This window comes from Halictus rubicundus, chromosome 17 (genome assembly GCF_050948215.1).
Source record: "Halictus rubicundus isolate RS-2024b chromosome 17, iyHalRubi1_principal, whole genome shotgun sequence".
Lineage (NCBI taxonomy): Eukaryota > Metazoa > Arthropoda > Insecta > Hymenoptera > Halictidae > Halictus > Halictus rubicundus.
In genome coordinates this window covers 2,634,017-2,778,195 of record NC_135165.1, presented here as the reverse complement: position 1 = coordinate 2,778,195, position 144,179 = coordinate 2,634,017, and the positions used below count along the sequence as shown (strand labels likewise).

The following is a 144,179-nucleotide window of genomic DNA, read 5'->3' as shown; positions in this document are numbered from 1 at the left end:
CGAAAAAGCCGCAGAGCGACAAACAAGTCCATAAAGACTCCGTTTCCTCTGCCCCTCCCCTCCCCTCCCCCCGCCGCTTCTTTCTTCTCTTTCCACCGTTTTGCGGGACTCCCGCTTTCGATCGGCCGTTTAGCGGAAATTTTACGTCCCGCGTGCAGATTCGCGCTTCTTGACACGTTCTGCACAGATCCCGTGCTATTCGATGAAACTACAAACAGCGGGATCAAGTTCTCAAATTGTTTCGTGGAAATTTTCCTGGTATTTGTGAAATATTTTGCTACGCAAGATGCGGCAATCTTGCGGCCCGTGGGATTCGTGGAAGGGAGAAGATCCCCCGCGCGATAGAAATCAGCGAAGTCTGGTGAAAGATCTCGAGCCCCCTCGAACAGATTGGCAATTAGTCCTGATTAATTCCGCAAACATAAGGAGAGCAACACGCGCGCGGTCTGCGGTAGGTAGGGACCATCCCCTCAAATATTAGGAGGCCTGTAGCGGCGTTGAATTGATAGCCCGATCCCCGTTTCATCCTTTTTTTTTTTATCGATCCATGCACGTGGAGAAGAATTACCGATTGCCTAACCGGCTAATCGCTTAAATCCTGCTGTTGACCCTCATGCGCTCCTCGTATGAGAACATACGCTTTCAAATCTTTCATGGTCCACCCTTAGCATATTTGATTTGCTAACTTTTATAATAATCAGCTGTCCACGCATCATCAGAATTTCTTAAAATGCACAGTTCCGTCTGGAAAGTTGACCTTCGTGCGACTCGTCATCTTCGTAAGTTCTCAACTTACACTATAATCTGTTTTTGAAGAACAGTGTGGATAAATTGTTTAACGCGCTTCGAAAATGTTGGTGACCGCTTCGCAAAAAGATGCCGGAACAGCTAGGAAAAATGAAATATTAGATGGAGCTCTCTGTGGAGTGAGGAGTATGGTGCGAGGAAGGCAAGGTCACTCAACGTGATTGCCAATAATCGAATGAGCGATACGGTTCCAGGGACTTTCCCTGTTTTATCTCTCCGCACGTCCGATTATGCGAAGCATTTGTCACGGACGTGCAGTACGCGCGTCTGGCCGTGCAGTGCTTGTGCAGCGCTGTGCAGTGCTTGTGCAGTGCAGTGCTGTGCACTCACCGTCAACAGCGATATATGCGTGTACGTGGCAATGCACTTCAATGCTGCGGCGCGGCCTACTTAGCAGCCGGCTTGATTAACATCGAGTGATTAATAGACGCTCCCACTGTACGTAAGCAACCCCAACAGCGGCTGCTTCGAAGATCTAATCGCGCGATATTTATTGCCCTACGCATCGTCCACCTTCGGACCCTCTCCACGCCGATTTTGCGAATACTTCTTCTCCCTCTGCCTCCTCCATTCTTCCCTCATCCCCCTATCCTTCTCCTCTCTCCCCTCTCCCATTCTCGTTTTCTCGTTTTTCTTTTCCGCTCTTTTTATCGTTTCTTTTTGCTCGGTCGCTCGCAGCCACCGCACGAATTCTCCTCCTTTCTCTGCACTTTCTCGTCTCAACGGCACGCAGTTTTTCTTGCTTTCTGTCCGATTAGGAAGCGCCGGGATGCCACTCGATGCGTGCACTTGATCCTCCAGCGATCGCACCGAACTCCCTCAAAAAGATCACCCGAAGTGCTGTCTCCAATTTTCAGGGAAACCTCCGAACCCTCTTATCACGAATATCTAGCCCTTATATCGACACACAATTTTCTGCGATGTGCAATCACACTTGTACTTTCCATTAGGTTGCTCGGAAAATAGTTTTCGTTCTCCCCCCCAAAAAAAAAAACACGAAAGACTTCACTATTCAGAAGTCGTATTCGGTGATGGCAGTGGCCATTTTGTTCTATGATCTTTTGGCGACCACCCGAGGACATAGAAACCTACGATAATATAGAAGATTATCAGTATTGTAATTAATATCTACATATGAAGATAAATATTAAAGATATTAAAGATATCTTTCAGAATTGTATTGAAGATATCTTTAAGGAAAGATGTATAGTAAAGTATGATTATTTTTTTGTTGCGTTCCGAATGTGTTCTCTTTCAGTTTCAAAAGTTTTTCATATATTCGTTCGATATGAATACGGCAGATTGAAAATGTTTTACAGCGAGTTCAGAATGGATCGAAATGGCCGTCCTTTCCGCGGATCCAGGATAACGTGACGTTACCTTTTGTCGCGAGACGAGGCGACCCGCGTTTACTCTTCTCTTACGTGTTGCGTCAGCGTTACGTTGGCGCCGCCATTCGTCTATCCAGACTTTAAGCCGTGTTTACAATTCCGTCTGTGACGGTTCGCGATTACCTTCGTTCCGGATCGCGGCTCTCTTATCCGACTTCTCCATTTCAGGGGGAAAAACAGTGAACTCGACCCTGCGACGGACAGAGGCGCGCCGATATCGGGACTACGATTTACTATTGTTTCCCTTGACCTGGCGAATTATTAGCTCGACGGAAAAACAGCGGGAATTTTTACTGGAGTATGCACTCGAAGATACGCCGCGCGATCAACCGTCGCCGCGGTGATCGTGATGCAAGCTGTCGCGAAAAACGTTCCGTCTAATTAAACTTAGTCTACTTTTCATTCCGACCCGCTGTCTAATTACGGGCGCACAGATGTGCAATCGTTTGTTTCTTCATGCTTCGTTGTTTATCAAAGTCTGGACTATTTAAGGACACCGTCTGCTTGATTGCGAAGTATTCTGAACCCTTAGGACTCGAATGGCGACTGTAAGGCGCCACTAAAAATTGCAGTATCATTATTCGAAATATTAATTACATTATCAAATTTGTTTGTCTTTCATAAATTACTAAACACTTCGGTATTGTACGAGTAAATCGCACCATTTTCGTATGTACAACATGGAAACAAATATATAGAATATTTTTGTTAAATCAAAATAAAAATATATTAAATTTTGGAGTTAAAATAGCTTCGAGTGCAAAGGGTTAATATTCTGCGCGTTACTCGAAGGCGTGTGGAATTATTCGAGAAATTTCTTTCTTTTAAAAAGCTGTATCAGTAGAAACAAATTCAATTAAAACGATTATGTAAATTTATCTAGCCACGCTAACATGAGGCCACTGGTGGCGTAACCAAGTGGCCTAAGATCGCGAAAAGCATCCATTTAACGAAGAGTCAATATGCTATTTCATTTAGTGTGCGTTCGGGGCCCGAGCGGGCAATCACGGCGGTCGTTGGCGAATTAGGAAACCATGCGAATCGCAGCTGTCTCCAAGTAGGACAATCGAGTGACCAGGTCAAGGGAAAAACGAAAAAAAGCCTTTCGCCGGCCCAATAGCATCGGTTGTGTTCTCCGGGCGAGGTTATGGGGTGGAACAGCATGATTAACACATCAAAGGGAAACCGCGGGCAGCCTCGGAGGTTCAAGACTCGGCCGTGCGTAGATAGAGTCGTTACACGCCGCCGCACACTCTCTCGTAGTTTATTTATACACCCGGCCCGAACAATGAGACGATAATTAAGATGCTGTGTAATTAGTGATTAGCGTACGCGGCGTCGAGAGGGCAGTCAGCTGTTGGCGAGGCTGTGCAGCATATGGGACGCTCGCCGGCTCGCGGCAACACACCATACGAGAGTTCCGGCACCGATATCGTTAATAATAATAATTAAACGGCGGATTTTTACGCGTGGCTGCGGTATGCGCGAAATTCGGCGATACAGCCGCCGTCCCTCGACGGCACTTTGTTCACGCGGGTTCATTTATTTCTGCGCGCGCGGTTAATCGTCCCTCGATTTACGCGGATTTTTTGCACGCAGTTTCGTTTTATGGGGTCCCTTCTTTTTTCTCTTCCGTTCTTTTATGACTGATAACGTGTGCCTCGAAGTGTTTCTTTTTCTTTTTAATACCGGTGGATGGTTCTATCCTCGGCGTCAGAATTAACCTGTTTGTATTTTTTTATATTGTAAACATAATTTGTAGATTTTAATGGTGGGGGGAAGGATTTGTATAAATCGAGAGACGAGCGCGTCGAGAAACAGTTTCGGGTGCAGTTTTCATCAGTGATTGTGTTCTTGACTTGCATAGTCTTCGAGCTGCAGTTAGCCGGAGTTCATGGTGGTTTGTGACACGCAATGGGAAGCAATTGGAGGCCACGTCTAATGGAGGAATAGTCGGCGCACGGTGTTCCTAGCTGGTAAGCATTTTATGGTTCTTTGTATTTTCTTCGCTCGAGAATTAATAACTCGGATTTTAATCGAACGCGAGAGACGATCGCAATTTAATCTCGAATCTCTTGGTTCGAGGTATTATCGTGAAATATAATACGGGGAATGTTGTATGACAATCGTAGTAAACTTCTAAAGACAGTAAGCTCTTATAGAATTCCTGTTTTCACGAGTTGCTTCTGGAACTTGCGAACTTGCTCGGAATCATCGCAGTCAAGTAGACAGTTATTACTTCGCGAAGAATAACAGTATTTTGACTTCTTCCGAGGGGAAATATTTTTTCGAAGAAAGGTCGAGGGAACGTACTTTAAAAATAGTAAGAACTTCTACGAGAAAAGTTCACGCGAGCTTATCGATCGCCGACTGCATTATGCGGGTCGCAGTTGCATTAACGCCTGTAACTACCTAGTCTCGAAAGTCGTGCGAATTAGTTCGCAGTAAAATAAAGTTATAATTAATCGTAAAGGCTAACTAATTTGCATATCAATGGTTTGCGCGGTCTTCGAAAAGTAACACGGTCCGATTAATACTATTTACGATAAGTGTGGTCGATTAAATAATTTCGGAAAAATTCATAAATCGACGATTGTCGTATAGAAGATCGGAAAATGAGGAACCTTTGACCTTTTTATCAGTTCGGTGGTCGCGACGCTAATCGAGGCCAGGAAATGACGAATTTCGTGTAATGAAAAATTAGAAAGGAGGAACGAGCGTAATCGCTCGCAAGAAATCGGGACTGCATAGTGATTCTCCGCCTCGCCTCCTACGACATCGTTGAACGTTCGTATTATCCCGGAGCCCTTTGATCGATACAAACAGATATCGATAACAGCACGATCTTATCGCGCGGTTAGGCTCGGTTAAACGTGGACGGTGTTGCATTACACAAAGACGTGATGCATGGCCGGCGATGCTATCGGCGGCCACAAAAAGATGAAGAGAAACGGAGTGAGATGTTTATTATACGTAGTCGACTGTGATACCTCTTCGTGTAATTAATGTGAATAGCAGGTACTAATAAAATTGTTATCAATCGTGGCGGAGATTCTTCTGGATGCACATTCTATGAGATGCATGCTGGTGCCTCGCCTAACGTCTCCGTGATTTTCTAACAGTTACACGGTCACCAACGATTACTCAGCTTTACGAAACACGTTTACGAGCCACGTAGAACAAGATTTCCGTTTTTTTCTTTTTCTCCTCAACGGTGAATCGATTGTCGTAATGCCGTAATTCGTCGTGGCTGTAATTGCTGTTCTCCTGATTGGTGAACGGGGGCCCTCCGACATCCTATTCGGAAGGACTGTCGCGTTCGGTTCCGAATTGAATATTTCTCGTTAGCGTTTCATTCAATATACAGGGTGTGACGGTAGACATTTTTTCGCTTTTTTTTTTGTCAGTTGAAATTTTCACGTCGGAGCTACTGGGAACGCCAAATTACCGAAATTCTTTTATCCACAGGAACACTTCAAATTTTGTTTCAGAAACTTTTAATTTTATTTTACTTTTATTCGACAAAATTAGCTACTTCTGCTTTCGCACGGGGTATTCCGCGACGTTTACCGTCCAGGCCATGGCGACATACGTAGAGAGTGTTTAATTCCAAGCGAAGAGAAATCCCCGGTACAGGTTTCGACTGTTTCGCGTTTCACGGGCGCTCTAATGTGACTTTCGCGGGCATAATGGTGTCATGTTCGAGGTAAAAATCGGCGGGATGATTTTCGAGGAGAAAAATGAAGTGGCAGATGGAAAGAGGATAATAATATAGGTAGCCTGCGGCTGTGCCGATGATTAATAAATCAGGGACGGCGTTGAGAGAACAGTTTAACCTGTAACCCCTGAACGATCTATCGTGCTCTTTCTCCCTTTTAGCCGGTCGTCTCGGCCGTTTCTTTCCTTTCTTCGCCGGAGTATGCATCTTTTTCACGGAGCCTGCACCGCCGAAACTGACTTTGTACCAAGGCGGCCTCCTCCTCCTCCTCCTCCTCCTCCCCCCTCCTTCGTTCCGTCTGCCTGTCCCCCCACCGATACAGATACGTATGCAACATGGTCTGTGGGAACAGGCCGACTCTGAATGTTAATTGTTGCTTAAATTTATGACAGCCCGCCCTCCGCCGCGCCGACATCCTTCTCTCTTTTTCTCTCTCTCTCTCTCTCTCTTTCTCTCTTTCTCCGGGATCGCCGTCTCGCACCCTTTCCACTCGCATAACCACGGCTATTCATCCCGCTGTTTCACCAACGATCCCTCGAAACGAGCTCGACGATTAACCATCGTTTCGCGCCGCGACCACGAGAAATTAGCGGCCGAGATCAGCCGGGGGTCCCCGCCACCAGTTCCCCTATCTCGCTTTGCATTCATGCTCGTTCGGAACTTCGTGATCCCCCGCCGACTCTCCTCTTCCCGATAACCGCGACACACAATGCTCCCCGGGATCGACGCGGCGTTCACGCGTTCCTGGAAAAAACGATACGCTCCGATAACCGGCCGCCGCGAGCATTGCTCGGTTGTCGCACCACTCCGGCGATTCCCGAAACTCTTGCTTTTGACCTCGTCCCCTTTCCGGATAAAAAATTAGTCACCTTCCGAACAAACAGAAAGATGCACTCGCAAATTCCCGCTGCTTTATATGTTTATGCACCGACCCCCTCGAATCGGCTCGGGGGCGGTATCGCCCACGTCGTTGCTCCACTTGGCTGTGCAGGAACCTAGGATACATTCAGGCGAATTGCATCATTCTCTGTTTGATAGCGGATACTTGGATAGCTAATTTTTTCGTATCTCCCAATTCCGTGGAGCGCACTGTCTGCGGGATTTACCGGACATAATATTTTATTACGCTAGAGAGAAGGCTAAACCTACCAGTTCTGTACTACTTACTTCTGTCCGATAGTTATCCTGACTACCGAGCGAAGGATCCGTATTGTTAGCCCTTTTACCGGAGTGCTAAGGGTTAGAATTATCCAGAAAAGTTCTCGCAATCGCGTGGAAACAATTTTAAAGGGAGATCAAAATTAGTCACCGTGTATGGGCGTAAGGGTTGAATCGAGAAAAGACGAAGGAAAGGGTTAGGGAGTGAGAAGGGACCAGAGCGAGGAGGAACGAAGCGCGATAGTGTTGCGTTGTGGAACCGGTTGGAGGAACCCGTCAGCTTAGGCGCGTGTGCGTGCGAGGCCCGTTGACAGAAAAGTGAGCGATTGCTCGTCAAGCTAGCCGCTGCTGACAGTCGATGACAGGCACACGTACGCGTTCCAGACCACACACAATAGGCGTCACCAGGAGATACGCCAGGTTGCTAGCGCGCGAGCGCGCGATCTCTGGCCCACGGGTACGCCACGACCGTTCCTTTTCACCGGTGGTTGTGCGCACACCAATTCATATGGTAATCTCCCGGGCCCGGGCGTTATTCTGCCTTTATTAAGTGCACCGTGTCTGACCCATTTCGCCTGTCAGTCCCGCTCCAGGAATTTCTGAGTCACCCGGTGCGCGTCGCACCACGCGACCGATGGACCACGTTGCTAGCCCCACTGGCCCATTCCTACCCCCTTTGTTCTACCGACGGGCCCAAAAAGCCCTCTTTGGAGTGGTCTTCACTTGGAATCAATTATCAATCAATTAATTCAAAATATATAAACTGCGTCCAATGCACCGCGACCGATAGAAATATATGGTAAAAGAAGGACGGTTGATATTCTGATGAGAACGTTAGTTTACCTGTCGTGAAAAATACGCAAAAATTAAAGATCACCCACAGAAGCGACTACTTCGGCCATTTGTACAAATTTAAATATTTTAGAGCCAAACGTCAAACAGCGGAAGCGAAACTTTATTGGCATTTTGTGTATGCTTGTCAAAATTACTTTCGAGAAGGTTTCGCCTTGACAGATCGGTATTAATTGGCTGTAAATGTTTCTGCACGTCAGAGTGAAAGGACGGATAGTTACGATATCATTTTTACGGTCCGACCTAATCCCGGACCCTTCGTTTGTTGGGAACGCAAATGAAAGCGCAAAGATCGCTATCGGCAGAATCGATGTAGCTATAACGTTTGGGTAATTTTGTATTCATCACGGTGATTTCCGTGGGTCCAAAGGTCATCGTATGGTGAGCCCATGAACTTCGAAACGACTCGAAATCCCAAGACACAGAGGCTTCTTTTTTCTTGCACCGAGACACTGTGTGTTCGCAGTGAATTAGACATCGATCCACGGGAACGGACAAAATAAATCGTTAATGCTGTGCAAACGTCAATTAACACCCAACAAATTGCGATTGATTTACGAACAAATATGGGAAAAAATCGCATTAGTAAGCACATAAAAATCCTTCGCGTCTTAACACGTTGCAGCAAAAGGTCTGTACCGGAGGTTTAAAGTGTTTGTGTCAACATGCAAATCACACGCAGCGATTCTTTATGCGATCTGTATATTCCGCACGGTATAACGTTAATACGTTGTCGGCATAAAATCTGCGAAAATAACATTTCGCTATCTTTTACTGTGTTTCTTGTTCGATCAGAAAAATGTCATCAAAATTGCAACTCTCGAACGCGATCTATCCAACTTCTTACAATTTCAATGAATCTCCAATACGAGCGATTCGAATTTCGATTCTAGTTGCAATCGATTAACCCTTAGCACTCGAATGGCAACTGTAAAGCGCCACTAAAAATTCCTGTATCATTATTCAAAGTATCTTTTACATTGGTAAATTCGTTTGTATCTAATAAATTACTAAACATTTCAGTACCGTACGAGTAAATTGCACCATTTTCGTATGTATAGTATGAAAAATATATATATATATAGAAGGGAAATATCCTAGGTCGGAAGAAATATTTTTAGAGTTAAAATGGCTTCGAGTGCAAAGGGTTAATTGCGTGTCCACGTGTGTTAATTGATATCGCAACGTTTTGCACATTCTTCCCGTCCCGAAGTAGGTTGAGTCCCGATGGAAAAACCGCTGCGCCGAAAGATTAACCAACGGACGAGGATTCCGAGAATGATTCGGGGACCGCCTTAAAAGTCCTGGCGCGCGCGAGGCTAGCGAGACCATAATTCGGTGAACTGTTATGACGATTCGTTTTATACGCCGAGTGTCCGTCGTCGTTGTTAACGCCGCGCGCATCATCCTTTTAAATCCTGCTCGGGTGTCACAGAGGTGGTACGGCCTCGGATCGAAACGATGCAATAATGTCATTATTAACGTCACGGGTTTTACGGGCCCGTTAATTTCCACCACGTTTTTCTCCCCGGGGACCGGCGCATAAGTTTGTTTAATTGAGGAAGGAATTGCACGTTAAACAAAGAACATGTCTTACATGGCAAGTCCGAGGAACCGGTCTTTACGGATTCTAACATTCCGTTTCAACTGCACGGCCGATTTTAATGTCGGCTCGTGTCCTTTTATAGGCAATAAGCTATCGAATTTTCGGGTGAAAGGACGCTTCCTCGATGGCGCCCCAAAGCGGCCAATCCTCTCGTTTTATACTTATTTCGCGTCATTCTTCCCTTTTTTGGCGAGACGGAGAAAAACCGGGACGCGCCGTATCTCCAAGCCCCGGCCAACGTACTTCTCAATTAACTTATTGTTAACTTATTGTGCTACCGTAGATTTTTCTGTTTAAGACAAATTGTGTTCAGAGGCCTGCTCGTTCGCTAATTGACAGAAGCGACATGCCCGATTGCATCCAACACCAATAAACAATAATCTCGAGATTTTCTAACATAGCAGTGCTTCATATTTCGCATGGTTCGTATGCATTTGCGCGGAGGATAACGCGTCCTGGTTCTCCCAGCTCGTCACTATGCAACTAAAAATACGACCGGGCCGGGGAACCGTGAATCCTAATCCAGTCGAAAGCCGGCCGCATCAGTAAATTACTCTGCCGCGTGCTCAAAGCGAGGCACGCTTGTTTTTCTTCGCGCGGGGGATCGTCGGACGGACTAAATTGAATAATTACTAAACGAGCACACGCGAGCGAATATAAATTCGAACGACTCTCTCGAATTTTCTGCGAACCGCGGCCATTTCTTCTTAACTCTTCGAACTGGTTTCATACGATTTTTACGATTTTATTTGCCTGTTTGTTTCGCGTGTTCGCGATTATTGACAAATCGTGTCCCAGCTGTGTTTTCGCCGATAATTGTCTGGAGTTTTCAATTTTTTGAAAAACGAGAACGCTCGCGAAATTTTGGCGATCGGTCGTGTTCCGAGATTCGAAAACACCGACGGACAGAGTTCGAAAAAGTTTCCTCGTCGGGTAAAAAGCCACGTATGCCCGAATCAATTCAACGGCGCGTGCAATTTGTTTCGCAAGCGCGGTCGTAAAAGCTCCGGACGTAAATGTGCAATCGTAGAAAGACCCGCCGTCAACTGCACATGCACCGCGCGGAGCGTGGTGTGCGTCAGCCGGTGGTAAACGTCGCCGGGCTCCGCCGAAAATAACATTCATTGATTTCGCGTTCTGAATGAACGACCGCCGAGACGAGGATGAGACAGTTTAGTATTAAGGCTGTCGCCCACTTAACGGCGCAGAGCGCGCATCGACGTTTGCCACGTTATCGTGCCGCACCGAGAAAAAATATTGGCACCGACCGATTGTTATGGCACCGGTGCTCATAGCTATCGAGAAGCTTGAATGGAAAAGCTTCTCTACGTGCGCGGGTCTGGTATGCTCTAGCTCGTTATACCGGAGTTAATGCGCTGGCATTAATCGAACTAGCTTCTCAAAAAATGCTCCAACGTCACAACAGAGTATCTATCCGAGAATTTAAATAGTTGCGTGACTCGTACACGCTGAACGAATTTTTTAACACGTGGGTGACGAAATTATTTGTCCAGGATTTAATATGAATTTTCACGTTAATTGTACAACATTGTACCGATTGGGATCTGTAAAATGCAAGAAAGTTGAAGAACTATTCAATATCATAGATTCATATTTTTTCAATTTTTATTTCATTAACCCTTTGCTATTTCATTAACCCTGAAACTAAATTCTCCTTTCGTCTTAGAATATTTTCATTTTATTCGTACGAAACTGATCCGATTTCCACATATAATATTTAAATGTTTAGTAATCTACTGAATACAAATTTTGTAATGTAACAAATATTTTGTAATATTTTTTCCAATTTCTTTGAAATAATGCCACAGCAATTTCTAGTGGTGCTTCAGGGTTAACACTAGAACTACCGGACCAGTCAGAATGACTGGTTCATAATTTTTTCTTTTACAGTTACTGAGATTGTTTTAATGAACCTCTTCATTGAAGCACATATTGCAATAAAAGTCGTATGAAGTCTGCATAGGCACAGTTACAAAGCAATATACGTCGGTCGCATTTATTGCTCGGTAGTTCTAGTCTTGAATAACTTATTTTGATTTCATGGAATTTTTGAGCTTTCTAGTTTGGTAGTCATAGTGTTAGCCCTTTGCACTCGAAGCTCTTTTAACTCCAAAACGAAACATTTCTTTCGACCTAGAATATTTCTCTTCTATATATTTTGTTTTCATGTTATACATACGAAAATGGAGCAATTTACTCGTACAATACTGAAGCGTTTAGAATACTTGTTAAATACAAACAAATTTAATAATGTAAAAAATATTTTGAATAATGATACAGCAATTTTTAGTTGCGCCTTACAGTCGCCATTCGAGTGCTAAGGGTTAACTGATTTCATATGAAAACACTGTCCAGCCCGCAGTGCCGTAGCAACCGCTCGTATTTTTGGGGTGTCTAACAGATCGCCTGGAGAAAGGGTTGTCTAGCCACCGAAAAGAGGATACGATAAGAATGTGGGAGCCCTGGTTTCGTGGATTGTGTTTCGCCGGATATATGCCCAGGGTTCTTGCGTAGATCCTCCTCGTGGCAGCCGAGACCCGCCTACGTCCCCTTGTAATATCGTCTTCGATTTTGGAGCACGTTACCGGCATAAATATCAGGAATATTCTAGCGTAGGAATGACAGATCGGACGCTATTCGGGTTTATCGTCCGCGTTATGCGTGGATATCAACGATAGCAACGGATCGACGATACACACGGCGCTTACGGTGTTTCGACGGTCATTTTGCGCGAGTTTAGTAGTCCCCTAAATCATCGGCAACGATTTTGTTTATCGGCGTTATACTCCCCGTTCCGGGAGCGTTCGGTAACATCGCGAAAATTCTGAGCAACGTGCACCGTGTTCCCATTTCTTCCAACATAATTTTCAACGTACAGTCGAGCTAAGGATTGCGGGCAGAGACGCTCGACGATGCTGACATTTGGTAAAAGTAGACGCGAGCTCGATCAAATCTGTCCACGGGCGGACCAAAAACGGAGACGTTGACTGAAGGTCAAAGGTTAGAATCGTTTCTGGACCCAGGAAGTTTCGCTGGATGATATCCCAATACCGTCGACCGCGTGATGCCGAAATGTCGTGCCGTGACCTTTTCGCTTTTATTTATTATTCCGAGCGCAGCCCGGGAATCTTTGGAAAAAATCGACAATAACGGGAAATTTATGGGGCACGCAAGTTACCGGGAGCGACGGTTGCTTGAATAGAAATACTGTTTAACGTCGCCGCCGAATATATCGCTGTTGCTATTGGGAAATAGGGGATAATGTGTTCGCTCGTCCCACCTACACTCGCGCACACTAAAACGTATATACTATCGCTGCGATAACGTGTGCAGTGGCTAAACGAGATACTGGCTGCAAAATCTTGCTGCAAAATAAAAAGTTGATGCGTGGGTAGGAGTCCGAGAAAAATGTAAAAATGTCGAGTCAGAGAAGCGGCATCTGGAATTTTTCAGAGCCACGAAGAAATTAAGTTGAAAAACTCGATAAAAATCGTTTATGTTATTCTGAAATGAAGTGTCACGTTTCGCACAAACGATTTTGCCGTGTCTCGAGATGCGGATCTCGCGTGAAATTGCATCGCATTGTATCATTTTCGGATATGTTCTGGCGATCAAGCGTGTCCGCAAAATCGAAGGAGGATTGTGCGACCGCTGGATGCTTTCTCGCGTTGTATAATCGCTATTATTCTCGCAGCTGCACGCGTTTTGCATCGGTACGTGCGTGAGGCATACGTAGAACCCCATGCGTCTGCGAGTTTATTTTATGCTTACTATGCTCGAACCTGCCTCAACACGTTCTTCGAATATTCCTCTGTTTCTCTTTACAGCTCGTATAATGAAACGGCAATTCGCCGTGCGTCGCTCGTGGTCAATTCATTTATGAAGAGGACGTAAACGGCGCGGCACCGCGAGAGAGAACCTCCACGCAGTCCTCGCGAAAACGTTGCCAGTCCATTCATTCGCATTCCGTTAAATCTGTCCACTTCGTCATTTATTTACTCCAAATCCGCAATACCTGGACCACCCCGCGTATGCAAAATCGAACCTCCGAGAAACCTGCTTGGCCAGGAAAGATAATTCTCCTTCGTTCTAGTTTTTTTTATAAAATAAGTACAGTTTTTCTAACAAATGAGAAAGAACGGTTTAGGGTGCTGATCCAGAGAGGATTTAAAGATCGAGGAAAGTAACGTATCACAGGGATTATGCACACTGTGCGCGCGTCTCTTTTCGTGCAGATCCCGATAAGTTCGGATACATATTGCGCCGGACAAAACATTCCCAGCGAGAATGTTGGCCGGTCGGTGTCTGAACGGATCCGTTATGCTATGTGTAACCCCTTGCAAACAAGAATGTTTTTCCGAACTCGCTAGCCGCCGTTTCGCGTCCGAGACGGTTGCGCGAACTGGGAGAGACTGGGATCATTACTATCGTGAAAACAATCACGTCGAAGTTGTACTACATTTTGTGCAAGCTCAGAAATTCTCGAACGCCATAAACAAATTGACAAAAGATTCGCATTTCAGCGACGAGTGACAAGATATTCCTGGACGTTAGCGTAGCTCGAACGAACTGACGCAAGCCGGGCGGAACAAACAAAAGCTAATTAAACCACGAGGTCCGAGTAAAAAGCGGGCGGATCGGGGGAATTTTCGAGGATGGCGAGATCCCGAAAGAACCGTGACTCAATCAGACCATAATCTCGGTACGCACGTCATCGTAGTTGCGTCAGACGAAAAACAGATCGATAGGATCGTGTCGTAGAAGAGGTCCGGAGAGAGTTGGAACGGGAAAGCAGGAGGAGCGGTTCGGGCTTGCGGTTATTTCAGCGAGGCGATTCCCAGTCAAATGATCGCGTTCTCGAGCGGTACCCTAATGATATATCGCCGGCATAACTGGATCCGCGTCGTCGGTGTAATTCCGAAGACGGATGTGTACACGCCGGCGATTTTCCGAAGCGATTTCCAGCGACCTAGACAGCATCGACCGGGGGTGCCCGGTTCCATAGGGGATGAACGATGCGATGGCCCACGCAGCCGATGGGACACAATCTGAACATTGATCCGTTCCGAAAGATTTTCGCGTTTCGCAGGAATGCCGGAAGAACCAGGAAGAAGAAGCCCGCGTCGCGGCGGGTCTGTTCGTCGCCCCGTTCGACCCTTGTCTGTTTCCCTTACGCCCACTTTTATGAATGAGTGGATGAATGAGCCGACTTTGCCCCACTTTTCCGCGCGTGGGTGTAACACGTATCAGCCGGCCAGTCTGACATTTTCGCGTCGCAACCACCCCTGGCCAGGTCAGCATCGCGGCGACGTCGTGGGCGTTGCTGACTCTATATCTACCCACGTAGTAGACAGAAGTCTGAGTGTACGACCACGCAAAAATCCATTTCCACCGGGAGTCCCCTGGAAAAACAGTATCCTCCACGATGCCAGACCAACGGGGACCAACCCTGCACAGGGTTCTCGACTGCAACCCTTGCGCCTTACACCCGCTTCCACCTGATTTAGCCCTTTCCACTCGAAGCCATTTTAACTCTAAAAGGAAATATTTCTTCCGACCTAGAATATTTCCTTTCTATACAGGGTCATCCGTTTTTAAACGGCCAAACGTCAACCAGCTATAGAGGACCCGAAATGAAACAACTTTCACCCCTAACACTTTTTTTGATTCGAAGTTATTTCATTCAGTCTCCACGGCGTGCCCCATGTCAAAAAACCCAAGATCCAAAGGTCATACAAAAAAGTTGACTTAATAAAAAAGATGCCCCTATTTATTTTAAACCAAACAAAGGAAAAATCATCAAGATACATAATTGCAGTCCTAATATATTTAATCTTAAGTGAACGCAAAAAATGACGGGTTTTTGCAATTATCTAAAAATCAAGACCGAATCAAAAAAAGTGTTAGGGGTGAAAGTTGTTTCATTTGGGGTCCTGTATAGCTGGTTGACGTTTGGCCGTTTAAAAACGGATGACCCTGTATATACACACTAACGAGCAAAACTGAGTCTACACTATTTGAAGCAACATAACTTTTTAAAAATTAGATCAAATGACTTGAATTTTATTGAGGAGATATTGGTTAATTCGTTTACGAGTTATAAACGATTAAAAGTGCGATTTTAAGTCGAAAATCGTGAAAAACGGCAATTTTGCCACTTTTAAGCGTTTATAACTCGTAAACGAATTAACCAATATCGGTGAAATTTTCAGCATGGATATAATTTATTCGAGCGAATCAAACACATTTTTTAAATTTTCAATACAGGCTCAGATAAAAAAGCTTAAAAAACCAACTTTTACTATTTCTCTTGCGATTCCGACCAATTCAAACTTTTTGCAAAAATTTTGTACACCTCGTCTAATAAACTAATCCTTCTAACTTCTCAATAAAATTCAAGTCATTTGATCTAATTTTTAAAAAGTTATGTTGCTTCAAATAGTGTAGACTCAGTTTTGCACGTTAGCGTATTTTCCATAGTATACATACGAAAATGGTGCAATTTACTCGTACAGTACTGAAATGTTTAGTAATTTATTAGATACAAACAAATTTAATAATGTAAAAGATACTTCGAATAATGATACAGGAATTTTTAGTGACGCCTTACAGTCGCCATTCGTGTGCTAAGGGTTAGTTGAATACTGAACTGTTGATAACTGAATGTAATTCAGTTCCTCTTCATTTGGCTCTCCATTTCTTCTCCCGTTTCTTCTTATCCTGAGCCCTCTAGCACCTTGAGAAAAATTTGTCTGCCTTCCCGAATTGTAATTCTTGATACAATTTCGGTTGAAAGGTTAAGTAAAGTTGTGCCCGAAGTTTCATCGATTTTTGTAGAAACAATGGAGGATTTCAGTATCGCTACCTTTTTACTCGTCCGCTATAGGAACCGTGATTAATTACCTTGGCTGCGGGCTTAGCCCGGTATCAACGTACCCGAGAACCGTATTATGATACTCAATCAGGCCTATACGAGGCATTCGACGTTTCTCGGGCAGCATCCTCTCCGTGTTCGTGGATCAGTGGCTAGAGGCTCTGCATTTGCAGATCGTTTTGGGCATCGTCCAACGTCGATTCCCGATGTCGAGGGTCGAGATCCGCGGTCGCACGCCTATTCGACTCTCGAAATTCGACGTTTCCAGTAAAAGAACGGCCCGAATCGAATTTCCCCCGGTAAAATAGCGTGTCGGTGTTACGCGCTATCGTCCGGAGCGTGCATGCTATAACGATGCGACTCAAAATGCCCTGTCATGAACTTTGCGGAAGATATCCGAGCGAACTCGAACTTAGTTCCGGAAATTGAAATGCCACAAATTGGACTCAAAAATTTCTTATAAATATGTAGTAAAATATGGAAAAATTTCCTCGGATATTTTGTACTTTCTCAGCACCTCCTAAATAAGCACTATTTATTTCTTTTTAACGAAATAAACGGGGATAATTTCTCTAGATTCGAAAATTAAGCGTTCCCAGACTTTTTGGGCGCAGCGTGACGCTCGATTAGGCTGTAGAATAGTTTTGCAACGGAGCGGGAAGTGCTCGTTAAGCAAACGAAGCGGTTCACGCGTGGCGGAAGCGAGGATCGAGCCCGAGGGAATGGCTGGAGCCGCGAGCGAAAGAAACACAAAGAATATGTTTAGAATATCTTGAGTGCAGGAATTTCGCTGAATAAATATTGCGATGGCGCCGTATGGAATTTGGCCGAGCTCGGCGGCGCGACGCGGCGCCTAAACGCGCCGCGTGTCAACAAATCAGTATTCAACCGCGAAAAATTCAAAGAACCTGCCGGAGAGCGAGTTCGCGCGGATCCGCGTCGTGCACACGCGCCGCTCGTCACCGAATGGGGACAAGGGAAGATCGACGAGAGCAAAGAAAGATCTTCAGATCGCACGCGATCGTTCCTGTGTTCTGCAGTCTCTTTTCGGAAAAACCGTATGCCGTTTCCTTCGACTTTTAGGACCGAGAATTTCGAACTAGGAAGAGAATCGTTCGCGGTTTGGAAACGGCGTTTTCGATCGGCGTCTCCCGGTGGTTTTATTCGTTGACAGGGGCGGGACATGAAGCACTCATGGTGGTTTTACCTGAAACTTTTCGAAACCTACTTTCCCTCGGTAATAGACTCTCATAAAGTAGAAAGACCCTCATAACCGGGGCACTTGTGGTACTAACAAGCTCCAGGATCCTTGTCGGCGGCAGGTTTTATTTGAGACAGTCGGTACATCGGCTGGCGATACAAGCGACATCGTTTATTCGTTCACGATGCTTGTTTCTATTTCTGTGGATGTGCGCGCAAGCTTTTCCCCGTGTCGGCGTTATTTGTCGAGCGCGCACGATGTCGCAGCCCAATTTTAAAGAGCCCGCGCCGGATTTGAATCGACGCTACATCGATCCCGATCGTTCGCGGATCTGTAAATCGTGCGACGACCGCGGTGGCCCCGACGGATTTTACCTCGTCGAACGATTCAGCGCGGCGAACGTGCAATTTTCGAGGTGCGACCGCCGTGTGTGGTCCACGCTAAGCGATCCAGTTTATCATCTAAATCATTCGCGGCATCGATTTGCATAACTTATGCACCGACCCGACCACCATCGTTCATTACGCAATCAGAATACATTTCGTTCCGGTGATCACCGCGAACCAACAGTGACAATGGACGCAGCGTTTTTCGCGGTTGCGGTCCTCCAAAATCGCAACCCCGAACGCCTCTTCCGTGAATCGTTGCCATGATTTCTGCCGGTCATGCGTGGGTGATGTAATCCATCAACGAGAATTTATCTTTGGCCTGATGTATGTTTCTAAATTTTATTCGGTTCTAAAGGATCTGACAGGGTTAACGATCAATGTGGTCAAGAGACTGCGAATTTTTATGCAAAATAGGAATTTTGCATCCGAATTGCGACGAACTGGGGTGAACTGAAAATTTATTTTCCCTTATAATAGGTCTAACAGGTTGAAAATAGGTCTTAAATTACAGCTACTTATTTTCCTCGTAAATGCATAAAATCTTGACTAACCCTAGTAAAAATTTTTACATTTTTAAGTCTGCAGTTTGGGTGTCGTTTAATTAACTTCATCGATTCTGTTGGGACTTTTCAAGGTATTGGCTTGACAGTCAAGGTGTTAACAAGTAACCGTCAACGACAGGCACACGTGAAGATTTTTCGTTTCACGTAAACAAAATAAAATAAAGTCGATACGCGTGCCGTTCATTGAAATATTCTACCGGAAGGAAAAATAGATTTTCACGATGCTACACAGCTGGTTCTCCAAAATGTCAGATTCGTATCGCTGGCAACTGTCAAATTTACATGGTCCTCGACCGCGGGACACTTATGGTCGACCCATATGGTATGAAATCTATTTCGAGCGCGTTATCGGACGTCCATCACTTGCCAACAATTTTTCAGAACGTTGTAGCCAATCGCAAAAATCTAAATACGAGTTGCAAATATTTGGAACAACATCTAGACATGGAATACAGTAGAGCCTCGTTAGTTGCACGAAACGGGACGGAAAATGCATGGAAAAATCGAGGTTGCGCAACGTTAAGAAGTAACCGATCATAATGATCCGTAATCTTCCGGAACATTTTTTCGTATCAAAAAAGAAAAGAGATCCCGAAGAGGTCTCTTGTCGATCTCATCGAGATCTTCTATGATCTCGGGGGTAGAGACATAATTTATATCCTAAAATCGTTTCCAAAAAATCGCACGGCCGCGTCACGTTTATGCATCCGTATTCAGCGTCTTCTGAAGATGACCTTCGACCTTCCCCGCACGGTTTCGTCGCCTCGCGGGCGCGTTGCGAATTTCGACCGATTTCACGAACCGTCGACGACAGACGACAAACGCGGAGATTCTGGTAGCAGCCCGCAGACGGAATTCCTATCTTGGTACTCCCATCATCAGGTCGACAATGCAGAGGTTATCGACAATGGCGCACGGCCAGAAATAGCAGACGGTGCATTGTGTTTAGCAGTGTATAGGATATCCGGATGGAGGACGGCCACGAGAGTGCCCGGCTCCCCGGGAAGAGAGAAAAGGAGAGCAGGAGAGTTTCAGGATATCCACGGTCGCGGAACGCGGTCCACATTTGCATCGTGTCGCAGTTCTAGCCCAAATATTTCTGGCTTATGCAACCGCTAATTGCAATCAGAAAGTGGGGCTCCTGTTAGGTAAATCTCGGTCACCGAGTTTGTCGATCCTGCGAACGTGCCGGGGCCGAAACGATCCGATCCGGTTCACGGACAGAGTTCCCTCGGCGTTTCACTCGTACTCGGATCCTCTTTACGACGGAAAATTGGACCAAACGATTTCAGCTTTTTCGGGGTAGCCGGGACGATTAGGTGACTCGTGAAACATCTTTATTGTTGTGTTATTCTCGCCGAAACTGTTCTCAAAGGAGATAAATCGTGTATCTCGCAATTAACGATGACAATTTTTCTTTGCATAGAGGTCCGCAGCCTGGGTTTCAGATAACTCCATTATTGCACCGTTGCAAAAAGTGCACGGTCCTTCGAACCGTCCATCTTTGTAACCATGCTGGTAACCGAGTTGTAACGCGAAACAGTGGACCACCCTGTATGCGAGTCCCACGATGGCCAACGCGCTGAAAGAATAACGACCGGCGAATTTAGTAAACTGATAGCGGTTGGCAGTTAGAGGTCCGATAAAACACGTTATCGCGCGTCGGGGCTGGCTCTATCAGAATTCTGACCGAGACGGTTAAGAGCTTTACTAAAATCCGCCGGACACTGAAAGCTTTTTCGGGGGCAGCGTTAAGTGTCGTCGATAGCAGATTATCTACGTGGAATATAGGTGAATGTTGAGGGTGCACGCGGGGGTGGGAGGGAGGGGTAAGCTCGAAGCGTTATCGCGACTATACCAAAGTGGCAATGCTCCCATAGTGTTTACCGCGTTTCTTTGCATCGCTGGCCTTGTTTATCGAGCTTGCGGACGCGCTTCAATGGAGCTACCCTTTCCGCGGGGGTGGAACGGGAGCATCGAGGCTCGAACGTCACGACGAGAGCGACCGATCGATCGTGATCGACAGCTCTCAAAAAGCACGGACGGACAGAGTGCGCTCCGACGTGCCGGATGTTCCGACCACGTGTGCTCGATATTTCAACTCGAAATTACGGGAAACAATCGCTTCTCAAATAAAATTACTACCGCGCGCGACGTGGATTAATTTTTACAGCCAATTAGAGCGGGATTTTTTATGTAAATCTCACTGCTTTCTCTACTCTGATTTATTCAGCAATTCTTCGAACGACGTCGTGCTGTTGGCTTGTGGAAAATAAATGATTACCGTGATGCGCCGTAGAAATTAATTTCGCGCGCGAGGCCATAGTGTTTCCGGCGAGCCGGCCGGACTTTTGGCAATAGGATTTTGGCAGTGGGGTTTGTCCCATTGAAAACCTGTCCGTTTCACCTCTCCCCCGAAGAGCGAGGACGCGGCTCGCGGACATGCGACGCGCGAGATATATAGACGGGTAATGTAGCACAATAACATGAGTTTCGGTGTAATTGTTTACGCGTGCCAAGTGAGTTATTTGGCACGTGGCTGCACCGGGGGCCATGGGGGCGGCACCCACGTGGTCGACCAGCTGCCCGCGGATTTGCTCGCTTCCCCTCCCTGCTTTTTCTCCTTCTGTTTCCTCCTTTCTTCTCCTCTGTCTCGCTTCTTCTTGCACGCCGGTCTCCTTCTCTCTTCCGTCGATCTCTCTCTGGCTCGTTGCACGCCCGGGCATGGTCACGTGCCCTGTGTACCATTCATACGCACGTAATGACACGTAACAAAAGAGAAATGGCCCCTGGTATGGGGAAAAGTCTCTTCCGAGCTCGTTTCTCTCGCGAATATTTGTTCCTAACAGAAATCCAGGAACGGTGTCACCGTAGTTTCCGTTCGACCCCTTGTCCCGCGATCACTCTCACGGCCGACGAGATGATCGCAGGCACTTCGTCGTTAACGCCGCTGACCGCCACCGCGGCGACCATAAAAGTCACGGCAAAATCGGGACAGCTTATTTCACCGCACGATTTTCTTTGCCACGATGATTAGAACCTCTTCGGCCCGAATCATTTCAATTGAGAAACGAAAATTGATCTGGCTATCGATTTAACGCCAGAATTGCAACACGTTCGCATCATCAACGTCGACCTAAAAGAAGCAGGTTCGCGAGTACGTGAGAAAAATGGATGCTTAAAAATTCGAATGGACCCAATAACGGCTGGCATAAAATCGTCGGCAGCGTATTCCTTGCACAAGGGTTAAAGGTAACGATAAAATATCATGTCCGCCGAAAGACGCTGCGCGGAAGAACGGATCTTCGACGCGCTCTTATTGTCTATAAGCTTTTTAACTTCGCGAAATAAATGGGTCGAGGACTGTATCGCGCTGATTTATACACCGCCGCGATTCTTTCCTTGAAAATCTCGCGTCTCCCATCCGGTGCAACGAAATCTAAATCGTGAGTGACGTCATAAATCCAGAAATCGCAGGATATTGTTACAGGAAGTCGGTCGATCGCGTCACGCATCCTCCGTCCCGCGAGCTGAAATTTGAATCGAAATTACCCACCCGAATGTCACGGGTCAATTATTTCGGGGCGGCGGATGGGGGGTGGGGGATCGTCGAAGTAGGAGCGTCGACGTCGCGTGAAAAATAAAATCGTTCGCATAGTCGGTTGTCAATTCGGAAAATAGGATTAAAAATGGCCGGCCCCCGGAACGATCCTTGCGGAAGGAACGAATAAATCCCGCGAATTGTAAACAAGTAAAATAATGAAGTGGCGATTCGTCTGTGATGAGAGAGACAGAGAGAGAGAGAGAGAGAGAGAGAGAGAGAGAAGAAGTCACGTTGCAGCCGAGGATTCCGGTGCAAAACTTTCCCGAGACTTTCGTTTAGTGTTCCCCGGAGTCTTTATGTTGTCGCGGAGCGAAACGGGTCGAGGACTATAGCTCGGAGATTTATATATCGTAGAAACCCACTCAATGAAAATCTGGCGTCTCTTATCCGGCGCGACGCTCGCCTCACAATGAAATTTCAAATGTCACGCATCCTGTGGTCCAGAAACATCGCCAGATATTTCTCGCTGGACAAGATGGACTAGTTGCTTCCGCGCGTTAGAACAAAACTCGAGCTGCTTCCTTTCCTATCGATTCCGCCAGAATTTGCCGACATTTTTTGGCTCGCTGCCCCCTCCTTCGAGTTTCTTCCGATCAAAGCCTTCGTTAGCCGAAACGCCTTTGTTCGAAGCTGGAAAATCCTCCCGATGAATCATCCGAGTCTCGCATTATGCGCTCGGAACGTTTGTTTAGTCGAAACATGCTCCATCAGCTTCGGCGCATTTTTAACCAACAGGTTTTCAACGCGTAAACGACAAAACAGTTTCACGCTGCTTGAGTTTTTAAGTGTTTCGCAATTAATGGTTCTCGCGAGCATGATGAAATACTTTCGGGAAATGGTAATGTGCAAGAGTTTATGCAAGAAAACGTCATAGCTGTCTCTTTAATGACTCTGCTGCTTGTAAACGAAGCTCAATCATTCTCTTTTAAACAGTAGCCTCGAGAGAAGCTGCTGGATTAGGTTGCTCTGAACAATTTACTGATTTACTCATCAGATTTAACCCTAAACCCTTAATTTGAGTTGTCCTCGTTCTACACAGGGTGGACAACATAACCGTGTTCATGAGCGAGCAATTTTTCTCGGGCTCGGTCCAATTGTTAATCGGATAATTTCTCAGGGAGTTCTTGATCGTCGATTCTCAAAGAGCACTTACTTAGATCGGCGGCAGTCGGACCGGAGATGAAATGACTATAGAAATTTCAACGCTCCCGTCCCGACGCCCACCGCGAAGGGGGTGGTTAGGCAAGTTGCGGATTAAACGGATATGGATCGCAGAAATTCGCCAGCAGCGGAACGAAAATGATGCAACAGTTCGGATTCGCGTGAGCGGAATAAGTTGAGATTTCGTTCATTGAAAGGATCCGCTTCGACGGTCAGCTGAAACGCGGAACCGACCTATCCGAGCAATCTATAGTTGGATGCAATTCAAACAAACGTGATCCCCTCCCTCCGACGATGCTTGTTGCGTCAATAGAATTAACGATACATTTTGCGGTTAACATTTAGGATGCGCTGTGTCGCATCGAGGATAATCTCCAGGATGATGCAAGACCGGTGCTGAAACGGTCGAGACTGAAGATAGGATTTTCCATTTCGTTCATGAACCAAGAAATTGCCAAGAAATTTGAAAAGTAATTACTATCGGAAGTAACGAGTGGTCGTGATTGGATTTGATTCGATCACACGAATTGGAGGAATGCATTTATTTAGACTCGCGTTGACTTTTATACGAACTTTGCGGCGTATGATTCAATTTGCTAAATGAATTTCCACGGTAATATTTTGACGACTTTTATAAAAAGTAGTTCTCTAGATTCCCCCGGCGATGTGTTTCAGTTAATTGAATCCGACATGGTTGACTAATCTCGTTTTGCAGTTAACGTTTCGAAGATGCTCGTGCATAGTGAACGACAGGACGAGAGGAGTGCAACCGGTTCCCGGTAGCCGGTCAGAGGGTAGAGGGTGGTTCGATCTAGGTGGCAAAGTTCCGTGTAATAGAGTGGAATCATTGTTCGTCCTTCGCGCGAGGGTAGCATCTATGACGGTGTCAGAGAGCGCGCGCGGGGGCGTCAGCGGAGGCGTCAGCGGCGGCGTGTGAGTCGGTGGTGGTGGCGTCGGTGGGGGTGGCGGGGGTGGTGGTGTCTCCGTTGGTGGTGGTGGTGGTGGGGGGGCGGAATGGAATGGAATGGGGTGGTGGTGGTGGCGGTGGCGGGCGTCCCGGTGGTGGGGGTACGAAATAAGGGTAGTTTTCAGAGGTGGGGGCGGTGGTTCGTCAGTTTCCGGGTTGTTCCGGAGTGAGTTGAGGGCGTCGTGGGGCGTCGTGGGGGGTGGCGGAGGGAGGGCGTGTAGGAGCCGCGGGCCACGACACGACTAAGCGTCGCGACGTCAGTAGAGCGCCGCGCTATCGACCACCGCCACGAGTCATCGTCGTCGTCGTCGTCTTCTTCGTGGTCTTCGTCCCCGTCTTCGCCGAGTTTGTTGTCTTCCCCGAGCGATCCCCGGTCCTTCCTGGTGTTTTCTCATCTTGGGACTCGGATGCCGCGTGATCCGCGCGATACCGTCGCGACGACCGTGGAGCTGCACTGACCGACGCCGAAGACGGAGGACGCTCGTCGGCCCGATCTCGTCCGAAAGGGAAAACTCGGTTTTTCGGAAACAACTCGTGGACCAGCGGAGGATTTGATCAGTTTGTCGATCGCTGTCTGTCGATCTCTCGGCCTTCCTCTCTCTTTCCGACCGTCTCTCGATCGGCCGCGGATCGACGCCGGACGCGCCACGAGGATCGCACCGCGCGGCGCTTTGCGTGCACGCGTGTACTCCCGGCACGCGTGTCCACCCGCCAGCTACCCGCCGCTCTCTACCCGTCAAGGTCGTGCCGGCACAGTGCGTGCGTGTACGAACTACACCGTCATTATATAACCACCATCGTCTGAGCACCGCGAGCCACCCCGTGTGAGACCCAATGACTGTCCATCCAGGGATCACGGGAGACACATGTTCGTTATAAGGTCAGTGCACGATCTCTATGTGCTGTGCTCGTAGATCCTGCGAACCCGTGTGTGCTGCTTACCTTAGCTGTCGCCTCGGCAAGATCCGCGCGGACCTCACGTTGGGATCCACAGTGTTCCTACGTACGGACCGGTTACCGATCCCTCTCACGCTTCGAACGGCGATCATTCTCCGTGATCATCGCGACCCAAGTCTCTTCGCAACCGCGGTTTTCTCGAGTCCCCGAGTACAGTGGGTGACTCAATTGTTAAAGTCACGAATTTCTTGTCTATGTGATGGACAACGTTGCCCACAGTGCTGTAAGATGTAGGAATTGTGGATTAAACCCAGAAAACATAAAATTAAAATCCCTTGCTCTGCGATTTAATTTCGATTTTTCCGAAGGACCATGACCGGGTTGGTAATCGATATGTTCGTTCTGTTCAATCAATTTTGTATTGCTCGTTGTTTCACGTTTTCAAGCGTAAAAATGGGATCACAGACGGTTCTTTTGTGTAATTATTTTTGAGAAACGGGTGAAAGCTCACAGCGGAGTTTATCGAAGCAATCACTTGATTCGCGAGCAGGTTTTCTGTAATCAAATGTGAATGAACATAGTATTGCTATTATTATTACTGAGCAGCAAATTATGAGTGTCTCCAGGTTGGCGGCGCCAACGGAGTGCAGAGGGTTAAACAATAGTCTACATTGATGAAATGATGTATCTCGCTTTCTGAACTTCACAGCAGAGTAGAAAAGCAAATTTTATTAATATTGTGATTTGAAAGTGAATTCTAAATAATGTTATCTTAGTTGTCATACTATTGCATTAACTCGTTGTTGTCTTCAAAAGTCGGAGGCAAATTTTGAAAAACGTGGACTCAATGTACTCTTTGATTCCAATCCTCAATTTACAAATCATCGTCCATTCAAGTGACTGTAATAATTTGATCATCCACTGTTCGTAGGTATGACGAAAATTTTACCCTACACTACCCTCTCCCTTCTTCAAGGTAAACAATTTTGCGCAACAAGCAATTACGTAAAGCTCGCAGAGTTCCACTCTGCGAAACAGTTTTCATATCAGCCGAGTCCAAAAAATTAATTAAGCTTACTCGTTGCTTTCTTCGTCCGCCGGTTCTTCGGGGCGGATCACGTCAAAATATGGTGACTGCTTGCTTCAAGGCTAAATTAAAGAGATAGACCGGAATCGTTGTTGCTTTCGCATTTCTCTCGCACCTTTCCTCAACCACTCGGGATAATCTGCTTAGCTGCGCGCTTAGCTAGTCGCTCGACGCTGCGAGACCGTTTTAACTCGATACCGTGGATGATCAAATCGTTGCTGTCACAGTACGAAGAATCATCAACTTTGTTTAAAACGTACCACACTTTACAGAGTTGTCAGTGAACCGACAATATTTTCCATTGTTCTCAGCGGAAGAGAAAAATCTAGCGAAATATTTGAGAAATGGAAATTCGAAGGTAAATGTTTGACGTTCTATAATTCTCTAGAGAAATTATCATGTTCCTCGTAAATTTTTGGAAGCAACATCTTCCTCAAGTATTTGGAGAACAATCGTATTTTAAGTTTGCTGGCCACCTTTTATGTTTAAAACTCGGTCGCCACGTAAAAGTGGTAACAGCTAGCCTTGTTGCTAGCTAGATTGTTTATTCCAACAGAAAATCGTCGATTCACAAAATCGCCTCTGCTAGTAATACAGTTCTGTTTGCGCGCAGACTGCCCCGTGTATCGCACAGTTTTGTAATGCGGAGACTGTAGGACGTACATAGTACGTTGAGTGCAGAGGATTATGTCTAAAATGTGTTACGCGAGGTGTTGCGCGCTCGTTGCCCCGAGAAAACACGCACGCATTAACGAGATGAGCGTTTCGGATCGTTTGTTGAACTCGATTCCTAAAAGCGAGACGGGACAACCGGTCCACGTAACACCGACGGCGTTGTTTTCACGAGCGAAAGAGAGGAGCGCGTTTTAGGATTCCGCTTAGTCACCGGAGACATTACCGAAACGGGGAATTCCCGGTGCGGGTGGAAAACCATCTCTCTCTCTCTCTCTGTCTCTCTTTCCCTCGGACCCTCCTGACACATACTCGCGCAAGCAATCACGGCTCTCACGCTTGGTAAGGATTCGTCAAAAGCGAGACCCTCCGCGATATTTCCGAGTCAACGGTGCCCTCCGCTCGGCCCTTCGTTTTGTTGGTCGCCGCTGAAACCACGGGAACAGCCAGAGGGGGGACCTTTCCGAAAGATTCCCTGCTCGATGAGACGTTCCTCGCTAATCTGCTTCCGTCTTCCGGCGCCCAGGATCAATCCAGGAAAATAGGATGCTGCATATAAAAGTCCCCGATACGTTTCGAGCTGCGAAACAACACGACACTTGTGTTATAATCTTTCAGGGAAGAGAAATATCGCAGCCCTTCGACTATAAAGTTGCGATTATGTCCACGTACGAGCGACCGCGTTAACGCGGCGATAAATCGCGAGGTTTTCTCCGGGAGATTACGTATACACCGAAATCGGCTCGGATCGATTCCCCTTGTTTCCGGTCCGAAGCCAAGTTTGCGCGAGCGACACCGTCGCGACGGAAGGGCCAAGGGCCGGGCTCGCAATCGGCACCGGCACCGCCGGTTAATGAAATTAGAAGAAGTCTGCTTCTCCCGATTAAAAGTTCAATCTGAATTAAAAGGATTCCGAACCTGCCAAACTTGAAAGGTTGCCAGTGTTTCCGGTCTCTGGGTTAGCGAATTGGGATATATACTTTAGAGCCAGCGTATATTACAGGATCGAACTGTGTAGTTTAGCAAGTTGGACGCGGCCGAACGCCCGCGCTCCAAGACGTGGGCGAAGAAGAGGGCCGCAGGGCTGAAAAGGGTGGAGGAGAGAAAAGAGAGAGAGAGAGAGAGAGAGAGAGAGAGAGAGAGAGAGGAGGCAAACCTTTCATCGCATTGAATTTCAAATCGTCGTATCTCTCGGAAGAAATTGGCACCGATCCAATCGCGATTCCACGCTTACCTGCTTGCACTCCCTCTGTTTCCTAGATTTTCCTCCTAGGTTTTTTCTCTCTCCCTCTGTTCTCCTCTCTCTTTCTCTCTCTCTCCTCTCTTCTGGTTCCTCCGCGCCACTCTTTATTCTTCCTCTTTACATTCGTGCTCGTAATCATGTCGTATATCGGGGACGAGCAAAAGTGGGTCGTTAGAAGCCGCAAGGCAGTGAGAACGCGGGAGAAAAAGGCAACGCGCAGTGTCAGGTGCCTTGACTCTGTCACCCTGACGCTTCGAGTGTCACTGACAACACTCGCCTTCCTCGCTGCCGATCGCCTTATTATTTTCTTCACACTTTCGCTGCCCACGGCGGAACCATCAAGGAGAACAATTGTTTCCGATTTTCCGGAAAAATTCGGATGAATTACATAATTTTAAGGGATGCTGGATTATCTGTAAGATTTGCGAATCTTGACACAAAATTCTGTGCACCAGGCATAAGAAGCAGGAATTAATCGAAAATATATCTTCACGTTTCGCGACAATGTTTGCATTTCCACGATATTCGCAAAATTTTGCATACCAAGTGTTCCTTGTTGTCAGAAACGTGTAAAATCCATAGTTTACCGATAAGCGAATAAGACACTCGAATACCATAAAATCGGACGCCACGATAACAGTATAGTATAATAATAGGACAAGGTGGCAATGGGAAAAATCACGAATATACGCGCGTTCGAGTATCGGCAGAAGATTCGCGAGGATTTTACACCGTCGCCGCTTATGCTTCGGAGAATCCGCGCGGCGTGTCTCGCGGATAAAGAAAAATAGTAGGTGGGTTTTGTTTCAGCAGTGAAATTCCGGGTCGGTAAACCTTGCGGACCGATACGTGTCCCCGTGATGTACGAATTCCCTTCATTGATTTTTACAGCGTACAACCGCGTCGTAAAATTCCGCGGGGAATGTGAAGTAACGTGACGTTCGCCCTTTATGCCTGACCGTGTTCCGCGCATGCACCACCGCGCGGCAGTAAGTTCACAAAATTTAAAGTTCCCTATTCCGCTGCCTGTCTGCGTAAAACAACCGTAAGAATCGCGACTGTCCCGAAAATCCCGGCGAGATCGATCTTCCGCTGGAAGTTCGTTCCCTCGAAACAACGAATTATTTTATGCTTTCGTTCGACTAAAATAATCCTTCTTATGACCCTCGCATGACGAGTGTAATCATTTTTACTCTTATCCAGAGGACGAAACTATTTTATTAGAATTTTAACTTTCCAGATACCTAACAGCACTCTTGTACTATTTGAGAAAGGAAATTGTATTATCATTCTAATATTGCATGTCTGGTTTCCCTTTAATTTCATTTTATTTTTCGCTGTTCCAAATTCATTTGCACCACCGTGACAGCGCGTCGTAAAAATGTCGCGCCGCATAGCGTTGACTTTTTGTTAACGATGAAGAGGTTAAACCCGCAATATGATCCGCGTGATGGCAAATTTCGTGGGGAAGACACGGAAAATTCGCTCGTACATACGCGGTCCCGTTAATTATGCGTTTTTAATGGTTACGATGGCCGCATACATTTCCACGGTAACAATGTCACCGGCGAGCGATTAAATGCACTTTTTTTGTTGATCGCATCGTCGACGTTTCATAGCGATTAATTCAATGCCCCCGACGACGACGACGACGCGAATACCTTATTTTTCGGAATATCGAGCAGAAACGGCTGAAATAGAAAAGACAACCGCTTCCACGTCGATCTGAATAAAGAGAACGGCCGGGAAGAGAAGGATATTAATGGGGGTATTGGGAATATAATGGCCGGTTACTGTGAACAACCTTATCATCGAATCGGATGGTGCTCCGGGAGCGATCGTTGACCGACATCTGGAAAATAAGCTGCCTAAGTAGCGGAATTATGTATTCGAGCAGGCAAGGGTAAATGCTCCGTCGGAGTATTCGGTACTTGGTGCTATTAACCTCTTTCAGTTCCTCGTATTCATTCTATTAAATAGTCCGCTTTATATCGTGCATGGATAGAGCCGAGGATTCTCCACTTTTATTGGCCGATTCGGCCCATAAAGCGCATCGAGTGCTCGCGAGCGTGTAGTCACTGTAATAGTGCCGCTCCGAGCAATCTTCGCAGCGGCTCGAAAATCTATTAGCACGCTCGCCCTTTCGCGATCATTTCAACGAACCCCCCCGACCATTCTTGCGCGGCAATTTTATTTTACATATTATTTTAACCTACACCATTCTCTATATATGTCACCAAGGCCTGGGTGATAAACGTCGCGACATTATCCCCGAGAGACGCCCCGGACGCCGAGGAGTGCAAACAGAATACGTCTCCTGGACGATACAGGACCCGTGTTTCGGACATAAATCGAGAATTACACTTTAATACGATCGGTTTTTATACGAGGCGGCTGGAGCACCTGTTTACGCTCTTTGTCGCGGTGTAAATCAAATTGTCGCACGGACCAGGGGCATTGTTCGGCACCAGTGTTTCAGGTACGTCGGGCGCAGTTGCGAAAGGTGCGTTCACACTTGTTCGAGCAGGTCAGATTTTCCACAGTTTAGAACCTACAATAAAGTCAGTTTACTGCGGATCATTGAGGGCCCGGCGTCGCCTCCCAATTGTTGATCCGTGCTCATCTCCGATCGTAAAACGGTCCTCGAGGATCCCCACGGGCCGGACCGACCCGACCCGACCACAGTGCTCTCCGCGATCGCTCTTGCACACCTTTTTCCCCGAACTTTTCGGGATCTAACATTAACCGTTTGACTGCTAAGCAATTCTTGCAAGAACGCACGAAAGCTGCGGGACATATTTTGACTTGATGTTGTCAAATGAAACACTCTCATTTGGACAAATATCAATCAATATCAGACTACGTTCACTCCCACGGAGCAACGAAGACACACTGAAACTCGCAGCGCAAAAGCGCTGCGTCGCGGTTTTCGAGACAAATGAACGGTTAATCGACTGCGCGTCGAAAATGTAATTCCTCGAAAGTTTTAAGTTACTTTTTCCTTCAGAAAAATAGTCAGAGCAGGTGAAGCGAAAAATTTGATGGGAGCTGTACTGGCACGGAGGTTATGGTCGACGAGCGGACATCTGGGCAATTGTAAATTCCGGCGCGAGGGCGTCGGAACGCAAATAGGTCCGACAAATATCGAAAAATCGCCGGGGCAAGAATGCTTTCACGGACTGTCCTTTTCCCCCCCAAACAATGGGGCATTCTTTCTGGGCAACGGTCAGTTTCGCACTGGGGAATGGACACAGGTAGCTCGAGGTAGGGTAGGGTATCCTTGGTACCTCGAAGGGACCACGGGGAAGGGGGCCAATCACCGGGTCCCCGGGTTGTGTCGGTGTGTAGCGTTAGAAAGTTCATCGCGGCACCGCTGTTTGCTTTAACGCCTTGGCGACTCGTCCGCAGTTATCTAAACGAACGGAAAGCCACTCACGAGGGCACCTGTGGAGCTCTCCGGCCGTTGCTTTTGTTCTTCCGTTAGCCTCTCCTCTCTGCGACTACTCTCCGTCTCTTTCTCTTTCCCTTTCGCGGCATCCGTTCCTACGGAGGATCCACCACGATGACGCTCTGCTTCTTCTCTGCCTACCTGTTGTGTTACTTACACCTCGGCGGCCGATCATTCGGGACACGGGTCACTTTAAAGAGATTAGCACATTTTTCGATCCCGGACGCCTAGAAGCACCGGGGTCGTCCGTCTCTCTCAATCTCGCTCGTTCCCTCGACCGGTGGCCCCATGAAAATTACGACGCGTCACCGTTCCGACGTGAGAAAATTATAGGGCCGCCGGCACGTTTTCAGGAAATCTCGAGAACGCTCCGCGCCGATGACGTACTAATTCCCAGTCCTTGAACCCCTTCGTGGCTCCACCTTCTTCCCGCTTTCCTCTGGTTCCTCGCGCGACCACTGGGAAAAGAAACCGCAAATTTTCCTCTCCTACTACGATTTATTTTACGATCACAACGATTGGAACTGGATAGAAAAATTCAGCACAAGCAAACAGGTAATTTTTTAATTTCGCTGCTTCCGGAGTGGAGTCTCATAAATATGAAACCACCTGAGCCGGTACGGTGTTCCACGTGTTAATGCCAGGTATCGGTACCGCGAGGATCGCGGGCTCATTGAGATTGATACACGAAGCAAATTGTTCCCATTCCGCGGTCCGATTTGCATAACATCGTCAGCGTAGAAAGCGGGCGACAGTTGTTGAATATTTATTATCGGAAAACGTTATGAATTACATGCCTCCGGTCTGCGCACGTATTATGCAATCTAGACGAGTTTCTTCCACCGCGACCTCGACTAATTTATAGTCTCCTCGGCTAGGTTTAATCGATTATTCGGAATTGACCCTCGGACGGCGGGTCCCGGGTCCATTTTTGACTCGAGAGCTGTTAAAAGGTGCTATCTTTTAGCCGTAGAATTTAGGTCGCATCAGCATTATTAACACGGTGAATGCCACGTCACCCATATGATGCGGGTGACGGAATTATTTGTGCAGGTTTTCAAATGAATTTTTACGTTGATATATTCGTTGTACTAAACTTGATTAGGATCTGTAATATGCGAGAAGGTTGGAGGATTACTCGGTATCATACATTTAATTTTTTGCAATTTTTATTTCATTCGATAACTTACTTCGATTTCATGGAATTTTTGGGGTTCCCAGTTTGGCGAATTCAAAGTGTTCATAGACTCTCGGGATTTTACGCACCTGTGATAAAAGTACAGCTGATATTTAACACTATTTTACGATTATTGAGATTGCGAAGATCCATCTACGTGGAATTACTCAAAAAACTTGTTTCCTTAGGTATATATTATTTAAAAAATGCCTGAAAACTTGGATAAACATATTCTTCTTATTTTTATAAAGTGATGTAAAATACTCGCTTTTAATGCTCCGTAAACCTAGTGTTAAAACGATCATCGAGGAATATCAGTTTCAATCTTTCCAAGCGATTAAAGACAGAAATTCTAGTTCGACACCGTGACACCATTGGTTCACACATGTTTCATATACAATGGAACAATGTCGCTTTAGTTTAAGTTTCGAAAATTATTTGAATCTGTTCTAGCCAAAGGATCGATGCAGATATTTTGGTTAATTCAGTTAAAAGACAAACTCGGAGGTTCCCGGATTCTCCGGTGTTTTCGTTTCGACAAAAGACACGGTTTTCCATTACGGGATGCAGCATTTTCGTTCACGGATGCCATTACGGCTATTGCGAACGTTGCAAATTCGCGGAAACACGAAAACTGGCCCGCGATTTCGGAAAACACGCAATCCCAAGTATGGGTTTCCCGGACGCGCAGTTCGCGTATAACAAAAAGACAGGCGCGCTACGTAAAGTCGTTAATTTTCGAGGATGTAGTGCACGGTTCGCCGAGCGAAATCGCAGTTTCTGGTTGGTCGTCGGCTCTCTCTATTTTCTAATTTCGCGAAATGATAAATTTTTGGTGGGGACGCAGGACTGGAGAGCGTGTTGTCTCGGAAATTTCCTTAGAGCGGTGGCCTAACTTCCCGGCAAAGTATACGACAAGAACTGTGGGTGCGAGAAGTGGGTCGAGAGGAACGGCGTCCGCGTTCGGCTCCCGCTAATTGAGCGAACGCAGCCGGCTGGGGCGACTGCGACCACTAATTCGATCTACTAATCGTGCCGCGTTTAACGTTGATCCATTTACCAGAAAAGTGCGGGGAAAGAGAGAGAGGGGGATAGAAGGAGACAAAGAGAGAAAACTGATACCGGATCTCGCGACGCGGCGATTTTTCGTTCCCCGCGAAGTTCTCGACCGAGACGAAGTTATAAATTCGCCCCTCGGGAAAACAACTGGCAACAACTCTGGTGCGCGAGCAAGCAAGCAACCAACCAACCAACCCTGCCGCGTCATCCTCATCCTCCGAAACTCGGCCCGGTTACCACGAACCTGGGAGAGTTCGTAAATGCATCCATGCACACGTATTTTATGGCCAGCTTTCTCGGTTTTCCCATCTCTCTCTCTCTCTGTCCCGTTTATTTCTCTTCGATCCCCTCTCCCCTCTCTTTCTCTCTCTCTCGCGTTCCATTGAAACTCTCCGATACCACCACTGTTATCAGGAATAATAGGAGAGAGAGAGCGCCGGCCCCGAGCGTCGTACACACCGTGATATTTTCGCAGGATGGATTCTTTTTGAAAATACTTAAAACTTCGGCGATTTGTCGTCCGTGCTCGAAGTCGAACTCGATAAAGCGCTAGGATCCATCGCGTCGCGTTACCCGACGACGAGACGTTCGAAAAAGAGCAACGCGAGGAAGGAAACGAAATGGCCAATCGATGCAGAGCCCCGTGTCGTAGCCGTGGAGATAAAGAAAAAGATGCTGCCAGACGGCGGAGGATCGGCGAATTCGGCGAGAGATACGGGAGAGAGTGAAACGGCCGATACGAGGGGGGTGGGGGAGGGGAAAGGAAGAACAAGGCTGAATCATTCGCGAAATGAGATAGACGGAAGAGGTATATCCAGAGGGGGGAAAGGGGGCGAAGAAGAGAGAGAGAGAGAGAGTCCGTGGAAGAACTTAATCACATAAAATCCTTAAAGTTCGCCCCGGTGCGACGCGATGCACTTTGATCGCAGAATTTATGTCCGGGGTGCAATGTACCACCATTATATTCTGTGCTCGTCGGTGCGTGCCGTGGAAAAATTCATCGTGGAGACGCGGAGGCGGATTCGGTTTCCCCATTGATCGGCACACGGTACGGTTGGGACACGAAAAGAGAGTTGTTTCCTCTCTCCGTTCGTCATAAGAAAATATTATTCTTCCGAGAAAAAGCCGGTGCCACCGCGAGCCGAGGATTCCGGGCGAGCAGCGTGTCCACCGTGCACGACGATTTCGAGTAGGTTTTCTGCAAACCTAAACGACACGGGGTCACTAAACTCCGCGGTTTTAAGCACAGCCTCGCGGTAGAACCTCCGTACTTGTGATTCCGGTCGGTTGACGTTCGGTAGCCTAGTTACGGAGAACACGCGACAGTAAGAGAATAGTAGTAGCGACATAGTACTTGCAGGCTCTTTCGGTCCCCGTTGCGTGCAACTATCGAGGTTCTACTCTGGTTTCCGAGGCTGTCTTTCGCGCCGATTTTCCGGAATTTTTCTCGGAGTATATGTTGAACTTTTTGCATCAAGATTTTGCACACATGTCTACGGGTATTTGAAGACCGTAAGTTATTTTTTTGAAGTGAAAACAATTAAAATTACACGAGGTATATATTTTTTTGTAGAGTGTGGTCTGAGAACCACCGAAACTTTTGATCGAAAGCATAAAATGAGGCTATGGTATCAACCAAAATGAATTGAAAGCCTCAATTAACACTAGAACGACCGGAGCAGTCAAAATGACTGGTTCCCAAGTTTTTCTTTTACAATTACTGAAATTGTAAAAATGTTTTCATCGGGAATTTTTTAATGAACCTCTTCACTGAAGCACATATTACAATAAAAGTTATATGAAGTCTGAAAGAGCACAGTCTTGTCACTGTTACGAAGCAATATACGTCAGTCGCATTTATTGCTCTGTCGTTCTAGTGTTAAAAACCTAAAATGGCAGCATTTTGAATAATTGAGTGACTGTCTGGTGTACGTTGCTAAGTTCCTACTAAACCTGAGTTGGTCCGTGTACGTCGGACAGGAAAAGGTTGAAGTATTCAGGGGGGGGGGTGGATTGAAATAGTGAACGATCGAAGCGTGCCCGAGAATCGGTTAGGCGTCTCCGGGGTTCGATAGCACGCAGACACAGTGTAACGTTCGTCGAAAGGAGTGATTGCAGCGAGTTTTTCTGGTCCGCAGCTACAGTCAGCGAAGACAATGAAAACATCTCGGTAAATCAGGGGAAAAGACCGGTAAGGAGATTAGTAGAGCTTACAAGGCATTACGATGGGACGAGGCGGAAAGAGGCAGACTACAGTCATCTCAACTTGGAAGCTGGCTGACCTCGCTTTGTCTTTTTTCTTCTTGCCTCCTCTTCGTCGTTGTATTTGCCACTTCCTCTTTCGCATTCTTTTTCCTCCACCTACAGCGTCTCGCTCTTTACTCTAGCGACTTCTTCCTTCTCTTCTTCTTCTTCTTCTTCTTCTCCTGTCTCTCCCTCTTCCTCTCTTCCTCTCTTCATCTCTCTCTTTCTCTGTTACTCTAAGAAGCTGCTCGCGCGGAGTTAACCACCCATGAAGCGGCACAATATATCTCGGAGATAATTCGCTTGTTAGAGTCGTACGCCTTTACATTAATCCATCTGCTCGCAGTCTTTCTTGTAACCGCCTCTTTTGCACATGAGCACACGGCCGGGTAACCAGGATCCTTTGCGGCGTCGCGCACACTCGCCCCGGCGAAAAATTACCGTCTCAATTTAGCCGGCACCGGGGGCTAACATCTATTCCGCTCTCTCTCTCTCTCTCTCTCTCTCTCTCTCTCTGCCTTTCCGCGACTTCTTTCCCGTAATTTTATGGAACGCTCCAGTGATGTAATAATACGATTTCGGCGCACGCTCCACTTAAACAAGCCCCCCTCCGCCTCCGGCGCGCACTCCGCGCGTAAATTATACACTTGTTTTGGAGGACTCGCGAACTGTTATGCCCCCTACTAAAGTCGATGCACTGCGCCGCGGAGGGCATTTAAAACGAAATTAACCGACTTGCGAACTTCTTGCGGCGACCACCGGCGAATTGGCTCGCGATCCTCCACCGAGTATCTCCAATTCCGGCCGAAATCGTTACCCGTTTTCTTCAAAACATGTGTAACCTTAAAAATCCTCTAGCAAGATTCGATACTGAAATTGCAAATTATTTAAATAAATAGAATTGTCTGACAGTTCTCTCGAGCGCGCAGCAGAAGTCGGTAGGGTATTCCGAGAATTGGCCGAATTTTTCGAGCCCGTAAATGGCTCGTTAGCTGGTTTTCCCGGTATCGTCGAATTCGGAGAGCGAGGAGATTTCGTGGCTGTTACGGTGAATACCTCCGTGGTCGAAACGAAGATACGTTTCAAGGCCCTAAGGTAACTCGGAACGGTGTGCAACGCACTTGTCGCGATGTCACGATGCAGGCGATACCACGGTCCGCCTGTCACTCGGCCTCGATTGATCGGTCCTCGGTTTGCGTTTCGATCTCTCTTCCTTCTCCCTTTTGTCTCTCCGTCGGTCCGTCCCCGTTCTTCCGACGTTCTATCTTTCGTAACAGTCCGTTCTCCCGGCCGTCTTCGTCGTGCTCGCCGGTGTACGTACGTACACCCCGTTTATCGTCTCGTTTCGCTCGCGCGCGCCTCCTCTCGCTCTCGTCGATTCACTAATTTGATATACGAAAAGCGGCCTAACTTCGGAACGATCAATTTCAGTTGAACAATATAATTATATACCTCTCAACGCGCCGATGTAACATCCGATGGAAACCGTAACGGTTCCACCTCCCCACTCCACCTCCTTTCCACGCGACACTCTGAAAATGTTGCAATGTTTTAATTATGTCGCTCAGTTGTCGCCATGGGAATATCTCCGTGTATCCAGGCTCCCATCAGATATTGTGGCAAGATGTATGGACTGTCGTCGAGTGCGACCATGGAAATTAATCGAATTCCGAAGGTAGTACAGTAATGTCTCGATACATGTGAATATTTCTTAAATGTCGTTTGCATCGTGTACAGACACTATTCTCCGATCCGCTTAGCGTGGAAAGGGATACTCAATGATAAAACTTTTTTCTTGGCCATGAATTTTTTTACAGAACTTTTACCAGCATATTACTGACGCTTTCCTGATTAAAACGACACCAAACACGACGCCGTTGGGATCCCTGTCGCTCGTTGAATGCACGATACAGCGAAACCTCTCGTATCCGAACTAATCGGAGCGTTCCCTAACGTTCCTGAATGTTCCCGAATAATCGAACAATGAATGTCCCAGGATGAACTAAACAAGCAAATAAGCTACACACTGTCAGTAAATAAACTGTCAGTAAATGAGACAAGTACGTCTCTGTTTTCGGCAAGCTTTTAAAGTAACGTGTCTCCTGTTAGTCTGTTATTCAGCGAAAGCCTGTTTTCTTGGCGAACAATGCGAGCTGAGCAGTTAATAAACAATCGTTACAGCGCAACATTACCGCGGCGTCGACCGGCGCAACAATACAATTGATTCGAGAATGACTTGAAGCCAGGGTTATGCTATCAATAAACCGGGCAGCCATGCACCTGCACGCACTGTAGCTGGCAACGGTAGCTGGTGTGCGCTAGCAAACGCGTAGGAGGTTAGGTGCGACAACGCGTCCAGATTATCGGGGTATTATAGTATGTTAACACCGTGAGAGAACCGTAAAGTCACAACGAAGAGAGTAGAAGCAGTTTATGGCTGAGCCGGGGGGAGTAAGCGCCAGGATAATGCCCACGATCACGCTCCGCATTATGGCGCCGATACATCGACACCGTGCTTTTATCTAACGATTTGTGGTGCCGCAATAAAATTCTCCGGACAATACATAATTAGGTTAGATTACTCCAGGGGCTATCAACCTTTCAATCTATCAACCGTACTGACGATATCTCTGGAAATGTATCGGTACATTTTTCAAGAAATTCAAAAGGCTGGTCAATCGGGTGGCAATATTAAAAATGTTCATAATTGTGAGAAAAATTTGTCTGTGACATCGAATCGTGTCTAAATATATACTCAAAAGTTTTGTACAGTAAAGTCTCGATCTAAGCCTAATCCTCGGGTCCGTGCCGCGACATAGATCGTGTAGGATTTTCTTGTGACTTGGACTTGTGACTTTTGAGTGAAAAGGGCTTTTTGGGGCAATCCTCCCCCAGCGGGGAGGGGATAGACGAACTGACTAAGATCGTGTAGCTCTGTTCGGCTCGGATGAAGACTTTAAAATTGTAAATGAAGACTTGTGAAGAATAGTGAATGAGGTCTTGTAAATTGCCAAGGATGATCTACGCTTCTTGTAGTTTGACGTGGGGCTGAAATGGCCAACGAGGTGGCGATATTAAAGGCGCCAGACAATAAAATGACGAGAAAGCGACTCGGTGAACACGGTCTCCGGTGAAACACTTAGGAGAGGTCCTCGGTTCGTGAGGTGTATCGACACCGGCCAATCAGACCGGCCAGAACGGAACAAGCTGCCACCAGCCTTGCCAAGGCAACTTCCATAATCTGATTGAAGTTGCTCGATGGCTAATGAGCAACGTCCTCGCATTCCATTCTCACCTTTTTCTCGCCCCTTACGCGTGCCATTACACGTACACGCGTTTCGAACGTTTTCGAAGCAGATTCAACCCTTCCTCGCTGCCTCCTCCTCTCCTCCTTTCCTTGTTCTTCTTCTTCTTCTTCTTCTTCTTCCATCTTGTTTTTTATTATGCTACGACGAGCACAGGCCGATCCGTGTCGTCAACGTTCCGATACGAGTACACGCGTGTACCAACAAAACGGACTGCGAATATCAGAGAGCCACGGCTTGTACGCACTCTTTCGAAAGATGAAAGATTGCCAAGTTATTCGTGTTACGAGAAAAACGAAGACGCTGTTCACACGTTTCGACTTGTACTGGCCCTGGCCCTTGAATTAGGACCGCTCCGTCGACCCTTTCGGTACTTCTCCTCGCTTTCACAATTGTTAAACAGCTGCAATCTTCCATGAAACCTCATCTCATATTTTCTTTCTACGGTAGAACCTTCCTTACAGAAATCTAATAGTTTTTGAAGAGTGTCGCGAACGACTCCGCACGCAAATTTTTCCACCCAGAATTCCCCAGTCCCCGCAAGACGTTCCAAGTATAGCTCGGCAATCTACGTTGGAGCGCGAGAAGCACGCGACCGTTTCCTAGTGGTCCACCGGTTCACCTAGGACTAAAGGCGACATAATTTGCATCCGGTCGTCGTTGCCGGGCTTAAACGAATCTCGAGCGAAATGGCCTAACGATATTAAACCTGTCTGTCAACAGGGCTGTCGAGATACGATCGCGGCCGAGGGTCGTAAACGACTGTGGCGCACCTTTGTAACTTGACCAACATCGAACACGGTCTCTCGTCGATTTGTTTTACGAGCCATTTTGCCATATTTCGCGCCCTCATCGTTCTCTCGTCATCTCGTAATCGCCGTCATCATCATTATCGTCGTGATCTTACGTCCTCCGCTCGGGACTCCCTTTCCTCGACGCGACCTCTTTGCAGGTTGGCCGGCGATCACAGAGGCTGCATCCTCTTCCGAATCTCGGTTCCCACTGGGTCGAACTATTTGCACCGTGATCGCAAAAGTCTGCGCAAGTATTGAAATTATTTACCTTCGTCTGGACATTTGTATCTCAGTGCATTTTTGGAGAATTTTTGGGATTTTTCTTGAGAGTTACTATAGAGATTACAGGAGCAATCTTTTGCTTCAATCTTTTGAGCCCTTTTTTTATTTTGCGCGAAATGTGAACATTTGGATTTGAGAGTTGACATATTTTACAGCAATTTTTGGAAGACCAAAATTCTTGTTGTTGAGGACCAGCGCTTCGACGCGCAGCGTTAAACATATTTTCTCTCGCGGAGAAATTGCGAGCGCTTGCGCTCGTGGTACCGGTTTCCATCTTCTAGATGTTATCGGGCGCCAGCGCGACGCACGCCACGGCCACCTTAGTATAGTAAATAGTATAGTGAGGCAGATGCTCCTGGTCGAGCTCCTCCTCTTAGGGTACCGGAACTATTGGACGATTTTTTCGCTTGTCTCTCATGGGAAACCGAAGATCTTGATTCGGTCGTGGTTCGAGCAAAGGCTTGGCCGAGATGCCACGTTATCGTATTAATTACCGGATAACGTTCGTGTGCCATCGATTATGGAAGGTGTCTTCGGTACATCCTATCCAATTACCGGGGAACCCCTAACGGCACCGATAATGCCCGTATCTTTACCCGAAGTGAGACTTTGTCGACGATAACTCTATTAACTCTTCGTGGACGAACATTTTCTGTCGTGGAAGACAAGAATGGCTAACCGGAAAATAATGTTAAACAAATTTCCATTAAACGTGGCACGTCTTCTGTAGTAGTACACTCAAGATCGTAAAAGTTTTTTCAAATAGTATTACATATTTTTGTCACCGAGAGAGAATCGGATGATAGGAATTATTTTATGAAAATAAATGTTGAAAATGGTGTACAGTCTCGAAACGAGACAACGATAATAACAGTGATGTCCGTTTACTGCCGCTCGCGAGTAATGTTTATTGTAACGAGAACGACGGATCTCCATAACCGCGTAGCGTAATGGAATTAGGTGCAGGTTCGCTCGATCATTTCGGCACTTTTCCGTAGTTCTGCGTCCCGTCTACTTTGCGCATTAACAAGCAGATAATAACTGCGACGCTCTTCGGTATCATAACGTCACGAGGTAATAGCTTCCTGCGTCATCTAATAAGTCCAACCTAATCAAACACGACGACAGTCGCGCGAGAAATCGTTACGCTGCCTTCTACAGCCTCTTTCCAACAACGAATACAAATATAATGTACTTTACTAAATGAAGTTATTAACCCTTAGCACTCGAGTGGTGACTCTGAAGCACCACTAGAAATTGTTGTGACACTGTTTCAAAGAAATTACAAAAAATATTACAAAATATTTGTTACATTACAAAATTTGTATTTCATAGATTGCCAAACATTTAAATATTACATGTGGAAATCGGATCAGTTTCGTATGAATAAAATGAAAATATTCTAAGAGTGAAGAGAAATTGAGTTTTAGAATGAAAATAGCGCCGAGTGCAAAGGGTTAACTCCGCGATTTTAATTTATATTTCGCTGTAAAATCAAAGTAAAACGTTGAAAAGTTGAACTGTTAAACCATCAGGTTTGAAGCATGAATAAATAAATTTCTGTGCTTTCCAGTCAGTCGACAGAGACAAACATGCTTTAAAATTGTACAGCAATTAAATAAGGTCGGACAGGTTAACCAATTGAACGAATACCGGGAGCAGTATGAAAACGTGTCGCATAAAGATAGACCGGCGAAAAGAGTGGAAAAGTTAGGGCCGGAAGTTGACGGTGCCCGTAACGGCGGCAAATTTGATTGTTCCGCGCCGGTCCGTTTAACTGGCATAGCGGACCCGGTCGCTAACTATCGCCGAGGGAGAGGCGCGTAGGATCAATATTTGCGTGGATGCCGAACGATTTGTAACAATTACGAGCTGATCCGTGAGAGCAGATAGTAGCGTGTGGTATGGCAATAACCCTATGTCATTCCGAGCCTCAGACACGAGCTTGTCGAGTAACATGTTGTAGGAGAGCAAAGCCTCGGAAACGTTTGGTGTGTCCGGTAATCGTGTTAGCGTGTAACGGTGCCACCACCCCATTCTCATCCCTTCCGTCGTTATATCCTCCGTTAAAGCCACGTACACCGTTCGCCGGCCTAACCATGACGATCATCGAAACACTTTCCGTTCGCCGATATTTTCTAATCAACCCGACGACACGATTACAATCGCGACACCCTCGCGAGAGCAAATCTTCGGAAATGTTCTCGTTGGGTTCCTTTTCTTCGAATTATACCACCGCTGGATGTAATATTTTATTTGGTTCCTTAAAATTCCTCTAGAAAAATTGCGTAAACTTCCCGCAGTCCGCTACGGTAAAAATCTACCTCACGACCGGCACGAAATTATCGAAAGCGTCGGCTCTGTCCCGAGGGTCATGCTCGACGAATGATTCGCCTCGCGGGGAATAAAATTGTCCCTCCCGTGTTTAATTGCCAGTGGAAGCTGCGGCCCCGTTGATAAGAGAAGGAACGAACGAGGAAGCAAGAGAGCGTCGCCCGACGAAAAATAATGCGAGAGGTGTGTAGCAACGCAACACGCCGGCGAATAAGGGAAAGAAATGTTAACGAAATTGATTCGTGTATTTCACCGTCGGGCTTTCTGTCGATCGGAATGCACGATACGCGGCGAAACTGGTCGCACGCCTCCTCGGCACCTCTCGCAATCCTGTCGATCGTTTGCCTTTAATTCGATTCGGGGAAGAGCCGGCTATGGGCTTGCACGCGTTTCACATCCACGCTCGCCGGTTTTTCATCGCGGCGACAATTTTATTAGTAATCCACCGATAGACATCTGCGAAACTTCGGGGCCTCCTTTTACGCCGCCGGTCTCCTCTTTTCTCTCTTCGAGTCCTTTTAAGCGGAGACTCGCGCTCGAGGCGCCGCACCGTGGGCAATTTGGACAAAATCGGGTTCAAAATCAAGGCACTTTCGATAGGAATCAGGTAGAGCGATGAAATTTTTTTTAAATTAAAGCTGCAACTTTGTAGAATATGGGAAAAATAGAGAGACTCTGGTACGAACGTTTTTCAACCTCGAGAAAATTCGTTAAACGCGCACAAATTCAAGAAAATTTTAATTTTTCCAATACCACGCGCGAAAAAAAATTTTTTTTTAACATGCTATACATCGTTTCCCATAGATTTTTTCACGCTGATTTCAAATCTGGTCCAAAAATTTGTCTACGCCCTCAGGATTTTGCAAAAAATAGATTTTTGTGACAAAAAGTAATGAAATCATTTTTTCGTTGAAATGATTGGATGGTAATAATCTCCCATATTCTAGAAAGTTCCCTGATTTTGAATCCGATTTTGTCCAAATTGCTCACTGTGCGCCGTGGCGCATAGTGGGTCAAGTGAAAAATGAATTTCTTCCTACGTTTTTCATTATTCAAGTAAACTATTCAGTTGTAGTTCAATTATCGAGAAACTTTCTCCGAATTTTCCACGCACGTGGAATAGATAAGGTGTACAAGTGACAGCAGTATATGGTCCACGTTTGTACCGTTTCGCATAACTGGGCGGCGCCGATTGTCGGCGGGACTCTCGCGAACACGGTGAAACACGAAACGTACGCAATCCTAAAATAATACTGCGCCCATCTCATAGCCCCTCCGCCCCTTCCCCGCGTTTCGTATTCCCTGCCGTTTGCTGTTTTTTCGCCTGCTGATATGTTGGCTTCCTTTTGGCATGATGCGTACCTTCACCCTCGTCACATTCAACCGCGCGAGTTCTCCTCCTCTCTTGTCCGAGAGACTCTCCTCGTCGAGCTTGAAACATAAGACAATGTAATGAGCTGGTCATTTGCCGGGAGGATCCTTTGATCTCCCGGGATCTCAGCTGAGGTTACCTTTCTCCCCTTCTCGCGGAACACCTTTTCCCCGAATCTCTTTCGAAGTACGCTGTCGTCCGAGGGATTTAAACACTTCGGCCCTTCCCCCGTGATCCTCGAGATCTCCTCCATTAGGGCGCTGGGAAAATTCGGGTTTATTCACTCGGAACGGTCGCGACGCTAAATGGTCCGCCATCATGGCGAATATTATCGTGAGATGTGATCTTCGGGCCATTGAAATTGAACAATAATCGTAGTTGGAACAAATGATCGAAGTCTGATATTTTACAGATACCATTTTTGGAAATTACTCTTTTCCTTCGAGGTGTCCTGGCGGAATTATAAGTTTCTCTTCTCTCAGAGAACAATTTTTCGTCAAAATTTTGATCCCTCTGCTTCGTTGTTTCGGTTCACAATTTGTTACGGGAACTGTCAAAGTTTATTTATTTATTTTTAGTACCCAGTACTCGTTTGCAAATGGAACAATCTCTTAGGTGGGAATAGAATTCCGTGAACGATTTCGGTGCATCGCAGCGCACGATTCCCGCGCGGTCGCGTTTGATCGGTACGATGGTCTCGCCGGAGATGTCTGCGGAAGATTATGTTTTTGATACCTTCCCTCGTAATTAATATACTTGGCCGTCAGTCGGGGAAGAATGCCCGCGGATATGCCGCGCTCGCATATAACAAGCACGGAGAAGGAAGACGTTGGCGGCGTCTAGTTCGGTCGGACAAAGCTGACGTTCGTTCACGAGCTGTGAAATTGAATTCGGATCCCTTGGAAGAAGACTCCCATGGCTGCCAGCCGACGGAACATGGGTTGGCTTGGGGGATACACGCGTGCATGCACACGTGGCGCATAGTTTTATCGTATGAGTCGCGTGTTCCATGGGGGTTGCGCGTCCGGAGGGGTGACAGGCCCCAGACCCCCATAGCCGCCAGCGTCCCGACAGCACCAGCTCCTCTTCCAGCACTTTCGAAATTGTAAATTAAATTCCGTCGTCGCACTTTCCACGGATCGCGAAGACGCCTCGGCCCTTCGCTGTTAATAATTCCCTTCGACCCTCGCGCGCTCCACGGAAATAGTCCAACGTAACCCATTGTTCCTTTAACCCTTAAACGCGCGAGTGGGGTCCGCAAAGGACCCCAGTGTTGGATTTTGCGTTAACATTTTTAGCCGCGTCATTTTTAGTTTACGGAAATTCTACAGTTTTACAGAAAGTTTACCGAAATAAATTGTTGCTGTAATCAAAGTTAGCAAGGAATTAGGAATGCATGTATGCGTTCATGTTCCTAATATTTAGTTTACCTATGCACTGAAGGGTTAAACCTACAAATTTTGTTCCATTCGCAAAGTCACAATTTAAAGAACGAAAATGATTTTTCACCCTGAGGGTTAAACTAACGGGGGTGTGTTCAAACAGCTGGCAAAAATTTGTACTTATCAAAACTGTAAAATTCAATAGTAGGGGACTAAGAAGTTGTTTCGAAGGATAACGATTACATGTTTAACGGTACAATAATTGTCAAAAGTAGCAGATTTAGCAATTGACGACGTATAATCGGCGGTAGCGCCATGGAAGTCAAAGGAGGAGTGAAGTCTGGAGGTAGCTCCGGCGTTCGATAAGAGATAGGGGAAACGGTTCGGCTCGGTAACGAAACATAACCTCCCGACGAATCGAATGCGTGAGAAACCGAGCGGATACCCGTCATCGGCCGATGATTAATAGAGGGCGGCCCGATAGCGCCGACTGTCCTTAAAAAACAAGATTCCTTCATTCTTGCTTCTCTACTGTCTCCCGAGAGCATACACGGTGTCCCATAAGCACCTGACATGTCGAACCTCCCCGGGAATCGTTGGATCGCCGAGCATCGATCATCGAAAATATGTCAGGCATGCTCGATCAAAGTCCATTCCCTGCTCGGTGGTATCTCTGCGAGGTTTGGCCCAGTTCGGGAATTACCCGATACGTCGACAAGAACAATCATTAAACGCTTAATTGTTACACACGAGCTGTCTCGTTCCGCGTGTTAAACAAACGTGTAACTCTTTAAACAAAATTTGTCGGTTCACATTTCTGTCAGAGTTTATTTCTCCGCTCAATTTCTCCTCTCCTCTACTCGCATAAAAATCAAATTTTTCTTATTCTAGATGTATTTTAGCAATATTCTGTACGTCTATTTATGAAAACTAGAAGCAGAGGTTCAGAGTGCACAAAGGTCCACAGGGATTTCTGCGACGTCGTGAAGATCTCAGGATCGCAGCGGCACTCTCGTTTCGATGATTGAGCCAAGCGAGCGTTTTTCGTTTCCGTCCGACGACCTCTTTTCTTCGGCCCGTGTCTTCTGCGATGGAGAATCGAGCGTCATTTCGAGCCATCTATTCAAAGACCGTCTCTCGGTCTCCCTCGCTCTCGCGAATTTCACACGGAAAGTGATTTATGATAAAACGCTCGTTTGACGGTTCGAGAAGAATAAGCGACGGGATTATACCGTGACGGGGATAGTTAGCAGAACTCTCCCTAACTCCCTCGCAAGTCGGAGATTGAAATTTAATCTTCCTTTGATAACCATTATTGCTCGATTATACCGTCGCTGTCATCGATTTCGACATTTCTGTGCGCGACGAGGCGGTTCGATCTTCATCGGAACGATCGGATAGAGGAGAGAAAACGTATGCATTGGTATACTCATGAGAGTGAATACGCACGTTCTTTGCGAGCAATTAAACATTCTGTAAAATAGTCTCCATCACTTTCCGTTCAACATTTTTTAAAGTAAAAACTTTCTGCATGAATTGTAAGAAGCAGGAAATGCATACCAATTTAATTAGTTCCCAGACGGTGCATTCAAATTCTAAATTTCTATTACCCAGTTCGTGTCGGGTCCGAAATAAGATGAACATTGATTTCGAAGAAGCAGGCTCTACTAATGCATAGTATGCAGAAACAGCAACTTCAATCGTTCTGTTGCGTTCGATTCTGTTGGGTTCGATCGGTGCACGACTGTTTGCCTTGCGGGAGCCGTGGGTTGACAATTGTGCATAGTACACTCTGTTGCACTTGGCTCGGAAAGAACCGCGTAAGTAGTGGTGTCGAAAGGTGCATGTCCCCGATTTGCTCGTCAGGAGACGCGGAGTCCGTGGCATTTGTCCAGGAGATCTTGACCTCGGTCAATTTGACCGTAGACCGGGGTCAGGCTGTCAGCGGCCGTGTCCTCGTCAGCATATATCGATCTCAATCGGCGCTGCGCTCCGACGTTATCGGGCATCTCGAAGAAATTATAGGCCGCTGCTGGAGCCCGGAGTGACTTGAGACAATGGTGCCCATCACCTGCTTCCTCCGAGAGAGATAGATAGATAGATAGAGAGAGAGAGAGAGAGAGAGAGAGCCCTGCCTCCCACTCGTCGACAGCCGGATCGTATCTCCCGTATCAGCTTCGACGGCTCTTCTTAATTGGTTGGTGTTGACTTAATATGTTTCAATATGCCGTCCTGTCAGTCGGGCTCTATATCGCGCGCGCGTTCCTTTCTTTTTACAGATACGCGCGCTCCTCTCGCCTATTGAAACGCTCGCCAGCGACGTAATTAATCTTCTTTAAGCTAAATTGGTTTTAATATCGTTACGGTTCGCGGGCTCTTATTGTTCCCGTCCGGTGATGAAGTGTTACGTATTTGGTCAGGCGGAAGATGCCTGGACGATCGAAAGCGATCATTACGTACCCACGGTGCCGCACGCACATTACCCTCGCCTCACCTGTGTTTCGCGTGCTATCGCCTCACGCACAGAGGAAATACTAATGCGTGCATATTTCTCGCACTCCATCACTCGTTTCCACACCGCGCGATAGCGATGCCTACTCTGCGGATCTTTAGGCGAAACAAAAGTTTTCCACCAAACGGGAGCTGCGCAAACATAATTTTATAGAGCCCCAGGCAGTACGTTCTTGTCGTAAATCATTCTTCAGCGTTGCCAGGTTCATAGTTTCGGAGATTCCCGAACATCCTTCTAGTCCTTATTTTGACAGTCGTCAAGCCAGGGAACTGAACCACTGGCGTGAATTATTTCGCACAGTATGACGCTGAAGAGCGTGCTATCGCCTCACGTACAGGGGAAATACTAATGCGTGTATATTTTTCGCACTCCATCACTCGTTTCCACACCGCGCGATAGCGATGCCTGCGGATCTTTAGGCGAAACAAAAGTTTTCCAGGAAACGGGAGCTGCACAAACATAATTTTATAGAGCCCCAAGCAGTACGTTCTTGTCGTAAATCATTCTTCAGCGTTGCCAGGTTCACAGTTACGGAGATTCCCGAACATCCTTCTAGTCCTTATTTTGACAGTCGTCAAGCCAGGGAACTGAACCACTGGCGTGAATTATTTCGCACAGTATGACGCTGAAGAGCGCGCTATCGCCTCACGCACAGAGGAAATACTAATGCGTGCATATTTCTCGCACTCCGTTACTCGTTTCCACACCGCGCGATAGCGATGCCTGCGGATCTTTAGGCGAAACAAAAGTTTTCCACGAAACGGGAGCTGCGCAAACATAATTTTATAGAACCCCAGGCAGTACGTTCTTGTCGTAAATCATTCTTCAGCGTTGCCAGGTTCATAGTTTCGGAGATTCCCGAACATCCTTCTAGTCCTTATTTTGACAGTCGTCAAGCCAGGGAACTGAACCACTGGCGTGAATTATTTCGCACAGTATGACGCTGAAGAGCATGCTATCGCCTCACGTACAGGGGAAATACTAACGCGTGTATATTTCTCGCACTCCATCACTCGTTTCCACACCGCGAAGTAGCGATGCCTGCGGATCTTTAGGCGAAACAAAAGTTTTCCACGAAACGGGAGCTGCGCAAACATAATTTTATAGAGCCCCAGGCAGTACGTTGTTGTCGTAAATCATTCTTCAGCGTTGCCATGTTCACAGTTACGGAGATTCCCGAACATCCTTCTAGTCCTTAACCATTTTGACAGTCGTCAAGCCAGGGAACTGAACCACTGGCGTGAATTATTTCGCACAGTATGACGCTGAAGAGCGTGCGAGACGTGGCAGGGAACGCGTTAAAATGGCGGTATGTTATGGGTGCAGGACGAGATTCTCGCAGCTCCGTTGTCGCCAAGATAATAGCGAACCGCGAGCACAATGGAAACAGGAAAAGGACATGGCTCTGGTAGGAATATCCGAGTGGAGCATACGTAGGTACCCCGGGGGCTCTTGCACTCCGCGGGGCCCCTGATATACGCCATCGTAAACCCCACGAAATTGTGCCACAAGTATTGGCTGATGCCTCCATTAAGACGCGCTGATGTTATTACTACCGGGGCTGGTCCTCCAGGATTTTTGTTCCCTTTATTCGAGTCGGCCCTGTTCCGTTTTCTTGCCTCTCCTTTTGTCCTAGAACGTGACTCGGGTGTACCTGGTGTACATTTCGTGCACAGGGCAGCGACACCCTTCCGTTTCATCTCGATCACGGTGTACCACCGGAAGAACCCCGAGGGGATGGGGGACGACGACACCCTTTCCCTCACCCCTTTTCCCTCTTGCCAGCTAGCTCTCGCAGTTTAAATCAATCGAGGATCCCTGAGAAACGATCTCGAGCCGTGAGCCGCACGTGGAACGACGTCTTTCGTAACGGCTGCTAACGCGCGCAATTTATAGCGGTGTAAAACGATAAAAATTGAAGAAGATTTCATTGACACGCGACCGACGCATAATTTATTTTATTATGATCTTCCGACGCTCGCAATCGCGGCACTATTTTCGCCGAATTCTCTTTTCGCTCGGCGAAATGTATAATCAATTTCCCTTCGCGTTAACGTCGAAACGATCTTCCAACTTCTTCAAAGTTGATCCACCACTTTTTGTCGCGATCTCGCTCGAAATGGGAAATATGCCACCGTGGAGAATTAATTTGGAATTTCGAAAAAGTTGTACTTCGTTTCTTCGGCCCGGCTCTCGAACGAAGAAACGCGACGCCGAAGAAAAGTTCGACGGTTAGAAAACAGAGAGACTTCACGCTTCGGAGGAAGCCGATGCGCGTCGGGTTGCAAGATTTGTTTACACGAAGCGACAGGAGTTCGCAAATTGAATAATTGTTCGCGAGAGGCGGCGGTATAATAATCGAGAACAGAAGAACACGAGAAGAGAGAAAGCCTGTCGTCACGACTGACGGTATTTTTGTCGGAAGAACTATAGCCGGGCATGAGCAAGAAAATCGTGGTCGAAGATGATCCGCGGGGCAGCACAAATGCGAGGGATTTTTTTCGGGGTCGCATAAAATAGTTGCTCGGTTGGTAGTCGATCGAAAATTATGAGTTCCGAAGTCGTTTGTATTCTTAACAATGGTATTAAGGTTGAAAGGGTGGATTCAACCCTTTTTTGCGGGGACCTTAACACTCTCCGGGACCGGAGGGAAGGGGCTTATTATACGAAACCGATCCACCGCCGGCGCCCCTTTCAGAACTTCTTCCTTTTATTAGCTGTATTTCGTTCCTTGTAGCTCCGCCATCCTGGCATTCATATGCTAACGTGACTCATGGGGTTGTCTGTGAGCCTTGTTACCGTACCCGGTGGTGTTCAAGCATCGGCGTGCCTCGTTAACGATACCATAAAAATTCGAATTCATCCCCTCGCTTGAGCGCCACTGACCCGCTAAGAGTAAGCCAACAGGCCTATAAAAATTCAATCCGGCGCAGTCTTAAAAATAATAACGTGGCGCTAGCCTATATGGGTATCCTATAACCGTGCATTCACGTATCTGCACGTGCACGCATACCTCGCCTGCGGTTAGCCTCGCTTACCTTGTCTTCCTCCTCCTCCTCCTTCCCGCCGTTTACCACCGGGAAATGCGTTTTGATTTATAGTAACGCGGATGACGCGCACTTTTCTCCATACCATTACACTTTCCAGCATTTCACTCCTTGGGAACTTCAGTACTTCTAACACTAGGTTTACGTGCCACCCACATTTTATTATTTTAAAAATAATATGTACCCACAGAAATAAATTTGCTGAATATCTCCTCACGCAAGCGTCCCTACAATCTGAATAATTTTCAATTAAAAATAAACCCAGTGTTGAATTCCTTAGAATCTTTCGAATTTTCTATTACAATGTATTTCTTATTTTTCCACGAGTCGGTTCCAGGCCGTAAATGCTTAATTTCTGGAAACGTTTGTGAAACTTCAGTACTTCTAACACTAGGTTTACGGTGCTACCCACATTTTTAGCAATATTTTTAAAATAATATATACCCACAGAAATAAACTTGCTGAATATCTTCTCACGCCCTAAAATCTGAATAATTTTTAATAAAAAATAAACCCAGTGTTGAATTTCTTAGAATCTTTCGAATTTTCTATTACAATGTATGTCTTATTTTTCCACGAGTCGGTTCCCAGCCGTAAATGCTTAATCTCTGGAAACGTTTGTGAAACTTCAGTACTTCTAACACTAGGTTTACGGTGCTACCCACATTTTTAGCAATATTTTAAAAATAATATATACCCACAGAAATAAACTTGCTGAATATCTTCTCACGCCCTAAAATCTGAATAATTTTTAATCAAAAATAAACTCAGTGTTGAATTCCTTAGAATCTTTCGAATTTTCTATTACAATGTATGTCTTATTTTTCCACGAGTCTGTTCCCAGCCGTAAATGCTTAATCTCTGGAAACGTTTGTGAAACTTCAGTACTTCTAACACTAGGTTTACGGTGCTACCCACATTTTTAGCAATATTTTAAAAATAATATATTACCCACAGAAATAAACTTGCTGAATATCTTCTCACGCCCTAAAATCTGAATAATTTTTAATCAAAAATAAACCCACTATTGAATTCCTTAGAATCTTTCGAATTTTCTATTACAATGTATGTCTTATTTTTCCACGAGTCGGTTCCCAGCCGTAAATGCTTAATTTCTGGAAACGTTTGTGCGCCGAGTTGCGGCCAAAAAATTTTCCACGAGCGGCCCATAATTTTTGTTTGCGCGGCCCGGCGCGATAATTATAATTTCACCGTGCGGTCGTGTTTATGGAGTAGCGAGCGGTCGCGCCCTGTACATCGGTCTCGGTGATTTACTGCTAATTATCGTCCGGTGTGAATCCGCTTCTACCCCGGGCGTGCGCATACAGCGAGAGCCGATAAGTGAACGAGTCGGAATCGCCGGGGACAAGACGGGTACGCGCGTCGTTTCGCAAAAATCGACAAGTCGACGTCGTGCGGCGCGCGTTCGTGCCGGGTTACAAGCGGCTCGCATGCGGACATCGAGAGGCAAAAAAGGTCCCGCCGCCATTCGACAGACCCCTTGCGAACACTAAATTATTGTTCTTGTACCGCGGTGCCAAAATGTTTACAGCCTTCGCGAGCGCCGGCCGGTTCGGAACCGATCGCGCAGAAACGAGAGAAAAACGGCCGCCGGTTAATATACTGTTACGGCAAACATACGGAAAAGAAGGATCCTCGCCTAAGTAGAATGCACGCGTCGTCGACGGTTTTCTCGAAAATGCTATCTTAACGCTAGAACCACCGAGCGATATAGCTTTGCAATATATTGCTTTGTAACTGTGACAACAGTGTGTCCATGTGGACTTCACACAACTTTTATTGTAATGAGTGCTTCTACGAAGCTCACTCAAAAATCTCCGATGAAAACATTTTGACAATTTCAGTGACTGTAAAAGAAAAAATTAGGAACCAGTCATTTTGACTGGTAGTTCCAGTGTCAAAATATATAGCCGAACAAATGCGCAAAATTTTTGGGGAAGAACCTTGTTTCTGAAAAATAGGAATTTTGCAGATCTCGACAACCGCGCTCGAACGCATCATCGGATCGGTGTGAATTCCGCAGCGAGGAATGCATAAAATTTCAATGTTTTCCGCGCGCGGAGAAGCTAAATTGTTTTTAGATTCGGCCGTCGATCGTGTTTTACGACGGAGTCTTGTAGAATTCGAACACAGTATACCGGGGGGGAAAATGGCGGGACGTGTCGCGTTACAACGGCGTCTTAATGGTGTTTCCAAAGGATTCGAATGGCGCTCGATCTTTTTCCACCGGGACGAATGATAAAACAATGCGGCGAACGTCATCGGGCTCCGTAGGAGGATCATAAATAGGTGATTCGGTGAATGAAACGGGACGGTAGCGATGCAGATCCGACAATAATGTCGCAAATTTACAGTCGGTAAAGTCGAACGGGGTGCGAGAATGCGAAGGTGGACGACAATGCGCGAACCTGAAGAACGGTGCGAAAAGGAGTGTATCGCTCGTAAATAAAGGCGCAAGGTGAACCGTGAGTTGCGGCTCTCTTCGTCAGGTCGTTCTTCTCTTTATCGTTATACAGTCGTAAATAAATCGGGACTAGATATCTTCTTCTGTCCGGGGCGCATCCCCCACGACGCCGTTTCCTACCCTCCTAGTTTATTCCGCAACACTTTTCCCACCTATGTTCTACGGGTTCGCATACACACACACACACCCCTCGTTCGTCTTCCGTTTCCGTTTCTCTTGGTTGTTCTTTAACGTTCTTTATTTCTTTCCTGTTTTCCTTGCCCGGTCTCCTCGATCTTTCTCCGCGCGAGTCCTTCGCCGTTCGCCGCGGCTTTACTTCCCGTTTTCAGCATAGATTTTTAACGGAATTACAACGCGATTTTATTAACCTCTCGATGAAATTTACTAACTGTATAAAATTTAATCTCCCCGAGGATTTTTCTTCTCGGCTGCGGTACACGCGTTTTATTTTCTCTTCTCGGACAGCACAGTTTTATGCCGCGCTGCGTCTTTGATTTTATTCACTTTTCGACGAAATTTACGGACTGTATCGGTGAAAGTATGCTCCGTCATCGGTACTGTACAGGGTGTCTCGTAAACGGTGGGCAAAAGTTTGGGAATAAAATTCCTAATGCTTAGAGAAGAAGAAGAAGAAGAAGTTATGTCAATATTGGTCCCGGAATTAGTTTCCGAGTTGTTAAAGTTTTTGCGCCGAAAATTCTCGTCGCAAAGGGTGCGCCCGGTTCGCTTTGAAGGGCCGATACCCGTGGATGTTCGTTCGTTCCGAAGACACGCGATCTGGGTGTAGGATCCTCTAAGGGCAAGCTAAGAGGAGGACTTCCATCCCCGCCCAACTGACCCATCGACCTCGGGGCCCTACGGGGGAAAAAAGGCGCCGACGCGCCACTAAATAAGCGCCATGCGCATACGCTGACATGTGTACAAGTACTATACACATGCACGGCCCTGTTTGTCGCGCACACCGACAACCGTAAACAAATACGCGCGCGTGTATGCGTCCCGCGCGTAACAAACCGTAAACCGTTCCACCGTATATTACCATACGCCTATGGGTTTATGGAGCTCGCACGTTCTTGCGCTGTCATTTTTCTCACGATGATAAAATGCCCGAGATGAAGCCGAGGCATCGATGGCCGCCGCCGCCGCCGCCGCTCGACTAATGGCGATCGGCGAGTATCGCGAACGATGTCGGACCGAGAACATGATTTCGATTCCACATGCGCTCCTCCGCGCAAAGATCTGCCCGTTCCCTCGTTCCAGATACCGTAAAATAATCGATTCTCTCTTTTGTGCTGCAAAATCCACTTCCTCTTGGGTTTTCAGTACTAGGCTACAATCAATTTTGAGTAAAATTCTTGCTTCAATAGTTGTTCGATTCTCGTGAAAGTTGTATGTATTCATTGATTGTTCCCCTCAGGGTTACAATCCCATTACATCACATCTCCTTCAACTCGCAAAATCGCAGACCACTAAATACACAGAGAGAGAGAGAGAGAGAGAGAGCTAATGCCGCTTTTCAATATAATAAGCATAATAAAAACGGACATAAAAATATAAAATAACAATATATCAAAATAAAATAAAACAAACATAACGCTCGCACATAACGCTCGTGATTCTCGTGAAAATTTGTCGGCGTTTTTGGTTTTTGCAAAGATCGGTGAAAATGTTGTGCACCGATTGCAACAAACTGAAGTTTCATGGATATTTATAAATCCGTGGTCCTGTCATGATTCAGAGTACGGTTCTCCTGCGATAATTATTAAAATTAAGGAATAGCATATATAAGGTTTCCCCCGTATGCAGTTTGGTTTGTAATGGCTGATTAAATGACCACCGTGGGAAATTTCCTTGGAGGAATCGCAACTCCTGTTGAATGTATCGCACCGTGATGTAATCTCGTTTAATGTACCGCTTGATTTCAATATAATCAGGGATTCATGCACTTCGATGCTCCCAATTTGCTTGCAGTTGGCTTGGCATGCTGACAAAATATCTCCACGGTCTAGAAATATGAAATACATATTTAAACGCTAAGCGCGGCATCCATATTTCGGGCAAGACAATATTACGTGCGACTTGCCAATTAAATCATTCTTTGCGCGGAATAATTACTAGACTGTGGTTCACATACGTTCGCGATAAAAATGAGTAGATATTAGAGCGGAAATATTTAAACCATCTAAAAATGGTATTCCATTATTTCTATTAACATTATTGAGAATAGTTATCTCGAATAAAAATTCGCTAAATTTCCTGGAAGATCAGCTTTGACCCCCTTTCTTGAAAATTAGAATTTAGATGGAACATTCGCCAACTGGGGTCAGAACGGACCCGAGTCCCGAGAGTGGCGGCCGTTCCTTGAAATATGGCCAAACGATGGAATTGCAAGCGTGCAGATAAGACCGATAAGACGCGAGAGCAACTTCAATTTTGACATTTGTGTGACAACTGCAGATCGGGCAGCATAGATGAATCGCATTTGTAGAGAAGGCGTGGTCATCCTGGTTTTTTCCTGGTGAAATAGTTGAAAGTTGAGAGGGGGTGGTTCACGTTCGGCCGTGCATGCAAATTTTGCGTTCGATTTGACGAACAAAGGCGCACCTTCGCCGGCTACGTACTGCAAACTGCATAGAGAGTTGCCAGACCAGAAACAATTAAGCTCTTGGTTATCTTCCGCGACCACGCGGCCACGCGGTTCGTCCCGATCCCCAGTGGTTCTCATTTACCTTTTGTACCGTCGCATTGTTTTAGATCTTACAACCTTTTGTGTGTGTGTGTGTGTGTGTGTGTGTGTGTGTGTGTGTGTGTGTGTGTGCTCGAGCAGCCAAGGTTATGACCCCCGGAGAACGGGAGAAAGAGGAATTGAAACCGTTGCGTGGGTGACTCGCCGATTCTTTCAACGAAATGCGCCGCGCGATCTGCGGTCAATCAAGATGCATCATGCTTCTTCGTTAATTTATGGACGAGAGATATCAGTTCCGTTTGATCGGAACAACGATGATCAGAATTGACACAGAGTTTTTAATTATCTTTCAGCTGTTGAAAGTCGAAGAATAGTCGTCGATTCATACTTATTGCAAGAAATTGGTGGAAATCGGTGGAAGTAATTCGATATTTTTCGATCGAAGCTCGAAAACGAGTAGGCGTGCTGGGAAAATGAGAGTGAGAACGGCCGACCCGGGTGTAACTCACGCCTAAATGACTCGTTTTACAAGAACAGTAATTTTCGCGAGCGGAATATAATATTAGGAATTTATCCCCGGCAATATCGATGATGGAGGCTCAAAAGCGACAGTTATTTATACACCACACCGATAAACAGATGCGAGTAAAGTCGTATTTACGAGCTACATTGATCGATATATGGCTTGGCATGCTCGCCTCGAAGAAACCGACAGACTTTCAACCCTTTCAGTGTGATATACGTGCACATGGTGTTCGTACATATTTATAAGACAGTCGAATAGCCGGGCAGTTTTCGGCTGCGGAGGGGACCTTCATAGAAATACCATAATGTTCTGTCAAATTGTTTACCCACGGAAGCCTCGGGGCGTCAACGCCCTCCTGGATTTCAAACTCCATTGATACTCTGTCGTGGATTAGATCTTCTTTAGCCTCGGCAGGACCCTAACTCGAACGTTCAATAATGAACCGCTTTAAACCTCCGCTTGAATTGTCCTGTCACAACGTTCCACTCACACAAACGCGTAGCAGCAACGTCGAATTACACCACGTGGCCTCTTGCAACAATTTTCATCTCGATCCTGGCCTCCAGAGCAAAAGATACTAACACCGTGCGAAGTGCTGTGGCATGTTTATAATTTATTCGCAGGTCGGAACGGAGGTTGAACTATGCGTTAACCCTTTGCACTCGAAGCTATTATAACCCCAAAACGAAACATTTCTTCCGACCTGGAATATTTCCCTTCTGTACATATATTTTTCGTGTTATGCGTACGGGAATGGTGCAATTTACTCCTACAAAACTGAAATGCTCAGTAATTTATTAACCCTTAGCGCTCGAATGGTGACTCTGAAGCACCACCAGAAATTGTTGTGGCATTATTTCAATGAAATTACAAAAAATATTACAAAATATTTGTTACATCACAGTATTTGTATTTAATGACTAAACATTCAAATACTATATGTAGAAATCGGATCAGTTTCGTTTGAATAAATTGAAAATATTGTAAGACGGAAGAAAAGTTAAATTTTACATTGAAAGTAGTGCCGAGTGCAAAGGGTTAAATGTAACCAAATTTAATAATTTAAAAAATATTTAGAATAATGATATAGCAATTCTTAGTGGTGCCTTACAGTCACCATTCGAGTGCTGAGGGTTAATTGTCATAAAGTTTTCTTTATGCAAGAAGAGGTCCGAAGGTCTAAGGTTGTTATCCAAATAAAGGTCTCACTCTTTCTTTAATGATCGCAATCAGCTGAAACCATTGATTTCAAAAATTTTTAATCTGTGCGCTGCTTTAAATTGCACTTACTCGTTTTTGCCATAAAATCCGCAATTTTGTAATGCAAGGCGCCTTCGCTGAAACTCGGATGTACTTACGATAACTAGATCTGCAATGGCGTGAGACGAGCGAATGTTCGTTGTAAGTTGGAAGTAGTTGCGAAGATTGGTTGCAAAGGGATCCGCTAATGGGTTAATCGGCATCGCGATCGTGACGGACCGGTAACAATCCGGTGATTCGGTATCAAGTGACGAGACTGCTCCATATAGAGGGCGAGCGGCGCGTGGCGAGTGCCCGAGGCGCGGTTGCAAACCTCGCGTGTCGCAAATTGCTTTGGCTGGTCCAGGTCCGGAAGGTGCGGCGGGCAATTCGGACGCTTACTTATTTACTTGTTCGCTTTGGAACGTAGTAATACATCGACTTTACACCGCTACAACACCGCCGGCCGGCTCCCGAATACCCGCGACTCGCTCATGCCCGCTTCAGAACGGAATCGCGCTTTTCCATCCTTCTACGGATCGTTGGAATTTATTTCATAAACGGAACAAAATGAATCTGTTATTTCTTTGGAAGGAAGCATCCTTTGAATCGGCTTTTGATATACATTGTATCTGCAGTTAATATACATTGTATGTTGTCCCCGGGGCATGGGACCCTCGATCCTCTGATGTTCATATTGGACCTCAGTTTCGTTTTCTTGTTTCATTCGCGACGTTTCTCTCAAACCGTAAATACGTGTCTGACGACGTGCTATCAGAGACTCTATTGAAATATAATCTCTATTCCGTATACTGTAAAAGAGTGTGCTTTCATTGTATACAGGGTCGTCCGTCTTTAAACGGTCAAACGTCAACCAGCTATAGAGGACCCCAAATGAAACAACTTTCACCCCTAACACTTTTTTTGATTCGGTCTTTTGATTTTTAGATAATTGCAAAACCCCGTCATTTTTTGCGTTCACTTAAGATTAAATATATTAGGACTGCGATTATGTATCTTGATGATTTTTCCTTTGTTCGGTTTAAAATAAATAGAGGCATCTTTTTTATTCAGTCAACTTTTCTGTATGACCTTTGGATCTTGGTTTTCTTGACATGGGGCACGCCGTGGAGACTGAATGAAATAACTTCGAATCAAAACAAGTGTTAGGGGTGAAAGTTGTTCCATATGGGGTCCTCTATAGCTGGTTGACGTTTGGCCGTTTAAAAACGGATGACCCTGTATATACACCTGTATCCCAATACGGATCACCACTAAATCGTGCGAAAAATCTGTAATCTGCAAGGAAACGTACGTGTGGACGGGAACTAATTATTACCATGAAATTTTTACCTGACGACAGAGATTTTGTTCCAATTCTGGTATCCAGGAATGAACGAGGGAGTACAGGTGAGCTGGCGAATGCAGCGGGCTCTTTACAAATCTTTCAACGCCTCCGTCATAGAATGGCAGAAAATATTTTTGTTGACTCGAGGGGAGGGGGGAGCGTCAAAAGATATTAGCGGACCCGTGTACGCCGGCCTTCTCTGGCTCGGCTAATATACGAAGAGCCGCGAAGAAGCGACGAATATAAAACCTGCTGCCGCCTGCGGTCGTCCCTTCTTTCGGCCCCGCCGCGACTAATGGCCGGGCACGGTTTTGCAACTGAAAGGAACCAGCGACGCCGTTGAATCGGCCAAGCGTCGGTCCGCGTAAATTGCCTAATTTAGACGCCGGGGCCAGCCGGGTCACCGTTTCTTAGCGAACGGGCAATCAAGTGGCATTCTGACGGGGGTTGGTTGCGTGGCTCATTAGGCTACCGACGCGCGTCGCGCCGCGCCGGCTTCTGCTCGCGTTGCGAACCGTTTTAACCCGTTTCCAATATTAATCCGAGCCCTCGCGAAACTCGTTCCGGTTCGGTTCGCAAGTCGCGAGCGCGAAATCGACGTGGTAAAGTTACCGCATAAAATCGCGAGCCGTGCCGGCGAAATGTCCCGCTTCTCCCATTGGTTACGACGCGGCGTAACGTTCGCACCCCGAATAATCGGTCATGCGAGCTCGAAAACAACTGCGATCAGCTCTGCTCCGATGTCTGGTGAAAACCGTTTTATGCTGGCGATATTTGCCAGAGAAAAATACCGATCCCCTTTATTTAGCTATTTGTTTACGCTCTCGTCCTGCGAAAATAACGCTTTCTAAATTCTTCTAACGTTTTATGAATTGTACCTACTCGACAGTTATGAATAGGAAATATTTGCGCAAAAGTGTCCAAGAGTTGAGCATTATCAGAGAATCCAAGAGAATCCGAGAATATTACATTTACGGCTCTATGCGAATGCTCGTCTTGATTTCATCGGAGAATGATTAAGAATCGGTTGAGAAGGCGCAGACCTTTATTTAGCTATTTGTTTACGCTCTCGCCCTGCGAAAATAACGCTTTCTAAATTCTTCTAACGTTTTAAATTGTACCTACTCGACAGTTATGAATAGGAAATATTTGCGCAAAAGTGTCCAAGAGTTGAGCATCATCAGAGAATCCAAGAGAATCCGAGAATATCACATTTACGGCGCTATACGAATGCTCGTCTTTCTTTCAAAGGAGAGTGATTAAGAATCGGTTGAGAAGTCGCAGGCACACAGTGTTTTGTAACGTTGCGGTTATTGTGTCTTGGTTCCTGGAGATCCAATTAGGCGTGAAAGATTGGTTCGCGAGAACTGGAATGCAGAATGCGAGTTTAGCCGACAACTGCCCCATTACTGGCAAATCCCTGACAAACGGACATTGTCGGAAGTGTCAACGGCTTCTCCCGGTCGTATAATCGAATCAGGATGAACTGCAACCGGCACGAAAGAAGAGAGAAGAGATTTCGCCGGGCTAAGCTGATTAACTCGACTGCCGTTTAGCAGCCGGTGATTGAGACTCGTTGTGGATATCCGCGCCAACATAAAGGACCCTTTCCTGGTCGGTTTGCTCAGCTGGGACACCGTACCTGCCTCCACCTTTTTTGCTAGTTTGCATCTCCGTGCGTTATTTCGCCGGGCTGCTCTCGAGCTTCTATATTTCGCTGAGAAGTTGCGCCAATGGTCGGGCCACCTAAATGAATTCGAACCTCCACGGTATGTTAGACAATTCCTTAGCGTGGCAAAAAGTCCGACGAGTGACAATTATTTTCACAAAAATTTTCTCGTATTAACACGGCTCGTTCTCGAACCAGTTGATATACTATCTATCCACCATATAGTCCAGACCTGGTAGCAAGCGATTGCCACGTTTTCCTTGCATCGCAAAACTTCCTTACTGGTAAGAAATTGGCATCAAGAGAAGATTGTGAAAATCGATCACTAGAGTTTTTCGCGAATAGGGAGCAAGACTTCTATGAGAGAGGCTTTATGAAGCTACCTTTAAAATGGCAACAAATTATGGAACAAAACGGCGCATATTTGACCCAAATCGGACGATCCGAAACATGTTAAATAAAGTCTCGAAGTTCGCGTAAAAGTAATGGATTTCTTTTTCCCCAACCGTAATTAATAAATTCTTTCCAGTTCTACTCGAGCGTTTCCATCAGAGCAAAAAAAAAAAAAGAAAGTTTTCACGCGTAGTCATCCTGCGGGAATTTCGATCGGAGACCTACGAGGAATCATCGATGACAATCGAGGGCGAGGAACACCGGGGCAGGCGAGCGCCGCTCGTTCGTGATAAATATAAAAATGCAAATGCGAATGGAAAGAGGCGGCGGTAGACCGTCGCGGAGAGAAGCAGCCCCGCGATCGTAAACCGGTGCGACGCCGGTGAAGACGCGCGAGAATTGCAACTCGAACATAATACGACTGGAAGAAGGACGAAGAACTGCCGGTTGGTTCGGTGGAATACTCCGGACTACCGCGTAATCGGAGTTCAAACCGGATTGAGGGTGCAAAGCGCGTCATTGCTGGAAGCCCCGCGTCAAGAAACACTTTGTGCGCCATAACGGCGTAGAAGAAAGCGCCTGCACTATAAAACCGCAGGAGCAAAACAACTCTTCGTGGAAACGGTCGTGCTACCAGACTCACGACCCTGACAATGCACAATGTTAACCTTCGCGCGATCCTTTCATTGATTTTTCCACCGGTTGGAAGTTTACATTTCACTTCGTTCGGATAATCGAGGTTCTACTGAACCGTGCATCAAACCGGCAAATGCGATCCGAATTGTGTCGTGTTTGGTCTCGTTTTAATCGGAAAAGCATTAGGAACGCGTTGGTGAAAGTTTAATTCAAAAATCGTTACATACAGGAAAGTTCTGTCTAATTTTGCATCATGTTACACCCCTCTTCGGGGCCTCTCAAGGCTACACCGGACGGAGAAGGGCACATCTCTTTCGGATACATCGTGCAATGAAATATCCGAAAAATAGAAAGAAGTGTTTACCAGGAGCAGGAGGATCGCTCGCGCGATACGTTTCGAATTTTGCGGTCCGATCGAAAAGCTGTGGTCTCTCGCGGCAGCTTTGCCCGATTCGAGGGAGAAATCGACGTTTCGTGGCAAGGGTGAGATAGCCGGCGGAGGGTTGTACGAAAGAGGAGTATTCTTAGAGACAGCCGCGACCGTCGATGCCCGTATTATTCATAGGAGCCGGGCGTCTATAGCGCGCGCGGCGTGCCAGTGTGCCCGGAGGTCCGTGCACTCGGCGCCGATCGATAATCGATGGAACAAAAAGTTGGAATTTGTTTACAGTTTAGTAACCCAAATCACGACGGCGGCGGCGGCGGCGACGCCGGTGGCGAGCCACCCTCTGCCATTCTGTTCCCCTTCGAGCCCTGTGTTCCCCTCTACCGGGGGCACACGAATACCCCCCCGTCGGGCGTCGTCGTCTCCGACCAATGCGGACGCTTCCTTTTCCTCCACCGTCATCATCGGTACCAACATCATCGCAGCCGACGAATTTCACCGACGTTCACCGACGTCGATCGCAAGACTAACACCGACGATAACGTAAACGCCAACGTCAATTCCCCCGGTGTAGCCACCGACATATACCGGGGACCACCACTACCACCACCAGCACCGTCGACTGCCACCGACGCCGACGCCGACGACGCCGCCGCCGTCGACGCCGTCGACGCCGCTACCACTACCATTCGGCCACCACTACCATCGAGGACGGACCATCCACCTCCTCGCCACTGGCACCGGGTACTCGTATCACTTTATTTTTCCTCACTTTTCCCTCCGCCGTTTCGTTCCATCAAACGAGTTTGCCGAACTACTTGCCCATACTGGTCCCGAATGCATTTGTCAAACGGTGAAACAAATTGGTAGACAGCTCACAAATACCAGCCCGGGCTCGACGACCACGTAAACTGCTTTTGACTAATGTGTTGTTCATCCGACGCGGCACGGCCCATGTACTCCACATTCCGCGAATTTTATAACAACTATTTTTATAATCCCGGAGAACCGTCGCCTGCCTGCCTGCCTGGCTGTTGTTCGGCCCTCGATGGTAAACAAAGGATCTTTATACCTTCGGCTCTGGAATGCTGACTGTTTAGGGTCGGCCATCTTGACCCTTGTGTCGATACCAATAATGTTCTATTAACATTAGATTTACGGGAAAATGACGGATTCGAATATTTTTAATTCACGATCATTGAGATTGCAAACATGGATCCATGAGAAATTATTTGACAAATTGATTTCTCTAGGTATATATTACTAAAAAAATGACTACAGATTTTGATGGATGTATTCATGTTATTTTTATAAGGAAGTGTAAAATAGTCATTTTTAGTGCTCCGCGAACCTAGTGTTAACCCTTTGCACTCGGAGCTATTTTCATTGTAAAACTAAATTTTTCTTCCGTCTTGGAATATTTTCATTTTATTCGTACGAAACTGATCCGATTTCCACATATAATATTTAAACGTTTAGTAATCTATTGAATACAAATCTTGTAATGTAACAAATATTTTGCAATATTTTTTGTAATTTCTTTGAAATAATGCCACAACAATTTCTAGTGGTGCTTCAGAGTCACCAGTCGAGTGCAAAGGGTTAACATTGCACACCTCGTGGTTTCGACGCTTGTTCTCGGACGCGAATATATTTATAATATTCCGGTGCAACAATTAGTGTATCGAAGGGCTGAGAATAGCATGAATAAGAATGGTCCGCTGTGGAACGTTTCGGTCGATGTTTATTCTCTCTTCGGGAAAAATGGCCGATCATTGTATTATCGTTGAAGGATTTGTAGATACTCAGTATCACATAATACCGTTGGAAGCGTGTTTTTGTTTGTACATGTGCGTATAAGATTACCTCGGTTTCAAGGCCCGTGCTGCAATAAAAGAATACGATTTTCTTGTGCATGATTTATTGCATTCGACGTCGTTCGCGCCGTGATTATCGTTTCATTCAAATTTTCGAGAGGATTCCGCAGGAATTCTTGGAACAATCGGAGTATTACGTGAGCTTGCTGTTTTTTCGAGGATTTCATTGAGACGGTATAGCAACGGGGAAGGGGAGAGAGAGAGAGAGCTATAAGTATTATTTTCTCGAAGCCCGAGATATCAGCCAATTTTCGTGGGTCCGTGTTACGTGTGGCCTGCGGTTTTTCGGGGAATATCTTGTTGCTCAAGAATTAACCACCGTGACCGATCAGTTTCCCGAAATTGTGTTCTATTATCTACAAATTGTTCCGAAATAACCGTGTTTCGCGCAGTCATCGTGAATTTTGTTCTTTTCCAACGGATTACCGTGACAATCCCGCTAAACACTAGATTTAAAAGCGTCTAATTTAATCGGATATCGTAACCGTGTTTATTGGGATTTCTTATCTGAAATTCCATTCGACGGTACGTGTAACACGCGCGTAATTATCGTTTCGTGGAATTAGTCCCAATATACCGTGGGTACTCCACTCTACGCTTCGTATGGGGGGTATTTTTAGTAATTTATACACAACGCACCGATAACAACGAAAATTATCTGTAGAAATAAAAACGCGAACCAGCCAAACAAGAACGTAGCTAAATATTTGATCGAATCTGTATTAGTTCAACAGAACGAGAGCATCCTATTCTTTCGTTCAAAGCTGTTTGATCAACCGTATTTGATCATTCCCAACTGTGACAGATAGAGGAATGCATACCTACCAATTTTTTTCAAGTAATACGATAGGCAAAAAGAAACGGAAAACGAATTCAGAAAATAATAATAACAACATTTAAGACGATCCACCGCTGACACGTGTTAGCCGCCTATTGAAACGATCAACCCGCGAGAAAATCGAACTGATTGGATCCCGAGACTGTCGTGTAATGTTGACATGGCCCGTAGTCTCGATAACAGACACTTTACGTTGGGATCGATCGAAGCGAGGCTTACGGTGTGAATCGTAGATACGAATGGCGAATGGCCGATGGCCTAGGCGTTGGATTTGATGACGTATTGACTGTGGTCCGTGTTTACCGGACTCGGTGCGACGGCCCTGCGGCGCCAAGCGTCGAGAAATGCGGCCACCTTTGCGATCGAACGTCCAACGGGAACCTACGCTCCCGATTGATCGATCCCGTTTTTTCCCCCTACTCTCCTTGTTTTCCAATTTCTCAGTGTCCCTCGCTCTCGATCGACGTCTCTGGATCCACCTGCAGCCTGGAATATTGCTAATTTTAATCCAAAGCACATACAGCACAATTCACTATAGCTAAGCAGTGTCACCGAATCAGGGGAATTGAGGGGAAAGAGTTACCCTCTCTCTCTCTCTCTGATTAATCACGTGACATTCTGACACTTGCGTCACGTGACCGGGCCGTAGAAGGGGAAGGTTAGAGTGGGAGTGGGGGTTCGGATAAGAGAGATTCCACTATGTCGCGAATGAAACAAGTAAGTATGATCCGAGTGGCATCGTGTTTGGGCTCATTTTAATCGGGAAAGCGTGGCCAGTACGATGCCAAAAGTTGTGTTGACAAAATTGTCGGTGAACGAGCGTTGTCACCGTATTGGAATAATTGTCTCGAGGGGCAACTATTGCGTCGAAGAGTTCGGGCAGAATGTTTCCCGGGGAAATCGTTGCATTTGCATCGAGGCGATATCGTTCCGATATAAAATGGCCGGGCGATATACGCGATTCAAATCGTTTGAATAGCCACGCAACCGATCACGTATCTCTGCGCACACACTAGAATCTTTATCGACGGTGGCGCAAGACCCCGTCGATGGAATGACTATCAGAGGGGAAGAACAAGTGCCGAGCGTGTTTAGCAAATACCCGAGGGATTAATGTTTTATTGGCACGACGATTGCAGTCGTTATCTGTGACAGACAAATAGGAATGCGCTCCTTTTCCGTGAACACGGGAGAACGGAATGCCGATGGGTGCCACCCCACCGGAAGCCTTTCAATCGATGAGTGTTCTGCGTCTCGCGCAATTCAACGTTTACATATTTGTCTCGTCGGTGCATTCTCCAAAGCGTGAGCTGTCCTCGAAAATATGGCATAACGGGCTCAACGAACTCGACTTCTTACCGATCTCTGGTCTTAAACTCAATTTATTCTTCGCGAAACCTCTTTCTCCCGATCTGTAATGGATCCGTGACTTGGGAACTAATTGACCGATTAATTTCGAACGAAGCTCGAAAAGCTAAAAAAGTTATTTTTCAGTTCTAACATTTTGCTGTAACAATACAGTCTTCTTTCTGACGAAAAAAAGGAATTTTCCTTCTAAACGGTAGACCTCCTTCAATTTTTCATCCTCTTTTTCGAAACCACTAGCGCGAACTATTTAATTTGAAGAAAATCATTCATTTTTTCCATTCGCGTGACTATGACAGGTGCTACACGTCATGCAGTAATTGCTTCCTCGTCCGACACGTTGACACGGTCGTGTGCTGTCCAATAAATAAACAAATGCGGCGAAAAAAATATTTAATAGTTGTCTTCTTTTCGTTCTAATTTTTCTGAAAGAGAGATCGCGGCTGAATTTATTGTGTGAAATATTTGTCGGAAAATTGTTGGGGATGTTAGCGTTGGATGTTCTTTTTGGGGGCGATCGGTTGGAGGATTATCCGGATATCGTTTCGATGAAGAGTACATCGGAAGTGATCACGGATGGATCCTCGTCGTGACTTCTGGTTCTAAAGAACGGCGAAGAAGTCGGACGAGACCCTTATGCAAACACTTTTAACCGGACATTCTGGGACCATCCGAGTTATATCCCCACGGAGAACATTTCTCTCGACCTCTTCGTTGTAGCCTCTTCATGTTTGTCTACGCTGGTATTTGTCCGTCGCATTCCACTATCGCTCGGATCACAGCGTGGTTATTCGGCGAGTTGGAGGAAAAGCGAAATTTCACGTAACATGTGCCGGGATCTCCTTGACTGTGTGTTCTGGTATTTTCAAAATATTCTGCATTAATAATTACCCTGTGAATTATCACGCAAAATTGTCTGCGTCAACATAGAAATTTCTCTCATTCCTCAACCATTTTCTATTTTAAATTTCGCCCGCTCGTTCCGGTAATTTGTACACGAAGTCGCAAAAATGGTGACGAATTGCATTTACGACAGAAAGGTGTTCTGTACTTCGCGTTATCGAAAACGGAACTCGCTTTCTTCATCGGCAATCGAGAGGCACTTCCTTTCCTCGATCGACAATCAGACCGCACAGTAATGTTCCGGGAAAATCAGCATCGTTCTTGAGAGTCGCAAGTCATCGACCGCAGTTCTATGCAATCAGGGAAGTACTGTGAGTAACCAACTTCCTATTGCGATTCTTCTTAAATTGCGAGAACCATTCGGAGCGTTATCGGTTCCGCTCGTTCCTGATTGGAAATCTAAAATATATAAATATCTATTATACAGAAACCCATAAATTAGTAATGTAGCTAAATGCGAAACCCCGTTGCAAAATTGCGGAAATTAAAATTTTTTGAAATAGTCGCTTTGTGATCATTTATTTCGGATATAATATCCCCTTAGCGCAGAAGGCAAAATTATGACTATCTCTCTTCGTCGCAAATCAGATTACAGCAATTCTGGATCGATGTTAACGATAAGTTCAGCGACGCACACGAGTGCAGAAATTTGAATAGTTAGAGTGCTCGCGGAATGTCCGCATAAACACGGTGCTGTATTGTGGAAAAAAACGTTGATATTTCCTTCGAAACAACATCCACGATAAGACACGGTTAATCTCAACCATGGTCGATATTATCCGAACGTTGTGCCGGGTTATCGACAATGTGGAACATTTGATGGCATTACAAGTAATCGCTTAAATCATCCAAGTCCCGAGCCGATAAAAATAATTCAATCGTTAGATAAGCAACTGTATCGATCAGCATCGAGTCAAATTAATTATAGAACAACAATAAAACAATCGATCAGACTTTCGAGGTGTGCATACGAACGTATCCCTCGGGAATTTCACGTAAGATTGCGGAATCAATCACCGTCATCTCAAATGCACTCCAATCGCAAATTTTTAGGAATTTATTACAGTCAAAGGTCAGTAAGAATCCTTTTAACATTTACGCCCATTTTATCTACTAAATATATTTATTTATTTTTTTCAAAAAGAGCGATACCTGAGAAAGACAATTTTGATGAAATGTTGAAAACATTAATTCAATGGGTGTTAAGCGTAATTTCATAGAAATTAGTGGAAGACGTGAAAACAATTCGTTATTGATAATAAAAATATTCTAGTGTTTTCAAGCGTCTCGGTATCGGCTTCAAGAATGCGTAATCAAAAATGTGTATGTTCCGCTAAAAATTTCAATTGTAGTCTGCACAGAGCTTTTCAAGGTTACTGCAATCATCGACGACACAGTCATCGTGTGCTCTCTTCTATATCCTACAACTTTGGTCAGCTATCATTTTCGAGTAATGGTAATTTGGTCCAGGGAGAGGAACTTTTCGGGGCGCTGCGGTGCGGGCCGCGTTCGGTGGTCGCTCCCTCGGTTTTATGGGCAGTGAGAGATCAGGCTGATCCTCGATTAAATGATTCTTAGGCAGGGCTTACGCGAGCCGACTCGATAAGACAGCTTTGCGCCGGCACCGTCACGGTGAGTACTCGGCGCTTGCGTAAAGAGCCGTGTTAAGTCTTCCGATTAAACGCGTACGCATTCGCGTGGGCCAGCCTCATCGACACGTGGGCTGTAGCGCGCCGACACGTGGACCGCTCCGTAACCTTCGATCGACGATGGACCACGTGCTCCTCTCGCACACCTCCTCCTTCTTCTTCTTCTTCTTCGAATAATTCGCCTCCTCCATCCGCATTTTCTCGAAAGATGCGTTTTCTCGCCTTTTGTTCGCGCCGGGACACGCTCGTTCGCGAGAACACCGCCCTATCACCTTTGATAGCGACCACCGTGAATCGGCCGGTTCGCAGAAACATTCGACACATTATTATTATTATTATTATTATTACTAGTATTCATTTATTGTTCCCCTCAGGGTTACAATCCCATTGCATCACATCTCCTTCAACCCGCAAAATCGCAGACCACTAATTACACCGATAGAGAGAGAGAGAGAAAGCTACTGTCGCTTTTCAATATAATAAGTATAATATAAAAACATAATAAAAACGGACTTAAAAATATAAAATAATAACAATATATCACAATAAAATAAAATAAAACAAAACCAATCAACCAAAACGCTCGCCATAACGCTCCCCATAAATACAATATAATATAATATAATAAAATAAAATACATTTAATATATAACATTATGTAAAATAAATAAAATAAATAAATAAATAACTATTATTATTATTATTATATATCGTTTATTTTAAAGTGGTCGCATTAACAGCTAGGTCATTAGCGACCACATCGATTACAATTGAATATAAAGGAGAAGGTTACAGTTAACATTTACATTGTGGTGGGTTACAGCAAAAAAAAAAACAAATTTATAACATTTTATATATATCAATCGATTTAAAAAACAAAAGGACGTTTCCAATATTGTTCTCGTTTAAATTTGTCATGAGGTCATTTTCGATGGAAAATCTGGATCGTTGAGAAGAGAACTTAGGACTATTCGAGTAGGATATGTTGGATGTTGTTGGACACGGCGCAAGTTGCACGTTCCGGTGGGTTTTGTTTAGTTATCAGGAATCATTCGACGCATTGTTTATTGTTACTCGCGGCGTTTCCTCAACCGCTTAGCACGTCCGCGCCATGGGCATCACGCGTCCCGAAAGAAAGCAACAATCATTCTAATCGACTCCGGTGCTTCTCCATTTAGCACCGTTACTGCAGTTACTGCTGCGCCTCTGACGTATTACGTGGTATCGTTTGCTTTACGAGCATTGAAAATAATTTTAAATTAAAAATTATTAGAATCCATGAAAGCACTCCTGATAGAATTGTTGAATAGGAACAATGGCTGATAGAACTCCTGATAGAAACAGTGGCTGTTGTCGGATAATTTTGGAAGAGATTGATAGCAGAACACCTGCGCGGTGAACCGCATGCAAAAGCGTTGATCGATGCCGAACCGTGCGAGAGTATCTTCGTTATCTGTGCGAACGCGAAATGTATTATAATAGTTTCCCGGATCGAAGCACACGAAGCACCAGTTTATTTCCAGCATATTTCACCGGCGCATTCGATCGAAAACCGACGTCGCAGGCGAGCACAATAAAAACTCGGTATCTTTTTGTTCAGACGAACGCATTCCAGCCAACCGATTGTTTTGCTTTCGTTATCAGTCGGTAAGCCATATTTGTGATTTGAATTCGCGCGAACGCTGAGCCGTCGGACAATTTGTCACTGGTTTCGGGCACTTCCGGCGACATATATATATATATGCATCGAAAGTCGACGAAACGGTTCTCGCATTTCCGCGCGTTCGATTCCTCGAACGATCTTTGTTCCGAATCCTCGGTTCCCACGATTTTATTTCTTTATACCGTATTCCATTTTCTGCAGTCTTTCTTCTATCGAATTTTGCATCTACACATTTTTATCTCATTGCACGTGTTTCTTGCGCGTACTTTTATCTCGTGGCTTTATCGTGGAATGCCGATAATTTGTCTGTCAATCGGAAACATTTTATTCGTTTATTGGAAATTTTCAAGATTTTTCACGAGGTAAATTTTCCTCCAAACGAATTGCAGCTAGAAATTTGCCGTGAAATTGAACATCGTCGAGATTCTTAATACTTCGATCAGGCTTCCCCGTTTCAATATTCGAGAAGGCAATCCGTAAAGTTCTTATCGACGGTCGGGCTTACGACTAATTAATTAGGGATTCGATTAAGGATGATTATAATTTTATGTTCGCGGGCGCGCGGTCGTATCGCGCGTCGACAAATTGAAACGTATCCTGCTAATGACCTTAATTGGTGACGAGCAGTCGGACGCGCGACGACGTCCGACGTTTTCGCTCGGCCCGAGGGAGCACCTCTATAAAATTTTATAAAGTAGCCATAATGCGGCGGGAATGTAAGCGAAACGTGAGTCGGACGGAACGACGCGACACGACGCGACTCGGGAACGTCGCCGGGGAAACGTTCTAAACCACGAAGGTAATATTTGCAAACAAGTAATAGACGTGTTAGGACGGCGCCTTGATAAGTGGCAGACTGTCCCCTTGTTGTTCGAATGCGCGCGAATGTGTGAATGGATTTTCTGTGCGCAGAAAGCGCGGAGAGTTTCGCAAGATTTCCATTCACGACCGTTTTTCACTTCCCTCGCTGTCAATCATCCTCTCGTCGCGGAAAAACCGCGCGGGAATTCCGCGAAACAGTTTGAAATTCGACCGGGAGCATTGTCGAATCGTTCGGACGAAATTGTCGAAGACCGAAATTAATCACCGGCACGAATGATGTCAGCTAATTCTCGCTCTTTTTTTTTTTGCCGTGAAAGCATAAAATCCGCAGACCACGGTTTTCCGGTGTGATTAATTTCCGACAGCAATGGCGACCGGGGAGGTGAGCATGAGCACCGCTGGCACGGCCACACGTGCAGTATTATTGTTGCGGAGAGTGGGTCTCTCGTCCGCGAATACGAGTTGTTGTTGTAAAGGCGCAAATGTTATTGCAGCGGAAAGTTGTGGTGTCACAAAGCTGCGGTGGGTCTTGCGGCAGTTGTGCGGATCACCTAAAGATATCATCACTGGCAAATACGTCTCCTTCGCGTTCGCGCGCGCAGAACTCGCTAACAATCCCGCCGGTAAATTTGCCATGGGAGAGACGCCGTTTCGAGTAGCAAGTTGTAACATTCGACGTGACATTCTTGCGGTTATGGGAGCTCGAGTTTCACGCACAGCATCCTCGAAGCTTCGTCGACGACCGAAAATCGCTTCTTTGTCAGCTCTCCGGTGCCTTTCAGTCGTACGACTTCATTTCGCGCTGACGTTGCGACACGATCGTGATACGCGACGCGTTTCTCCGTGCCGGCAGAATATTTCAATGATTTCAAGTCGGTTGACGAATTTGTTGAAATTTCTCCGGCGTCGCGAACCGTGGATTTCTTGTTTTCGGTTGTCACAGTGTCAAATAGAAAGCCGTTAATTCGTACAGGTGTTGCGGCGACGAGAGAAATTGTAATGAGACGGTGTCGCCGGTGAGAATTTGTCGGTTCTGGAGTATGTCAACGTGGTCGACGCGGACGCGTGGGGATTTCCTGACAAAATTTTTAAGATTGACACAAGAATCCTACCGAAAAACCGTTGGTAATAATTCGAGGAGCCGTTCGGGACCACACAGGATCGAGGATATATCCTCGGAGGGTCCTGACTTCTGAGATGAAGGTATACATATATACCTCTTGGCACGTTACGATGAAATAAAACGTGAGCGTACCTGGTATGCCTCCGTCCACTTTCGAAATCCTCTCGTGGATCCTGCGGGACATCCTCAGCCCGCGTCGTTATGTTAATGGGGGACGGACTATTATTTAATTCCAGTAAATTGCCGGCCGGCCCCCGAAACGGGCGTAAAACCTCTTAAAAATCGCCGCGGGACTTTCCTACTCCCGAACTCTACGAGAAACTCGCATAAACCGGTGGGATCCAGCAGAAAATGTCACGATCATTCTGCTTCGGTAATTATTAATCGCCATTCCACTTCGCGGCTGGAAATTGTGCGATCTGGCCTGTCAAATTTCCGAAACTCGCTTTAGTTCACAACTTCGCAGTTCACTCGAAGATGGTTCAATTAATTTTTACAGCACAAGAGATTTCCCGTGGGTCCATATAGACCCAATATCCGCCCCGCAGGATAAAAATTAAATTGCGTCGAAACGGAAGTGCCAGATGAGTGTGGATGCGTGGCACTTGTGCCTAGTGCCATTTTAAAAACGGTCAAGACACCCCGGCGTTGTCTCCTAGTTAGGTATTGCGCAGCGAGCTTATGCGAGGGAGTTGAGTTACGTCGCGTCGCGGTGTCGCGCGAGAGCAAAGAATGAGAGGAGAGAAGAAAAGGTATTAAAAGGATATAAGAGAGCGGACCGCGACCGCAAACTGATTAAATGCGGTCTGGCCAGACTATGCCGCTATGCCACACAGGGCTCATGATCGGTACCGGCCTCGGCCAAGCCACGTCACTCGAAAGAGATCCCCTATGACGCATGCATACTATTCCACACCATGGATCCACCTGCGAAATTATTTTCGCTAATTTAGAACTCTGACTTTCGACAATCTTCAGAAAACCTCTCTCTTCAAAGCTCGACGAATATTTTTCCTCGCGCAGTTACCATTTTTTGTTTCATATCAATCTTATGAAAACGTGCCTAATTTGTACTGCTTCATAAGAACAACGAGAATGTATTTATTCTAATTTTGCGAAATCTTTATGCACATCCAAATTGATGAAATGCATTAACAGTAATCGATGGACTCGCTGCAGGATCTTTTCGCATGAACGATGAGCGCATGTATCGCGGGATAATTTACACGAGACAATCCGTTTTCGATGTTCCCACATTCGACTGTTCCGGCCGGTTTACCTGTCCAATCAAAGTTGCACACTCCAAAAAAGAAGGTGCAGGTAAATCATTTATTTACTACGGCAGTCTATAATTAATGATCGTATATTTTTTCTTGGAATATTAAAATATCCGTAAGATACGTAATTATAGAGTCCATATATGTTTTTTTTTTGTTCGTGCGAATATTTTAATCATTCTTCAAGGCTCCTCGCGGAGATATAATAGTTTTGGCACCGTTCGAATTTTAAATCGCCGTTAGTCTCTTAAATTGAATATCGAACATCGGGAACGTTTTGTTGTTAAATTGTTGGAATCTTTATTTAGAAAATTTTTTAAATGTTAGATTATGAGGGACGGTCGGAAATATTTTTATTCCTTACAAGATCCCGTGGCTGAGCACAACAAAATTTTGTTTTTCGTTTCGAGCTTCAGAACGCGACGTAGAAAAATTAGAATTTGCATAAAAATTTGCCCGGAAGCTACGGGGCCTTGTCGAAGCACTCGAAACACGAGGACGAGTTTCCGAGCAGGTAAGTCGCAACGAAAGTGACTGACTGATGCATTCGCTGCGATCTGTTACCTGTTGACGTTGTAACAAATAGGGGTCCTGACACAAACTTGTCGCAACAGTATCTTCTCGTCTTTGAAACGCATCTTACCAATAACTCACTTGCAACGTGGCCCGGATCTCAGAAAATCGCTTAAGAAGTCTTTAGTCGATTCATTAGGCCAGAATCTTTCGTCCGTCCTGCACCTGCAGTTATTCAATCAACATTATCGTCCCGCAAAAATACCAAATTTCACGATATTTTTCAATTCACTTTTGCCCGAGACGAGAACACACAGCAAAATTGATGATAGCAACGGTTCATTGTTCTAGATTACGCTTTCAACTAGCGAAACTACCTCGTCCGCCTTTCTTTGACATAATAACCGACTACTTGTTATTGAAGGTCACAAGATACGAAGAGACCTGTTGATAATCCGTGTTACCAGTGTAATGCGACATGTATCGTCAAGTATTCCTTCCGTTTGTGATAACGAAAAAATTCTGCGATCGATAATGAAAATCGAAAGTGGAGTCTAGACGTCTCGGGTGTTTACGAAATACGTGGTACAAGAAAGAATCGTTTTAATACTTCTTCGCGTCTTTTCTCCCGATAATGTTGACACGAAGGTACATTTGAAATAACTTTCCACAAAGGTAAAGATAAAGTCGGATTTTTATCTCACGATTATCGAAATTGCAAAGATACCTTCCTTGATTCAACAACTAAATCACGCGGAAATCTAAATAATCTTATTTTCGTAAAGCGGTACAATTTCTAGTTTTTTTAGGGGCGTTGCCCCGAGAGAGTTTGACACCTCGCGTGCTATTGGCATTGTGTAGGCTCCTTTGTTGCGTGAAATCGTATCCTCTCGCAGTCTCGAGGAACCGAGGCGCCGCGGGACGGTCGCAGCTCATCGAATCGATCGTACTAATTAGAAAGATTACGGAGAATCTTCGTTAGCTCTCGGAATGGCCTCGGCGAACCTTGGGAGTTTCTGTCGAGATCGGTGGCGTTCGGTCATTACCGGACATGGATCTTTATCTCGCTATCTTCTCCGCTGGTGTCAAGCTACCTAACGACACGTTACACCGTTTCCCGGGTTTGCCGGGGGCCAGGGTAGAACAAGCAGTTAGTTTAATGCCGAAGACAGAAAATCGGGACGGGTGAGATACGGTTCGAAGACCCGACCTAGCTCGAGGACCGAGGGTGATTTGGGATTGGCACTTAATTTTCAATGGTGACAAGTACCGGCACCCAGAGCGGCGGACACTCACGAACACAGTACCTGGTTGATGTACCTGAAACCTAACGGGCGTAAATCATCGAACAATGCGGCTGGACCCCCGCTTATCAGTCTCGGCGAAAATACCTGGCCGCCAGTTTCCCCAAAACCAATTTCAACCTTCAGCCCCCGACAATCGGAAGAATTTTGTACCCTGGCAACAGGTCCCCGGAAAGTTTGCAAATACTGTCGCCTGTAAACAAATAATTCAATTTAAAATAAATCATACACGATACGTGATTTATCAGGCAACCAACTGGGGCGACCTAGTAATCTATTTTTAAATTCTTTTCATATTTTCACAGTTCTAAACCCATTTTTCTCACAAATGCATAAAATCCGCAGTCGTCTAGTCATTCAATTAAATTGCTGAATATTTTTCACGGTGTGCCAATTTTAATGGGTGCCACGATTTAGAGAAGTTACCAATTTAAATGAACAGTTGTTTCGCGCAGAGATAAACAGTATCGACAAAAGTGCCGTTATCTGTACACAGAGGGAATGGCACAGAATTTTCGGAAACGTCGATACGAAATTAGAATGCCCGGGCCACATGCTCGAGGCACACTCGATGCCAGGTCCTGTTTAGAGATTGTTAATTGAATTAAGCGTTTTATCGGCGACTCGTCTAATCGATTACGGTGTTATCGATATTTATCGAAACCGTGGGTATGCGGGCTCGAAATTTGGTTCGAGCACAGAGCTCGGCGAGTCGTTGGACTGTGCGTGTCATCGGTGCTATCTGGAGCACCGGTTATCGTATTTCCTTTGAATAAACGGGATACGCGACTTGGCTCTAGCACATTAGAAAAATGAGAAAATCGTTTTTCTCAGCGAAATAGGTTTATGCGCGACCTGTGGACACAACCGTCGACGATAATCTCGCGTAAAACGTATGCGATATGCCCCCCCCCCCGCGGTCGCTCGCACAATGTAATTCTCCACCACTGGCGACGCAGCGACAGACTGCACCGTAATCCGACTGCATTCTGGGAGACTGTCTGCTGTACGCACGCACCGAGCTCGAATTCAGCGGTTCGATTGATAATTTCATTATCGCGCGAGGTTGGGTCGACGATCGTACGCGTTTTCATTCTCTCGACGAGCCGAGCCGAATCAATGTTTATATTGTCGTTCATCGGTCTACGATTTTCTATAGGCAAAAAGAAAAACAGTTCGACCGCGTGTAATTAATTGTGGAGCGTCGATGCTCGGTTGTAAGTAGTTCCAGGCAAATCGACCTTCTCTGCGAATTATTTATTTTTACGACTTTTCTTAATGTGTACAACGTATTTTTCAGTATTTCTCGTTTTATTATTTTTTCTACGATTTTTCTACGGTTTTCTATAGGCAAAAAAAAAAACAGTTCGACCGCGTGTAATTAATTGTGGAGCGTCGATGCTCGGTTGTAAATAGTATCAGGCAAATTGACCTTCTCTGCGTACTATTTATTTTTACGACTTTTCTTAATGTGCGCAACGTATTTTTCAGTATTTCTCGTTTTAGTTTTTCTTTTCTACGATTTTTCTACGGTTTTCTATAGGCAAAAAAAAAAAACAGTTCGACCGCGTGTAATTAATTGTGGAGCGTCGATGCTCGGTTGTAAATAGTATCAGGCAAATTGATCTTCTCTGCGTACTATTTATTTTTACGACTTTTCTTAATGTGTACAACGTATTTTTCAGTATTTCTCGTTTTAGTTTTTTCTTCTAAGAAATATACGCGGCCTGTCCTACCCACCGCGGTGTTTAATCTTCTAAACAATCGGTATAAAAGAAATTGTGTAATAATGTAATATAATATAGGCATAGTCTGTGATGATTGTTCGAGCTTAGTGTAGGTTTCCCTCGCTTTTTCTCGATTCCGCGTCGAATCGCCGAAACGGAACGCGCCCGCCGGCTCGATTTCAACGTTTATCGAGATATATTAAAATAATCGTGCCGTTGACTTTCTTATGAAAACAAACCTCGACTGGTTGCAATTGCGTAACGTCGCGACTCGCGACGCGTCATCCTCGGCATGGCCGGGCGAATACGGAGAAGAAGACAGTCGTCTATAGGTGTGTACCGTAATTTATATCGCGAGACCGTCATTCTCGGTGTAAAATAAAAAAAAAATCATAAATATCGACGGAACGAAGAGAAAGAAAGGAAAACATCCGAGAATACAGAATGCCGCGCGTCCTCTTTCGTCGACGTCCAAAACATTTCTCTTGACGCGCGCGCGCGTCATTGATTATTCCGGATCGTTTACAAGTAGACTGCGAATCTTTACCCGCGAAATAAAAATTTACTGAAATAATACTGAATACTGAATATTGTATTTCTACTCCCATAATTTCAATAGCTCACGAAAGCAGATTTACAATAAAGATCGAAAGAATATCAAATTAGTCATTGCGACTAATGCTAGTGTTAAACTTTTTTAACGCATCCACGGTTTCGTTTTCACCCTGTTGTTTCACCGAGTGTTATAATGCAAAACGAGCAGTCTACTTATAAAAATGTGTGGTCTATTTGCAAACAATATAGAATTTTTCTCCTCTTTTCAAAATAGTATTAAGCTTCGAAGAACAGATACAGTAGATACATGACGAAAGTTTTCTTTTAGAAATGCTGTTGATACATAAGAACTGCACTGCAAGTGCACTGTAATAATGCAATGAAATTTCAAGCAATCTTTCGTGTTCCAGTAATTTCAATAATTTTTAGTTATTTTGAAACGAAAAATTCGGAATTGCCAAAACGAGCAGTCTACTTATAAAAATGTGTGGTCTATTTGCAAACAATATAGAATTTTTCTCCTCTTTTAAAAATACTATTACGCTTCGAAGAACAGATACAGTAGATACATGACGAAAGTTTTCTTTTAGAAATGCTGTTGATACATAAGAACTGCACTGCAAGTGCACTGTAATAATGCAATGAAATTTAAAGCAATCTTTCGTGTTCCAGTAATTTCAATAATTTTTAGTTATTTTGAAACGAAAAATTCGGAATTGCCAAAACGAGCAGTCTACTTATAAAAATGTGTGGTCTATTTGCAAACAATATAGAATTTTTCTCCTCTTTTAAAAATACTATTACGCTTCGAGGAACAGATACAGTAGATACATGACGAAAGTTTTCTTTTAGAAATGCTGTTGATACATAAGAACTGCACTGCAAGTGCACTGTAATAATGCAATGAAATTTCAAGCAATCTTTCGTGTTCCAGTAATTTCAATAATTTTTAGTTATTTTGAAACGAAAAATTCGGAATTGCCGTATCAGCTTGCGTACAATTTAAATAAATGAGAATATAACTTTGTGAATTGAAACAGAAAAAGTCCTAAATCCGTAATTTTTACGGGCTCGGTAAAAACAAACCCCTGCAGTACTCACCCTTTAGGGAAGCGTCCAACAGATCCGCAAACTATCTGCGGATCGCAGCCTCTGTGTCGCTCACCTTGGCCTGCAGAGAGATCGGTGGGGTAGGAAGCCGGGTGCACCCCCGGAGTATGGTAGAGGGGTGAGTGTTGAGCGTGTAGCAATCAGGCATGCAGGCAGGCATGCAGGCAGGGCAGGCAGGCAGGCAGGCAGGCAAGACACCGTTCGAAAAAGGGGTAACAGCTAGAAAGAAGTGAAAGGGGAGTAGCGTGTCGGTTAAGGGGAGGGGGGTAAAGCCTCTCTGGAGGGGCAAGCTCGTGTGCGTGCGAGAGTGGAGGGGTGGCAGGAGAGAGGGGTGGGGGTACGGTCTAGGCGAGCAACGGCAGCAGGGCAGCGACCAGGTAAGCGAGCAGCGAGCACTAGTGGGACCGCACGGCTTCGAGCGTGTCCGAAGTCTCGCAACCAGAGGCGGTTGTATATCGTAGCACTTCGCGTGGTACGGTTGTGTTGTTATGCCGCGCTGCAGTCGTCGCTGCGTTTCCGTCGTGCTCGTACAGTGTGACACAAGCCATCGACGCTCGGTCGTTCGCTCGTAAATCGTCCGATCTTCCCTGTGGGGAGAATCGAATCGTCGGGGGCCACCCCCGTGTGTTTCTTGTCCGGGTTGTTGGTGGAAAAAAAAAACAAGTGCCGCGACGGGTGCAGGTTGCATCACGAAAAAGGGTGTCTTTCTCACCTCGTCCGAACGAAAGCTCCTTTCTCTCTCTGTCTCTCTATTTTTCTCTGTCTCTCTCTCTCTCTCTCCTTCTCCCCATTTTTTTGCTCTCTCCCCGTGTGTTTCCTTCAGCCCCCGTTGACACGCCACTTTGGATGGGCGCCAACGATCCCCCGGCGACGCCACCTCGTCACGACGCTTCTGGCGCTGGTCCAAGTGCACGCGGTGTTCACCTGCGCTCTAACCGCCCCCATGTCCTCGGCGTCGATCATCCCGCGTCACGCTTTTGATCATCCCCGTCAACAGTGAGCTTTTCCCCCGGGGGTTGAACCGGAAGCGCCCGATGCGAGCGACGAGCCCGTTGACGGGTCCCTGGGCGATCCTGCGCGTGATCCACGGTGCTCGCGGTACAGTGCGCGAATCGATCCACGATCCACGGACGATCGGCCGTCGTCGTCGTCATCGTCGTACCGTTTCAGTGAATCCGACCGCAGTGCGACCCGCAAGGATATGTGACGTGTAAACGATAGATCTTTCGAGGATCGCCGTTTCTACACCGTTGTTTTGGTTCGTTCGATCGAACCGGTGGGTCGAGGAAACACTGTTCTTCTTTTCTCTGTCGTGTAACAGTGCGGAAAATCGAGTGAGACCGGCGCGCGCGCGCGCGACAAGAGAGGAGGCCATCGTGCGAAATTTATCGATCATCGACATCGCAACGGCACACGCGTACACACATACGCGTATACACGCATCGTTCGGTGGAAAGGAGTCCCGTCTCTGGATGCAAGGATTTTGAAAGTAGCTCCAGAAGGCCAGCCCGACGCAATGCGTCGACGCTGCTGACGCAACGCGCCTGGATGCGTCTCACTTTAAGCACGTGAGTGTTGTTTATTCAATTTTTCCCGGAGGATCGTTCCTTTTTTTTTTCCTATTTCGAGGGGTGTTCTCGCGGCCGGTTATCTCTTCGAGACGCCGAAGATGATTCGAAGGGGTAGACGGACGATCTCGGCTTCTCCGCCAAGGTACTCGGACACCTGAACGATCGTTACGCCCGCGCGGCTCGTGCGCCGACACGTGCTTGTTCGATTTGGTTCCAGAGTCGATCGACTCGCGCCTCGGTCGATCATAGTGTTGTTCGAGGTGTTGTTGCTGCTGTTGTTCGTTTGATGTTGTTGCTGGTGGTGGTGGTGGTAGTGGTCGCGAGTGACCGGTGGTGAATGATCTTGACTATCCGGCTGACAAAGGTTCTCGCATACGAATACTGGGATGACGTCCGCTTCGGATTACGCGCTCCTTTTACGATCTTGCCCATCCACATCGCCCAACGCGGAACCAAATGTAAGTGTCCCAGCATGCGTAACTGTGGGAGGACCGTTTGCTCGAAACTTCACTTCTCTTATCGTCGCGTCCGCGAGCCGATCGGGGGCGGTGAAATGTCCAGAAATGGAACTTTCAGTGTGAGGAAAATCTAAAATTATCTACAAAGATTTTCAACTCGGTTAACCTGTAAACTCTGGGCCGTGGAAATCTCGACAAACCTGGAACACGCGGCGCTCTCTTTTCCGAATCCAGTGGAAATGCTTGAACAGTCTCAACTTGCACGGGGAGAAATAATAGAAAATCCTCTGGACGGAGTGCAGAGAGAAAAAAATGGCGTTTGCGATCGTTTAAGAGCAAAAGTCGGTCGAGTTGCGTTACGCTTGGCTAACGGTATACTGAAAGCTGGCAGGGGTGAAACGTTAGGCAGACACGCTCAACAAAGTGCGCGCGAAAGAAACGTTTAATGTGATATTAATGTTTGTTGGCACACACGCGTGCGCTCTCGCCGCGCCGAGAGGAAATCACGTTATGTAAAACAGGAATTCGCGGCGCTGTATTCGACGTTTTATGAGCGATTCCGTGCTTCTTGGAAGCGTTCTGCGCGCGGACCGATTGAATGAAACTTGCTGATAGCATGATCGTCGTGTGTGCACCGGTCTCTCTCTCTCTCGCAATACTTCGCCCGTTGGCTGAATGCTGTTTTGACCCCGGTGAAAAATGATTGGACAAGCGGCAGCGCGCTGCATTTTCACGGTGCCGCGAACGACAATGCGACTCTCCTCGATTTTCGCCGCCGGGTGTCGTTACGCTTTTCTCGGAGCATGATTTTTGTAAATTGGATTTCGCCGCGTTCGCGGAATGGATCGGCTGATGTGGACGCAACAGGGAATCGATTCGAGAAGATCGATCAAATCTGACAGGAACGGGCGAGAAATAAAATTATTCGAGAGGGAACGTGGACGACACCGCTCGTGTTTCTCTTGAAGTCATTGTCTCATCTTACTGTCGCTCGTTGACAACGCGGACTGTCAGGTGATACAGTGAGCTGTCGATCGCGATAGGCGGCCGTTTATTTATAGATCGCGTCCTATAAATAAATCGTCGAACTTTTCGCGTTCGCTTTCGAGTTGGCGATTTCTCGAAATCGACGGGACCGGGTTCGATCGGCAAGCGCGATCGGCTCGTTCGAAGATGGCCAAACATGGATTTACGTTTCACGTGACCGACGGACAGCGAGAGATCGTCCACGGATGCGAGAACGCTCGCCGATAGGATTCCGTCACTTTGGTGGTTATCGAAAGCGATGGATTGTCAGTTGGAAAATCAGACGATACGTCGACGATAAGCCGACATATTTTAGATAAGTGAAACGCGCAATTAAAATGCTTTCTGGATGAGCCCCGTTCGATTAAGCAACGACCGCTCTCTGTTCGTCTCGCTCCCACGCTCTCGTCCCTCTGTTCTACTTTCGTCGCCGACTCGTTTTATCGTGTCCGTCGCGTCCCTCTATCTCTCTTCTCTTCTGTTCCCTTAAACACGAACGACGCTCTGATCAATTGGTGCACCGAGTCTCTTTCTTCCCGATGACGAATCAGATCGGAATAATTGCTTTTCTCTCTCACCGGCTAGACCGCCGATCTTCAAGCAAATTTCATCTAAAACCAGAACGAACCATCATCGACAGCTTTCCGACGTCGTCCAGCACATGATGATTTTTCTTTATTTTGAGTCTTAAAATTTATCTGCACGGAATTCGAGGTCAGTCGATTTTCCAGCTAGATCATGTTCAACTATCGGAATACCTTACGATAAAGCAACTATCTCTGGCGAGTTTCGTGGGATTCGCTACGTTTCATAGTGACGCGCGGTCAAATATTATTTTTATACATACCGAACACATGTTCAGATAACGCAGTATCAGTTTCCACCTCTTCCATCGCTATCGCCGCGGACAATCGCATTCGCTCCGAATTGTTCTTCCGTTTTCAGTTTTTTTCGTACAACAATCTCCCGCGACCGAAACGCATAGGATCGAACGTCACCGAACTATAGATCTCGGCCGCGGCGATGCTGCCGTCGTAATTTTCATGGTATTTTTTTTTGCATTTCAAAAGATCCCGGCCGTCACGAGCGTTCCGTGAAAATGACGCGACGAACCCGAAGAACCTCTGCCTACGCCGCGAACGCGCGTCAATATTTCGAACGTCTCGGTGTGCTAATATGAATAAACAAGCGAACACAAGAAAGATTTTAGTGGGCACGAATCCGGTTGTACCGATCGATAATGCACTTCGATCAACTATCCGCGCGCGCGCGCGTCATCGATTTGAACCTTGCACGTTCCCGCTACTATCCCGACCGGCGCATCCTCCGTCTGCTAGATTAAACAGAAAAATGTGTATCGGGACACTTGAGAAATCAATCAATTCAACTTCTCCTCGATCGAGACCAACGATTGCTATCTTTTCTCGAGGCGACGATCTATATCGAAGTTAAATTTTAATTCAATTCTGCGCCTGGAAGTCGTGATTTAATAACTGAAAATCACTAGCGGAAATATAGAGCATTGGGAAAGATTTAAAAATGTCGTTATCTCGTTAAAATTTGCGAAGTTGCAGGAAGAATTTCTGTATTTTTTTTTTTTTTATCTTGCACGGAGATTGACAATTTAATCCGCCAGTGTATAGAAAATGAAAGCCGCCGCGTCGTGTGTCAAATTTTGCCGATATCGAAACGATATCGCGAAGGAATTGCGACGGATTTGCCGAAAATTTGATGCAAATTTTCGCAGCTCTCCTAGCAGAGGACAACTGTTTTAAAAATTTTTAAACATGTATCGAGACCGTGCCCCATTGTTCGGTTCGATTGGCTATCTGATTTGTCGGTTTGTGAATGCAGCGAAGGCAGGAATGCCGCGAGTATTTTGGCACGGATTGTTCGTTCGACTCGCACTTGGGTACAGAATGTGGATGTTGAACGGAAGGCAATATCGGTACAAGTACGAGGGCAATCCAATCAGGAAAGCAAGGTCGTAGTAACGATATTATCCGCCTCGTGTCACGGATTGATATCGAATACTCGGACGGGCAAGGCTTCGTCAAACGGCTTCGATGCCAACGTGCAGCGTTCAAACTTTTTCCCTCGATTCCTCCGAATCAGCGGAATCCTAGCGTTCGTGTCGCCACGGTCTAACATTTCCGTATTCGACGAGAACAAAATTCATCTTCGTTCTTCAACACGAAAATAACACCGAAAGCTTCGGAAATTCTACTAAATTCCATATAAAAATCTGTAACTTGTATTCTTATCTCTTCTGGTAAAGAGTTCCGCCATTTTCAGAAAGACTAATTTTACTCGGAAGTGTCGACTTGTCAACGTTGTGCAAAATAATATCTGAAAGGTTCTTCTTCGTGTGAATTCATCAATATAGAATAGACATAGTAGAAACGATGCACAAAAATCGGCAGTCTGCTTATCAACGTTTCGTGTTAATTAAAGCGTAAAGATCGAAAATTGCCCGGGGATCTCGGCCAAGGATCTCTAACGATCTCGAACGGTTAATAAATCATCGGTTTCAATGGAAGTAAAGAAGGGAAGGGAAGGGAAGGGAAGGGAACGCGAAGCAAATAAAAAGGGCGGTTACATCACGATCGGAAAGAAGAATCGAACAATACGGGCTTCGCAACACAAATTGAAACCACTTCACACCTGGAGATGAGTCAAACGAGCAGCTCGGAAACGTGCCGGTCGGAAGATCAAATACTTGGAATTCTGGGAACACCGAAAAAGAAAGAGAGAGAGAGGGAGAGAGAGAAAAGAAAACGAAGGAAGAATCCTCTATCATGCAATAGACGCTTCTACGCGTTTAACGTCCCCTGTTAGATAAAGTTGGAGGCGCTCGTACACCTGCTATAGTCGGAGAAGTATTAATGCCCGCGTACGAGAGCCTTTACTCAGCACATTATCGAGCCAAGTAATTGACCAAATTACTGATAAGAAATTGCCGGACGATTTCTGGGAAAATTACTCCCGTGCCGTCGTCGTCGTCGTCGTCGTCGTCGTCGCGTCTGCTGCCACAGGTAGGGAGCATAAGCAGTGAGTGCTCTCGACTATCCGAAGTCGAAGGTTGAAACGACGATAAAGGTAATGGATCTTCTATTAGACCACCAAATATGCCCGGTAGAGAAGAGAGTCTTTCCACTCAGCGTTTCTCAGCCTCTAATCGGAAATTAAGGGACACTACTCCCCGATATTTACAGTTAAGTGACACCTAAGTGAATTAGGGGCTTATTAAATCGGGGAAATACAGATTTCGAAAGACTATTTATGGATCTGAGCGAACGCCCCGCGACCTCACCTCGACGCTTAGGTTACCGTAAACTGTGAAAAACCCGGGGACCATATCTCCACGATGCAGCTACACTAAATTAATATCGTTTACCATATTCCTTTCTACGTCACGTGTGATTTAGATTCCTATTTTCTCTCATCAGCACCATTCCCGTAAACACTGTTACACAATTGTCAGTCACTTCTCTCGCGTGTTTAATCGTTATTTAAAATACGAGGAATGTGAGTAGAACGTGACGTTTCTGTCACGTCATTGTTACGCTCCACCTTATTTTCTTCCATCGTTATTTCCGTCCGTGAAACCGCGTAGTTTTTCTTCGAATCGGTCGTGTCGTGTGCTAATGACTCATTGATGAATGCCATTGATAACTTTTTGCCACTGTTAAAAACGTAAGAACGGGAGTACGCGGTGCGAGAAAAAAATTGTTTATTCTGCATCCTGTGTGCCTACACACGCCGCTCAAGGAGTCTATAAGTAATGAATGGAACCGAGTGCGTGACACAAGGCGGAGTATAATTATGAACATTATGTAACAGTGCAAATAACGGGAAGAAAAAGTAAATGTCACACGGCGTTATCTCTCGGCGTCCAGCGAAAATGTGTTAGAGAGCCGACCAACGGATTCGGTCGTTAACTTGCAAATCGATTGACAAATCGGCACCAGATCGAACCGGTACAGAAATTCTCGAAAATTTCGAGAACGCGTCTCTCACAGTCGTTCGCTACGTCTTGAAACAGACTCTAGAGTAAAAAAACAAACATTACCATGTTAATTAAATTTCTGAAATAATTCCATTTCCTTGTTGTTCAACTCATTTTCGAAACCGCAGTCTAAAAGGCGGAAAGAAGGTGGCTGCAGTGCGAGGTCAAGGCTGCGGGGTTAAAAAATTTCCCGGCGAAATTGCCGCAGCTCTCGAGCTCTGTCGGTGACGTAAAAGTACCGTAATGCGAATTTTTATGGAAAATAAAAATCGGAAGCTGCGTAGGAATATTAGAACTGGTGAACATATCGGTGCAAAAGTTATCGTCGAGACCGGCTCGGAGAGGCGTGAATAAATAAATTGGAAGAGTCCTGAAAGGATAACGACTGCAACCTGTCCGGATAAAACGATCTACTAGTCTCCGGGTGGGATCGGTTGCGGTGTTACAGCCACGGTAGACGGCATGCAGGCGAGAAATTGACTGTTCACGGTGGTTGACTTATTCGTGTTGGTAGCAGAGAGTCGGGTCTGGAGTCAGATTGAGTTTTGACCTCGAGGCAAACGTCGGAGGTGCTCCAGCGGCCGCGACGCGTGCTTGCGGCTGCGTGCTACCGGTGTTCCCAGTCTTAGCGGTGCGTCTGTGCATGTAGAACATGCACATGCAGAAAGTAATGTGCTGCCTCGAAGGATATTTACATCCGGTGTGCGTTACGGGTCATAAGTTGAATCGGTGTAAGATGACAACTGATCCGCCAGAATTACACTCGCGTGGCTACCGAGGCTGCTCGCCTAAGCTGTCCTTAGCCTGCGAGCCTAAGCTGACCAGTTTAGCTTCCTGTATCAATCGTTTCCTCAAAATACGTATTTTTCTCTTACTGGGCTTGATCAAAGAAGGGATTGCAGACCTCGGCTCAAAAATTGCTGGGACTCCACACTTTGAACAATTGAACAAGCTAGAGTTAGAGAGAAAACTGTTTAACACTAGGTTTACGGGGCACTAAACATGCCTATTCTACATTTACTGTCTACCCAAATTTCCAGGCATTTCTTTTCCAACAAAGAAATACATTTCTCAGTCGTGCATCTTCGCAATTTCGATGATTGTGGACTCGGAATACCAGAACCCGTCATTCTGTCGAGTGAACCTCAACACTAGGTTTACGGAGCACAAAAAGTGACTATTTTGCATTACTTTAGAAAAATACCAAAACAAGTGCTACCCACATTTTTAGCAATATTTTAAAAATAATCTATACCCAAAGAGAAATCAATTTGCTAAATTATTTCTCGTGCATGCAACCTTGGAGTCTCAATAATTTTAAATTAAAAATACTAGAACCCGTCATCTTGACGGGTCCCGAGCACCTAGTGTTAAGGTTACTGTTACGAGCAAATACATTAAACGGGTGAAGCGGTAGACGTGCCGGTCGCAGAACCCTTCGATTACGCGGCACAGCCAAATGGGTGATCGTGGTGGCGAATAAGCATCGTCTGTCGTCCAGCGAAGAAATAAATAATTCCGCGTATCGCATCATTGGCAACAAAAGGCTGGTCCGATGGATCGTAACTCGTGGTCGGCACAATGAGCCTACGATTCGCTTAGCCGGCCAACGAAAGTGCATTATCGAAAGAGAAAATAATTCTTCGGAGAACGACGACCAAGTAGAGCCATAGAGAGCACACGACATCGATCCATTCGAGTCGGGATCGGTCCCGGGGGGTGTACAAAAGGCGTCGGGCAAAGTAGCCGCCACAACCCTCTCTCTCTCTCTCTCTTTCTTCAGCTCGGGAAACCTTAGAATGTGGTTTTCCGGGGAACGAGCAGCGTCGTTGTCTAGTGTCTAGGTTGATGGATCCCGGTGGAACGGGAGCAAGGCGCGACGGCACGCTCCGGAAACGAGAAGTATACACGTGTACGATTAGCCCCCGTCCATTACCCGCGGGAGGGTTGGAGAGGAGAGGGTTGGGGAGGTATCTCTTTTCATTTCTTTCGGTTTTTTTCACTATTAGGCGGGCAGAGTCGACAGAGGCGAGCGCCAAGACGCGGGCCATTTCTGACGGTCGTTAACCGAACGCCGAGGCCGCATCGGGATCGGGCTATTGCACTTTTAATGTTGCATCCCTGGGAAATATCCAAGATTTTTCGCCGCAAAAGAAATACCCCGGGCCATATGGAGAGGAGAGCACACCGGTCCGGGGAGAACGCGCAAACGGTATAGCGTACACACGCTGTGTACGCGCGCATGTATATAAAGTATAAAAGGATATACGAGAGCGAGGAACACAGTCGCATAGGTTCGCACGGACGCGGACGGGGTCCCGTGCTCGCTCGCACACGGTTCCCACCCTCGCGAAATAATGGGGATCGTTCGTTCGCCTCTTCTGCCCACGCGCTCGCGTGGCAGGACTCATTGTTCTCCGACAGACGACAGGGAAATACGTAAAGCTCTCTTCTTGCGATCGATTATGCGGCACCCTTTCTTCCCTTTTCTTTTTTTTTTTTTTTTTTTTTTTGTTTTGTTGCGACGTGTCACGGGACAACTCGGTTTTTGCCATCCTCGCGTCGCCTCACGCCGCCCCGTGCCGATTCCACGTGCGAAAAAACCGAGACCATGTTTCATAGCGATCCCCCTTCAGCTATCCTGGCAATTTTCGAATTCTTCGACCACTCACCCCGCTCTGAAAATATTCAAATTAAATGATTTATTTCGATTGCATACGCTAACGAGCAAAACCGAGTCTACACTATTCGAAGCAACATAACTTTTTAAAAATTCGATCAAATGACTTGAATTTTACTGAGAAGTTTGAAGGATTAGTTTATTGGACGAGGTGTAAAAAATTTTTGAAAAAAATTTGAATCGGTCGGAAACGCAAAAGAAATAGTAAAAGTTGGTTCTTTTAGCTTTTTTATCTGTGCCTGTATTGAACATTTAAAGAATGTATTTGATTCGCTCGAATAAATTATATCCGTGCTGAAAATTTCACCGATATTGGTTAACTCGTTTACGAGTTATAAACGATGAAAAGTGCGATTTTACGTCGAAAATCGTGAAAAATGGCAATTTTTCCACTTTCAGTCGTTTGATCTAATTTTTAAAAAGTTATGTTGCTTCAAATAGTGTAGACTCAGTTTTGCTCGTTAGTGTACTCGTTGTCTGCAACAGCCCGGTGCCATTTATTAGATAACCTGAAGAAGCGTATTGGTGGATCGAATAGTTTGGATAATCGGCGAGTTAACACTGATTGACAGTGATTTTTGACTAGGTTTCGAAAATCATTTTGTATTGCGACGTATCTTGATAAACTGAATTTTATTAGGATCTATAGAATTCAGGAGGGTTAAGACAGCCATCCCCTATAATACATTTCGGTTTCATTAATTACATTACACTGATTTTGTGAGAATCTCCGGGATTGATTTTTGGCACTTCACGTGTTAAGATAGCACGGGTCCATTGGTTGCCTCGCTTATGACAGCTGGGTATCCTGTAAATTTTTATTGGAACATCAAAGGGAGAATGAGATTTTATTCCCTGAAAGATTGCAATTCTTCAGTTATTTGTTATTTGCTTACGCACGTGACGAGCCTATCACTTTATGCTCCGGATCTGCCGTTGAATGGAAAGCAATTGTGGTGGATGAGATTCTACTTTGCTATTGGCACAAAGAAAATGATAACGGTGCTTTCGTATCTATCTCTACTTTTATCGAGTATTTTTCAAACGATTCTATCGTCGGCGAGAAGTGCTTGTACATACAAAAAGATTTCTTGTTGCATTGTTTTTTTTATGCTTGATGTAAACAGGTATAAACTTGCTGATTTAACATCGATTCCGTCATTTTTCCCCATGTGTTTAGGCACACGCATGTTTTTATTTACCACACGAGTCTTTGTATCACCTCCGAAACTCGAAAGTTTCGACGTAATCGATTATGTATGGATTGCGTCAAAAATTTGTTTTTTTTTCGATGATGATCGAGCCCGGATAATCGGAGACGATCATTTGTTAACATTAAGACGATCGTTTTCCTGTTTTGACTTGGCGCGAGCGACTCGTGAATTAATATGCAAACAACGGGAACATATACAATGTGCGCGTATGCGGGACCGCGAATAGGCAAATACCGAGGCAGTGGAAAGTTTTGCGTTAACAAATAGAGAAAACGTGTCAGAAATCTAACTGTGAGAGCTTGTCGTAAAAATATTAGGTCATCGTCGTGCTACTAAAATTCACTCTGCTCGCTGTATACTTCTGACAAACGGGAATAATTAACGCCGGAAGTATCAAACGCGAAGAGTAGCAACAATTCGTGAGATTTTGTAAAAATCGGTAACAGTGCGTTGAGATTTCGCGCAATCATTATCGCGAATATGCTCGCACAGTTGACTTTGACCCATTTGATAGTTCCAGTGTTAATTGCAATGTTAATGTGTGTAGGTGGTTAGAGCGTGTTCTCGAATTAACATAAATATTGTGTCTGTTTGCTTCTCCTTAGAACCTTTGGTCAATTCTATTTGCATAATCGAAGGAATTTAGCCTCGAACTCCGGAGTAAACACAGAACTTCGCTAAAAAATGTTTTTTAGCTATTTAGACCACCTTGAAAAATTAGGGAACGATACCTGAAAAATTTGACCCCTGCAAATTGATACGCATTTACAAAATTTTCTAATTTGCCCATCTCACGAGTAAGAACATTTTAACTAAATAAGATATTAAAACGGCTGTTAGTTAAAGAGGCCAATAATTTTTAAAAATGCTTGCCGCGCCTTTGTCGCTCGGAGAATCAACCGAACTATGTTCTTCGCACCCTATGTTTATCGAACAACAATGAAAGGTAGCGAAACACGATGAGACCATACCGTTCATCAACCGATTCCGATTAATGTAAAGAAGGGAAGACGCACTCGGACGGTATTCACACGTGTAAAACACGCGAACGAGGGATCGAGGAACGGCAAATAATTGCCAGGCGCAGTGGTTCAATTAAAAAGTTAATCAGCCCGTTCCGTGGACGAGAGGCGATCCTCCGGGAGGAATACCGATGGAAAGAGGAGCCAGAAAGAAGAGATAGAAGAGAGAGAGAAAGAGAGACAACGCGTCACGGCTTTCGTCGGTATCCTTGACGCATGATTTCCGATCCTGTTTACAATTATTATTCCGTTAAAGAGGCCAATCACCGTCCCTCGAATAGACAGAACGACTTGTAATTAATTCTCCCACAGCGGAGCCTGATCGATTCGTTCAACACTTTGTTCAACCCTTGCCCCGAGGATGCACATCTCAAGCATGGCAGCGGTTAGTATACTGCTTGATTCGAGCTAATATGTCAATGTCCTTCAATTACTACCGAAAGAGTTTTCGATTTGAATCATTAGAAGAATTTCCGAATATTTTTCTGCTCTCACAATGAAGTTGTTAAAGAAAGTTTCAACTTCCGAGAGTTGACTTTCAGTGATAAATTTGTCGAAGATGACCCCGTTTCTCTCGCGATCCGATGGGAGGATACGTTCGGCCGAGCTATTCAAATTCGAGGAGTCGGCGTTACAGATTCGCCTGAGCGCCGATATCTCAATTAAGGATAAATGAAAGGCGGCTATAAAGGTAGATTTATACCCAGATATAAACGCTGTGGGGTCAGCTATGAATCGTTTATTGGTGTAGAACGAAAGAAGAAGAAGAAGAAGAAGTAAAAAAAAAAAGAAAAAAGAAAAACGCCGCTCGATAACCTAGGTTAAAAAGCGGCGACGAGCCGCGTCGTTCCATTTCGGTCTGGAGAATAACGAGCTAGACCACTCGTAAAAAGTTTGGTCGGCGGAATATTCGTCTGTGGCCCGTCCTTCGAGACAGTGGTAAAATCCTGCTGCTCGTCCAGAGACAGCAGTTTCCCTCGGAAGAACGGTGTAAATCTTGCGCTCCTCTGGCCGATATTGTTAATGATCGTGTAAATCACCGTGAACGGCCGCGTAACACGAACGGTATGGGACCGGGGGCCCCGATGAATCCGACTACCACCATGCACACACGCCGTCGTTCTACTATAAGGGTGGAACAGACAGGACATGAAAGTCGGCCCCCATAGCCGCCTTGTTATACTATGTCCTGATGACGTTACCGCGAATCCGGGACGCGCCCGCTAACGAGTGTCTTCTGCAGAAACTGTCCCGACGGCGATTCATTTTTTACGCCGTGAAAGTTTAATGGAATGCCAACGGCGATGACAGCCCCGCCGAACATGAAATAACCACGCCGAGATTAGACGCTAATTCAGTAATACTTCTACCGGCAAACCTAACCCCGATCGCGTTTTCCAACCCCTTCTCTTCTTCATTTTTACCCTGACAAACCGGGCACGCATTTTCAACAATATTTTGTCGCCGTCGGTGACAATGTTTCTTCTTGAAATCGTGTCGACGAGCCACCGTGTGTTCTGCCATGATTTTTGGGAAATTAGTTCTAATGCTTTCTAAGCGATTTTACTGTGCAAATTATTCTAGTGTAACGATGGTTTCTCTATTTTATTTAATTGATTCAATGGTCCTGAACCTAGTCAATAAGGACATTCATTTTACATGGAAACAGTTGAGCGTCGAGCAAGTGTTTTGAGAATGGAACGTCAAAAAATGTAGAGCGCCGGTTAATTTTTATCCGGTGATATCAATTCGTTGGAAAGTTGTTCGCAAAGAATGGGACTCGAAGCACCAGGAAAACAAGAAAAAGAAATCGATTTTCGAAGTTCCGGTGCTCCCCTAACCGACATGCATAACAGTTTTCCCTGACGCATCTATGCACCTAAAGTTTGCGCATCTACAATTCTCGGTAGCACTTGTTTCTTGAGGCACTTCCACGCCTAGGGGGTGATAGAAGAGGGTGCATCGGGCGAGTTAGTCTTCGGGGTGTAACAATTTTCCATTATTGAGAGTCTTGTTTACAAATTGAACTTACCGGAGTCGATCGTGTTCTTCGGATAACGGCAGTCATCGACTTTAGTTTAGAGTATTGCCCCTACTGACTCCCATCTCTCTCGCCCCCCGCCCCCGGGCCAGCCATGCCCCTTTGACGGGGGAGGAGGGGGTGGTAACCCTGAGTCCGGCGGACACTTCCAGTTCGTGGCAAGTTTTCGGGCGCCACCGAGGGAAAAGTTTATCCCGCTGACTTGTCGCGAGTTACCCGCGCGCGTCTTGTTTTGTCCGTGTTCTCCATCCCCCTTTCTGCTCTCTTATCCACCCCCGCAAACCGCCTCGAACGGCCATCGAACCCAGAATCCCCGTCACGTAACTCGCCGCCGCCGCCGCCGTCGACGTCGACGTCGGCGTCGTCGTCGTCGACGACGTCGGGCAGAAATTCGAATTGCTCGGTTCGCATGTTGTTGCTACGGTTACGGCGAAAATGCAAAACGAAAAATCGGACCCCTACCCCGACCCGACCCGGGGGCGAGTTTTCGCTCGGGTAGTTTTCACCGTGCATGAAAATGCGCATTTCACAAAGTATCTCGCCCGCGAGGATACCCCTTCTCGATTCTTTCCCGAACACGGTCCGGAATTTACGATACGCGTCGCGCAACTTTCGAAACGCCGACCGGAAAAATCCTCGCGAACGATCGGCACCGCCGTGAACGACCCTCGTTGCCAGACTTTTGCGAGACTGATGGATCTGCGATCCAGTTTTTCCCGATCCCACCTCGGTTTCCGGTATGTTTCCCATTGAAATTTGACTAGAAGGTTTCCGTGTTTCGGTGTTCGATGGGACCGAGTTTGTCGGACGAAAGTTTGTGCAAACGTCGATTTTTGCCGGGACAGCGTTGCGCGAACTTGGGGCCGAATTGTTTTTGGAAACTCGCGTTTTGTCAATTCTTTACCAGTGGTCCTCTTTACGAGAGACTTAGACTTTTAGAATAGCATATTTTGGTATTTTACAAAGAAAGGGAACGGAATGACGCAGAATTGGTCGTGGATTGTAAACTCGTTTCTAAAATAGAGCAGATAGCAATTTAATCTCTTAATTTAATTTCTTCTACCAGAGAAATAATACTCAAGGGAACGGAAAGATGCAGAATTGGTCGTGGATTGTAAACTCGTTTCTAAAATAGAGCAGATAGCAATTTAATCTCTTAATTTAATTTCTTCTACCAGAGAAATAATACTCAAGGGAACGGAAAGATGCAGAATTGGTCGTGGATTGTAAACTCGTTTCTAAAATAGAGCAGATAGCAATTTAATCTCTTAATTTAATTTCTTCTACCAGAGAAATAATACTCAAGGGAACGGAATGATGCAGAATTGGTCGTGGATTGTAAATTCGTTTCTACAATAGAGCAGATAGCAATTTCATCTCTTAATTTAATTTCTTCTACCAGAGAAATAATACTCGAGGGAACGGAATGATGCAGAATTGGTCGTGGATTGTAAATTCGTTTCTACAATAGAGCAGATAGCAATTTAATCTCTGAATTTAATTTCTTCTACCAGAGAAATAATACTCTGGAGCTAGAGAGCTCGCCCTTTTTAGAATTAGTGTTTTAATTCGAGTATTTTGTGTAATATATTGATTTCGGTGGAAAGTTCATTTCGCTTGAATAAAAATTGAAGATCAATGAAGGAAGAAAAGGAATTAGTAAAAATTTTACGGCTCGGGGAAAGTTTCGAAAAATCCAGCGGACAAATAAGGATGCTGAGGATCCACAGTGCAATCACGACGATTCGAAACGCGATACGGATGCGATAATGCGTTCGGCTCGTTATCGTATTCTTTCGGTGGTAAATGTTGCGCTGCATTGGTCGACGGTTGATGCAGCCGCAGCCACGTGATCGCGATGTTGCGTTTACAAACGGGGGTCTCATTGAGACGGGTCAGTGATCGAGAAGCTAAATATTTAAAGCGAGATCAATGTTGGAATTCGTCGCTATCAGTATTATCGAGAGCCGAGCGCCGTCTTATTGGCGCGGAAACGATTGACCTGTCTGCAATTATCGTCGCTGTTCGTCAATTATTTCAGAAGACTCCCGTAACCGGTCATTCTATCATCAGCGAAAAAGAGACTCCAAAATTGTATTTTTTGAGCACGAAACAAATCCGATATTTTGCCTTCGAAAATTTATTGAATCTCTCTCAGTATTTCTCGGTAGCTTAGAGAATTCACATAGTTTCATTAAATTTTTATATGAGATTTTGGAATTTACGGGTTTACATAGGTAGGTACAATTTTTAAGCAGTGGGCAGATTAAAAGAATTAAAAACTTGAATTAAAGAATTAAAAAATTGTCGATGCAGAATTAATAGGTGCTTGGATGGAGACATTTCAGCGATCGTTTTCTCTGTAATTTCGGTAATTGCGAAAGAAGAGTTTCAGAACCGGTGGTTTACCATTAATATTGCAGCATAGTGTGTCTCGGTGCAGAATATTTAGTCGGCAGCTCATGCAATCAGTTTTTCGTGCATGCGATCCTCACAATGGAGAGTTGAAAGCACCCTGAAGCAGCGCTAGTCGAAGCACAGACCAAACCATGACATTTGAGCCTGTGGCTATCGACTTACAGTGACGTCGACCCCCTACAAGGTCTTAAAAAATGCACGAGTTCGCGTCTATTGGATTAGTTTCTGCCAACGATCCTTTATCGATTATACGGTAACTGTAATAATACCTGGAATTTAACCGCGCGTTCAATACACGCGTTTCAAACACCGCTCGTCTCTGGCTATACATACTTCACAGCAAACAAAATTGCAGACAACAAAAATTGCTCGAACAGTCAGCACAGCACAAAATATCAAATTTTTATTCATACTTTACTAATCGGTGAACAGGTGTATCGGAAGAATTATTTCAGCATTGCATACAAATAGTATTTCAAAGAAATGTTTCCAATGTTTTCGGTTTTGTGGAAAATATGTTCGGAGTGTATCCACACAGGTTGCAATATCAATTAATATTCTGAACGTCGTTTTTCCATGAATTTTCGAGTTACGTCACCGCGCAGAAAACGCACGGAACGCTGAGCGAGCGAAGCGATCAGGCGAACGTGTTAGATCAGGGGAAGCACGGTTTGAAACAATTGTTTGTTCTATTGTACATAATATATGCATTATCCCCGGTTATCGCAATCGGTAACTATGTTCGTTACGGTACTCGGCTCTCCACGGTGTTCGTTGCACCTGCGCCTCCTGACGACGACGATGACGATCGAAGTATTGAGTCTTGGAAACTCTCAGATGCTTGACGCGCACGGTTGTCTAAGTTTCGAGTGTTCTTCACGACATTCTTCGTGGGAAAACCAAATAAACATCTTGACTCCGCGACGCGGGCGGCCTCGACTTGTAGTTACAGAATGCTTGTCGAGTATTTACAAGATCATCCGTTATATCCGTGCGTGGCTATGGTTGTCCGTGTCTAATGGCTCGTCGAAATAGTTTGCAGTCGGAACAATTCCTTTTTCATGGACAATGGACTCCCGAACTGTAACGACCAAAAAATTTGTTCACATCTTCTAGTTCCGATCGGTGGTGTTACAAATCTCTGATGGTACTATGAAAAAAATATTTTTTTAATTTTTTAATTCAGAAGAAAAGGAGATATATTTTTGTGGATGTCAAGATAGTCAAACGATTAAAAGTGTATTCCATAATTGGTAGCTTTGATTGTATTAATGCACGCGTAAAACGGGACAAGTGCTTCGAAAAATCTCGGAGACAAAGATAATCATTTCGTTAGAGAAGCAAGGAGGATAAGTAGCATAATCGCGACGCGTCTCCGCAATTATATAATTCCCAAACATTCCGCAATCTGTTGGAGGCAATTGACGAAAGATTTCGACGGGTTCGATATCGGAATGACGCACGTAAAAAATCGTTCGTGCTTGCATATCGTTTAATACGTGTCTCGATTGTGATCTGGAAGGAGTGGTGGCCGAGTCAATTACCCGGTTATTAGATAAATACGGAGTGCACGAGGGGAGGGGAGGGGAGGGTAGGGGAGGACATAAATAAAAGAAGGGAACGGTGAAACTAGTATCGCAATTCAGGTCCGGTATCGTTGATCGTGGAAAATCGAGATCCGTAGAACGACTTTTCATGCGTCGCTCGATCGGAAGACCACCTAACGCGAGATCCTGCGTTCGCTCCGGAAATTTCAGGTTATCCCTTCGGGGTTGTTCGCGAACCTGTTGTTCGGCTTGAACTTAATAGCCGGATCGATTGGGCGGGAAGAAAAGATTTCGCGCGTAATCAATGCTAATCGACCATTATCTCGAACTAGCCGACGCAACGTGCAATTAGAGAATGATCGGTCTAATGAGGACCGAGTAACGCCTGAAAATTACAATGGACACTATGTTAAAAAAAAAAAACAAGTACTACGAAAAAAGGTTCTCCCACAGTTTTCGTTCTTCTGCGCTCTACACATTCCGTTCTATTCAGAATTTCATACTTTAACCTCTTGACGCGTATAAAGGCGACTCGGATACGCGTCGTGTGCAGCTTACGACATTGTACACGTCGAGGTAAAATATTGCTTAATATTAACAGCAAATATTACCAGCGACTTGTCTATTATCACCTCGGGAACTCATTTGTCATGGAACTATACGAAAATACGTTATACTCACACAAACGATAAATATCCTCAGTTTACAGTGATTTCTCTGTATATGTCGCCAGGGTCTGGACGATAAACGTCGCGGAATTATCCCCACTACCCCGTGAGGGGCCTCGGTCGCCGAGGAGTGTAAACATAACACGCGTTCGTTTCCTGGACGATATATGACGCGGGTAAGACCCGCGTCGTTGACATATATCGAGAGTTCACTGTATAATGTTTTCTGGTGATCAGAATGTTTGCCTAATCCGGTAACCCAATCGATAAAGGAGTCGATGCAAGGGCGCACGACGTGCGCGCAGTTTCTCGCTGCGGATCGATTTTAATGGGCTGTTATTTCGCGGCCACCAGGTTGCAATTATATATTCAATCAGAGAATAATAACTCCCGCGGCGATATATCAGTACCGCAACTGATAATCACAGAGTTATATCGACGGTGAAAATTGTTGCACCGTGCGCGAGCAGTGCGCAGTGGATGCGCCCGGGATGCGCCGTCCGCTGGAATGGCCACACGTGACGTTTCACTGGTTATTTATGCGGCCGATGTCGGCTTTTCTCTTCCACGTTACGCGTGTCCATTTATCTTCCGCGCCGTCGACCCTGATCCTTCCTTTTTTCTTCGGCGCGTGATAACGGAAACTGATCTTCGAAATTATTCGCGACCTCGGAACGAGTTTCTGCTAACTTTTCCACCACGCTGTCCGGATCTCCATTCGCCGCTAAAATTTGTTTATCAGTCCACCAGACACTTTTACGGGCTAATTTAATGCTGGAAGGTGAATTTGCGTTACTTTATAAGGATAATACGGATTTTTTTTTTTGGTGATTTTCTAACCCTTTGCACTCGAAGCTATTTTAACTCCAAAACCAAACATTTCTTCCGACCTAGAATATTTCCCCTCTATATATTTTTTTGTCATGTTATACATACGAAAATTGTGCAATTTACTCGCACAATACCGAAATGTTTAGTATATTTATTAAATGCAAACAAATTTAGTAATGTAAAAGATATTTTGAATAATGATACAGCAATTTTTAGTGGCGCCTTACAGTCGCCATTCGAGTGCTAAGGGCTAATTTTTTTGAAAGTAATTTCTGATCTGAAATAAATTCGTGAAACGCCCACATAGTTTATTTTACTAGGAGTCGAAAGATTGTCAAAGGATTAAAGGAGTGACACGTTTTAATTTTCCCAGTTTGAGGTTACGAAATTATTTTAAATTTCCCGACAAGCTTTCACGTCTCCTGAAGCGTATGGTGTTCTTCTACTTAATTCGTTATCGTCAGACGTAACGCAAATTTTCATTAAAAATCAGACCGAGGAAAGGATTTATCCCGTTCGCTAAAAGATTGCCTATAGCAAGAATGAAGAAGGGTCATTAACATTTGCTAACTCCGTTTTCCGTTAATGGCAAAACTGCACGATAACACAATTTGGCGAGTGCAATAAATGCATAAAAGTCTAGTGACAAAGTGTCGTTTACGATTGCGCTCTTGTTCGCTTATCTTCCCGCTTAATTATTAGTGCTCGATGATCGATTGAACGCAGGAGAGGTATGCGCACATTCGTCAAACTTTTTATCCCGTGACGCAACACGGTTGAGCCGAAGTTAATCGCCATTGACAAGATCATTTTACATGAAGCTATGTAATACGATTCCAATGAAAGCCTAATAAGTTAAGACCGCTCATAAATTCGTTGTTTCAATAACTCTCCGAGTAAACCTGTTTCCAGACATCCGTACGTTCGCCGTTTCAACTTGCGCCGACTCGTTTTCAATATTTCAACCGACATTTTTCTGCCCGCTTTTTACAATTCGCATTAACAAATCGAATTCTTTCCCACGTAATCAGAAGTTATATCGATCATTACCGCGAACTTCGCGACGATTCCTGAAAAAATGTGCACGTCTCCAGCGGAGAGAACAGATCAAACAAATGAATCATAAAAGCAGAGTGACACACGTTCCTGGAAGTAAGTTTATTCTCAATATTTCAGAAAAATGTGCGAAAACACACACGTTCACCTGATTGCTATACCTCGCTTGTCCGAGCACCAAGCTTATCCGCATCTCCTTTTCCGTTCAGTGCAATTCCGACAATTATCGAGAAGGCACGTATGTATTGTCTTTACGTAACATAAACAAAAATATTTACCGATACTGGTGATTTTCTGATAATATTGCAAACATCACGGGATCTACCGTGTTGCGGATGTTTTGTTTACTCGATCAATCATCCGTCCGGATTACTGTGCGTTTATCTTGTCCGCGGATTTCGTGTCATTATGCGAGAGAAATCGAGAACTCGAAACGGCAGTTCTGTCCTTGAAAAAGGAAGATTTGCTATTCCCTTTTGCGTTCGACCCTCGTAAATATTTCTAAGAGTACTGTGTTTACTCGATCTATGTCCAAACCAAGGGTCTAGCCAGGGACAAGTATCGTACAGGAGATACTCTCGAGCTTCTTGACCCCTCAAGGGGTATAGACTTTTATCGGCTAGGTATTTGGGACATATATAGAGCGAACACTGTATGTCGTTTTCAATACCTTGCCAAGGTATTGATACGCGTATTAAATAGAAGTTGAAGTTAATTATCAGAAGTTTCGGTGAACCACTTGGGAACTCGGGTTAAGCTAGACCCGAGCACCGCTATCCGAGGGTTGAATTCCCGTTCGCTGATTATTTCACGACGATTTGAATGTTGCGGGACGACGTGTTCGTAACGACGCGTTAAACGGAAGAGCGGATCGATGGACGGTTGCATCGACTATCTTACGGTGATCCAAAATAAATGTAATTGCCGGATATTCTCTGCTGATCACACTTTGCATATCTTACGAGCCGATATTTATGTCGGAATTATGCTCGGAATGTTAATGCGTCGCTCGGCTCCGCCTTGGCTTCTCTTTCGGTTCACTCTCGCCGATCAATTTTTGCAGTGAAATTAATCTTTCGAGCGCGGTCCTCTTTTTCTCCGGACCGATCCGATTCGCCATTTTCCGGCCGATGCGAATTTTTCGCGGTTATCGCCGAAAAATGTCCGAGCATGAGTCAACGGTGGTGAACGCTGTATCAGCATTCAAGGTTCCGGGCAATATCAAGGTTTAAAAATGGTACTTTACAATCTTCCTCGAATGAATCATTATCGAAACATCTTGATCGCGTGTGTTCCTTTGTTACAAAAAGCTACGACAATCTCGAGACAAATTTTGACCGCATTTTCTGTACTCAACAACTTGTCCGAAGGAAAGTTCGAATCTTGTCGCCGAGAAACTCGGTGTCCGACTAGCCGAAGTTACTCGCGATCGTCTTAACGAACGGCGATCGATACCAAGTTAACTTTAGAACTGTTTCCGGAATTTGTAACTTCTCCTCTTCGAAACGTTCCCGTTCGAAACGCATAAGTTCCATGGGAATCGTACCGCAGCTCGGCAAGGGTATAATGCAGTCGCGCTAGACTCTAGGCGAACTATCGTGTACTCGTCCGGTAAGATTTCTGAGAAAATCAATCGATCCGGTTCGCGGGAAACGGGAATGAATAATATCGGGCTCGGGCCTGTGTTCACATTCTGCTAGCTTTTTCTTTCTCTTTTTTACCAATTCGATATGCTCTTGATTTTCCGAGGAGCAGGAAATCTATTTTCTTTCGAAGGTGTGAAAAATGGTTTCGCGGAGAGTCGCAACACGCGGCTATTGTTACGACATGAATGTAATTGTCGATAGGACACCGATAGCGATAAGATAAACGTGGCAGAGGCCGGCGTGCCCGGCGGTTAGGTTCGCCGAATCATCGATCGAGCCCCGGGGACGGGTTGCGCGAAGGGTTTGAGAGAAGGCGGAAACCGCCAGGCCATTTTTACCCTTTCCGTCAAACTGGTTCCCTTGGCAGAGCAACTTAATATCTCCTTAATGGCCGCGATAAAGCTCGGTGATATACCTTTCGTGCCAACATAGCGGCGTGTCTCTGCGTGTGTACATGCACATGCACATGCACATGCACATGCACTCTGCCGGCGCATGTGGTGCCGCAGCTCGTGCTCGATATTACTGAAGTAGATACATCCGCGGATCAAGAGGTAAACATTGTTCGATACCGAGAATAATTGCTCATCAAGATACGACGGTATGTAATGTATACACGAACGGCGGAGCTCGCATTCAACAATATTGTTTTCTCGTGTTCAATCGGTTTAACGGGCTTCGGGAACTCGCATTAAACCACGCTCCGAGATTAATTCGTCTCGAGGCTGATGAACTCTGCGTCTCGCGTTCACTCCGTGTCTCTGCAGCCTGCGATTATTTTTAATCATCAAATGTACATTCGTCTTGACCGAAGATCTTTCTCTAACGCGAACCAGAAACGAAATAAACGAACATTTCAAAAAATTTAATTACGTCGCCACCTTCTCCAGGGTACAGTGAGGCTTCTGAATTTATGGTTGCACAAAGATCTGTTATTTAATAATCACGAATGCGAGAGACATGTTTGGCCGGTATCTAGTTGGAACTTTTACATCGCAGGTTTCGTTTCGCTTGGTTCAAGAACCGTTTGCAGCAGTTAGGATAGCGATCGCAGTAGTTTAAGCAAGTGGGATTGTATCGCGTTTACGTAACCGGCAATCGACGACCGCGTGATTCCCCGAAGATTTCGTGCGATCGAATTGTGCATCATCCCCGACGCGATCCTGTTCCCCTCGATCTTAAATTCGTTTTACGGTGTCGTTTAACGGGGACGCAGCGTTTCGGCGATTTTTCCTTCTTGTTCTTTTATTTTCTGTGCGCGTGTGCGACACACACACACACGCACACACGCAAGCAAACGCACAGCAACGTATTATCACGAGATTAGATTATCGACGCCGCCTACAATGGCGTCTGTAAGTCGGAGAGAATGAAAATAACCGAGAGATTGAAATTATTCTGCGGAACGTTCGCTTCGTTTTATTTCAAGATTGCAGATTTCTGGAAAAAGAAATCGGTAGAAAATCTTTCTGCGAGGGCCAGCAAGAAATTGTAGAGTGAAATTTGTTTTAATCCATTTCTCGTTTAAATAATCGCAGGAAGGATAGAGTTGAAATACGGTCGGATAATCGAGAAATAATGTGAAGATGTGCAATAGATTATGCACTTCGGAGCCAAGCAGACGCGGTCTATGGAAATCTACCGGCTGCAAACGACTTCCTATTTTTCTTTTTTTCACCGAGCGCAAGCAGAGACATATGTTTATCTGTCGGCATCCGTTGCACTTGCAATTACACTACGCGGCATTGTTCTCGTCGTTGTTGAGCCATCGATTGTTGTTACGATTTCTGCGCGCGCGATCGACGTATGTAAAAATACGAGATCTCGATCGAGAGGTCATGTTTTCTTTGTGTTTCGAGTGCGCCGCTGCGAGATATCGTGATAAAGTGGTTTTCAGAAAAATCATGAAGGCGGTATCGTCGGCATCTTTTCGATTTTTCGATATCCAACCAATTTAACTCTCCTCACATCGTAGCTTTCAGAGGGAATTCTTGCTTGAAATTATTTCTGCATATTCTGTAAACATTGACGAATAAACCTACAAAGTCCCAGAATGATGAGTGCAATGGTTTTTTTTTTAATCATTGAAAATTCCGCACCCATTTCGCCTACAACCCAGAAGAACTTTTCCGAAGACGTTCTCTTAAAAATATTACAGCTCCGAATTGAATGGAAAATCTTATGTGAAATAATTTCTGTATATTCTCTAAACATTGACGAACAAATCGGCAAAGTTTCAAAATTATTTGTGCAGCGGCTTCTTTTTAATTATTGAAAATACCTACTTGGACCACACTTCTGGTCTCAAGACGCTCTTCTGAAAATATTGTAGCTTCGCATTGAGAGGGAATTCTTCTTTGAAATAATTTCTGAATATTCTCTAAACATTGACGAACAAATCGGCAAAGTTTGAAAATCATGTGTGCAGCGGCTTCTTTTTAATTATTCAAAATACCTACTTGGACCACACTTCAGAAACTCTCAAGACGCTTTTCTGAAAATATTGTAGCTTCGCATTGAGAGGGAATTCTTCTTTGAAATAATTTCTGAATATTCTCTAAACATTGACGAACAAATCGGCAAAGTTTGAAAATCATGTGTGCAGCGGCTTCTTTTTAATTATTCAAAATACCTACTTGGACCACACTTCAGAAACTCTCAAGACGCTTTTCTGAAAATATTGTAGCTTCGCATTGAGAGGGAATTCTTCTTTGAAATAATTTCTGAATATTCTCTAAAAATTGACGAACAAATCGGCAAAGTTTGAAAATCATGTGTGCAGCGGCTTCTTTTTAATTATTCAAAATACCTACTTGGTCCACACTTCAGAAACTCTCAAGACGCTTTTCTGAAAATATTGTAGCTTCGCATTGAGAGGGAATTCTTCTTTGAAATAATTTCTGAATATTCTCTAAACATTGACGAACAAATCGGCAAAGTTTGAAAATCATGTGTGCGGCGGCTTCTTTTTAATTATTCAAAATACCTACTTGGTCCACACTTCAGAAACTCTCAAGACGCTTTTCTGAAAATATTGTAGCTTCGCATTGAGAGGGAATTCTTCTTTGAAATAATTTCTGAATATTCTCTAAACATTGACGAACAAATCGGCAGAGTTTCAAAATTATGTGTGCGGCGGCTTCTTTTTAATTATTGAAAATACCTGACCACACTTCAGAAGGTTTCAAGACGCTCTCCTCAAAATATTGTAGCTTCGAATTGAGAGGGAATTCTTCTTCGAAATAATTTCGGAATATTCTCTAAACATTGACGAACAAATCATGAAAGTTTCAGAATGATGCGCGCAACAGTTTCAATTTAATTATCTGGGAGCTTCCCGATCGCGGGGTTAGGGAGATGGTAAAGGGAAAACGGATGCAATTGCAGTTTCGATGGACGCGCATGTCGCGATCGTCGTCAAAGCGCTTTTATATATAGCGGCAGTCGGACGGTAAATATTTTTGGCGCCAACTTTTTCCGCAAAGACCTGTTAGCATTCCGCGAAGGCTGCGAGTCCGTATGCCCTCCCTGAGTGCATCTACATGCGTGTCGTTCGAGCATTGACGACTATTGACCAAAGGCATTATCGGCAGAAGAACGTATAATATATGTTGCCGCGGCACCGGGACAGTTCGCGCGAGTATACATTATTCATACGGCATCTGAAAAATAATACGCGTATTTATGCCGATCATTAAACGAAATTAAGAAACCGATCGTCGGCGAGACGTGCACGGGGAATATCGCGGCGTCCGATCATAGCAAGAAACGACGATACGAGAGTGACCGGACACTTGTTCGGAGTGATTAATATTATTCAACAATTTTTTATCGTCGCACGGTGTTTCCGATGTCACGCGCGTTCGCTGCAACGCGCTGCAACGAAATGCAACGACGAGACGGTATTATTTCGATGTCTTCTTGCCATTATCAGCGGAGGCAAACACGAGACTTAAATAGTGTCACTGTCCTGTACTATTGAAATTGTGAGTCGCTGTTTGAAGCGGGAAAACAAGAGTCAGGTTTAACGGTGAGCTTTCCCGACGCGAATGCAGTTGCTGTTGCTGCACCGATGCGTTTAATCCAGTTGCATAAGTCGTTCGGTTGCTCGCGGAGAGTTTGTAAATAATTTCCGAGCGTGGATTAAGAAGAAAGCGATACAGAGAGATAGGCAGAGAATTGATCTGAAGATTAGAAGGAAATTAAAATAGATAAGTAAGTTACCAATTAGTTTTGATCATCAGAAGATAGGGAATTTTCGGTAACACAAAATCGTACAAGTTTTTCGTGTTCAATCAAAAAGCCATTAGGGCAAATTGTGAACGATTTGAAATCGGACATTTCATATTTTTCGGAGATACGTCGAATCGAAATTGATGATTGAAATCTGCAAGTACATTAAATCGCAGAGAAACACGTCAGCCTCGGTAATTTATTGCAGAACGACGTACAAAAATGTTTTCAGCGTGTTCGGAAAAATCATTCGATCTACGTTTCGCATAATTCCGTGCGAAACTGTAGCAAGGTGACTCAACTGTGACCCAATAACGCCGCGTTCTGCAAATTCAGCAAGCGCTCGCGTTCGTTGTAGATCGTTAAAGGCACCGATAGAAAAACGGGAATGCGTGGCCGATACGCGGACCGATAAAACTCATTGTATACCATGTGATCGATCGGTAATAATTAATGGTGTTGCCCGATCGTTTTCTGATCGAGTATTACTGATTCACGGGGATCCTACTCGAGAAAGAAATCGATCTTGTCTCTGCACCGCAGGAGAAACGTTATCGCCGGACGTTATCGACACCGTTTCCCTGACGAGCACGATAACATTAAATAATTAGAGGGGTAATTGCCGATATCTCCCTCGAAGATAATTGATTTCAGAACACAGGCGAAACTCAAACAAACGATTTAATTAAATAAGCTGGTGAATAATTGCAAATTCTCATTTTAAGAGCGCATTTTAACGTTCGAAAAACGATGGAAATCACACTCGAGAGCATAATTTCGTTCGCTAGTAAATGATCGAGAAAATGTCGAGGGCTGCGAATCGACTCGTACAGTTGCTGAAAACCGTTTGCGCAATGCAACGCAATAATTGGTTGTAAAAAGAAGCTTGGTCGAGGTGCTCGAAAAGGGAGAGAGGAAAAAATACGCGTCACTGCACGGCAAATGGTTAATAATGATCGAACAGGCGAGCGATATGTTGCAAGCACCGGTTGACGGACGTTCTCGACAGGATCGTACCCCGCGTCCCTTGGAGAAAACCGATCGAAACACGAGGAGAGTCGCATTCCACGAATACAGGCCGCCAACTACAAGTGCTCCGCAAACAAAGTAAATGTATTTATAGAGGGAACACGAAGCACATCTTTTCCGTTTTCTTTGCTTCTCCTCTTGTCAACGTCTAGACTCGCGATCACTAAGTTCGGAGTCTTTGTCGCTCATTGCCCCTCCGGGACGACCACCACGACCACGATCGTTTTTTCTTGCACACTCCCACTTTCTCTTACACACGGGAAAGATAACAACGTCGTCCTACATCGATCGCGATGCATCATCTCGGACGAAATACGTCGTTCTGCCTCCTTACAGAACAATTTAGGGTTGCTCACGTTCCTCTTCTTTGCGACTAAGCACAATAAATATAAATTTTTCTCCCGCTAGAATTATTGACCTTTAACCACGTCGCGCTCGTCCGCAACTCTATCTCCCAGGTACGGCGCGGTCGTCCGCAAAGCTGTTTTCCAGGTACGGCGCGCCTGGCCGCGCAGGGCACAAGAGCCACTATAGTGGCGTTACCGTTCAAACTAACGCTTTCCACGGAAACCACTATAGTGGAGTACAGTGCTGAAGAGGTTATGAATGAAAAATTTTATTCATTGTAGCCCCGACGAAGGGATGTGGACCCTTCGTGGTCGAATAGGGGATCTTTGGGAGTAAATTCTGGAGACTGAAGACGATCTTGATTGAGAAGGAATATTCTCGAATAATATGACATCTTCTTTATTCGACTTTGCAGGTCACGGAAAAATGCGGTATAAAAATTGCTCGTACGCAAAGGGTTAGATTGTGTTTCACGGAATATTTTCGAGGTTTCCGGGTTGGCGAGGAACGTGTTAATGCCTGCGCGTCCCGGCGGAGAGGAGACTGTCCGTTCTTTCGGCGGGGGACGTGTTAAAAGCGTACTTTAGTGGTATCGCGTAAAGATCAGGCTAATGACGACACGGCGCGAATGTATCGATTGTGTCTTCCCTAGAAGGGAACCCGGAATCGGCGAGGAGGCGGCAGGCGCGCGTGTCGCGCCGAGGATTTCGGTAAAATCCGTTGCGCGTGAGAGAGCAAAGCTTTCTCCTAATTTGCATTTCGGCGGCGCGGTGCGGCGCGCGGCAGCAGCAGCAGCAGCAGCATCGTCGGTGGCGGGCGGTTATGGCAACCGTCGACGACGACGACCGCGACGGCGGCGGCGGCGGCGGCGGCGGCGGCGGCGGTCGCACCGATATTTGCCCCGACGATTAGAGCGCGGCCAATCGTCCGGTTGTTTGCCTTTACGAAGGTATTCGAGCCATTCGAGGAAAACATTGATTGGGTCGTTGCGCCGCGGCTGTTGGCCAGATTAGCAGGCACAGAAACAGCGGGAGCCTAAGCTCTACGCGCGGCGGCAATGACGCTGCGAACGTCATCTCGGATTGATTCTCCAAACGACAATTCCGATCGTGGAATTTTAATCGATCGTTTCGAAACGCACCGGTGCCCTCGGAAACGGGGAAACATTTCTCTCCGATGAATCAGGATTATTTACTCCGGCAGCCGAATTCGTTTTTCTCCGTTTCGATCGCCTATTCCGAGAACGGGAAGCTTCTTCACGAATATCTGAATAATCAATTGACCGAATTCCAAATTGATTTCTAATTGCCGGCCGGTCCCGAGGGAAGATCTTTCCTATCGGCGATTGTGCGTGAAGTTGGGAAGCTTAACAATTTTAGCGTAAACTAGGATAACCAATGCCTGAAACTCTCTTAAAAATACCTATGTCGCTGTCGAGCTTCGTTTGCAGCTTTTACTGTTGCTCTGATTTGCTTATTAACTCTTGAGGAGGAGGCAGGAATATAGAAATGAACAGAGTCCAGAAAACTGAGTTTAACCATGAGGGACAGTGACCGCTAATTTCTTTGTGTACCAAGGTTGCACGATGTTACAAATGTTGCCATAACCTGCTGGAGTTTCGGACCCTCCGATATTGTTCACAGTGATCTTGAAGTTAGCCATCCAGAAAATCCCACTTGAGAGTGTATCGTGCCGAATAATCTCGTAGAACAAATTCGGAAGTGCTCCTCAGAGTCGGACGGTACAGGCAACGTCCCCGAAGAGTCAAAGTGTTCTTCGAACCTGAAAATCGTGGAATTTCTACAAAACTTCTTTGGCTCGAAGTAACTTGTTTCCGGAGAAAGGGCAGCTTTCCACACTTGGCAGTGACACAACCGCTCGAGATCGTCTCTGGCTAGGTGGTTCAAGGTGCACATCACTGGACCAACACCCACCCACACACAGACACACGCACACACATATTGCAAAAAGTCTATAAAGTAATTTGTCGGAGGAGGAAAAGATCAGAGAAAGGTAACGGCGATCACCAGAACGAAGTGTAATTGCACGTGCGTCGCCCGAAAGGGTCGAGGTTCCTGCCGAGCCGGCTAATTAAGAGCTCGAGCTAATTTAATAATAATTCGTACCTTGCGCGCGGATCTTTTCTTCTCGCCGGGGTTCCTAGGCGATCAATTATCCATTCTTAAACGCCACATGTCCGCGGAGCAATAATTTACCAGGCGAGATCTCGAACGCGAGACCTTTCGTCGAACGAGAATGATCGTTCGCGGACGAGTTTCGCGTCGTTTCCTCGAGGAGGAACGGTCTCTCGCAACAAAGGGAGGAGACGTCTGCTACTTGGGAGGATTGAGACGTCCTAGGTTATTTGTTTTGAGTGCACCAAGCCCCGCCCAGCTCGTCTCAGACTGTTCTTTGGCCGCGACTCGCGTTTTCGTCTCTCGCCGTTCGACTCCTCGATTTCTTCTTCCGCGCCTCCGACGCAGCGCGTTTTTGCCCTCTCTCTCTCTCTCTCTCTCTCTCTCTCTCTCTCCCTCTCTCTTCCTCGTCCCAGCTCTCGTTCTTTCGGGAAACCAGAGAGCAAACGGAGAGCAAAGCGTTAGCTAGTCTCCCGTACCCGTTGGCCGATGCACTTAGGGTGACGCGTCCTTGGGTCTCTCTCTCTCTCTCTCTCTCTTTGTCTCTCTCTCTCTTTGTCTCTCGCTTTCGCTGGCTAGACGCTGCCGCCACAGCGAAATAATTCTGCAGCTCCGGTCTCTCGCGGAGTCTACGTCACGTCAGGGAGCTGTCAGAAGAGCCGCGCATAGTTGCGGTAATGTCCACTGACCTGATTTAACGGAATCGCGCGCAATTTGCCGCCTCGATTCATTGATTTGCGGGCATAAGCGGACCGCGCGCCGCTCGATTCAGTGAAAGCGCAACCATAACGCCGGGCCCGCGGCATCTTCTCGACGATCCGACCACCGGAAGCCTGTCAACAGCTCTTTCGATCACCCTGCTACGTCCGAGAGATGTTGGAACAATTCGTTCACGCATAAAATCTCCGAAGAAATAATCAAATCACGCTGTTTCTGGTGGCTCGTCGATTCACGAGTATTGCATTCGACAATTTTAAACTTCCCTCAATTTTTTAGAAATCCGATGCAACGGGGCCAACGAAGATAAACGATTTCTTTAGTTAGGTACATTAACACTAGGTTTACGGAGCACTAAAAGTGGCTATTTATTTATATTACGTTATAAAATAAACAAGAATGTGCTGCCCAAATTTTTAGCCATTTTTTTTAAATAACATACCCAAAGAAATAAATTTGTTGAATAATTTCTCATGGATGTGTCTTTAGAATCTTAACAATTGTAAATTAAAAGTATTAGAACCCGTCATTTTGACGGGTCCCGGGAACCTAGTGTTAAAGACTCGAATTCAGACTTGAAAACTGCAAAGTGTATTGTACATACATGTAGGGTTAACAAATAATTCGTTGCGAGTAATCAATTTTTAGAGAGCCTTGAATAATGGTTAATAGTTCATACAAAGTTCGATGAAACGGTGAAAAAAAATCGTAGATCGAGTTTCAAGAGCTGTTTGCGAAGGGGAGACTCAGGAAAAATTCTCCAAGCCTGCAGAATTAATTCGAAAAATGGCACCTTCGTCTCTTGACTCCGCTGCACAAAGAGTTCTCGAAAAATAATTGTTCAGGGATTCTGAAAAATTGTAAGTATCGCGCTTTGAAATCGGCTGGAAATCGTGGGCGTAACGTTTCGATATTTTTTCGGGATCGGTGATCGAAGAGCTCTCGGCGCAGCGAAGAATGTCACCGTGGTCGTCGGCCCTGCTGAAACCACGAGTACACAATCGGTAAGGCATGCAATTAATGCGATACCGATCTGAATCGTGTTACGCAGGTTGCGAGAGCGCGGTCGCGCCGTTACGTCGGCAATCTCTTTTCCAGCTTTGCTCGAAGCCCGATCGTAACTCCGCCTTTTATCGGAGGAGTTTCGTTTCCGCCGGCGCGTGCAAAACAAACGGCGACGTTCCGCCCGTACGTGAGCAAAGTCTGAGTCGAGTCGGGTCGGGTCGGGTTGGGTCGGGTCGTGTCGGGTCGAGTCGAGTCGTTGAGCAGAGCAACCCTCCTTTCGCGTGTGCACCTCCGTTCTCTCGATGTCCGTCGTTGCTCGGTTTCTTGGACCGTTTTCACGGCGTTCCTCCCCTTCTTCGTCTGTTCGTTTACTCGATACAGTTGCCACCGACGTATCTGCTTTACGAGCGAGGAAAGCAGACGTTTATTATCGCGAGCGTCTCGCGATAAGCGTCCTCCCTCTCGATGCCGCCGGTTCTTCTTCTTGCCCGGACAGCGGAACAACCAGCACGATTCCTAAAGACTTCCGGTCGCAGAACGGACGACGCTCGAGATCCTCGCTTCCTGCCTATCAGCGGTGCCATAAACTGTCATTGTTGACGGCGCGGACGGGAACGCGGGAAATCTGACCAATTTTGCCGACCGGAAACTGATCGCTTTTGGAGCGATATTATTGTTATTAACCCTTAGCACTCGAATGGTGACTGTAAGTCACCACTAAAGATTGCTGTATCATTGTTCAAAATATTTTTTAAATTATTAAATTTGTTCGTATTTGATGAATTACTGAGCATTTCAGTATTGTAGGAATAAATTGCACCATTTTCGAATGTATAACACGAAAAATATATGTATAGAAGGGAAATATTCTAGGTCGGAAGAAATGTTTCGTTTTGGTGCAAAGGGTTAACAGCTAGATTCCGGATTTTTACATGTAGACTATGCGAAGATTGATAGGTGGTAGGTTTATGGTAATGTTAAACACGTGGGGCAATGATCGAATAAAAATTGATTTGCCACGAATGAATATCCGTGGTCCGAAGTTAATGGGCGGTGAGGATCGCGGCGAGTCTAGGATTCGTCAGGGATCAAGGACGAAAACGGGGTAATAAGAAGACGACGGTCCTGTTGGTCATTAGACAGGAGGGGGCATAAATAATCGTGTTTTGGCGTCGGCCATAATTTTCCGTTCGGTCGCGCCGCGTTTCCAGTGACATTCTAATTTCGCCGGCGTTGGTACACGCGATAGGGCGGCCGTGGCTCGTCCTTGGGCTAGGCCCCCTGTAAATTCGGCTCGTTAATTCCGGCTAGTAGACACAGGCGATCGCGGATAATTAATTTCTAGTTCTCAGCGAGATCGCATCGGGGGCCGCACGTAGCGCCGGTCCGCGGCGTACACACGTATCCTGTAGTTAGAAACGATGGACGGGCCTAAGGTCGTACATCTTGCTCGCCTCTTTGTCGTCGTTTAACAGAGAAGGAGAACGTATCTCTCTCTCTCTCTCTCTCTCTCTCTCTCGGTGTGGTCGGTCTCTTCGTTTTTCGACGTCCAATAACAGAGGAAGAGGGCGAGACGCGCGACAAGAACGAACGACGAAGAGAGCGATCCACGAAGCGGCTAAGAATAGCAGGCGGTAGCCGTTCGGCCGATGCAAATTTCGAGCCCGAAAACATTCATGATGTATAATTCATCGTGCGGACTGGCTGGCGTCTGCCTACACGCGATACTACGCGTGCTCCCGTGACAATGACACAATGTTTGCGGTTACCGGAGGGTGTGTATCGATACCTTTGTACAACCACTCACACGTGTACCTCCGGAAATACGACACGAGAAAGCGCGGCCAAATACTCGCCCCCTTGTACCGACAAATTTCCGAACATCTCGTCGAACCCTTCTCGGCTACCTCTGCCGAGAGCCTGGAAATACCCACCCACCTTTAGACACTCTTCTCAGCATCGAACGGTTCGACACAGGGCTCCTCTTAATTTTCTACACACCATTTAGCGATTTATTTTGAGATTGCTTTGAGTTTTTCTGAAATATTAACACTTCTTTAATTCGCAATGATCGGTGATCCATGTCACTGCGAAACTGGTTCGACGTCATTCTGCCGCGACCAGATCAAAATCGAGCCATCGAGTAAATATCGAACCTTTTTCAATATTTACAGAGCGATTGGATGTAAAAGAGTTCTCTTTTCAATTTTCCATCGGTCATTCAGTGGTCTATTTCGACGAGGAAATGAAATAAATTGTTGGAATTTTCTGAGACATTAGCGAAGCGATTAGACGAAGAACAATTCTCTTCTCAATCTTCTTCGTTCAGTGATTTATTTCACCGAGAAATTGGTTCGACGTCATTCCGAGCGCGACGAGATAAAAACTTGACACGTTCCGAGAGCAGCAAGGGTGTGAACGTCATCGACGTCACCCGCGAGAAGGCAGTATAGTGAGTCGACGTATCTCGTCCGCCTATCCGTCTCCTTCAATCAATCTTCGACGTCTCCCGAAAGGACTCGGCGATTTGTCGATGGAGCAAGAAGCCTCCGAGGACCGACTGCTTTAGCAAATTTGATCGCGGACCCTAATGGCCCAAGTTTTCTCATACGCAGCGCGGGAGCTTTCACGGAGAAGGAACGAGTCTCTTCCGAAGGCTAGACGCCGAGTTTCTGGATAACGATGGACCGTCTTCGGGATCCGGGTGCGCCCGACCGTTGAACCTGAACAAACGGAGCAATCGGTGATACGGCTTGTAAAGTCGTAAAAACAAAAGTATCTCGATCGAACGGCTCTTGATATTCGTGTAGATGTCTACTTTGAGCGCCACCCGTTAGAGCTTCAACCCCCCTCCCCCCCTCGGGGGTGGCCACGTAGACAGGAATAAAAGTCCGGCTAACTGCGTCCTTCCCGGTGAACCAAGTGAAAAAAACGCATGCGTGCACCGGTAGGGTACGAGCCGAAATAATCCTTCTTCTCGCGGAGTTTTATGTAACGAACTCGCACCATAAAGACGGGACTCATGCCGACGGTAAATCTCGGACAAACACGGCTCTCGTCGGTTTAACTGCCACTCTGATGTTTTTACATTAATTGTTCCTGCTACAAACGTTGTGTTTGTTCGCTCAGAAAGTCGGCAAGATTGCAGTTAGCCATCCCCTCGGAGCACTTGGAGATCCCCGGGGATCTTCGGGGAGAAGCGCAGTTTTGAAACGAGGTTTCGAAGTTTCGAGCATTTTACGAAAGTTTAAGAAAAATTATGGTTTCCAACGACGAGCAATTTATGCATCGTATAGAATTAGCGATTTGATTGCTCACTATAGAGATTAAAGGATCATGAAATTCTAGTTTAAAAATTGTGAATTGTAGTTAGTTCGATCGCGAAATCCGTATTGATTTTCAGAGAAATTGGTGCCACGAATTGGTACGATTTTTGGAACGGAGAGAGGAGGATTGTTCTAATTTGTTTTCGCGTATTGCATAACTTCGAGAGTACGCGATTGCCAGCCACGAGACTGGAATGTTTAATGATATCTAAATGCTCGACGTTCGGAGAAAGTGTACGCCGCGAATAGCGCGTCTGACTAGTGCGGTTGTTATCTACTTGTATCCATGCTCGACGACTCTGTCGCATCTACCGCTAATAATCATTTCACAATTTTATAGATAACGCACCGCTACATTTTTCCTGAACGTGTACGTTTCTTAAAGTCGCAACAAGATTGCTAGAGCTTGTTGATCGCGTTGGAGAAAATTTGATTATGCTCTCCAGTCTGCTGAAACCTCCAGATGACGGGTAATTTTTTATCGATCGGGTAATTAAAAAGTAGATCCTATTTTCTAGCTGTCTTGAGCTTGCTCGAGCTCTGTAAACATCTCTTGACAAAATTAACAACGAATGGTTATTATCGAGTTCTGTAGGACTAAAAAAAAAAAATTTTCCCACTTTCAAAAAAAAAAAAAGAATTCCCACTTTCAGTATGATAATCGCTTGTGTTTCCGTTAGCAAGTACTTTTCAGATCTCTCCACGGACGCGACGCGTAATTTTCGTGAATATTTTCGACACGCTGCCGCGTGTACCATCCGTCCGAGCATAAAAGCCACCATGTTTTAGCACATTTTTTTGCCGAAGACAAACGCAAACGGAAACCGGATTTGCGAAAATAGTCGGATTTGCATGCATTATATTTTTGCCGCATCGAGGAGAACTGCACGCGAGTCGAACACGCGAAAACATGTCGTTAGGCGAATTCATTGTCCGGTGGCTCACCGATTATGCTCCGGGACGTGGCATGCTCGGAAATCCTTTGGGATTTCGGGATTGGAATAAAAATCACAGGATTGTTGGCGTGATTTCGAAGATTCGCGGTCTGGGCCACGGAGTGTGGCAATTTTTTCAAAATTACAGAGATGTGACAAAATAACAGCTATTCATAGATGCTAATATCGGAGTACGAATTTATTATACCAATAAATATTTTCCGATGATATACAATACAATTCGTTTAAGTAATGTCCACTTTCGTGGTACCTCTAAAAAACAAATGAAATTAAAAAGCAATGGCTGTATATTCCAGTTAATATTTTAATGGAACGCCAAAGCGCGCGTCGCAGGCGACAATACTCGATTCGCATCGACAAAGCCAGCGATTTACGGTGTCGCGATGGTAACGTGATATTTTACAGCGGTCACGCGTGTTGTAATTTACGATACTTTCACCTGCGCGTTTATCGGCAATAAGTGCGCGACGACGAGCGCGCCGGTTGATTTAGAATTACAATTTGCGGCAATAAAACGACATTTCGAGCGGACCACCTAGACGGGAGTTAGATCGTCGTGCTTGTAGTCGAACTATCGAGACTAATTAGCGAAGGTTGCGTACCGCCAATTGGATATCACGTTCTCGCGACGTTTGCTCCCGATTGGATATCACCGAGCCGTGACGAGGTCCCTTCTGCTGCGAGAGAGGACCGATCGTTTTACTCGACGCGCGTGCATACATCCGCCTCTAAACTGGTTCCCGGTTCGCCACTCTAACAGCACAGGATACCACCTCGTTCTCTCTTTTGCCCCTCTACCGTCGTGCCGCTATCATTACTCAGCGCAAATCACTCGCTAATTACATCGAAAACCGATCGCGCGGACGGTTTTATCCAGGTGAACTAGTCTCCTGCACGAGGACAGTAGCCGGCTGCTTCCTCTAGCGTAGCAATGGCGGCAGATGTATTTAAACAATTTCCAATTTTCGGATTTTTAATGCGCTATACCGAGCGGCCATTATTTTTAACCGGGAAACTAGAAAAGCTTGGCCGATAGCAATTAGGGTCCCGATCTAAGCGCAATCCTCGGGTCCGTGCCGCGACATAGATCGCGTAGGGCTACTATTCTCTTTCTCATTGTAGCAAAAATCGTGGAACTATATCTGGGATATAGTTAAGATTTTCCCCCGTTTTAAATTTCTCCCCTAACGGAACAAATTTCAAGCAACTTAAATTATTTTTAACCGAGAAACCAGGCAAGCTTGGCCAAACGCAATTAGAGTCCCGATCTAAACTCAATCCTCGAGTCCGTGCCGTGACATAGATCGTGTAAGGCTACTATTCTCTTTCTCATTGTAGCAAAAATCGTGGAACTATATCTGGGTTAAGATTTTCCCCCGTTTTAAGTTTCTCCACCGACAAAAAAATATTTCAAGTAATCTAATTAGTCGCGATTACGAAGTCGTTAACGAGCAAGAGTGCATTTCGCGGTGTAATGCACATTCCGGCCGACCAAGATGATCGGCGCGAGTTATCGCCGTGCGAGAACAACATTGATGACCGCTCGATAACTTTTCTGGGGTAAGCAAACACGCGGTTAACCATATTGGTGACGTTGAGCAACGTCAGCGTGTCAGGTATGTCGGCGATGCACGTTAACTCATTGACGTAATACTCGTTTTTTCGGGGCCGCGCTCCACGCGACTCGGGACGCAGACCGATTCCACGAAATTCCTAAGAACGATTACACAAATTCCGCCATCCACTTTGCGTGCTTATCGACGGGCATACTCCCACGCTTCTGTTATCGACGATTTTTAAATTCTCGTTGCCGCGCGCGTGGACGCTTTTTCCCGAAGCCAGCCGAAAATCGGCGTCGACGATTTACGAAAAGTATTCGAATACAATTCACCGTTGTAACCAACTGTTTTTTTTTTTCTGTAAATTTCTGCGGAAAACGTTAAACTCGTGGCCGGAGCGAGGCGGGTCGTTCGCCTGGAAAACGCGATACGTCGAGCCGAATTAGAAGCTCTGAGCACACACGGTCGTTCGATTCAATTTTCTTCTTGGAAGGATTCGAGAAGTATAGGTAATTGGTACGATCATCGGGCGAATCGATCGGTCGACGAAGTTCGGTTCGTTGGCTCAAGTTGCCGGGAGACTTCCCTAAAAGTGCACCGGCTCTTGTGTGGATTCCGTGGCTCCCAGAGTTTCGTATGACTAACTCCGCTGACTCATCTTCGACCAGACGACAAGAAAACGTCACTTTTCCAACTTTCCGAAATGTTCGAACAGTGTTTCCTACAACGCGATAAAGTACGTTTCAAAAAATTTTTCTCCCGACCATCGTCGACATTTTTCTTCCGACAGTAAAAAATTTGTGAATTTCCTTTAATCGACGCAACGTGCGAAGGATTCCCTGGTCCGATTAACGAAAAATCGGGTAAAACCGGGGGAAATAATGGCGTCCGGATTAACGGTAAAAATGTGGAAAGGCGGTTGTCTTCTTGTCGTCATAGCGTGCACCGTCTCAGATAGTGCGAGGGGGTTCGGAGAAACGACAGAGAGAGAGAGAGAGAGAGAGAGAGAGAGAGAGGGAGAGTTAAGTGACGGTGGGTGGGCGAGATGGTTATTTAAATGCCTATAGAGTCCATTAAAGATTACGGGTCGAACAACAAATGTCCACGCGAACCAGCCGGAACGAACGGCGATACCCCTCGGAATAAATGTACCGTTTTATCTTGTACGACGCAAACAGCTTCCATTTTAATCTATGAACAATTTTATTATCGGCCCCTTTCAACGGCGAAATCCGCGAACCTGAAACGAACTAACTGCATAATAACAGAATCCAATAAAATTATCGTCCGTCTCGGCGGCCAATAATTTTTCTTGTTAACCCGATCCTCGGGAATACTTTCGCCAAGTTGGAGATCCAGTGTTGCATAGCTATACCAGTTTACGTATAATTAACTCTCAAAATTGAAACGTTAACACGAATACAGGGAACAGTTACACAGAAGATCCTAGAGTGATGTTTCACGCGTTTCATGCTCCGTTTGCTCACTCGGCTTTGTCAGAATCGTGGATGAATCATGTTCTTGTTAACCGAGTTGCTCCGACTTGATTAAATAATAGCAAATTCGAATGCGTTGCTCTCCGCGAACGAGAAGCGCAAGCATTTCTAAATTGCCGCATACGGGACGACTGATTTCGTGATATCGTTGTCGTGTGATTAAGAAAACGTTTAATATTGTTGAGAAATGTTGATTTTCCCTTGCAAGGGCGACTGCGTTTCAGGGAATATGAAAGTCGGAGCGCGTTCGCCGGCGTTTCACTGTGTCTTTCGGGGAGATCCAGCGACGTTTGAAATTCCTGGAGACGGGTCAAACGGATACGGCCCACCGGCGTGTTTATCGGCGACGAAATGAATTCCTAAAACTCAATTAACCGTGGCCTTCTTAACCGGCGTTCGCTTTAACGAACGAGAGGCCGAGTAATGAATGGTCCCGCAGGACGACGGAGCCGTTGTTTAGTGGACTCTCGTGCGAGAGAGGACTCCCGTTCGAACCCGATATCCGCCCTAAGAGCCTTCGAGCGGACCGATCCAACCCTTTTAAGTAGGCCTAAGTAAAACGCCAGGAATGCGGGGAACATCTCTCTCTCTCTCTCTCTCTCTCGATGGTGCTCGATCGGCCAGGGTAAAAGATCCGTTTCTCCCGGTGATTCATCGTCGGCTATTTCTGGTGACACCAGGCATAAAAATCTATACGACGCGCGCGAGATTAAACGAGGCGACGGACGGGGATCACCTCGACTATAAAAATTCGCTTTGGAGCCACCGGCGGCCGATCCTAGGGGAAACAAAAGTTCGGACCCTCCGGTTGCAGGTGTTGACGCCCGGTGAAAGCGACACGGAGTTTCATTTCGTTACGAAACCGGCGCGGTGGAAATGCAACGTCTGCCACGCGCGTCGGTCTTCTGCCATCTTCTTCTTAAAACCGACTATTTTTTCGTTTTCAACGAGACTGTACATTATTTCTCGACGAATCTACCACCAGCACGTTTTGCTCGACACTTTTCTGATTAGAATGAGCCCAAACACCACATCGTTCAGAGCATGTTTGACCGTTTAATAGACGGTTGAGTGGAACCTCCGTTATCCGAACCAGCGACGACGCATCCACGTGCGAACAGTTCGATCTAAAGTGATTCGCACGATAACGCGATTCGTTGTGCAACTCGATAAAGATTCATTCTAGGTGATTGTACCGTTATCTGACCAGTTCGGATAATCGAGGTTCCACTGTATCACGGATTAACCCTTTGCACTCGGCGCTATTCTCATTCTAAAACGAAATTTTTCTTTCGTCTTAGAATATTATCATTTGATTCATACGAAACTGACCCGATTTCCACATATGATATGTAAATGTTAAATACAAATTTTGTAATGTAGCAAATACATTGTAATATTTTTTGTAATTTCTTTGAAATAATGCCACAACAGTTTCTAGCGGTGCTTCGGAGTCACCACTCGAGTGCAGAGGGTTAAAAAGGTAAAAGTGGCGCGAAGTGTACCGTGTTTGGTGTCGTTTTAACCGGAAGAACGACCGGAATTTGTCAATGAAAGATTCACAATGATACGATTAGAAAGTTTCGTGAAGAGGTTTGGCAGATTTCGATTAGCCGCGGGTTGGCTCCGGGAATAATTGATTGCTCGTAAGTGGTGGGTCTGCCTAATAGGCATTGAATAGTGATTCCTTTTTATCGGAGGGTGACGAGGAGCGTGTCAGAATGAATGTGACGCCGGCGCGGAACGTCGCGGCTCCGACGCAAAAACCTTGTCGCGTATTCCTCTCGCGTGGCTCCTCTTCTTGTCCGGCTTCTTCCTCTTCCTCCTCATCTCTTACTCTTCTTCCCACCCGCCTCAGGTTATCTTCTCCGTGGCACTTGACGCACGACGACCGACGACGACGACGACGAAGACGACGAAGACGACGAAGACGACGAAGAAGAAGAAGAAGAAGAGGACGGTCCTCACTATAGCAACGTCCCAGGACGCGTTCAATCGTTTCTCCTTGGCCGTTCCCCGTAAAACGGGCGACGTCGGCGACTACTATCTGCCACTTCACGTTGTCCACCAGCCTTCAGTCACGAGTGTACTCATCGTGCGCGCGGGGGGGAAAAAAATGCTCGGCTCAATCAACGAGATAATTTGCATGCCGCGCGCGTTACGCGCCATCCGCAAAAAGAGGAATCGGAAAAAAACGGGCTCGGTGACTCGGTGACTCGGTTCGATGCAACCTGCCGTCTCGCGTTACCCGCAAATTGAGCTTTCGCGAAACGGAACGCGGTGACGAATTCGATGATGCTCGCCCGCCTTTTCCAGGGAACCACCATGCCCCTGTCTGTACTACAAACTAGGAGGCGCCGGACCTCTTGCTGCTTCTTAGAACAATTTCTGTTGCTATACTTGCCACGGCCTTGGAGGTTTCCTGGTCCAGCGGAAGACGGCGCGATATTCTGTTTAATTTGCCCCGTGCGAGTGATGCAGGATTAACACTTTGACTGCCTATCTGGAAACCCCAAAAATTCCATGTAAAATCAAAGTCGGTTATTTAACCAGTTAAATGTGTTCGACGAGTATACTCGTCATGGAGAAGTGGCAATATTTTGTGCCACGAGTATACTCGTCGGAACAGCTATAATTCAAACGGCGGTTAAGTTTTGCGACGCAACTTAGGTACACATTTTTCAAAGTGGTCGCAACAGCTAACTGGTTAATGAAATAATTGAGTAGTCCTCCAACTCTCTTGCATTTTACAAATCCTAATCAAATTTGGTGCAATGAATAAATTAACGTAAAAAGTCGTTTTAAAACCTGAGCGAACAATGCCGTCACCCACGTATGTGTGACACGGCGGTGAACGTGTTAATGGAACTTTGATAAAATCGAGAAATTTCTGTCATATGTTTCCAAATTGTGCGCACACCCCGAGAAAACTTGAGACAGTAAAAATTGAGAGGAAGATTCGAAGAATTAAAGAACACCTGCTGTTTCCGACCGGTTGAAATGATTGAACGAAAATTTGTCTCTTGCATCGGGAGAATTGCGAGTGACATTGGCATAACGAAAACCGTGAGTGGTAAAAATAAACGAAATGGTGCAAAACGGTCAGTGTCTGCGAACGTCAGTGGTCTCGCAGCGGCGGAGAAAATAGCGATGATTTGATACATGAATGCGGCATCGTGCGCCGCCCGTATTTGTTTAAGCGGAGTGTTTGTTCAGCGATCCTTTGTAACGGCCGGTTATTAGCAGCGATTTAATAGAGGTGAATTCGCATTTAGACGTTATCTAGCCGCGAAAGAATGCCCGTTGTTCCAGAATCCGAGAGAAAGAATTCGGAACATGAGAATCATCCTCTTCACCGCGGAACGCACACGCCGCGCCGGATGGATAAATCTGTAAACATTCGGGGATTGACATGCAACATTTTTCGAGCACTCCGTCGGATTAGACCGCGGGTACCTATACCGTTCTCGGCCCGGGCGAGCATGATCCGTTAGGGGCATTTAGTGGTCGGATTTATTGAGGATCGCACGCGTCGAACGCGTTAATCTCGAGCGAATCGCTGTCAACGCGGGCGCATCAATCCAGCGATTTGTCACGGCAATTTGCCACTGTCGGCCGGGGAATTCGTTGACCGGCGTGATTTGTCACGATTCGCCGTGCCTATTTGGGAAACATTTTCGGGGCCGCGGCCATTGTCGGCCCCCGGGAACGCCAGGTGACTTTTTCGTTCGGCTGAATGCGAGAGCGGCTCGGTCGGCTCGTGCTTTGCTCGCTAGGAAGGTAGTAAATTTTGTGGTCGACTCAATAGAGACGTGGCCATCTTTATGTTGTGCCGTCACGGGACGCGACGCGTTTCCCGGCAATCCTCCACGATTTACGACAAACTAAACGCGATACGTATTAGTCTGGGAAGATTAAAGGGCTGCCGGGTACGTTCCGAACATGGAAAATAGTATCGTGCAGTTATTCACGCTTTACGCGTCGTTGGTACGCTTCAATTCGAAACTATTAGAAGCTATTAGACCTGAAATCATTTCTCTGCGAACGAAATCCCGATTGTGTCCTGAGCAAGTTTTCTTGGGCAATTGCTTCACGGGCAATTTCCCTGCAATTTATATTATATTCAAGGATGTGAGAAAATGAAGGCGTTGACACTAGATTGACGGGACCCGTCGACATGACGGATTCTAATATTTTTAACCCTCTGCACTCGAGTGGTGACTCTGAAGCACCGCTAGAAATTATTGTGGCATTATTTCAAAGAAATGACAAAAAATATTACAATGTATTTGTTACATTACAAAATTTGTATTTAACAGATTACTAAACATTGAAGTATTTTATGTGGAAATCGCATCGGTTTCGTATGAATAAAACGAAAATATTCGAAGACGGAAGAAAAATTTAGTTTTAAAATGAAAATAGCGCCGAGTGCAAAGGGTTGATTCACGAATATTGAGATTACAAACATGGATCCATGAGGAATTATTTAACAAATTGATTTCTCTGGGTACATATTATTTATTAAATCGCTACGAACTTTGATCGATACATTCATGTTATTTTTATAAGGAAATGTAAAATAGTCATCTTTAGTGCTCCGTAAACCTAGTGTTAAATAAATTTCGTAGAGATCGTGTGGATTCCAGTGCGCGTGGAAGTAAAAATCGCGGAAGGACGGGAGGTCCTTGGAGGATGGCGAAGCAGCGGCTGCGGCGGAGTCCGATGAAGCGATCCACGCGATCCACGAGATCCACGCGGCGCATCTATCCCGACAGGCGGTGTCCAGCTGAGAGCCATCGGCGTCGGGTCGGTAGCCGCGTTTTTCATCGGCGTGTCGGGGCCTATTCAAGTGTTGGCAGTTTTTCACGCGGCAGGCGACAAATATCCCCACTAAAATCCTCCTTAGATGAGTCCCTACGTGGTCGGGGATGTCACGCCGGATCCTATCCCCGGCAACATTCACCACGTCGGTCTCACGCCGGTGACAACGAGCAGCGGTGTGCGTTGTTCGCGATTCGCTCCTCCGAATCCTGGTGATCCAGTCTGAGATTTCGCCAACGGTCTAACAGCGCCGGCGGTTCCAACTGTAACGATCGTATCGGGACACAGATCCCGGGATAGCAACCGTAGATCGAAGTTGTGACTCTCGTAGATCGGCTTTCCCGTTTCCCGGTCCAATCAGGCGGATCTTCGCCAGGATCCTCGAGCACAATCGGCCGAACTATCTGCTTGGAGATCGCGGGACCGGTCAGCTAATTGTGCGCCGGTACTCGCGTTGCACCGGATTGCAACTTCCCTCTTCGCGCATCACGCCCTCGCTACGGGAGAACTCTATTCAGGACAATTCAGGGTATAGTGAACGTTCGTGTTGGAAGTGTTGGACAAGCGTGTCAGGATTTTGTTGCGGAGTGATCGGAACATCGTTGATATCCGTTGTATCGTGCGGACGTTTACTAGCTATAAATTGTGCGGCACCCGTTGTGATTCTAATAAAAAAGAAAGAAAACGTAAGTTGCGAGGTCCTGCACGGAAGCGGGTATCTCAATCTTTAAGCCGGATTAGTGTCACGATTCCAGCAACTTACGGCGCGTAGATTGAGATGACAGTTCAAAGCGGCGACGCGCAGATATGTTTACGGCGATTCGGTAAGTTATGGCTGTGTTAAAACGCGTTGTAAAGACCGTGGGAGATTATCGAGCGGAGGCGATCGGGAGTAGATTATCCCCGTTTATTTTGCCGGTGATTTATTAATTGAGTCGTTTATTAATCGTTTACTACCGCCGCTTGTCCGGCTCGGATTTATTACGTGTGATCCCTGTGACATTCTCCCTTCACGGGCATCATTGCGAATGATCGTGATGACTGGAGTCTGCGGATGTTTGTGCGGTTTTCAATTTTTGGGGGGAAATTTTAGGAAGGAAACAAACGAAATCTAATTTCCGGTGGTGGTGATCAATTCTGTGGAATTTTATTGTATAGCGTTTTTTGAACATTTTCGGAAGCCATAAGCGCATAAAGCTCCGCAGTCTGAGAGTGACAGTCGCCCCTTGGTGATAAGCGCGGCGCTCCAAATCGGAGACGAAACTACCGTCCGAATGCAAATGAATTGGCGAATAATTACGTCACCTATTTATGGCGAGTCGTGGCGCATGACACGGATCCTGGTTCGAATCTTGGAACGCGCGTCATGGAAATCCTCGGAATGGCGGAGTGTTGTGCCCCCGTAGACTCACCTTCGTGTTCGGCCTCGATGGGAATTCCTCTCATCGATAGTAGAAATACTGGAAAGACTGGATTTTTCATGGAGAGCTTGCCGGTGTCGCGTGTTACGGTGTGCCCGGTGCCATGTCGTCTGCCATTCGCAGTTAGAAATTTTCTTCGTCAAACCCCTCGCCTCTCCCCTCGCGCGTCTACCCGACGAACGGCGAGGGACACGCGTTTTACCATTTTTCCTCGTTACGTAACGGCGAATTTGAATTTTAATGGAGCCCACGCCTCGGCTGTTCGCCGCATGGATGCGAACATGCTGTATCGAAGCGCGATCAAGCATATTCCTCTGACTAATTTGATAGATGGTCGTTAACGAGCCGGCTGCCAGCCGCGATGTCCAAACGCTATCGCCAGTCGCCTCGGAATTATTCGCTTGTATTGTTGCGCGGCGAATACTCTCGGCCAGGCGGTCGTATTTGAAAATCAATTATTCCGTTTCGTCTCAATCGCAAAATGTTACACGGTGCGAGGCAAAAATTGATTCCACGATTTCGATGGAAATCAAATTCAATTTCCATTCTCTCTCGTATCCACGCGTGGACGGTTCCTTGTGTTTAAATGAAAACCAAAGGCTGTTGAACGACGGAAAAGAAATAAACAGTATCGTCAGAAAATATTTGTAAAATTTCCCTTAGCGCCGCCTGAATAACACTGAGGGAAACATACTTTTCACTCAGCTGAACACAGTGAATTCTCTATATCCCGCAGTGGTGGGGACAATTCCGCGACATTTATCACCCAGGTGCTGGCGTCATATGCAGAGAAACTGTATCAACGAATCATGCCTATTCGATACGAATTTTCTCCGACGATTGCAAGGATTGTCAGATTGAACGTGTCCCGAATAGTACAGCGATTTTCGCAAATTGGATAACGGCACGTGACTCGAACAGGTCCGAGTAAGTCCCGCAACACGCAGCCGCATCCTCGCGAGTTCATTTTCGCGAAACGCTCGCGTGCGAATGTCGGCCACTCCATACTCGGTCAAGTATCCATTTGAAGCTTCCGTGCCGGCCGTTCCAATGCAATTAAACCACGAAACTCGAGTCGGCTGCATTTTCTGTGCCGCGATGCACGTTACCACTCGATCCACTCGTCCAAAAAGCACGCGACCACTTCCCTCTCCCCCTCTCTCTCTCTCTCTCTATTACTCGGAAAGCCGAATCTTATTTCGCGAAACCGACAGGCCGAAATTAGAACGTGAATCATTCGTTTAATTAATAAGCAGAGCTTCGAAGAAATCGCTGAAAATTCGGTAAGCGTTTCAAGAGCGTGCCGTTATTCAAATTTCTAAGATTTCAAATATTCAAATATCCATATTTCTAAAATTTCAAATATTCAAATATTCAAATTTCTATGATTTCAAATATTCAAATTTCTAAGATTTCAAATATTCAAATACTCAAATTTCTAAAATTACAAATATTCAAATTTCTAAAATTTCAAATATTCAAATTTCAAGTATTCAAATTTCTAAGATTTCAAATATTCAAATTTCTAAGATTTCAAATATTCAAATATTCAAATCTCTAAAATTACAAATATTAAAATTTCTAAAATTTCTAAAATTACAAATACTCAAATTTCTAAAGTTTCAAATATTCAAATATTCAAATTTCTAAAATTTCCAAATATTCAAATCTCTAAAACTTTCAAATATTCAAATCTCTAAACTTTTCAAATATTCAAATCTCTAAAATTACAAATATTAAAATTTCTAAAATTTCTAAAATTACAAATACTCAAATTTCTAAAGTTTCAAATATTCAAATATTCAAATTTCTAAAATTTCCAAATATTCAAATCTCTAAAACTTTCAAATATTCAAATCTCTAAACTTTTCAAATATTCAAATCTCTAAAATTACAAATATTCAAATTTCTAAAATTTCTAAAATTACAAATACTCAAATTTCTAAAATTTCAAATATTCAAATATTCAAATTTCTAAAATTTCCAAATATTCAAATCTCTAAAACTTTCAAATATTCAAATCTCTAAACTTTTCAAATATTCAAATCTCTAAATTTTTCAAATATTCAAATATTTTCGAATTTCAGTGGCCCGTAAGCCTAGAATCTTTTCTGGGGAGGGTTAGATCGTCGATCGAGAGCAGAGGCATTGTGTGGCCGAATGAGAATGCGGCTCGCGATCGGCTAGCATGGGTTTCAGTAAAGTCGACGCGGCCGATCTAAAGTAAGCGTTTTAAGAGCGTGCCGGCGGAATTCCTTAGCGGCGCATCGAGGTGGATTCGAACGAGGTAGGCGGGATAGCGCGAAAGAAAGGAACGTTTGGTCCACCCCGTTGCTCCAGCAACGAGCCAATAACCCAGTCGAATTAAACCGGAACGTGTAATGAACGCTTCCGACGTCATTGGTACCGGCGAGGCGTGCAGCTCGGTGCAGCGACTCGGCGCGAGCACTCCTGTGTTCACCTGTGTTCTGTAATCCGAGATGCATTCGCATTACGCAAGCCCGTTGCGGCTTGCGAACCGCACGCAGCCCGTACGCAGCTGGGTTATTATTTACAACTCGCGGCGGTACTCTTAATTTCTGCGTTTCTCGATTTCATACGGCGCGAACTCCACGACATTGATCGAAACTACAACCTTGATCCGAGCCCTCGGCCCTTTCGGGACGAGCGAGCAATTTTCTGAAACCTGCGGACCACTGGATCCCTGTGCAATATAAAAATTGTCTGGAAATTAGAAATTTGATCTAGACAAAATAGAAATTTGTTTCCTCCTCTGATAGTTTGAATAAGTCGATAATCTTTCTAAATTGTTACGATCTCGCCTGCTGATTTTTCTCGTGATTGCATAAATAATTAGGATTTTATGGTAAGAACGAGTAGGTGTAAGCGGGAGACATATTGAGAGAAGTTTAAGAGCTCCAACGTACAAGTCCTGCGGCTAATTAAAATTGTTAAAGGAACAATCAAATCGCTGCTTGGCTGACTGTAATCGATGCAAACGATTTCTGTTCTTCATGAAAATCCTATTGCGATAATACTTGCATTTCTTTGTATCTGAAAGCGAGATCAAATTTTAAGGTTCCATCGGTCCCGGTAATTATCCGTACCGTACACAAAATTGCTCGTGCGCTCGTGATTTCTGTAATTCAAAGGTTTTTTTAGTGACTAGAACGCGATGCGTGTCGGTGATTGCCAGTCGGAAATTCGAATGATTTCAAAGTCCCAGAGGAAAAAAGATCGGCCGCAGCGATAGTCGTCTAGCGGTCAGTCACTCGTGGCAATATTATTATCGGATGCGAATGAAGATAGAATCGTGAACTAGCTACAAGATACAATTTGTCCGGTATAATTTGTTTCCGTCGCTAATTATCTCGTATATCTCCTCGTTATCTGTCAGAAGCGATCCGCCGCCGCGTCCCGTGCTTTCAATTTGCACCGCTGCTAATAGTAACCTTCGTTTTATTCGGCCGCGAGGCTCGTAATCGTGCGAAACTTATTTGAATACTATAAATCATACGGAGATCGCGAGCGATTAGCTTGCGTGCCACAAATTGAAATCTCGCAGGTGCAATAGCAAATACCGGTCGGGAGCGCATAGACACACTCGACATGCATGTCCATTTCCCCTTTCCGCCCCTCCTCCCTCCCCCCTCCACCGTAGATTTAGAACGCGTTCCTCGAATCGAACGAATGTGCATTTAACACGTTTGTCCCCGTTTGTTGCAGGTTACCACAGTTTGCCGTTTTAGCGAAGATTTTGTGCCTCCTGATGGTACGTATCAAACACTTTCCTCTTCAAAATTGCTTCGCTCATTAGTGGACAATCAACGGTCCATTATTTCTCGATGGCTGTGTCGCGTTTAAGAGAAGCTCGACCATTTTCCTCTAAATAATAAACGTTAAAGAAGTTGTTTTATTATTTTACTGGTAGGGTCTTCTTGGGATTGAAATTTTTAAGAAATTTTCGTCCGCGGAATTTTCTATATAAATATTCATGCGATACGGCTTTAAATGTCTACAAAACCTTAAATAATTGACATATAGAACGCAGGAGTTACTGAATTGTGGGAAACTTTGTCCAGAATATTTTCTACAAGTCTGAAGAAAATCGATTGTGAAATAATGAAGATTTTGTGTAAAATAAAATTTAAAATCTAAATTTTGGAAGAATTCTGTCGAAACGTGGAAAAGTAATGCCGGTTGGTCGCCATCATTTTCGTTCCACCGAGGGCCGGGCTCTATCGAAAAAAGTGTTCGGCGCCGGAACCATAATTTCGGGGATATACCGGTGACCCGGTTACGTTACCTTTAACGAGCCGTGTAAAATTTGAACGAGGGCTTTGGCCGCGTTCGTGCGGAATCCGTAAACTCGCATACTTTAGTTGTTCCGACGGATACGTAAGCGATATAAGATACGTGCCAGAGCTTTGTACACTGAACGGCGACTAGGTCAGATCGTAGATACCCGGTGCACGGGACCGGGTCGCCGTTTAGGGTAGGATGGCGTGTCGAAAGTTCATCCAGGTCCTGGTAAATCGACGGTTAAATTGCCGGGCACCTTACCTGTCATAGATTAATGACCGGTGCTTCCACTCCTACGCGTTAGAGCGTAGGTTTCGAGGCAGCCCTTTGTCGGCCGCGAGCCCTTTGATATCTTGTCCGTGGTACAATGATTCTCGATGATTCGTGTTCCTGTTAGGATCCGTAGATTTTTCACGATAGAACTATCAAGAGAAGCGGGTTTCGATTTTATTGCGTCAATTACGACAATACGTTCGTTGAGTTATTAATCGATTTTTCTGGAGTATAAACGTTTCGTTCAATCGGTTTTAAAATCATTTTTATTTTAAGAAGATCCTCAGTTTGGTTAGTTTTTCTGTTTTGTAAATATAAAGTATGATATTGTGAACATGATAATTGTACATCTTGCATTTTGTTATGCCAGCTGTAAAGCGACTATGTGATAGTCGCGTGCAACAACCTACAAAAAGTTGAATGGAAAAATGCTGCAACCGCAACCGTGTGATTGGTATTTAGAGGATAGGAAAGTGGCGAGTTCGTAACTGTCGGTCTGCAGTTTCAAATGCGATCGGTTTGCAGGAGAAATTGCAGCGAGATTAGTTGAAAACATACGATCCAATTTCTAAATCAATCCTGACAAATCCTGCAAAATAGAAATTCTGAAGGTAACAAATGAAACGAATTCTAGCTAGTTTTAAATCTGAAAATATGAAGTAATTCGTACTAAAATTCGATTCAGTAAAAACCAATTCTAAAGAATCTAATAATTTAAAGAAATTAACTAAAATGGAATTTTTATTGGGAAACTAATCCCAGCAAAGTAGTCTAAAAAGCGAATAGGGAAATATTAAATAAGAATTCGGATGAGTATAAGAGCAATTATTACTTGCGATTTGTCACTGGGTTTGTTTAACATTTCTCTGGCATGAAGTAATTTTCCTTGGATTTGTTACAATCCTATGTTAATTTACAAAGTCCACCGATGCTTATTCATATGCAAATTTCATTTCATACGTGCCACGCGCAATCGATAATGCGAAATGTCGAGTTACTTCGCAGCTAGTATAATCGTACAGGAAATACTTGGCGTCTAAACCGAATATTTAAAAAATGATTGATTTATAGAGATACAACTACCTAGAAAGGCTTTTGTATTTTGTTGTGAAGCTTATCGATGAGATAGTCGTTCCAGTCGCATCTTTTTCACCTAAACTTGTTTTACTTTGTTTTCTTGAGTTGCTTGGTAAATATTTGTTCGAGAGAGCTTATGAATGAAATACTTCGGCGCCATCGTTTCATATCGGGAACGGAAGTGTACGATTTTTATCGAACGGAATCTTTCATTTTATCAATGTACAGCAACGTCGCGATAATATGCCACAAAGTTGATATTTTGTATTACGTCGTTGCCCGAGTAATTATAGCTTGTCAAACCTACCCCTATGGAAATAATGCTGACGTTTGCCATAATCCTCTTTCATTCTCAATTGCGGAATTTATGAGGCCTCGAGTATTCAAATTTTCCAGTTTTCAAATATTCAAATTTCTAAAATTTCCAATATTCAAATATTCAAGTTTTCATATTTTCAAATATTCAAATATTCAAATATTCAAGTTTTCATATTTTCAAATATTCAAATATTCAAGTTTTCATATTTTCAAATATTCAAATATTCAAGTTTTCATATTTTCAAATGTTCAAATTTCTAAAATTTCAAATATTCAAATCTCTAAAATTTCAAATATTCAAATCTCTAAAATTTCAAATATTCAAATCTCTAAAATTTTCAAATACTCAAATATTCAGATGTCTAAATTTTCAAATACTCAAATATTCAGATGTCTAAATTTTTAAATATTCAGATCCTCAAAATTTCCAAATGTCTAAGCCTTCGCAAGTGAGTGGTTAGGTCAGTCGCTAACAAAGATATACATACCTGCGTACCTGACGTTAGAATCGGTGAAATAAAGAACGCCGTCTAGCCATCATAACATCTCGACGTCGCCGCTGCAGAAATAAAAGAACTGCAGATTCTACAGGCATTAATGGACAGCTCGTGTTCGCTCGTTAACAAATTTCGGCATCGCTATACGCCCTTTGTAGTTCCCGCTATAACGACATGCCTCTGTCCTTGTTCAGCATTTTCACTTGTGCAGATGAATCGCAGAAAAGCCTCACAAGGGACGAACACGACCAGACGAATGATTCGATGCCGTGATATGCGAGTCGTCCGTAAAAATGTTCTTGTTTGGAGTCGTGAAAGAGCCGTGACGCCCTTAACGATTTCGCTTTCGGTCCTCGCACCGAAAACACGTCTCGCGTATTCTTATTTGCTCTCGTCCCTTGAACGATTTCAAGAATTGGCGGTCTCTCTTTTTGCGAGCTCACCAAAGAGTCAACAATAATCCCCGGACTGCAAATCCTTGTGCAATTTGTCCTCTCCATAATACGCTCCATCCAAATCAGAACGGTGGAAAAATTTGTTTTACTAACCAGAAGATTCCTCCTAATAAAGATTCAATAAAAATTCTAATCATGGCGCTACCAGCATCGCACGTCTATTATATTTCGCATAAAGAAAGCCAAATTAATCGTGTGGGTGCCATTAACTTACCTTTTCAAGGGGAGTTACAAGAATTCCCCTTAAATTCTCTAGGTAGCTGTTATTAAATTATTACTCGTTTACGTTACACCCAACCAAAAGCTCAACGCTGATCGCAATGGAGTAGGTTCAAAAATGTGTATATAATAATAATGTATATAATAAATGTATATAATAAAATGATTAAGCTACGAAGACGCCTTCGGTTGTTATCGACCAGTGAATTTTTGTTCGCGTGGACGAAGGACTTGTGTAACCACTCTTTTCAACGTGGCCACCGTCGGTTCACTGTTATGCCATAACTTTTCAGCATCTGTGACACGAGTCGTTCGACCGTCCGGTTAATTCAAGAAGCGTTTCGTCCGAGATTTTTCTTGTCAGCCGGTACAAGTTGTAGCGACATCGTCGCAGATGTCGTCGCGATGTTGCCGATCATTTTGTACAGCGCGAAATTGTTTACAATTGCAGGTGGTGATGTGCGGGGCGGTGCCGGCAATGGTGCGCTCCGTGAGTCTATACTCACCTTGCAGCAGCGGCAATGTTACCGTAATGGGCCGCTCAATCAAAGCCGTTGGACGCGATGATCACAATGCACCCTACCGTAAGTAACGCTACAATTAATCACGGTGTCGTCGACAAATAAATTCCGCGCGTGTCCTCGAAAGCGAGAAGCGTTCGACTAAATTCATTCGTTCTTCCGGTGTCATTTGTCTGATATTGATTATTCTTCCGGCAGAAATTTATTATCCAAAAAGAATGCAAACGATGACGGGAAACGTGTTTCAAACGCACGAACAAACGTAGAAACGAGAATGTGTGCACGCATTTCGACCCTCGTTAGAGAATAAGGTCGGCCACGCGACACCGACACAGAAAACAGCTTCCGACTAGGTAGACCCGGTCGACGTGTGCGGGTTCGTTGTACAGGACGAGTCGATCGGTTAATTGAATCGGATCGGGTAGCAGGCCCCGTGACGTTATCTCCCCGAATCGATAGTTTCGTCGACTAATAAGGATTCCGAACAAAAGAGTGGCGAACTCCTCGAAGAAATAAACGTCTCCCGGTCGAACGGCACTAAAGATCTTAATTTATAGCGATCCTTATCGATCGACCCAGGGTCGCAAGGCCCTTATCTCGTTCGCTCTCCTTCCCGAGATCCCGGGTTTTATCTTTACGAACTAATAACCGAGCTCTATTTCCGCGCGGAGTCGGGTTACGCGCGCGCGTACACACGGGAAGAAAGAACCGAACGGAGCAAAGGAAAAACCGGTCATCGAGGATCCTGGATGAATTATCATCGTGCCGTTGCCCCGTTTCGTCCCGATTGTTTTCGACTAGACAATGCTTATCTCGCGTTTGGCTCTGCCGAAACGGACCCGAGCTCGTTCCCGTCGCTTATTTATCGGGACCGCGTCGCCTCGGGAGAGTTCATGGCCGAAATCGGGGCTCGTTGTGTTGTCACACTGCAGCCGGGAAACTTGTCGGGAACGACGAATTTTTTAATTTAGGATTACAGTCCAGGTACTTCCCGTAGCATACACAAATTTTCTTCACGATATTTTGTCAAATCTAACGACGAATTTTTTAATTCAGGATTACAGTCAGATTTGACAAAATATCGTGAACAAAATTTGTGTATGCTACGGAAAGTACCTGGGCGCCGTATTGTAGGAAAATTGTAGGAGTAATGCTCGGTGAATCGAAATTTGCTCGTTGCTGAAGAGAAAGGAGAGGTCCATTTGGCTGGAGCCTGGTACAGCACGCAGCGCGGCTGATTTTCGGCGGCAAAGCGGGAATTGTCGACGGTGCTGGTTGCCGGTATCAGCGAGCAGGTATCGCGAGAGTGCGAGGCAGGCGGCTCCTCTTCCTCCTGCTCGCGAGGAAGGGGAGGAAAGGACGGTCTGAAAGGAGGGAAGAAGGCTTGTGCAAATAGAGGAGCCAGGTTTCGCGCCGCACGCTGCGCCGCGTCTGCACCTCCCCGAGATCCATCACCTTCGTCCACCTCTTCCACCTTTTTCCACCTCCTCGGTCCTCTCCTGTTGCTGCCGGTCTGCCTCCGCTCCTCCACCTTTTCCTTCGGCGTCTCCTACCTCTTCGGCTCTCGGCAAAACGAGCTCTCTCTCTCTCTCTCTCTCTCTCTCTCTCTCTCCTCTCCTCTCCTGGCCGCCTAGCTGCTGCCTCGATTACTCAAGCTCCGTCCCGCGAAACAGACCGACGCTAGCCTGCATGGAACTTTCAGACACCGTGAGAGCGTCCTTGAAACTTTGGATCCCAACCGGCCGGGCCGGGCCGGGTCGGGTCGGGTCGGGTCGGGTCGGGACGGGCGACCGGGTGACTCCGGAGGAGATTCCGCGCGTCGGCCCTCGAGTTGATAATTAGCCTCGCGTGGAAAAGCTGTTTGTTCGCGGACCAGCCGCGCTAATTAGTCACCTGGACTTTATGAATCTATTTTACGGCGGCGTGTCCGGGCCGCGTGCTCGCGCTGCTCGCGATCGGGATGACTAATTAACCAGCGCGCCCCGGGTTCGCGATGGTTTCAGGATCGACGGCCGATTCTCTTGTAAACGCGCCGCTGAATTGCTCCGATCGAGAACAGCCTAGTCTGTGCCGGGAGTCCATGTTGCTTCGAAATTAGCAATTTAATAATTGAGTACCGGAGCAAGGTAACTTCACTGAAACACATTTCCGAAGGGTTTTCGCACAGTCCAGAAAAAGTGCCGTTCATGTTTGACGTCGAATGATGAAAGCGTCTCTGTCCGTCCCGGCGAACGTGTGATTAGGTTCCGAAGCAATACACCTCCGAGACGTATCAATACACCGGAGACGATAATTCGTAGATGTCACGCGCTAGTCACCGGCTTTTCATTATCTAATTAGCCCGGCTAGCTCGGATGGTCGCACGGAATAGTCGTAATTATATCGTGACATTTTTATCGCGTGGAACGGCCTTAATTGGGTCGGCGAAGGGGGTCTCGTTCCCCTTAAACGTCTGGGTGTATAGTCACTATAGCTCATGATGCGACACCTCGTCTCGATACGAAGGAACAGGACTACCGAGAGAAAGGAGACGAGAGAGAGAGAGAGAGAGAGAGAGAGAGAGAGAGAGAGAGAGAGAACGGTATCGAAAAAGAAAGAAATGGAGGAGGCTCTCGGAGAGGCTGCAGCGGTATTCGTTCGCCTTGGAATTTAATTATTCTAGTCCCTAAGGACTGTGATTATCGCGTCAGCTCGGCAAATCATGGCGTCAGTCGTCACGGGGTTTTGATCCGTGATGCCGGGACAACAACCGACCGCGTGTTTCCTCGATTTCTGCGCCGTCGCAATTTTGCGCATTCACGGAGGACGCTTCTGCGTCGAGGGCCCTGGCTTCAGGTGTTAACGACAGGATCGCTATTATACGTGCCAGGCTTATAACGAGAGAGAGAGAGATAGAGAGAGAGAGAGAGAGAGCCCTGCTGCACGCAGCTTTTCCATCTTCTCTCGAGACCCTTTTACCCTTGTGTTCCTCCTCTCTGCTTGCGCGGTAGTCGGTACCCGGCCTACTCGGTTTCGCGTCGCATTATAGCTTTCATAACGCCGACGCCGTGAAATTGTGGCGCCCCAGTGGCTCTCAATCCGACGTCCTTGGGCTGCCTAATTCGCCTCGGATTCCGATTCCATCTCCTCGAGCTCGATTCACCCCCGCGCTCTTCGATCCGACCCAATTTCTTCAAAGAATCTGCCAAATTTAGGACGCGACGGCGGAGACTTCGAAAAACGTGTAACGCCATTCGTGTCGAAATTTTTACTGGCAACTTGCGGTCCGAACAGTCGAATATTACCTCTTAGCACTCGAATGGCAAAATATTTTTTACATTATTTATCAGTCCTTTGTATTTAATGAATTACTAAACATTTCAGGATTGTACGAGTAAATTGCACCGTTTTCGTATGTACGGTATGAAAATATATATATAGAAGGGAAATATTCTAGGTCGGAAGAAATGTTTCATTCTCGAGTTAAAATGGCTTCGAGTGCAAAGGGTTGAAAGTTCCATAAAGTTTCTTTTTCTCTCAATCAGTGCAAATTTTATTACCCACTGCTTCTCGTTCATTTAGCAAGAATGAGCACACACCGAAAAGCTCCATTAAATTTCTTTTTCAATTTACGTCACGTTCGGCGTCTATTAGAGACGCATACAAATTTTTTGATGTTAGATTCGTTCATCGGGAAGAGAATATGGCTGTTTCGGTCGCGAAGCGTGCACGCTCCTGCGAAAGAATGTTTTTTGACACGGGCTTCGAGGGCGCCCGGCCGGGACGATCGGTTCCCTATGGGAAAAAAGCTATTAGTTGCGAACCTATAACGAACGAAGAATTGGTTCCTGTATCGCGAGCAGCACGTAGAAGTAATATATGGGATCCATTCTTCTTTCCCCCTCTGTCTCGCTCTTTCCTGCTTGCGCGCTCGGTCCGTCCTACCAGTTATTATCGGGGGTAATCGTGCCTAAAAGCCGGTGCCCGCTTTTGATTAAAATTGGCTTTTAATTCATTTGGCAGCCTCTAATCTCGCGGCGGCTTCGATCAGAGGGAACCAGAGCGAGAGAGGGAGAGCGGGAGACCGCTCCGGGAACAGAAGACAGAGAGGTGCCCGGGCGCACAAAATTTAGTTCCACCCTTCTTCTTTTCTCTTGTTGCGTATCGGCCGATTATGCCAGTAATATCATGAATAAATACCGTCCCGTTTCGGTTAGGCGTCGCCGAACGGTTTTTCAGAGCTAAACCGCATATTCCGACACGAATTTACTTCTTCCTCGTCGCCCCTCCTTTTTTATTTCCTACGTATTTGTGCCAAGATCACATCCGTCGATGCAAATTGTAAAATTCTTACACAGAGCCAGTTTCAGAATTCCATTTTGCACTACTGCTTCGAGCGGGGGAAACAAGTTTGTATAAATGAAAGTAGAAGAATTGCTCAGGGAAAGAGTGGAATAATTCGGGAGCAAGCACTTTTCACCATTTGCAAAAACAGATTTCAGTCTGCACATTTAACGCTAGAATTACCGGGTCCGTCAAAATGGCGGATTTTTCCTTCTAGAGTTCCGAGAAGTTATAGAATTAATTTTCTCGAGATATTATTTGGTACTTATTCGAGCACACGTTACCGTACAAATCTGAATGAACTCAATACTGCTATTATTATAAAGGAGTATACATCGGTCACGTTTAGAGCTGAAATATCGTAGATTTTCGAGTGGATTGGAGGTTTGAATTTGGTCGAGACGATCGCGCCGGTGGCAACCGGGATAATTAATCAGCGCGTTATACGGGAGGAGGTTTGTTAATTGATAGACGGTGGACGGTAAAAGGCAGGATGTCACGATCCCCGTGGGTTTTTCTGCCTCGGTTTGCGGGCCACACGAGCGTGGTTATAAGTGTCATGTGTAGAGAAAAGGAAGGAGGTAAGTCTGCAGGGTGGCCCATTTGCTGGAGCCTCGTTAAATTCAAGTGGTTTTCGTCGGGTGCCTTCCCAACATCGAAATCAAGAATGTCCCCGAACTGCCTCGTAAAGTCTCTCTTTCTCCCTCTTTAACGGGGCTCTCTTTTCCTCCTCTCTCTCTCTCTCTCTCCCTCTCCCCCTCTCTCTCTCTCGCTCCTCCGTTTTTCTCTTATATTTCTTTACCTCTCGCAGACTCTCCTACCAGCGTTCAGGAACGAGTAAAAGCAGAAAAACCAGAGAGGACTTAATCTGAGGCGCTTCAGGCTCTTTCTGACAAACCTACCCGTAGTCCATAGTCTGCACCAATTAATTGCGGTACTTTCCTTAATTAATTGGATTCACCTCTCGCCGGATGTCTATCGTAATGGTATCCCCCTTCAGTCCGAAGACAAATTTGTTCGACTTACCGCCGGTAATCTTATCCGGGTCGAGCCGGGAATTAATCGTTACACACAAGCGGGGACGATATATTTCGTGCAGATCGACGCGCGACAATCGGCAATCGATAACTGGGAACGACCTCGCTAATTACTTTTTTAACCCTCCGCTAAGAATTCTGCGGGAAAAGCCCGACCGAGCCAACATGAGAATCTCTTCAAGAAAGAAAAACGAAAGCAGGTGCAATCTGAAGCAGTAGACTGGAAATATTTAAATAATTCTTAAAGTATTGGTTCCAGCCTATGAAAATGTTTATTTCGCACGAAATTCGCAGTTCACGTGTCTTCTTTAGGAATTGTCTAATTAACACTTTGAACGCCAAACTAGAAGCCCCCAAAATTCCATAAAATCAAAGTAAGTTATTTAACGAAATAAAAATAGCAAAAAATTAAATGTACGATACCGAGTAATCCTCCAACTTTCTTGCATGTTACAGATCCTAATTAAGTTTAGTACAATGAATATATCAACGTGAAAATTCGTTTTAAAACCTGCTGAAATAATTCCGTCGGCCACATATGGCTGACGTGGCGTTCAACGTGTTAAGCAATTTTTTCCGAATATAATTGAGGTCGATAAAGTTTTATGAAGAGCACCGCTGTAGCCGTTATCGAATCAGAAATCATACGGCCGGTCTAAAGATATCATAATTCCATGGCCGCGTTCGCCGAATGACTACGGACACGTAATGAGCGCTATCAACGGAGAAACTTGTATCACAAATATGACAAACAAGCGCAGAACTATCCTCGGAATCTCCGGTTTTCCGTTTCGCGACGTCCGCTTTCTATAACGCGGCCGCGATGTATTTACCTGAGAAAGTAGCAACGGAAGAAAGCACGGCGATAACAACCCGAAACTAATACCGGCCCCGACTCGAACGACGATACGCGCGCGCTATATCTGCCCGTTCCAGTTACCCGTTACCAAACTCCTATACTTCCGATACCTATTTAGCCGGCCGGCCGAGGCAATCGCAACGAAACTTCGACGGTTCGTCCCGAAACGATCATCGCCCCGAATAAGGAAGGCAAGAATCGTTTGTGCACTGCAGTTCTCCGACGGTAATAGTGTGTACCGTCTCGCAACCGTTCGCCGCACAGTGGGCAATTTGGACAAAATCGGATTCAAAATCAGGGAACTTTCGATAGGAATCAGGTAGAGCGATGAAATTTTTTTTAAATGAAAGCTGCAACTTTGTAGAATATGGGAAAAATAGAGAGATTATTACCATCCGATCATTTCAACGAAAAAATGACTTCATTAGTTTTTGTCACAAAAGTCTATTTTTTGCAAAATCCTGAGGTCCTAGACAAACTTTGACGCCAGATTTGAAATCAGCGTGAAAAAATCTATGGGAAACGATGTGTAGCATGTTAAAAAAAAATTTTTTCCGCGCGTGGTGTTGGAAAAACTAAAATTTTCTTGAATTTGTGCGCGTTTAACGAATTTTCTCGAGGTTAAAGAACGTTCGTACCACAATCTCTCTATTTTTCTCATATTCTACAAAGATGCAGCTTTCATTTAAAAAAAATTTCATCGCTCTACCTGATACCTATCGAAAGTTCCTTGATTTTGAATCCGATTTTGTCCAAATTGCCCACTGTGCGCCGGTCCAGAATCGCAACGTTCTCTCGAAAAGATCGAGATTTAGTCAAAAAATTTACCGACTTGTAAAACGAATCCTAGATTGAACAATCAAAAGAAAGAATTGACAACAGGTGTCAACGTTTAACGCACAGAAACGGTAAAGTTCCACGTCAATTTTGGGACCGATGTGAAATGTGTTCGGATAGGTTCGGATAAGAGAGGTCCTACTAAATCTGCAATTTCACAGACAACAACGATCCGAATTGCATCGTGTTTGGTCTCGTTTTAATCCGGAAAATGTCACGGACATTCTGGTGAAGGTTTCATGAAAATATAATTCGTAGCAACAAAGTTACGACGCATTTAAGCTTTCAGACTCCTCGGGGATCGAGCTTCCGAGTGGTTTAAAAGGTAGACCCCGCGATGGCGGGGATAAATTTTTACGATAGCAATAAATCACAGGCTTCGTGGTCCGAGAAAACTGTTTTCTCGAGACAATAGGGGACAGGGACGGAGGATTGCAGAGGTTGGAAAAAGTGAAAACGCCGCGCGTTCGCTCTTGAAATCGTCGAGATGCTCGGAAAGGTAGGCGGCGTGTTGCACCTGTTCGTCGGGCCCGTTTTTTTTTTTTGTTCGTTATCCGGAACAAAGGAGTCCAGTGCTTCTCTCGGTCGACAGAATTTCGTAATAGCTGGTGCGAAGAAAAAGAGAAGGAGAGAGACGGACGGACAGACTACGCGGCGTTGCACCGAAGAGACAGAACGCAACGTGCACTTCTTCGGGGTCGAGGCACGACAGGACCCGCTAAGTGGCAAAGTACACACCGGTCAGTCTGTGCCACCTTCATTAGCACCAACTAGCCGCGGCGGTAGGCTTAGCTAACCTTTTCTTCCTTTCCCAGTGCCGAACGGTGCCGGGAAGAAGAGGGCCCCGAAGCATCGATGTAGGTACAACTCGCGCCATAAACCTCGACGAGATCTCTTCTCGGAAATACGCCTTGCTCTCGCATACTGAACCACAAAACGGTTTGCCTACTGCGTCCTGTCATTTGTCCCGATAACTGATGTCCCTCGGCTAGTGCACGGCTTTCTTCCGTGAACCTCGCCGACGACCATTGGCGTCTTCCGTCTCCCCCGTGAGAATCGCGCGCGCGCGCGCGAAAATCTCTGCTAAGCCGTTCTTCAGGGAACGCTCCGTGGAATGTTTCCAGCAAGACGACTGACTTACTGTTAGCTTCATTATTCATGCGGGAAACGTTGACGATCAAATACACCGATTTCTCCATACATGTCGCCGAGGCCTGGACGATAAACGTCGCGGAATTATCCCCACTACCGCGGGATATACCCCGTTATCACACAGTTCCGCGAAACTGTCGCCACGATTTTTCAGGAATTTCTGGTAATGCGAGGAGACGTTGCAAAAGTCAATTTGTTTCATGGCTTTGTCGTTCTCCTACGAAGAGAAGCAGAGCTTCTTAATTTAACTCGCATTATTTGGAAAATCCAGCTGAACAAAACGATATTTTCGAAATTATATTTTGTCTATAGTTTGTAATGTTTTAATGGAATGTATTGTGCTTTTGTGTTGCAGAAAAACTCACGACACAATCCGAAGACTTCACCAAGAAACTGTACATCTTCGCGGAGAAGAGCCAGCGATACATTTGCTTCAACAAGCGGGGGAGACTTGTCGGCCTGGTAATTACACGGCTACCAATTAGTAGGCATATTTCATCACCGCGGCCGAGCGAGTAGATTTATGCGCGGCGGAAAATGCAGCGGATCGCACAGATAGGACTTTCAGATTAATCGGTCGCGTTATCGCCGTCAGCGGCGAGTGACTCGACGCGTTTTAAAGAGGGGACACGATGTCGATCGAAAAAGAGCAATTTTTCTAACGTGCATCGAAAACATGAATATTTAAACTGTTCCAAGTGATGTTCCCGCGAATATGTAAATCGATCCGCGAACATTTCGAGAGTTTTCCGGAGAACTCATTTTTGAAAATAATTTCTAAAATAATTTGCAATTTTAATCAGCGGAACGCGAATAGAATGTAACCGTAATTACCTCTATTGTATACTTAACAAAGTGATTGCTGCAGGAATTTTACGCGTTCCGCAAAAGTCTGTTTTATTTGAAGAAGCCGCATCAGCCGTTTGCAAGAATTATTAGTCACTCGGTGATGAAGTATCAACTTGATGAGAATCGCTTCTACGAATTTTCAATCATTTTTAAACATTCGATCTATCGAATACGTCGAGACTCGAGTGTTACAGTTTCGATATTGCACAGCGAGTGGTTAAGTAGAATCGGTAGGCCATGATCAGACACGCCAGCCTATTCGCTAGCACGCGTACTCGATGAATCTTCAAATTCAAATAATAATTAATATATAAATCATAAATCTGCCGAAACGTGCAAAGGAGAAACACGCAAAGCTGCATAAAATGATTTCATTACACAAGGAAAAGATTTAGAGAAAAATACATAAAAATTTTCTTCTTAAGAAATTGTGAACGATGATACGTTCTGATCGCTGTTCAAAGGGTAAACACTCGCACGGCTATAGGGTCTAATCAGACCCAAGCATGTCTATACTGATATTCACCGCAAAAATGGTTATTTAATTAATTTATTTCGTAATATATACACTATTTTAAAAAGATCCTCGCCACAATTTATACGTTTGTGTTGCTTGGAACTGTGATCTCTGGGTCCAAGAAGACCCGGCGACGTGCGAGTGTTGCCGGCCAGAGTAGCATCGTAAAACCCCGGCTAGCCTAAGGTACGAGGAACGGGAGAAAAGGTGGTTGAGAAGAGTCGTATTGTTTGGTTGCAGCGCAAGAAGCAGAAGGGGCCGATGTGCCAGTTCAACGAGGTGTACAACAGCGGCGAGTACCTGAGGTACCGAAGCGTGGAGGACAGTTCGCGGTACCTGGGCTTCAACAGGTTCGGCATGCCGATGAAGAGCCCGCGTGGCCGGAAGGAGTGTTACAACTTCATCAAGTACAACCCTCACGCGGACATCAACCACCACAACAGCCTGATGAACGCGGACATGAGCGGTATGGAGCCGCGGGACCTGTACCACGGCACGAAGAAGCCGTCGCCGGTGATGAGGGCCACGAAGAATTCCCTGTTGCAGGTCGACAGTACGAGGGAGATGATCCACACGACGCATCGTTACCGGCACTCGAATCCCTGGAAGATGCCGCGGCACGAGAAGCTCTCGGCGCCCCGAAGACGGCACGAAAGTCGCCTGTTCGTCGAGGCCAGCAAGTATTGAGCCGCCAACGGGCCAGGGCTCGCCGATCAAGACTGCCTCCTCCACAAACCCGTGAGACCCTGAGATCGGACTGTCGAAATACGCTGGTAGAACGTATGTGGTCGCGATGTCAGGAACCCACTGAGAATTAATGAAAAGGAAAAGAGAAAAAGAAAAACAAACGAAAATAAGAACAACAGGAAAAAAGAGCGGCATCACTTGAAACGCGCGGCGCAAAGAAGCACGCGCTTCGATTGATCGCAACGATTAAAGCTGGCTATCGCCCTTCCGCGTCTTTAAACACACCTGCTCGGAACCGCGTGCGCGCGCTCGCGCGTCTCTCTCTTCTCCCCCCCCCCCCCCACCCCTCACTTTGCCACCTGACAAAGAGAAGAAAAAGAGAAGCCTCCCCCGAAAGATAGGATCGATCGTACGATCGGATTCACAACGAAAACAAAGTAATAAATAATACACAAAAAAAGATGGGAGTCGACGAGCGCCGCACGCGGACCAGCAGCCAAAAAAAAAAAGACGATCTTACCTGATAGAGCTTTCGTTACGCGTCGTTAGATTCTATTTCACACTTGCCCCGACTGAATCCTTTCAGGCAAGTTACGCGCGCGCTACCATTAATTTTCCCTCCTTCTCTACCACCCTATCCCCTCCTACCCTTATATCCCCACCCCTACCCTTACAGACCACACGTTCCGTTCCATCGCTGGATACTTTCTCATTAGTTGACACCGGACCGGTGTGTGTACCATCACACCACTACCGATCATTTCTACTCTATTCATTTCCACGAATCGTCTCTCGCGCGCACTCTCTCGAGTCCCGCCACTCGAGCCCGCAAAACGGAAACCGGACAACAGTCTCGAGGGAGCGCGAGTTCGTTAGAAAGCAGGGCTTGCCAACCGTTGAAACGCCGATTTTCGTCAAACACGGCCCCCACTGGAGAGCCGAAATTCTATCGACTGCTGCGAGGTATGTACCACGAGTTTTCGAGCATCAGCCGTTTCGCGTTCTCATTTTGGTTCCATTGATTTCGTAGTCGGTCAGTTTTCGGTCACAGAACGGTCACAGGCTCGATTTTTCTGTTACCAGCGATTAGAGCTACGGTACACGGTCTCTTTTTGTACGAAATTATTACGGAGTCGGGAGAAACGTCAGATATTTTTCTCTTGCACACGCTATTTTATTCTTCAAGGCAGGAAGAGAGTTAATAAAAGTTTCAGAACGCGTGAAATTCAGTAGAGTTTCAGAATTTTTCTCAGAAATTATTACCGAACGAAGAGTACTAATTTTCTCGGGGTATAAAGATACAATTCTTTTTGTACAAAATTATGGAGACAGGAGAAACGTCAGATATTTTTCTCTTGCACACGCTATTTTATTCTTCAAGGCAGGAAGAGAGTTAATAAAAGTTTCAGAACGCGTGAAAATCAGTAGAGTTTCAGAATTTTTCTCAGAAATTATTACCGAACGAAGAGTACTAATTTTCTCGGGGTATAAAGATACAATTCTTTTTGTACAAAATTATGGAAACTGGAGAAACGTTCATCATTGATGTTTTTCTCTTGCACGCGCTATTTTATTCTTCAAGATTGGAAGAGAGTTAATAAAAGTTTCAGAACGCGTGAAAATAAGTAGAGTTTCAGAATTTTTCTCAGAAATTATTACCGAACGAAGAGTACTAATTTTCTCGGGGTATAAAGATACAATTCTTTTTGTACAAAATTATAGAGACAGGAGAAACGTTCATCATTGATGTTTTTCTCTTGC

General features: G+C 45.6%; 1 protein-coding gene across 5 annotated transcripts; it reads left to right on the top strand.

The window, feature by feature from the left end:
* Positions 1-24,928: 24,928 nt before the first annotated feature.
* On the top strand, positions 24,929-142,467 carry LOC143362702 (fibroblast growth factor 17). 5 transcript variants are annotated; one of them, XM_076803091.1, is made up of 5 exons: positions 24,929-25,192; positions 128,222-128,267; positions 132,088-132,220; positions 140,721-140,827; positions 141,972-142,467. In XM_076803091.1, the coding sequence occupies exons 1-5, from the start codon at positions 25,179-25,181 to the stop codon at positions 142,416-142,418; spliced, it is 747 nt and encodes a 248-aa protein (XP_076659206.1). In that variant the 5' UTR covers positions 24,929-25,178; the 3' UTR covers positions 142,419-142,467. The 5 variants fall into 5 exon arrangements, with proteins under 5 accessions (XP_076659206.1, XP_076659204.1, XP_076659208.1 ...); XM_076803089.1 differs by lacking the exon at positions 24,929-25,192 and adding an exon at positions 80,547-80,827; XM_076803092.1 differs by lacking the exon at positions 24,929-25,192 and adding an exon at positions 81,200-81,288.
* Positions 142,468-144,179: the final 1,712 nt, after the last annotated feature.

Bases quoted from the DNA above. Each gene is read 5' to 3' on its own strand.
- LOC143362702 (XM_076803089.1), top strand. From the start codon at position 80,808: ATGCGTCTCACTTTAAGCAC. The intron at 128,268-132,087 runs GTACGTATCAAA...TTACAATTGCAG, and splicing joins AGATTTTGTGCCTCCTGATG to GTGGTGATGTGCGGGGCGGT. The intron at 132,221-140,720 runs GTAAGTAACGCT...TTTGTGTTGCAG, and splicing joins TGATCACAATGCACCCTACC to AAAAACTCACGACACAATCC.